Source organism: Colossoma macropomum, unplaced genomic scaffold (genome assembly GCF_904425465.1).
Source record: "Colossoma macropomum unplaced genomic scaffold, Colossoma_macropomum, whole genome shotgun sequence".
NCBI lineage: Eukaryota > Metazoa > Chordata > Actinopteri > Characiformes > Serrasalmidae > Colossoma > Colossoma macropomum.
In genome coordinates this window covers 6,968,776-7,093,753 of record NW_023494796.1, presented here as the reverse complement: position 1 = coordinate 7,093,753, position 124,978 = coordinate 6,968,776, and the positions used below count along the sequence as shown (strand labels likewise).

The 124,978-nt window shown below is 39.6% G+C and overlaps 3 protein-coding genes and 1 pseudogene across 10 annotated transcripts; 3 read left to right on the top strand and 1 right to left on the bottom strand.

Moving 5' to 3' along the window:
• Positions 1 to 29,175: 29,175 nt before the first annotated feature.
• LOC118816471 lies at positions 29,176 to 39,900 on the top strand (annotated as a pseudogene).
• Positions 39,901 to 42,022: 2,122 nt separating this feature from the next.
• On the bottom strand, positions 42,023 to 47,878 carry LOC118817049 (zinc finger protein 501-like). Its single transcript, XM_036583714.1, has 2 exons — positions 47,805 to 47,878; positions 42,023 to 44,733 (listed from the first exon to the last, which is right to left on the bottom strand). Exon 2 carries the CDS (start codon positions 44,601 to 44,603, stop codon positions 43,401 to 43,403), a length of 1,203 nt encoding a protein of 400 aa, XP_036439607.1. The 5' UTR covers positions 44,604 to 44,733; positions 47,805 to 47,878; the 3' UTR covers positions 42,023 to 43,400.
• Positions 47,879 to 49,771: 1,893 nt separating this feature from the next.
• On the top strand, positions 49,772 to 107,381 carry LOC118817048 (zinc finger protein 501-like). Of its 3 annotated transcripts, none has more exons than XM_036583710.1 (2): positions 49,772 to 50,694; positions 105,556 to 107,381. In XM_036583710.1, exons 1-2 carry the CDS (start codon positions 50,042 to 50,044, stop codon positions 106,205 to 106,207), a joined length of 1,305 nt encoding a protein of 434 aa, XP_036439603.1. In that variant the 5' UTR covers positions 49,772 to 50,041; the 3' UTR covers positions 106,208 to 107,381. The 3 variants fall into 3 exon arrangements, with proteins under 3 accessions (XP_036439603.1, XP_036439604.1, XP_036439605.1); XM_036583711.1 differs by lacking the exon at positions 49,772 to 50,694 and adding an exon at positions 104,635 to 104,736 and having other exon boundaries at positions 105,292 to 107,381; XM_036583712.1 differs by lacking the exon at positions 49,772 to 50,694 and adding an exon at positions 104,647 to 104,736 and having other exon boundaries at positions 105,341 to 107,381.
• Positions 64,324 to 90,352, top strand: LOC118817045 (NACHT, LRR and PYD domains-containing protein 12-like). 6 transcript variants are annotated; one of them, XR_005007934.1, is made up of 13 exons: positions 64,328 to 64,511; positions 64,637 to 64,865; positions 69,343 to 69,459; positions 70,641 to 70,757; positions 71,977 to 73,923; positions 78,819 to 78,992; positions 79,313 to 79,486; positions 79,807 to 79,980; positions 80,939 to 81,112; positions 87,065 to 87,111; positions 87,273 to 89,183; positions 89,336 to 89,396; positions 89,606 to 90,352. XR_005007934.1 is itself a non-coding variant. In XM_036583704.1 (11 exons), exons 2-11 carry the CDS (start codon positions 64,663 to 64,665, stop codon positions 87,812 to 87,814), a joined length of 3,669 nt encoding a protein of 1,222 aa, XP_036439597.1. In that variant the 5' UTR covers positions 64,328 to 64,511; positions 64,637 to 64,662; the 3' UTR covers positions 87,815 to 89,249. The 6 variants fall into 6 exon arrangements, 4 of the variants coding, with proteins under 4 accessions (XP_036439600.1, XP_036439597.1, XP_036439598.1 ...); XR_005007933.1 differs by having other exon boundaries at positions 89,336 to 90,352; XM_036583704.1 differs by lacking the exons at positions 89,336 to 89,396; positions 89,606 to 90,352 and having other exon boundaries at positions 87,273 to 89,249.
• Positions 107,382 to 124,978: the final 17,597 nt, after the last annotated feature.

The following is a 124,978-nucleotide window of genomic DNA, read 5'->3' as shown; positions in this document are numbered from 1 at the left end:
CTGACCTGAGGTCAGTCCTGCACTTTGTCTTAAAATGGTTAACTGTGGGGCGACTTGTGTAGGGAACATGTTGCAGTAACTTATGGGCGATCCACCATTTTGGCAGGGTTAGTAAGTCTAAGCTGGCTCTGAATATTTTGTCAATCTTCTTTTCTTATCAGTTTTCTCTGGCTACGTTCACTCAGCAGGTAAAAGTGGCCCAAATCTGATTTTCTCACCAAATCAGACTTTTTTGTTTGGCTGTTCACATTGTCTTTTAAATGTGATCTGTATGAGACATCAGTCTGAACAGATCAGCTCCTAAACTGAGCCGCATGTGTAAAAAGAACAGAGCTTCACGGTTCATCCAGAGGTAAACAATCACGGCCGCCAGCGAACGCCAGTCGCTCCCGGAGGATCAGCTTCATCTTTACCAGCATTACAGGAGCCATCATGAAGCTTCACTGACTGACAGCTGGGCTCATCACCCAGAATGTGTTCAAACCATAAAAAGGGCGCGGTCAGTTCTTTGGTTCGCGTCCTCGGATTCTTTAAACTTTGCTTTCAGGCTTTTAACTGTTCTTTGACGCTGCAGCCTCGTACTCCTACGGCTGCGTTCGGACATTTCTTTCGCAATTTCTTGGAACACGAAGCGGTTTGGAACAGCAGCCTCACTCCACTCCTTGGAGTTTTGGAGTTTGTATGTATTCATTCCGTAAGTAGACATTCATACTGGTGAATCAACTATGTGACAGTTAAAGATTGACCTACTTCAAATTTACTTTTGTCAGATTAAATTAACACCCATAGAAACTCATTTACATATTGGGCTCATCAGTTTTGCAAAGACCAATATCACAAGAACGATTAACAAACAATATGTTAAAGTGATTCAATAAGTGTTCGGATGAGACTTAAATGCTAAATGACAAACCCAAAGAAAAAGACGGGAAAAATGATTCCAGATCAGCACCCTAACACATAAATGTGAAGGACATTCAATAGCTGAAAATAAAAATCAAATCAGTCTCCAATAATAAGTTCCAGTCGGACCTGTGCTGGTGTCTACGGCAGCTTTCTGCATACTGGGCCTTCCTGGTCCTCCCTGTGTACCCATTATGTCCTTCTCTTCAGGCTCTTCCTGATACAGAGAGAGTAGAAGAGGGATTTAAAGTCAACCTGAATTTAAAATGGACCTTTTTTACCTTGTTGCTTCAAAATAGCACAATTCATGACATCATTTGAAAGACAGAACTATTAGTTTTCTGGAAACCTACATCCAAATGTAATGACTGTTACCCGCCTTGAAAACTTGGTTGGTGGAGTTGCGCTTTTCCAAGGAGGCAGGGCTATCAAAGGGGAACTCCTCCGATTTTTCTAAATTTGTGTATAATTTTGTGGTTGAGACGTAAACAGACTCTTTCAGAGTGATTTGGTGTGAAATCCTCTGTTCTAGAGAAACTTACCGAGTCAGAATTGTTCACAGTGGTGATGATAGGAACCAGATGTCCACCTCTAAAAGCTCCCTCCCAGAAAGGAATTACATGAAATGGTTATGAATTCACTGCCTGACGCTGACGGAAGTTTTGTGATAGTTTTGTGGCCTAAAACAAATTTTAATCAATTTATTTCAATCTACTTATGGGAGAGGGATACATGAAGGGTGTTCTAAGGCAAAACAGTCCCCATAGAAAACTTTTTCAGATTCACAACCATTTTACTGACTTTGTTTCCACCTGTTTGACGAGTTGAGAGATTTCAGCAGGATGGATGGTCTTGGGCAGATACCTTTACTGCGCGAGCTGAAGCTTGGAGGTATGAAATCTTCTCCTTGCTCCATTTGAAAAGGCTCGGCCCTGCGGCCTTCACTCCTCCGATGAAGTGACAGCTGCAGATTCTTGAGTTCTCGTTGGAACAGTCCGGGGGTCGTCTGGACCATGAAAGCAATGGAAACCGAGACAGATGTTAACAGCATGATACCCGTCATATACATGGTTCTTCATAATGTCCAGTCCAAGTGCTGAACAGTGAGATTTATCCACCTGTGAAGCTAAACGTTAGCTGAGTATTGATCCTGATTCTACTAAATTACAGACTGTCTCACTGTATGAAGAACAACACAGACCTGGTTTATAACTGACTGACCGACTCACTCACTCACTCACATTTGGCAGGTTCCACAAGCAGCATTTTGAAGTTAGTAGGTTTTGTTGCCTTATAAGAGAGTTCACCACCACTGTGAACAGCTCTGAAAGATGGTTCCTCTGGGGTTCTTTCATAAAAAAAAGTTCTATAAAGAACCATGAACACCCAAATAACCCTTTGCATGATTAAAAGGTTTTTTTCCATGATGAAAGGGTTCTTCAGAATGTGTTGTAGATGGTTCCATATAGAACCTTTTTTGAAAAGGGTTCTTCTACTGTTAATATGTCAAGCTTGTAACAACAGCAGAACCCTTTTGGGTGCTGTATAGAGCCCTTTTCAAAAGGTTTCTACATTACAGAGCCCCACTGGTGACATCCTGTATAAATAAAAATAATGCCACGACTTAGTAAGGCATGGCAACAAGATAATTAAGTTGTAGCCACAACTCAGTAAGGCGTGGGAACGAGATCCTAATGTGTGGCCACGATTTAGTAAGGCATGATCCCGTTCCCATGCCTTATTAAGTCATGGCCATGACTTAATTATCTTGTTCCCACACCTTACTAAGTCGTGGCCACACATAGGAATCTTGTTCCCACGCCTTATTATGGCCCCGACTTAATTATCTTGTTCCCATGCCTTATTAAGTCATGGCCACAACTTAGTTATCTCATTCCCACACCTTACTAAGTCGTGGCCATGCATTAGGATCTCGTTCCCATGCGTTAATAAGTTGTGGCCATGCATTATTTTTATTTTTATTTTATGGCATGTCACCAGCAGGGCTCCGTACTACATAAAACCGTATACGGCACATTCTCCATCAATCTGAAGAACCATTTCACCAGGCAGAGAACCATTTAGCCATGCAAAAGGTTCTTTAGGTGTTTATGTTTCTTTGCAGAACCTTTTTCTTTACTAAAGAACCCTTGAAGAACCATGTTTTTAAGAGTGTAGAATGGAGCACTTCACTCCAAACCACTCTGAGTGGCTTTGTTTACATCTCAACCACAGAACTATGCAGAAATTTTGAAAAGCTGGTGGAGTTCCCCTTCAAGTCTGTTATAGAGTAGTTCCAGTATCAACACATACCTCGTGTTTAGCTTGACGGGGCGATAAATCTCTTACAGTTCAGCCTCTAAAGTGAATATTCCCAGTAAATGTGGTCAGTAGAGTAAACTTAATGCGCCACTCAGTCTATGAAAACATGCAAGCCTGTTCAAATCACGACGCTCGAGTCAGCTTCTCAGTCGAACTGTCCGCTCCACCTTAAATGGAGCAGTTACTATTATAACGCCTCAGGCGCCAGAATGTAACTGACGCGCCGTTTACCCCATTTAAGGTGGAGCGGACAGATCCGAACAAGAAGCTGTGGAAAAGGAAGGATCCCCTCTAAATGAAACGGACCCGGATAGTTTCTCCCACTGTCTCCGGGCCTGGACGTCGCTGGGCAGCCGGAAGAAGCTGCACTGGTTTTTACTGTAACTGTGGTCGCACTCGGCGACGAAGCACTGGACCATCTTCACGAACTACACCATAACGGAGCCGCGGTACCGGGGTGGACACCCGCCTCCATCGGGCTCGCCTTTCGGCTGACGGGGACGCCGTAAACAAATACATGATGCAGTGCTGCCATCTAGCGCCTGGGAGCGCACACTGGCAGTGTTTACGTGCAAAGACTTTTGCCAATCCGATTGAACACATTCCGATTACAGATTCAGACTGAGGTGTTTATTCTCACTCTACTCAACAATCTGATGGAAAATCTCTGCTTACATGCTCACTACAAGTAATCCGAGCCAAAATATCGCGCATGCGTGGAGTAGCGCTTAGAGTAACCGTTACCATGACAGCGAACATCACTGAGTCCAGTCAGAGTGAGATGAGCAGCAGTGAGCAGCGCTTGTGTTTTTAACTGCTTTAAAATGATGTCAGACTCAGGAAAACGTCCTTCACATGTCCTTATTAAAGAAGGCCGAGAGGAAGACGTCGTGTTCTGAGACACATAAGCTGGACGTCCGTCCCACCGCCGTCTTTTAAAGATCAGAGCATAAACTTCGTCTCCTCTGCAGACCAGTTTCTGCTCCGCCATGTTGAACGGTATAAACCAGACGTCACTAATAGGCGGACCGCAGTCCGAGTCCGGACCCAGACGCTGTCCTATGCGGACCTGAATCTATAACCAATAAACTATGGAGAATTATTTAATTTCGACGGGGTGGTCCTTTTTTAATCGACGTAACTTGTCTAGCCTTTATGGTGCGGCTTTAGCTGCCCGGGAAACTCACAGACCAATCGCATGTGTTGTAAATATCACACGTGACGCTACTCAGCCAATCAGATCTGTGCATTACGATGCGCACTGTGAGTGATGCCCACACAGGGAAGGGATGAGGAGAGAAACAGCAGTCGGAGAAGAAAGTGAGTCAGAGGGAAGTTATTTCACATGTCGTGCTCTAAAAAGAGAAAACTGACAATTAATATTGTTGAAATATGACTGAATTATACTTTATTTGAGTTGATATTCAGTTGTTGACTGTATAAGATGTTGATATACCTACTAGGCTACTTCAGTAAACAGTATATGGCACTGAATCATAATGCAAGTTAGACATTATGATGTTCCGGACCTTTACTTGAGGATATTTTCTCTAACTGGACCTTATTTAATTTTAATTAAAGACCCCTGGTATAAGCTTTTGCCAGAGCCGGTTTATGAGTTCTGTGCCTTTGCTATGACGCGACGCACATGCGCAAAGTGTACTTACACGTTCCGATAGGGAATGTAATCAGATACAGGGGTTTACATGGCTATTATTCTTCTATTTAACAGATTATTTACAGGATTACCCACCTCGATCAATCGGATAGAAACTGTATTCCGAATGGCCTCAATCGGACTAGACTATTCCCGATTGAAGTGTTTACATGGACGTATTCTATTCTGATTGAGCTATTAGTCGGATTATTAATGGATTATTAGGCTGCATGTAAACGTGGCTACTGTTACCCAGTCTTCTCCACAGGTTCTTTAATAAAGAGAATGTTTCTGTTTAGAACCATGAGTTCTACACACTTTAAAAGATTATTTTTAAAGCGTTCTTTAATAAAGAGAACGGGTCTGTTTAGAGTCATGAGTTCTACACATGGTTCTTCAAGGGTTCTTCAGTAATAAGCAATGGTTCTGTTCAGAGCCATGAGTTGTACAGACTTACAGATGGTTCTCCAAGGGTTCTTTAGTAAAGGAAATGGTTCTGTTTAGAGTCACGAGTTCTGCACACCTAAGGATAGTTCTTCACGGATTCTTTAGGAAAGGGGATGTTTCTATTTAGAACTATGAGTTCTACACATTTAAAAGATGGTTTTTCATGGGTTCTTTACCAAAGACAATCGTTCTATTTAGAACCATTGTTCTAAATAAAACCATTTCATGCTTGAAACAGTTCTTTAGATTGATGGAGAATGTGCTGCATATGCTTCTATATAGCACCAAAAAGGGTTTTGCTGCTGTTATGATGTCATGCTTGTAACATTAACACAACCCTATGTTGTGCTGTATAGAACCATTTGAAAAATGTTCTGTATAGAACCATAATCAGCACATTCTCCATCAATCTGAATAACCATTTCACTTTGCAAAGAACCGAATGAATTTTTAACCAGTGTCGGTTCTCGTCAGTTTTGTGGTTTATCATGTTATTCTCACAGGAAATGTCACATTTTGATCACTTGAAATCAATTTATTTAATCTATGATCGTGTTCTGTGTTCCAGTTTATGGGTTCTGCAGACCGCAGTTCGAGTCCGGACCCAGACGCTGTCCTATGCGGACCTGAATCTATAACCAATAAACTATGGAGAATTATTTAATTTCGACGGGGTGGTCCTTTTTTAATCGACGTAACTTGTCTAGCCTTTATGGTACGGCTTTAGCTGTACGGCTGAAACTCACAGACCAATCGCATGTGTTGTAAATATCAGGGAAATATGAGGGAACTAAATTAGGGATAATAAAATGACTAGACTGAGGGAACTAAATTAAGGATAATAAAATGGGGGTACTAGACTGAGGGAACTAAATTAAGGACAATACAATGGGGTACTAGACTGAGGGAACTAAATTAAGGACAATACAATGGGGTACTAGACTGAGGGAACTAAATTACGGATAATAAAATGGGGTACTAGACTGAGTGGACTAAATTAAGGATAATAAAATGGGGTACTAGACTGAGGGAAGTAAATTAAGGATAATAAAATGGAAGGTACTAGACTGAGTGGACTAAATTAAGGATAATAAAATGGGGGTACTAGATTGAGGGAACAAAATTAAGGATAATAAAATGGGGGTACTAGACTGAGGGAACTAAATTAAGGATAATAAAATGGGGTACTAGACTGAGGGAACAAAATTAAGGATAATAAAATGGGGTACTAGACTGAGTGAACTGAATTAAGGATAATAAAATGGGGTACTAGACTGAGGGAACTGAATTAAGGATAATAAAATGGAGGGTACTAGACTGAGTGGACTAAATTAAGGATAATAAAATGGGGTACTAGACTGAGTGGACTAAATTAAGGATAATACAATGGGGTACTAGACTGAGGGAACTAAATTAAGGATAATAAAATGGGGTACTAGACTGAGTGAACTAAATTAAGGATAATAAAATGGAGGGTACTAGACTGAGTGGACTAAATTAAGGATAATAAAATGGAGGGTACTAGACTGAGGGAACTAAATTAAGGATAATAAAATGGGGTACTAGACTGAGTGGACTAAATTAAGGATAATAAAATGGGGTACTAGACTGAGTGGACAAAATTAAGGATAATAAAATGGAGGGTACTAGACTGAGGGAACTAAATTAAGGATAATAAAATGGAGGGTACTAGACTGAGGGAACTAAATTAAGGATAATAAAATTGGGGTACTAGACTGAGGGAACTAAATTAAGGATAATAAAATGGGGGTACTAGACTGAGGGAACTAAATTAAGGATAATAAAATGGGGTACTAGACTGAGGGAACAAAATTAAGGATAATAAAATGGGGGTACTAGATTGAGGGAACTAAATTAAGGATAATAAAATGGGATACTAGATTGAGGGAACTAAATTAAGGATAATAAAATGGGGGGTACTACACTGAGGGAACTAAATTAAGGAAAATAAAATGGGGTACTAGACTGAGGGAACTAAATTAAGGATAATAAAATGGGGTACTAGACTGAGGGAACTAAATTAAGGATAATAAAATGGAGGGTACTAGACTGAGGGAACTAAATTAAGGATAATAAAATGGAGGGTACTAGACTGAGGGAACTAAATTAATATTGAAGTGGAAAAGTGTTCTGTGGTCCGACAAAGTTTTGAAAAAAACATTTGAAATTCTTTTTGAACATCATGGACGCTGTGTCCATGTGAGTGTTGTTAAAAGAGGAGGTGATGAAACACAGTGGTAAACAGGCCCCCGTCCCAACCTTTTTAGAACGTGTTTTTGGCATCGGATTCAAAACGGGCATATCATTTTCAAAAAACAATAAAATTTCTCAGTTTTGATATGAGAGAGAATGGATTTTCCAAATATGTACATCCTATAACTCGAGTTCAAAAGCTCTTAGAAATACAACAGCTGTGTTTATGCTGTTCTGTGTTCAGTTTATGAAAGTGTTATTTTATATTAAAAATGTTTCAGCATTTATAAACTATGATGGCCACCCACAGCTCTGTGGTGTTTGTAGGTGCAGGATCTCCGGTGCGAATCGACCTCTCCACCACATCCCATAAATGCTTAATTAAATGCTCTTTGCACCAATTCTGGACAACTTGGACCTGATGGCATGGTACATTATCTGGCTGGAATATCCCGTCTTTCTGAGGGTACATGAAGTCCATCAAGGGCTGCAAATAGTCACCAAGCAGAGAAACCATCAATGACTTGTTCAGGGGGACCAGTGGACCTGACCCATGCCAGGAGAACACACCCCACACCAGTGTGGAGCCACCAGCAGCCTGCACAGTGCCTTGTTGACAACTGGAGTCCATGGCTTCATAGTGTCAGGCCACACACTAACCCTACCAAAAACCCAAAACAGTTGATACCTTGACTCCTCGTGTCACGCATCCCTCCAGCCCTGACACCTCCATGGACTCCACCATCCTCTGGGAGATCAGGTGATTCCTGACCTTCCACCCCGCTGCAATCACCATTCAGCTTCTCTTGAATACTAATCTGTTTCACCTGTACCTGTCTTTGTTTGCCTAGTTAGAGTAGTATAAAGCCTGGGCTTTTAGTTTAGTTTGTTGCGAGAGCTACTGAGCGCTCACTTTGGTTATTGTTATTTCTGGATTCTGACTACTTTTCTGTGTTTTGGACTTTGCCCCTTTTGCCTTTGCCCTTTGGACTTTGTTTGCCTGGTTATGTTTGTTTGTTTGTACTTTCTGTCTTTTTTTTGGATTTGACGTATACTTGTTCCTTGACTACGATTTTGGATCACGATTCTACAAGTAAAGCCTTTTTTCTCTTTTTTCATCGAGCGAACGTCTGAATCATTCTGGCACGTTACACCTCGGACCATGGCACATGTTGCCAGTCCTCTAGGGTCCAGTTAGCAACCTCACAAGCCCATATGAGGCACTGAGTCCGGTGTCATGGTGTTAACAGAGGCACTCTGGTGGGTCTTCTGCTCCCATGGAAGCTAAAGAACACTGCACTTACCTGTGGAATATGTGTGTGGGGCCTCCTGCATTGAATGTGCATGTGATTTCGGCCAGAGTTGCTCGTCTGTTTGCATACACAATTCTAGCCAGACGCTGCCGGTCCCGATCATTGAGCACCTAATTTTGGAGACCTTTCTGGTGGAAATGTGTAACTGCATCCAATGTGTGAAAGAACATTTTGTAACATTTGTTGTGCTGACAAAAACCTGACCATGCTACTGAATAAAGGACAAACAATAATATTTCATTTTCAGTTAAACGTGTTGATGGTACATCATACAGTAAGGCATGTGTAACTGATTAGTATTGGATCTACTTTTAAGCTGGTGATTAGTGCCCTCTTGAGGTTCACTGTGATGTGACTCTCAAATTTAGCCTGTTTAAAAAGCTGACTGAAAATGCTTTAGGAGACTAGAAAACCAAACTACTGATAATACTGGTCCATATTGTTATTGTTCACTGACTGATACATTAGAACTGTACAAACTGGATCTGATAGTCAGAAACAACAGAAGCAGTGCAGTAATAATACCTGAATGAAATAAAAACATACATTTTAGAGGACCTTAATGTGGGTACATTTATTAAAGCTAGCAAAGAATCTGCAGCTTTTAGGCACTGTGTACATAACTCAAAGATTGGATTAATATTTCCTTAAAAATAATACAAATATCTTAGGTAGATTGCAGGTGTTTTAGTGTATTTCTGATGATGTATATATATATGTATATATACACACACACATTTATATATGATTACAGGAGAAGGAAAAAAACTACTTTACTTTTAATGTAAGTCAATGGAACCAGACTTTTTTCCAAGTAAATTTAGGTAATTTCTTTTAGTAGATAGATAGAACTTTACTGATCCTGCAGGGAAATTGCAGAATAGGAATTGAACCTAGAATCTCCAGATCCGTAGTCAGACTCACTATCCATTGCGCCACTGACCCGGTATTTAGTCCATTCATCATGAAATTTATGTGCAATGTAAAGGGTAACAGGTATTTTCAAATTTTGTCAAAAACTGAAAAACGTCAAAAAATGTAGATACAAGGTTTTCTTCCGACAGCAGTGGTATCTCTCATAGATAGTTTATGTGAGGTTTTATTCATCTGAATGATGGTGATGATTGCAAAACTGATCCACCCCAATATAAAGTATCAATCATTTTTTAAAAAATATAAACAAATATTGCCACCAACTCATTCTTGATTTATTGCTATTACTATTATATAATCTATTTACTCTATTAAATGTATTAGACAATTAAAATTAAAACAGCTACATGTTTAACATTGCAAATTACATTTATGCAATTAAGTAAATATGATTAAAAAGTTAAAAAAGTTTAATGTACAAAAAAAAACCTGATTCATGAGACAAATCAACAATCAAAAGACAATCATCTCCCTGCTTCATTCAGTCTTCATTCAGGCAATCAAACTTTCTGATCACACGTTTGATGTCTGATTACATGTCTGGCTACAAACAGTCGGAAAACATACATGTAACAGAAAATGACACAGAAACATCAACAACTACATTTGATATAATAATACAAATATAAAAATGATAATTTTTAGTATTTATTGTGTCCACATTTAGCCTTTTTTTTTACAGCTTCCATTTTTTCCAGGAAACTTGCTTTGAACTTTTCTAAAATAAAACTTGGTTGAACTCTCTGCTTCTCACAATCAAAGTACTCCCAAACACAGTCAGTGATGTTGAAGTCTTTAGACCTCTGGATTCAAAATGAACGCTAACTTTTTGTAATCCATCTTTAGCACCAAATAAAATGACTTTTGTCTTTTCTTCTTTATCTGAGGGAACTTTAGACACATTCATCCATTTATTTGCTCTAAGCACTGATACAACGTATTGGACTACAGTCTTTTGGTGAGAGTGTAAATCTGGGTATCATCAGTGTAACTGTGACATTGGATCTGTCTCTCTCTTACTGACAGGCACCATTACACAGTTCTGTGCTGTCTGTGTCAGTGAATACATTTTAAAAGGTACACTGTACATTTCTAAGGACATATTCAGTCCATCATCATGCCCTCCCAAGATACCTGCACCCAAAACCCAAAATATGTTGGTTTTGGTGGTCTGCCCTGAATTTTGTAGGGGGAACATTCCTTCATTTAGTTTCAGTGTGGCTCTGCTCTAAAACCCTGGAAGAAATGAACTGTTAATATTTAAACTAACACAATTATACAGTTTTTAATCCTCTATTGGATGATATTGCCTCAGGGCAACAAACTCATTTTCCTCACTTCACAATAACATTATGCAAATTTAATGACAGTGTAAACAATAAAGGGAAGAGTTTGAGTAAGTCAATAAAAAGCACATACTCGGTCATACTATCTCTTAGTGGGCACTTTTAAACCTCTTTTTTAACATTCAGTATCAATTTTTTTGTTATGAAAATTTGCAGAAGTATGTTTGTTGCCTAGAAGCAACATTTCTGTGTTCTCATCACTTAAGCACTTCATCACTATTCATCAGTGTCAAGTTTACATTTTGTTATACTGTACAGCAACATGCAATATTTTTCGATACAATGTGCAATATTTTAGATATTATTGTTCCCTGTATGTACATTTTATGTCTGTCTATGTTGTATTTGCACATCGGAGCTGGAGTTCACTTTGACTTGGACTTTGAACATTGTGTGACAGTGGAATGGGTTTGGCCACTCACAAGCCAGGTCTCACCACTTCAGGTAACACAGCTTTGTATCATTTCTTCCTATTCTCGCACAATGTTGCCTCAAGACAACATACCCTAAAAGAACTCCTGCACACATTATTAAAAAATATATATCTTGAATTTAATAATCAGGTGCATTTTATGCAAAAAAGTGAATCTAAAATGTTTTTTAATTGCTCTCATAATGCTCAAATAATGGAAGACCATTCAGCTACAGATTCCCTTACAGATCCAAACAAACTGCTGACATTTATTGTAACACACTCTCAGTTACAAACACTTTTCTCACAAATCCCAACAAACCAGTGATCACAGGGATAGTCGGCCCAGTTCTTTGCAGTTACAACACAGTCCTCATCTCCTGCATTACTGTTGGGTTCCCCACTTGCCCAGAACCTGAAAGAAAGGATCAGAGAATCCACTCTGTTTATCAAAGCAGTGAGGAGTAAGAGTGATTCACCGCACCATGACTAGACTTCAGTTCAGTGATCTCTTACCCAGCAGTCAGTGCTGAGCCGTCCACCCATTTCCAGACCCCTTCTGTCTCGTTGTCAGTCATACCAATCCAAGCCGTCTGGCCTTGTCTCAGTGTTTCAATAAAATCCTGTTAACAACCAGATGAACATTCTCAGTAACTGAGAGGAAAAGTAACCAACAGCTCACATATCTGTGCTTGTGTGGTCCAGTATGAATTACCATCTCTCTCTCTCTCTCTCTCTCTCTCTCTCTCTCACCTGTTCCTCTCTGCTGTTGATGATCACCAGGTCTGCTCCTCTCTCTCTGCAGGTCTGTCTGCTCTCACTCCAGCTCTTCTTCGCAGTAGAGATGTTGTAAATACTGTACTCGAAAAACGTCCAACCCTGCTGCGCTACCTTCTCTACGAATTGAACACAAACATGCAAACACAGAGATTCATCACATACTTTAATATCACAATTACTTTCTTCTTGCAAATGTGAGTCAGTTTAATTGGATACTTGGCAATTATTACTCATAATAAAAAAAGGATTACTGTACTTTTTTTTTTAATTGAGAGATGATGACTTTCCGATAAGTTTAATGTACATGTGCTGATGTTGATAGGGGTACCAATACATTAACATTTATAAAATGCAGAAAGTGGGACTAAGTCTACCTGCATTAGCAATATAATGTTGATTTGGATAAATAGAACATTTATGATTTTATTTTAAGCAAATATCTGCCAATACTGATATGATTTCAATACCATTGCTCTTCCCTAATTGCATCAATACATTCTCTTGTTGTGCAGTTAAGAACTACTTGGAGTGTAATATGATGGTCTTTACCCACTATGGAAATTTGGTTGTTTCTCCTTAATGTTTTCAGAGTATGTCGAAACAATTCCTGAGATTCACATGTTTAGCACTTCAGAATGTCTGAAATATTATGTGCTAATCAAATAATTAAATCGAGCTGAAGACACTTTATGAATATATGTTACAATCACAGTTAAACTCATTATGTAATTATCAAACTTTTACAAAGCTGAATCACATAGGCTGAACTAAGGCAGCCAGTTGTACAGTGCTATAACCCTTCATTACTGGGAATGAAGAATGTAACTCAATGAAGTTTCCATGTAAAGTACTAGTGAAAGTCAAAGACCATCCTTTCATGTTATGTCCAGTAAAGTACACTGGCATGATATAAGCAACAGAATTAAAACTAATAAAAGTGCGGTCATTAATTAGTAGTATTGGCAATGCTGAGGCGGTGGGAGGCCCCAAATCTAATTCTGCTCAGGGCCCCATAAAGGTTTGGGCCGGCTCTGAGGCATAACTACCCATTTCTTCAAGTTCTGTCATTTAAATTTTGCAGAGATTGAATGGAATGGCACTAGTCCACATCTAACATCACAGCGAAATAGATTGCCAGCATCTGAACATATTTCCTGCAACTGATGTAGTGGGCATAGTCCACACAGTTTTACTGAAGATTTACAATTTACTGAATTTGTAACATAGCAATAGCTGTAATTTTCAAAAATGCCATTCAAGCTTCTAGTAGGCAAAGCCATTGGTGAACCCTCAGGGCCTTCGAGGCCTAATTATTTCAGCAAAAAAAGAAATAACTATAGTTTTTAGTTAATTTTTATTGGTACTGAAGTTGATACGGCCAACGAAGCGCTGCCAATTGTTAGGACAGGGGCTGAACTGAAGGTCTAACCTAAAATTAACCATCGACCTTCTAAACGGTATATCCCCCTGGGTTGTGGTCATCAGGCAAAAGACAGGTAACACCCTGGACAGGTCAGGGCAGACATAAACATGTACACACACACACCTAGTGTCTCCTGACTGCATCTCTTTGGTGACACCCAGCCAGGGTATCATACCCGAAATCAGAAAGCCGAGGGAAAATAATGAATGAATCTGATACAATCCTGTAACAAACCTATCATAAAATAGCACACACTAATGCATCCATGAATCTATCATACATAATGCTTTACACTAGAACTGCATGCATTATCCCCAAAAATGCACTCGTCTAGAGCACGCAATTTGAGACAATGTTGGAATCTCTACTAAGAAAAAAGATTGACTTTTTATTTTAGCAGTTAATGCTGAACACCAGATCACACACTCTCTCTCAGACACACACACACACACACACACACACACACACACAAACAATTAAATTAAAGATTAAAATCAGACAATTGAGACTTAAACAAAGTTAAGCCTACAAAGTTAAAGATGTACAAACTTAAAACCTGAGAGTTATTGAAGCCAAAAACACAGGTTACTGTCACAGCAGGTAGGCCCAAATGAAGATATGATAAGTTAAAACAAACAGCTGATGTGCGAAGATGAGGAAAAGCAACACAGCCACCTTAAAAAACCTAAACCTGATCATGCTAGGCTAAAACATACTGCCACAGCAGGCAGGAAACATGTTTATTGTCTGTTTTTGTCTTACCTGTAATGACTTAATGCACTGAAGTAAGGTCTGTAGGGGCTGTATCACTGAAATGGGGGGTCACTGGTTTAACCCATAAATTACTGCAGATATACACCTGGATGTACCATTTACAGTTTGAGCGTTTTAGTCCTGCTTCCACCAGATTTCAACCCACTTCCCCAGAAAACCTGCATGGTTTGTCCAACTCCCGACCCGCCCGTAGTGGGCTGGTAAACCGCCTGCTCCTGCGCATGACACTGAAAACTAACCCCACACTGCAGAATATCAGTATCATGCCATTTCTAGATTCATCAATCCTTTCCTATTTATTACTGCTTATTCTTATTCATTTTACATACCAGACTAAGATGTTAAAAACATTTGTGCCTCCAACCCCTTAACTGAGGCTTATTTTCTTGTATTATATCGCTGTTGTCATAAACAAAACCTCGTATCTCCAAAAATGCAACTTTTCAGGACAAAGAAGAACATTTTAAAATTTTGGTGGAACTAAACGTAGACATATTTTGTTCAGAGTCATTTTGGACTATTTCTGTTGGTCTGTTCATCATGATATTTTGACACATTATAAAGAACAACTGCCTTTTTCAAATTAAGTCAAAAAATGAAAAATGACAAAAATGGAGATACGAATGAGGTTTTGTCCCGACAATGATATACTTATTTAACTTTGTTTATAATATCAGATGTAAATGCGTCTGCTTACTTAAAATCTGCTGATCCCCATCCCTCGCTACAGTCAGCCTTTTGTATCTTGTCTCTAAGTGGTCTCTCTCAATAGTCAGGTTGGTGTAACTGGCCTGTAAGTTCTCTCGCTCTGTAGCCAGCTTGTTCAACTTGACCCACAGCGCAGTGGTGGCAGCCAGCAAGAGAACACATATTAGCCCCAGACACACTGCAGCCCAACGGCAGCTTCCGCTCCCAGTTGTTTTACATCCTGTAACAAGACAACATCACAATCTGTAGATGAGCTTTCATGCATGAAACCTTTAGAGAATTTCTACATTTGCAGGAGAGAGAAGTTTAAAGAGAGATGGTGGGGGGTGGGGGGGGTTGCACCTGAGCTCTGAGATTCTTGCCTGTGTCTTGTTCTTGTTCTTCGGGTCCAGGTACGCACTCCTCTCACAGGGATGTTTACATAGACGCTCTCGCCATCATCTGACATTCTAACTGCAGGGTTTCCTGAATTTTCATACATAACCTCCCTCATCCCCTTTCTGCCCTCTGCAGTGGTCCAGGTCAGATTCCTGTGTGAGTAAAACTCTGTATATATGGTGTTTTTTACATTAACTGTGGACAGGAAGTTGAGGAGGAAACCACACAGGCGTGCGTACTGTGGAGCTTCTGCAAGGAAAATGCTGACAATTTTCATACCCACTGACTCATCTCATGGTTATAATGTCATTTCTTTTTTTTCCTCGAGTCAAAAGTCTTAATATAGGGCCAACTTTCTTGTCCACCCACCCAGGCTTCTTCCTCTCATGAAAAGCCTACTTCCACTTTTTTATTAGAGAAAAGAACTAAAGTAAAGAAGTACAGAAGGGATAAGAATAGATAAGAATAGAGAAAATAATGATAAAAAAAAACAAAAGAATAAAAATAAAAAAAAAAATGACAAAAACCCCAAGAAAAATTACAAAAAAATCAACATTTACTACAATGGTCAGCATTTATCAAGAATGCTTGGACTGACCTTTTCTTCTCAAAAAAATGGTTCTGCCTATTGGAAATCAATTCCTGATTGGTTGATAGCTTTGTCACTTCATAATCATGCATATATAGACCACATTACTTTTACCAGCACCAGCCAGCGCAACCACAGCCTGTTTATGGGGAGCATGCCACTTCCGGTTTCTCCCATTATATCAAAAACTTCACTGCAAAATGACAGAGGGCACTCACGACCAGATGCTCAATGAACGGTGGTGAATGGAGCTAAACAGCTTAAAACTGAAAATGAAACCTGTTTTCAGGCATTTGTGCAGAATGCATTATATGAAAAAGTCACAAAAAACTTACCTGCAAATTTTCTTTTTTCTGCAGCAAGAAGATTTCGGTCAGTAGGACGCTAGCATGACTGCTAGTGCTGATCGGCTTATAGTTGAGAAAAATGGTTCATGCCCAATGATGTCATGAATGTACCTAAGAGAATGTTAGAAAGTATAACTGGAGTTCAAACACGCTCAAAAATGTGACAGTAGTGTTGAAATGGGTTTGCTTTCTGGGTGAAAGTAGCCACCATTATGCATCGCTTCGAAGCACTGTTGTTTTCAATGATAACCGTTCTGTGGGAGTGGAAAAGCATGACCTGGAACAGAGCCATGTTAAAGACGTGGCTGCTAGACCCTGAGAACATGGGGCTCTGGTAACACAAGACCCTGAGAACATAGGGCTCTGGTAACACAGGACCTTGGAATATAGGACCCTGGGAACACAGGACCCTGAGAACATAGGGCTCTGGTAACATAGCACCCTGGGAATATAGGACCCTGGGAACATAGGACCCCAAACTGAAATTGAGCAAACAAACATTCAGCATAGGCTGAATTAACAAGATTTCTTGTCATAAAATTACCAACATAATATTGGTGACTGTTGATAACACGTAACATTTTGCTCCACTACTCAGTTAAAGTGCCACAAGAGACTCTGGAGCAACACAGTTCTTTTTGACTGTGTGACACTGTGAATCAGTTTAACTCCAGTAAACCATTTTTTCAAATGAATTTTTTGTCTTCTATCATGAACCTCGACTCCAACAGTTCAGTTGTGAAAATCAGAACACTAAGACTGAGTAATAGTATAAGATGTTTGGAATATTTTAGGATAAACACCACCGTGCTCCTTGTTATCAAGGACAGACCATTTAAGGTCAGTTTTTCAACAGTAAATTACACAATACTGAATAGATTTTTACTCAGTCTGCATCACAAATCACAGAGTCCTCAAAAAACAATAAATCACAGCAAAAACTAACAACAACTGCAGAAAATAAAACAAGTGAAAACAAAACAAGAGAACATGTTCCATTCACTCTGCAGGCTGTTATACAGATCCTGCTGTGATGATGTGGAACATAGACTGGAAAAGACTGGAATACTGGAAGGGAATGGAAGGGACTGGTAGGAGCTGAAACACGGCCTGGACTTCATGAATACTACAACGTGTGCAGTTCTTTGCTGGAATTTGTTCTTCTTAGAACCAGTTTAACTAGTTTGTGGGTGAAAGGTCATTGTAACTGAAATAAAAACAGAAGTCAGAACTTTATATAAAGTGTGGACCCCTCACTACCCCCTCCAAAAAAACTTAATTGAATATTCAGAGCATTGCTAGTCACGGACAAACAGTGAAAGATCTGCAGCACAGTGTAGTTTCCCTCAGATCCACTGGTGGCGTAATGAGACTGAAATCAGCTCTAACCAGTTTTATAAAGAAAGCAAAGTTCAGCCGTACTGTGGTTCAGCCTGGACTGAGACAGAGTGAGCTCAGCTCTGTAATGTTCTAAAATGCTCCAGTGGGAGAAGATACTCTACGGAAATGGAGATGAAGCGATGATTTCTCCTGAAGATCTGCTGTAAATTAACACAGATGAAGATGGACTTGGACTCTGTTACTGAAGACGTCTAGACAAACCTCAGAAAAGGTAACAGTGCTTTGAGTTTCTCACAGATATTACTGAGGAGTCCTCTGCTCTGCATTAATAACCATCTTTATTTTTATAACACCTTTCAACTTAGCAGCTCACAGAGAAAATTATACACTAGAATATTCATAAAGCAGTAAGAGTACTCTGAAATGAAAATCTAGAGTAAATAATTATGATTTTAATAAGTGTTAATTTAAATGTAAAGTAAATAAATAAGGTTCTAATAAAACATTTCATTTAAATTGAGAGTAAATAAAAAAGATTTTTTTACTTGTTAAATGTGAGTGTGGGGCAGGGGGTGAACTTTATGAGGAAGTGAAATCCAGATGCTCGCTGTGTAGAAACTAAAGCATGTGGGAATGCTGGGGTGTAGAAATTACAGGACTGCACTATTTCGCATGTAGTGTGACGGTGTAGAGACTGGGTTCCCCTCGAAAAGATCAGGCTGAGCTCCAAAGTTCGACATGCATACGTGATATTTTATTTGCACACAAACGCGCTAAAAGTGAAAGAAAAAACTGAAAAAACATAAAATAAGCGGGTTGCAGTGCAACTAAAATGACAGGGACAAATTAATTACTTCCAAGCATCTATGCAGTCCCCTGTGGATGTTTCTGGCTAAACGTCAGCCAGCTTGTGCCAGAGGCCGCAAGGCTACATAGACACATCCTACATTCTCCCTTTCTGAATGAATTCCCCCTTTTAACACCCCAGCCCCGCCCCATCTGGTTAACCCAAACCATTCCCCAGGGCTAGTGAGGGGTTACACAAAACAAACAATAACAAAACAACTTCAGGACAATAAACACAATACAAATAATACACATAACAAGAAATCTTAGTAAATCCAGTGGAATATGTAATCAGCTGCACTTCCAACGACTCCACCCATTTTCTGCGTGATCTCACGATGTTTTGCGTGATCCTTCTATAAATGTGTATGCACAAGAAAGAGAAGCCCATAAACACGCCCTTGAAAATAGATTAAAAGCTCAGTACATTGGTTCCTGAGTGATTCCATCAACTACTCTTTTATGAAAATCATGAAGAAGGAATAGTCCTGTATAAACTAAAGATAACCCAACTGTAGCCTAATGGAGAGATCTGAGCCTGTATTGGCTCTGAGTAGAGTGGTCATCTGTACACGGCTGAATTACAGCAGCTCAGAGTGATGGACCGGCCACCTGAGAATGACACCACAGTTCTGGAACAATATTACACAAAGACATTTTTATTATTATGGTGCCCACTATGTCATCGTTTATTCAAAACCATCATCCTGTACGCCGGCAGACTCAGCAGGGGTGCAAGGGGGCCAACTGCACACCTCCCCAGTGCCCCATGGTTGAAAAGGTGTTGTTGAAGTGCCCTCTAGAGTGGCGAAAATGAGAGGAAGTGCCCTGTTGGCTGCTCTTCACATGGGAAACAAATATTATTAAGTGCCGCTTCATGCAATAAAATATGATGTGCCCTCTAGCGCAAGAAAATTCGATAACATGTCTTAATGAGTGCTCTTCTAGTGGAGCAGTGGTGCAGTGCCCTGTAAGCTGCCTTTACAGTGGTCTAAACCCCCAGATGTTCTCTGTGGGTGCCCTTCCGATGGAAAAAGGTTGTCCTTGCATAAAACCAAAAGGAGCTCCTCCAGTGGATAAAATGTGATATGGTGCTGTCTAGGGGTGCTGCCAAATATTTTGATAAGATTTTAAATTTCTCTCTCAAACACTGCTTACATTCAAAAGACGTTCAAACATTGTATGGCTGCTAGAACATCTTTTCTGCGTTTTTTTGCAGGGGGCAGAGAATTTAGACTAGTATTTAGCTAGCATTCTGATGTAATCTCATCTGCACTGTCCCTGTTTTTATTTGTCAATTTATGTTAGGTTAGATTGTTAACTTTACTGAATTTGATACTAAAATACAAAGCACATTGTTGTCAACCATGACATAATAAAAATTAAAATACTCATTGTTAAAGACTTGCATATATTCCAAACATTAAAGTTTTCAGATTTAGCCATACCCCTCCAGAATGGTCAGATGCCAGAGGGGGTTTAATACAGTCTGAGCTTTAACCCTGACTACTATAGTGTGTGAAGAGGCAATACAGCAGGTTTTCTTTGAAGTTGAAAAGACTGAGTTTACCAGTGATGCATTAATGAATACTAATGTATGTAGACTGAAAGTGCTTTTACAGGTAGCTGTGTCACACTCTTTAGCCTAGATGCCTAGCTAAAGCGCAACCTCGCTAAACAAGTACCTTGCTTAGGTGATTCTAGGCTAACCTATGGACTCGGTTTGGAAACAGAGCAGAGCATATTTTAGGGTAATTTGACAAAATGCCCACAGAACTTTAAAGTTTGGTGTGAATTGCTTTTTCAGTTAACATAAGCGTCTGACTACTAAGCTCCCAAATCATAGCTTTCTCACTGACATTATCATATCTGTGTGTGTGTGTGTGTGTGTGTGTGTGCGCGTGTGTGAAACAAATATTAGTAATTCCCCCTGTGTCAAACATTTTAAAGGTTTATAGTTCCCTTTGTAATCTGGATTGCCTAATAACATAATGTTAATCAAGGATGAAGACTAGTTTATCATACGTGATGCATCATAGCTTTTTGCATGCTGATGGAGCCCTATGTCATGCAGTAGTTGCCTTTTTATTTTTTCACCCCTGCTCTTCAAACAGCCTTCATCTGTATTAACAGACTTTGTCCACCTCAGTTAAATGTAAAATCATTTTCTAACAGGTTTTTATTTGGCTTTTCTATTGAAGTTTTCTAATGTCCAGTCACAGAATTCATGTACCAAGTGACAGAAAACTCTAGTGTGCACTGTGTATAACTACAATCACAATCAAGTCTTATCTATCTATCTGTCTATCTATCTAAGATGTGATGGTGTCAGTAGATTGCTATGTCTGCTTCAACCACCTCTTTAGCAGTATTGGATTATTTTTAGTAATTATTTTTAATAAAAACATCCATTGTCCAAATCAATTTGTTATCTAGTAGACTCATAACATTGTAGTTTCATATGCTGTAGTTATATGTAAAAGTGTGGGCAGCAGCAGATGAGAGAGAGAGAGACAGATTCCTGTGTCTGCTTCAACATCGTCTCCAGTACTAGACTGTATCGGATTGTTTAAATTAAAAACTGATCTTAACAAACTCATTACTTTACAAAGATTTCTCTCTGCATCTTATGCACATTTGTATTGTCAAACTCTTCAGAGAGAGAAACATCTCCAGTGTCCAGCTATGTGTTTGAAGAGTAAAACCTCAGTGATGGACCTTCATCACTCCAGCAGTGGAGGAAGAACCTCTGATTCAAAGTGAGTAACTTTATATCAGCTCTTAATCTGATTAAAAAGAAAGAGAAAATCGTGACTTGTGATCAGACTAAATGAGTCTTAGTAAAGAACATAATTATTCAGCACTTAAATCTCATTGTGTATGAACCTCCCTCAGAGTGAAGCGTGCAGGATCTCCAGAGCCAAGCTGTGTGTCTATGAAGAGTGACCAGTCCATAAGAGACTTTCCTAATTTCAGCAGAGAAGCAGGAGAACCCAACTATGTGTCTATCAAGAGTGACCAGTCCATAAGAGACTTTCCTAATTTCAGCCGAGGAGAAGGAGAACCCAGCTGTGTGTCTATGAAGAGTGACCGGTCCATAAGAGACTTTCCTAATTTCAGCAGAGGAGAAGGAGAAGAACCCAGCTGTGTGTCTATGAAGTGTGACCGGTCCATAAGAGACTTTCCTAATTTCAGCAGAGGAGAAGGAGAAGAACCCAGCTGTGTGTCTATGAAGAGTGACCAGTCCATAAGAGACTTTCCTAATTTCAGCAGAAGAGAAGGAGAGCCCAGCTGTGTGCCTATGAAGAGTGACCGTTCCATAAGAGACTTTCCTAATTTCAGCAGAGAAGGAGAAGAACCCAGCTGTGTGTCTATGAAGAGTCACCGGTCCATAAGAGACTTTCCTAATTTCAGCAGAGGAGAAGGAGAACCCAGCTGTGTGTCTATGAAGAGTGACCAGTCCATAAGAGACTTTCCTAATTTCAGCAGAGAAGCAGGAGAACCCAACTATGTGTCTATCAAGAGTGACCGGTTCATAAGAGACTTTCCTAATTTCAGCCGAGGAGAAGGAGAACCCAGCTGTGTGTCTATGAAGAGTGACCGGTCCATAAGAGACTTTCCTAATTTCAGCAGAGGAGAAGGAGAAGAACCCAGCTGTGTGTCTATGAAGTGTGACCGGTCCATAAGAGACTTTCCTAATTTCAGCAGAGGAGAAGGAGAAGAACCCAGCTGTGTGTCTATGAAGAGTGACCAGTCCATAAGAGACTTTCCTAATTTCAGCAGAAGAGAAGGAGAACCCAGCTGTGTGCCTATGAAGAGTGACCGTTCCATAAGAGACTTTCCTAATTTCAGCAGAGAAGGAGAAGAACCCAGCTGTGTGTCTATGAAGAGTCACCGGTCCATAAGAGACTTTCCTAATTTCAGCAGAGGAGAAGGAGAACCCAGCTGTGTGCCTATGAAGAGTGACCAGTCCATGTTTGAGCCAGTACAGTCCAGTGGAGGGAGAGGAACCTCTGACTCATGGTAAATAACTGCTACCAGTAAACTACAGTTCTGATAATGAAGCTTTGTAAACATGTTTCTGAGTTGTGGGCGACATGTTGCAGATCAGTTTGTAAAGGCTGGAGTTTCTCAGATATTTAATATAAGCAGGACTAAAACCCAAAAAGCAGTTTCTCCAGTATCCAGATCTTTGTGTAAGAAGAGTGATGGTCCATGCCTGAACATTCCGTCCTGTGATCCACAAAGAGTAAACATTAAGGACTCTTATTTACCCTCTGAATTTATATACCCAGGGGTGCTGTAAGCAAGAGACTTTTAGGATCACTGAAAGATTCCTTATTGACACACTTGATATAATTGTTGTTCAATATTGATAAACCACGTTACATCCTCTGTCTTTATTTCTTTTCCCCCTTTTCTTATTTGGTTTCAGTTCATGACCTAAACTCACTGTCAGTGGCTTTGCTGGGAGAAAGGGGTGGGACCTGTGAGGGGTTGGGGGGGTATGCGAGCAAGAAGGTTCCACATTGATTCTGTTGCAAATGGAACAACCACTAGCCTGAGCTAGCAGCTTTGTAGTAGCTAACTTCGCCAAACACTGGAACTACATAAATTTCAACAAAGGTTGCACGGCTGCATGTGTTCACAAACAGTGCATAAAGTATTAATCAGTATGATTGTTTATTCAAATTAAACATAATACATATCACTGAATTTTGGAATCTGAATTATGCTGTGTTTATCTTGGCATCATGTGACATGCAAAATAAATAAATAAAATAGCATGATTGCTTTCTGATTAAGAATGACTCGATACATAATATTCATTGCCTTATTAGCTAACACAAACATATTACTACAGGATTTGTTGTTAATGTACCATAGACTGAAGAATGGTATATATAATTATCCAGATGTGGAGACAAATACAGCTAAAAGAAACTCCATAATGGACAACATATGTGAATGAAATATATAGTCACATTAATGTATGATACACTAATTAACTCAGAACTAAGCATATCAGTTAAATTATGGGCAACATTTACAGGCAGGTAAAAAGCCTATATACACATGTACATATATACATATATACATATACCTTTTTTTGAACCTTTTCGCTTTCCGTAGTTCCAGTTTTGCTTTGCAATGTTTTCTGTCAGTAAAAGTGTGTGCCCGAGGACCTGATTTGTCAAAGGGAATGTGAATTTAAGGGGGAACTGAATTGGATATAACACCCAAATTTCCACTGGCACCATGGGAGTCTGCACCATTAGCCAACGGTTAACCTGGCCGTGGAACAATGGACCAGCTTTTCACCCTCTCATGGATTGCTGAGGGGGCATGGGAGTTTGCCAAGCCAGTCTACATGTGTTTTGTGTACTTGGAGAAGGCTTACGACCATGTTCCCTGAGATATCTTGTGGGAGGTCCTCCGGGAGTATGGGGTGCCGGGGCTACTACTCCGGGCCATTCAATCTCTGTACTCCTGGAGTGAGAGCTGTGTTCGTATACTCGGCATTAAGTCAAGCTCTTTCAGTGTTAATGTTGGACTTCGCCAAGGTTGTGCCTTGTCTCCACTCCTGTTTGTGATATTCATGGACAGGGTGTCAAGGGGTAGCCAAGATCAGGAGGACATTATGTGTGGAGGCCGGAGGGTGGCGTCTCTGCTGTTTGCAGATGATGTTGTTCTTTTGGCTGGATCGCATGGATGCCTCCTGCGCTCACTGGAGGGGGTTGCAGGTGAATTTGAAGTGGTTGGATGAATGAGTGGTTCTGCCTGGGTTCTTACAGAAGATCAGGGTATCACAGGCAGGAGCAGAGGAGGCTGTGGTGGATCACATGATCTGACCCTGGCTTTCCTTTTTTCCTCACTCATAAACACACTGGTCTTGAAGATCATCTCAGTCACATAGGGCTGGGAGTTCCTCACAGCTTGATTCTGATTGGTCCTGATCAGGACTTTCTCATCTGGCAGCAGAGGGGAAACGCAGGACATCAAATCTTACAGGAGCTCAGTGTTCTTCATAGATATTTTATTCAGGCCAGGTGGTAGATCCTTCAGAGCCACCAGTGGTGTTGTGTGTATGTTGTGGTCATCAAACATATGCAGGACCAGAGTAGAAAAATCACCCAGAATTTTTGAAAAATATGGGAATACATCATACATGTCAATACACTAAGTTTAACATTAAGCTTAATTTTCAAAAGATGCATTTGTTCATTTACGATCAGTTTACTTATATCAGAAGAGTTTGCGTGTAAATTAATGGTAAAACATTTTACTAGACCAAAAATTGAATCACATATACTTTTGCAGAGATACAAGAGAACAGTGTTTGAAGTTCCTTTAGCCAACAGTACATACTGTTTATAGATCTGCTTTTATTAGGACCTAAATAGCTTGACAAAAAGTTTATTTTATCTGGAAATATCCAGAAGGGGGAGCTCTCACTGGTTTAGTCATAAAGAGATGAAACACCATGCTTGACTTTTCGCCAGACTCCTTTTTTGTTTTCTGGGGTGTAGAACCAGCACAAAGTATAAAAACATCTTTATTTATATGTCACTTTTCATTCCAGTGGCAGTTTAAAGTGTTTTGCAGACAGGTGATAAAGCTTAAGAGTAATAGAAGAAACTGTGAGTACTCATTTAAATTTATACAAGACAATGACACAGATCATAATAATCCAGAGACAGAGAATTTTAATGCTAAATTAGACAGAGAAGTAAATGCTAAATTAAAGTGATTTTTTAAAAATGTTTCTTAAAAGTGTATACTGAGCTTGCCTGTCTACTAAAAGGTGAAATTAGTTACACAGTATAGAATAACTGAATGAGTCTCTATGTTTTCTGTATTTTATGGAAAGTGTAAAATGGGCTGGTGGCTAAAACGGCTCTTGGTTACCATGGCATGGTTGGATGGACAGAATTGTTGAAAATGTTTGGAAAATTTGCTGTCATCCTCTCCTGTCAGAGCCTCCACTGAATCCAGAGTCAGTCCTGTGACAGTGCTGACTTTCCAGGTCAGTTTATTGAGGTTCTTGTTGTCTCCACAGTGGCAGTGCTTCCCCTGCAGACCACTGCAGAGAAAACATAACATAAAGGCTGCTACTATGCACAGACTTAATCAACATACTTTCACTTTGTGATAAACATCTAAGCTGGGAATGTCTTAACAAGAATAACTCAGTAACATGCATTTGCATTGATTACTTGTGTACTTCCACAACAGTGACTAGCCAGTAAAGCAGCATTACACAGCCTAGTTCACCGCACAGCTTGTGAAAAGACACAGTTACATGCGTAATAACCATCAAACACACATAATATTTAGTTCCCAAATCCCTTAACTGAAATCTCAATGGATTAACTTCCTTTTCACTTAACAGTAAAATATAAAACATGAACTTACGTTGTTTCTGACTGCTATACAGGCTACCACAGAAATGCAAAGGCTGCACTGAAATGTGAAGGCTGCCACTGCATCATGTATGATATACGCCAGAATAAAAGTCCCCCTTTCTGGTCAATATGTGCGACTCGCCTTATCAGCATAGGCATGTAGGTGTAAATAATGCCCATAAATAATACTAAGAATTTAAACATAGTCTGAAATATGAAGAATTCACAACAGCCGCCCCCACATTTAAGAAGCAAATGTATAACCGGAAGAATTCTTGAAGTGCTGTGAAGGTCATCCATGAGGGCAGGAAGTTGGATTAGCAGTGCAAGAGGTCTTGTATGGCCTTTATCCTTCACACAGGCTTCTGCTGTTCTGACACACCTGTCTTGGCTGGCCACAGTATTAGTAACTCTGCCCACAGGCCACTGAGCTCTGGGAAGTCGTGGATCAATGATCAGACCCACGGTGTCCACAGAATTAAATTTGAAGAGGATCTGGTAACTCTCCAACTGGGTTCTCATTTTGTGGCTCCAATGCTGAAAAGGCCTCATGCAGCTCCCGTTTTACACCATGGAAGTTGGTTCCACAGTCTGACAGAATTTCTCTTGGTCGGCCTCTCCTGGCGATGAAGAGGCGTAGGGCCAGTAGGAATGCGTCCACATCCGAGTTGAGGAGTTCAGTATGAACTGCATGCGCCATGAGGCCCCAGCATTTCTCAGTCTTTCTTCCAATTTGGACTGAATATGGCCTGAAGCAATCAACTCCAGCTGAGAAAAAGGGTGGGCAGAGAAGTCGCAGGTGCTCTGTTGCAGATCTGACATCTGTGAAACTTTTGGCTGAGGTCTCTCTATCGCTGACAAGCAGGTTAGTTGAGCTGATGTTCGATAACCTGGTGTCACCGCAAAATCCAGTACTGCCTTCAAATCTCAGCATACACCCGTCCTGTTCCAGGATGTAACAGATGCTCATGAAACTCTTTTATGAGGAGCTTTGTCGTTGGATGTCACGGGTCTAGGACTACAGGATGGACTTCCTCCCCATCAGAAATGTGTAGTCTCCGCAGTTTTCACCCGACACGGATACATCAGTCATGGGATCCAACTCTGGAGCGAGACTGGCCAGCCGGCTTTGGTAAGACACAGATTTGTGGCGGCTACTTCATTGGGAAAACTCTGAGCTCGACACTCCCTCAGCAAGAGGACCTCAGTGTCTCGATAGCTAATGGATTGATCAGTGGCCACTGGGAACTCTTTGACCTCCCCATGACATGCTCTATGGGTTGCTTCTACTAGCTCCTTCCATGTGCCAAATTCAGCAGGATTTGGCAAAGTGCAGCTTCTCTCCGATACTCCGAAAACAGAGGACGATATCTTTCACTTCCAAGGTTCCACCCAAAGTCACAAGTTTGGGCTTCTTTGGCCAGTGTTGAGTGCCTTGTCCGAGGAAATGAGGCCCCTGACTCCACCGACTAGGCTCTGCAAGTACTTGGAGTGGCTACTTCCTTGTTATTTCATTAGCTGGATTGTTGTGGGTATCCACAAAACGGCAAGCTTTCGGGTCCATGAGTCTGACTGGAGCCACTCCAACACTGTTGTGGAGTCTGTCCAGAGGGTTGCCAGGCAGATGGTGAGTGTCATTTCAGTCTCTACCAGCTTGGCTAAGTGATCTCCTGCTAATGAGGCGCAAAGTTCCAGATGTGGCATGGACTGTTGTCTCTTGGGGGCAACCCTTGACCTAGCCATTACATAGGAAACGTTCCCACAAATGGCATTCCCACTGTGCACTGCTAAATAGGCCACTGCCCCATATGCCTTTTCAGAGGTGTCATAGAACACGTAGAGGTCATACTTCAAGTCTACATCCTCTGCAGAATCAACAGAGCAGCAGTGAGGGATGGATACTGCACTAATTTGCTGTAACTCACTCACCTAGCCAAGTTGCCACCTGTCGATAAAGGAGATCATCAGAGTTAACTGTAGAGAGCAAAAGACATTGGTGCACTAATGTCTGGTCTTGGATGCCTACTTCAGACCCTTGGAGAGCCCATCCAAGAGAAGTGTGGATAGCTATAGGACCACCTTTGATTCCTCTGCGCACTGGCTCCAATGAGGTTAGTAACATTAGACCACACAGTGCGGTGGGCTAGTGTCTTACTCTCACCTTCCAGCTGTAGCTGTTGGACAGCAGCTGGCAGGATCATAGTCCACTGTGTTCCATCGTCCAAGACTGCAAAAGGTTCTATTGTCTTGGATTTACTACAAAGCTGGACAGGTACCACTTTTAAAAGTATCCTGACTGATGCAACAGATTTGACTTTCTGAGGTGTCTGGTCTATGGTTCATCAAGAATCCTTGGGACAGGCCATGAAGAACCTGGAGGTGAATGCTGCCACAAAGAGTCAGCTCTCCTACAGACAGCTCAGAAGTGTCTTCTGTTGGTACTGTTGTATTAGTCATCTTGAAAGACACTGTTTTTGTGCCTTGACTTGTAGCCATGCAGCAAAGTCCTGTAGATTGTAGGGGTTGAGGCTTGGGCAGTTGAGTTTCCCTTGAAGTTGAAGGAACTTAATAAACCCATCTCACACTTGAGAAGTTTGCTAAGGAGGTGATCTACGTTTGAGCAACAGTTGAGCTCCATACCATGGGGGTCTTGTAGGGAAATCAGCATGCTAACTAAAACACGTACATGCAATGTGAAGCTCTGGAAACTGCATGCATCATTAGGTTTTACAGGTGTGGTAAGGATTGCTGCTATTTTTCTTTGAGCTAGCTGATGTGTCTGTCCATACTGCAGCTGAAGTGCTTGCATAGCTGCTGAGTATGGGTATGGGTGGTGACAGCAGGACTGACCAATCATCTGAGCCTCATGTAGCTTACGATGTTCTAGTAGTACATGATATATATGTACCTCTCTGATAGCTCTGAGTGAGGTTCAAGCAAGTTGTTTAAAACCAGTTTCAAGCAAATTCTGTTTCTCTATCAGTGGAGAAATCAGAGATTTTAGGTTTCAGCACACTGCATAGTGGATGTTTAGTCATGCCCAAATCTGTTGGTGCCGTTGTGAGAGTGGAGGTGCTGGATCTGGGCCTCTTCCCCCTGTTCCAGAGAACAGGTTTTGAGGTGGCGCCATCCACTGACCAGGGTAAGCATAATGTGGCGGAGCATGGCTGGGAGAAAATTCTGCTGAGGCTGGCAGTGGCAAAGTATGTGGCACTAAAGTATAGGTGCTAGGCATAACAGAGTGCAGAGATCTGTCTAGTCCAGTTTGATGTTCAGATAGTCCCCAGGTACATGTAGCATTGAACCCTCTGCACATCTTCTCCTGTAGATTATAACTGAGTTCACTGTGCCACATGCCAGAAATCCATGACCACTTCCTTTGTCTTGCTGATATTAAGCTCCAGGTGGTTTCCCGGATCACAAGACAAAGCCTCCACCAGCCTCCTGTCCTCTGACTCATCTCCATTTTTAATGATGAAGGAGTCATCAGAGAACTCCTGCAGATGGCTGGGGTTGTACTGAAAATCTGATGAGTACTGGGTGAAGAGGAGAGGAGACTAGACTAGACAGTTTCCTGGGGTGCTCCAGTGCTGCTCACCAGCAAACTGTAGCCTGTTGTTCAAATAGTCCATGATGATGCCCTTTAGCACTGGAGTTTTACAAGAAATGGAGTAAATTTTTTACACCATGTTTGTGGTAGTTGTATTATCCATACAGAAATGTATGTACTCTTTAGTACAGTGTTCAAACAGTGTTCATCCTGGTTTCTCAGAGCCCTGGCAGTAACATGCAGCCAGAGAAGTACAGGTTATCACTTATTACTTGTAATCACATCACATTCATATAATATCACAGGAGTACTTGGGGTATCCTATGAAAAAACATGTGCTTACATGCCACGTATTGCTCAAATGACATCACATGCTCAAACAAAAAAATGTGAAATGTACGTGTATTTTTTTTTAGGTGTAAAGAAAAGTGCTTTTTTCTAACTTTAACCATGAATGCCCACATGTACAATATTTAAATCAAAATTTTAACTCTTAATGGTATATTGCAGTTGTCTAGAAATATTTATTACTATTCTTTATTGACAGGAGAAATCAAAAGTGCAACACATGCAACATTAAGTTTGTCTTGGAAGAAATTATGAATGTATGAAATTAAACAGCTTAAATATAATGCAATAAATGATCAGAAGATTATTATTGTTATTTGTGTTATTGATGTTTGTTGTTGTGTTTTACCCCTATTAGCCAGCACTCCACAGTGGATGAAGTCTTAGAGAGACACAAAAGCAGCATGAAGAACAAGTACGAGAGCTTATTTGAAGGAATCAAAACAGAAGAGAATAAAACTCTCCTGAACAGGATTTACACAGAGCTCTACATCATAGAGGGAGAGAGTGAAGGAGTGAATGAAGAACATGAGGTTTTACAGATGGAGAAAACACCCAGGAGACACTTACAAGATTTTCCAATTAACTGCTTAGATATCTTTAAATCTCTACAAGGTCCTGAAGGAGAAACACAAGAAGAGAACATTAGAGCTGAGATGAGTAAAGCTCACAAAGAGAAAGAAGGAAAAGAAGATAACAAACCAGAAGTGCCAGAGCTCAGAAGTGTACTGACTAAAGGCATTGCTGGAATTGGAAAAACTGTCTCTGTGCAGAAGTTCATTCTGGACTGGGCTGAAGGAAAAGCCAATCAGGATGTTAAGTTAATGTTTGTGCTTCCGTTCCGAGAGCTGAACTTGATTAAAGATGATCAATACAGTCTTCATGGACTTATGTGTGACTTCCATCCTGAGCTCAAAGATCTGGACCCAAAGATTTATGATCAGATCAAAACTGTATTTATATTTGATGGTCTGGATGAAAGCAGAATTCCACTGAACTTTGAACAACGTGAGAAAGTATCTGACATCACCATGACAACATCAGTGGGTGTGTTGATGACAAACCTCATTAAAGGAGAGCTGCTTCCCTCTGCTCTAATCTGGATAACCTCTCGACCAGCAGCAGCCAATCAGATCCCGTCTAAATACATCAACCATGTGACAGAAATTCAGGGATTCAGTGACCCACAGAAGGAAGAGTACTTCAGGAAGAGAGTCAGTGATGAAGACCAAGCCGAGAGAATCATCTCCCACATTAAGACAGTGAGGACCCTCCACATCATGTGTCACATTCCAGTCTTCTGCTGGATCTCAGCCACTGTTCTTCAGCAAATCATGAAACAGCATAATACAGAAATCCCTAAAACTCTGACTGAAATGTACTCACACTTCCTGATCACTCAGACAAACGTGAAGAATGAGAAGTATGAGGAGGAAGGTCAGAGAGACCCAAAGAACCTGATGGAATCCAGCAGAGCCATTCTTCTGAAACTGGCTGAACTGGCTTTCAAACAACTGATGAAAGGCAATGTGATGTTCTATGAAGAGGAACTGAGAGATAGCAGCATTGATGTCACTGAGGCCTCAGTGTATTCAGGGATTTTCACTGAGATCTTTAGGGAGGAATGTGTGCTTTACCAGAGGAAGGTCTACTGCTTTGTTCATCTGAGCTTTCAGGAGTTCCTGGCTGCATTTTATGTGTTTCACTGCTATGAGAGCAATGACATGAAGGAACTGGAGATATTTATCTGACGGTATAGTGAGAGGTGTGAGGATGATTCACTGGGGTTTTCTCACCCATGGTACAGTGAAGAGCAGTCGAAGATTTTTCTTCTGGATGAGGTTCTAAAAGGAGCAGTGAATAAAGCCATAGAGAGTCAGAATGGACACCTGGATCTTTTCCTCCGTTTCCTGCTGGGCATCTCACTGAAGTCCAATCAGAGACTCTTACAGGGTCTACTGACACACACACAGAGCAGCTCAGAGAGAACCAGAGAGCACATAAAAATATGTATCAAAGGACGTGATAAAGATGATTTTTTTATAGAATGGATATGGATGTTCAACATCCCATCTCCACTGAGTGATCCATCAATTTGTTCCTCTGTCTGAAAAGAATGACCAGTCTCTCTACAGAGAGATTCAGGAGTATCTAAACTCAGAGGTGAAGCTCTCTCCTAGACAGTGTTCAGCACTAGCCTGCATGCTTCTGACCTCAGAGGAGGTTCTGGATGAGCTGGACAAAATACAACACATCAGAGGAGGGTTATAGGAGACTGATCCCAGCTCTGGCTGTCTGTAGAAAGGTTCAGTGAGTGTTATATCTATATTAATACAACAGATTAATATTTGATTATTTATGATTGATTAGGGTTGACCACATTAGATTTTCAGTAGATCTTCAGTTAGACAATTAAAAATAGGTTTTATTTATTATAGTTTTAGTTATTATGAAGTGCTACAGGTTCACTGCTTGGCCACTTTATTAGAAACCCCTAATTTAGGAGATGGGACTGAATGATATACTGTCTATATTAGTATACTATCATATTGACATATTATGATATTGGCATTGTGATATAGCTCTTCAGTTTTAAGAACAATATGCATGGGTTTATAGAATTTATTTATAATAACTTATTAACTGTACATTGCAAACATTTAAACATTTTCAGAAAAGTACATGAAGTAACTGAATAAAAGTTCAATAATCCATGTTAAATAATAGCATATTTTGTTGTAAAAATACTGTAATACTTTAGCAGTAGTGAGTAGTATCTAGTTACATTTCCTCAGTTACATGTACTTTTATAAAAATTTTCAAATGACAATAAAACTCCTTTGTTTACTTGTTCCCATGCTGAACAGAAGGAGTAAAAGATCATGATGAACACTGGTGCAGTTTCCCATGGAAGGATTTATATAGAATCAAAATTTATATACAATATGAAACAAGACTCATACATGTTTTTTAATTAAGTACAGTAAGCTATTTCTATTACAGTTCCCCTGATTACACCATGTACTATATTTATTCTGACTTCTGCAGGCTAGCTCAGTGTAGTCTCACCACAAATTCCTGTGAGAATCTATCATCAGCTCTACAAACTGCAAACTTATCTCTGACAGAGCTAGACCTGAGTAGCAATGATCTTCAGGATTCAGGAGTGGAGCTGCTCTCTGCTGGACTGAAGAACTCACACTGTAAACTACAGATACTCAGGTGGACTTCCTGTGAAATAATTCTTGAAGGGAAATAAGCTGATATGGCACTATAAATTATAAACATAAATTATAAATTATAAACATATTTAGGATTTAAAATTCTATTGTTTCGCTCACTCTAACTGAAACTGTAATATAACAGTACAGAGATATTTATAGTATCTAAACAATAGTTTATAGTTTATAATAATATAGTTTTCTAAACAATGTGATACTTATTTTTTAGCTTATTCATAAATCCTTCTTTGAATACATTGTAATGCCTGTTTGCAGACTACACACCTATAGTCTTGGTGCAAGAGCTTGTGAAAATCTGGGATCAGCTCTACAATCACCAAACTCCTCCCTGCAAGAGCTGGACCTCAGCAACAATGACTTGCAGGATTTAGGAGTGAAGCTGCTGTCTACTGAACTGAAGAGCTCATTTTGTAAACTGGAGACACTCAGGTGAGCTGTCTGTGAATTCAATCCTGAATGAAAAAAGTTACAGAATCAATAAACTGGCAAATGAAACTGGCAGGAAACTAGACTAACCATTAGCAAAATTAACACAGTTTTCAGATTTATTTTTTTCCAGTTTTCTTATTTCTGCTATTAAGCTAATTGTAATTACAAACAAAAACATTAATGTAATGGTTAGTATTTAGCATATGCTGTGATAGGCCAAATAATGATCACAGACAACATGAAACAACTCTAAATTTAGTTGTATAGTGAAATGTAATTGTGCTGAAAATTATTTAAACCTACATCAGTTTAAAAGTGGAGCAGGAATATCTCCATGGTTTGTTAACAATGTCAGTCATGAAATTAGAAGAAAAAGATTTGAAGACATAATTAATAGCTTTTAAAACATTAAATGAAATACATTTTCTAAAGAAATGATTAATATACTATTTAAACAACCATTTACAATATTTAATTTAATTATAATTTATTTAATATTTCATTTGTTATTTTTTTCAACGTAATAGATTTTCCTCAGATGTCACTTGGGGGGAATGTCCTAGAATATTTTCACTAGGTTTTGAAATATTTGAAGTGGGAACTTTACCTCCCACATGAAGTGGGAGATAAAAATATTTTATATTGAGACGGAGTTTTGTATACTACAATTTAAAAGTTCTGCACAATTTAAAAAAAATAAATAAATATGGCCACTGTGCTGCTATTTCAGTGTAGTGGTGAGCCTAGCAACCTTAGCATATAGTGTTAGAAAGTCCCCTTGCATCTTCCTCTAGCTCATTCTAGGGGACCCCAAACCACTCCCAGGCCAACTTGGAGATATAATCCCTCCAGCGGGTCCTAGGAACACCCCGAGTTTTCATCCCAGTAGGCCATGCCTGGTAAACCCCCACCGGGAGGCATCCGGGGGCATCCTGATCAGATGCCCAAACGACCTCAACTGGCTCCTCTCAATGCAGAGGAGTAGCAGCTCTACTCAGAGCTCCTCCCGGATGACTGAGCTCCTCACCCTATCAAGTAGAGTGTAGCCTGCCACTCTGCGAAGAAAGCTCATTTCTGTATTGTATTCGCAATCTCATTCTTTTGGTCATTACCCACAGCTCATGACCGACTGGTAAACAGAGAGTTTTGTCTTATGGCTCAGCTTCTTCACAACTCTTCACCACTACAGTCCGCCTGTCCCAGACTACAATCGATCTCATGGTCCCTCTTCCCATCACTCGTGAACAAGACCCCGAGATATTTAAACTTCTCCAACTGGGCCAGGTCCTTTCCCCTTACCTAGGACCATGGACTTGGAGGTGCTGATCTGCATACCAACCGCTTCATGCTCAGCTGCAAACCATGCCACTGAGCGCTGGAGGCATCCATGCGATTCAGCCAAAATCGTTTGCAAATAGCAGAGACGCCACCCTCCAGCCTCCACACATAACACCCTCCTGACCTCGGCTATGCCTTGACACCCTGTCCATGAATATCATGAACAGGAGTGGAGACAAGGCACAACCTTGGCGGAGTCCAACACTAACACTAAATGAGCTTGACTTAATGCTGACATTACAAACACAACTCTCACTCTGGGAGTAGAGAGATTAAATGGCTCGGAGTAGTAGCCCTGGCACCCCATACTCCGGGATGACAAGATATCTTCGGGGGAAATGGTCATAAGCCTTCTCCAAGTCCACGAAACACATGTAGACTGGCTTGGCAAACTCCCATATCCCCTCAATAGTCTGCGAGCCGGTTAAAATCTGGTCCATTGTTCCATGGCTGGGATGGAATCCGCACTGTTCCTCCTTAATCTGAGGTGCGACTATCGTTCGGAGTCTCCTTTCCAGCACCTTGCCATAAACTTTCCCAGGGAGGCTGAGCAGTGTGGTACCCTGGTAGTTGGCACACACCCTCGGGTCCTCTTTCTTAAAAATAAGGACCACCACCCCAGTCTGCCAGTCCAAGGGTACTGTTAACAAGGTCCATGGGATATTGCAGAGTCAGCCATGACAGCCCCACAACATCCAGAGCCTTAAGCATTTTACAAGCGAATCTCATCGACCTCTGGTGCCTTGCCACTGAGGAGCTTGCCAACTACCTCAGTGACCTGCACCAGGGAAATGAACCTGACATACCAAAAGCCTCTGCCCCTGATTCCTGTGAGGGAGGCATGTCTCTTGGATTAAGGAGTTCTTCAAAGTGCCCCTCCACCGACCGACAATATGCTCATGATATGAACCCGACCAAACTCTTTTTCCATGGCCTTGCCAAACTCTTTCCACTCCCTGGATTTTGCTTCCGCCACCATTGATGCTGCCGCTTTTTTGCCTGTTGGTACTTATCTGCTGAGTCAATTTGATGGTCTCCCTCACGTTGCCTTTTCGGGCTGAGCATGGCTGGGTTACGTGGGCTCCTTGGCCACCAGGCGCTCACTGATGAACACTGCCCTCCATCCTGGCTCCAGGGCCTGGCTCCAGGGGTAGGTTCCGGTAACCATCTCCCGGGCAGGGTACAAGATTTTCCAGTGTTCCTTAATCACTAATTGCATATATGTAATATAAAATACGAATAGGTCTCAGCTTTAAACTTTGGATAAAATTTAAGGTATAAAATGTAATGTAAGGTAAGGTATAGGGTGTGGCATGTATATATATATATATACATTTTATATATATATATATATATATATATATATATATATATATATATATATATATTGAGCCCTTTTAACTGAATGTGACTGGATCACCTGTTCTTACAGTTTTTACTGAGCTGAGAAAATCTGCAGAAAACTCTTGCTCGCTGGTGTCTTGTAGATGCTTATCTTGCATTTAACTTACATTAAACTAAATCTCTTAAATTCACCTTAATCTTCTGCAAAACTAACCCTGACCCTAACCCTAATCTTAATATCATCTGAAAGTCTAAAACTAACCCTCACTGTAGTGATGCACTTAACCCTGGTACTAATCCTCACCCAAATCCTAATACTGTTAAGAATCAATGAAGGTGCTGAAGGTCTGTGAAAGTTTCAGTGATGTGTTCTCCATGCCAATGGCCTACTTTTTATTGTAAAGAATTATTGTTCTGCATTTATTTTCTGCTTTATAATAGTTGCACACAACAGACGTTTAAAATGCTCTTCTGAAAATGTTTCACAGCTTCACAATGTGAAATGTCTGTATACAGCATCTCAACAGCAGTGTAAATGGAGCACAATTATGTAAAGCATCTTTAATAAGATCAGATACTGAACACATTTAATCTAAAAATGAAATATTGATGGATTAGCTCTGTTCCAAATAAAGAAAATGGCCTCATTCATGAAGCCTTTTATAAATACACAAGCAAACCACAAGTAAATTATGAATCTGAAAATGTGTTTATGTTAATAAAACTAGGTTTGCAATTTGGGTGTGTGTGCATGGCTCTTTCAGTAAGCATGCCATTAAAATAACCTACACCCATTTACAAATTACAAATGATCACCCTATAAGAAATCAATTAGACTTTCTGACAAAGCTATGTAGTAAATCTTTAACATGTTTGTGCAAAATAAGTTTAAAAAAAGGAAATTTTTAGAAACATCTTGGGTGATATGCTCCCCAGTTCACTGTAAAATGATTTGTTTTGACTCACATTAGAAAGGGTGCCCTAAAACTGAGATTTTATTCAATTTCTATTAAAAAGCTAACAGGATCTAAAATATAAATAATTGATCTGTTAACTAGCAATTTGAGCACACTCAGAAAGGCAGACAGACTACTTTTAACATTCTGGGAAAAGCCATTTTACTGTATAAAACTGGACACAACTCTAAAGTGCATTCATTCATTTTGCTATATTTCACTACTTTTTTGCACCTAAGCTCTGCTTAAGCATTTAATTTAATATGTATTGACTATCAATATAATATAAACACAAAACTTTTACATATGTGCAGCGCTGTGGAAAAGTATTTTCTGATTTCCTTAATTCTGCATATTTGTCAAACTAAATGGTTTTAGTTAATCATACAAAAAGTAACAAAACATGCAGAACATGATTAAACATAAATCTGAACTAATGGATCCTTTAATGAATATGTACACCCATGCAATAAAGGAACAACAGTTACCAGATTCATTTAACCAGGCATTAATAACTCATTTACCTAAACCTGGGAACGATCTTAGTTTGTGTGACTCCTATAGATCTATTTCATTGCTGACCGCAGACTATAAGATCTTTGCAAAAATTATAGCCTTAAGGCTTTTGTTGTATGTAAACACCATCTGTCCCTCTTTTCCCTCCTTTCTACAGATTGTCTGGTTGTATGGTTACAGATGAAGGCTGTTCTTCTCTGGCTTCAGCACTGAAATCAAACCCCTCTCACCTGAGAGAACTGGATCTGACCTATAATCATCCAGAAGAGTCTGGAGTGAAGCTGCTGTCTGATTTACTGGAGGATCCACAATGTGCACTGGATAAACTACCGTGAGTTACTGAGTTATACACATTTCTGACAATGTTTTACTGTAGATGTGTGTGATTTAACTTCTTAGAAAATGATTAAAAGCATCTTACACACTGAGTTTAGCTTCTTACAGACTAAACAAATCTTACACATTGGTTTTAATTTCCTAAGAAATGAATGAACACATCTTACACTCAGAGTTTAACTTCGTATGGAACAAATGAACACATCTCACACTCTTTAGAGTTTAGTGTAGCAGTGTGATTTAGAGCTGATGGTTTTAGCAGTTTGATGTTGTGCTAACTAACCTAGCAGTGTGATTTATAGCTGACTAGCCTAGTAGTTTTATGTAATGATAACTAACCTAGCAGTTTGATGTAACGCTAACTAGCTTTGCAGTGTGATTTTGAGCTAAACAACCCAGCAGTTTGATTAAAACCTAACTGGTCTAGCAGTGTTATTTAGAGTTAACTAGCCTGGCAGTGTGATATAGTACTAGCCTAGCAATTTGATTTAGAGCTCACTCGTATAGCAGTGTGATTTATAGCTGATCAGTCTAGTAGTGTGATGTAGTGGTAACTTGCCTAGCAGTCTGATTTAGAGCTAAGTAGCCTAGCAATATGTGAGGCTAACCAGTTTAGTTTTATCCGGACTGTAGGGTCTAAAGGGTGTTTCATACCGTAACCATTTGTTTTATTCTTTATTTTAGTTTAGTTTTATCTTAATCACAAGATCTGAAGGGTGTTTTGTACCATAATGATCTGTTTTATTCTTTATTTTCAGTTTTATCTGGACCGAAGTTCAGATCAGGTGTTTTATACTGTAACCATCTGTTTTATTGTTTATTTTATTTTAGCTTTGACTTGATATGAAGTTTAATGAATGTATAAATGTGTGTGTTTGTTCTTCAGTGTGGATCATGGAGGGAAGATCAGAATGAAACCAGGACTGAAGAAATGTAACACACACACACACACACTCACACACAGATACACACACATCTTATACAAGGCACACAAATACAAACACATTCTCACACTTTTTCATACACACTCTCTCACACACAGACACTATATACACACGCATTAAACAAATGTCATACAAACACATTACATCCACAAACAGCACCCACACATTAAAATTCTCTCTGTTTTTGTCTCCTGTATGTATTTGTGTGTGTGCATGTGTTTGTACAGATGCTGTTCATCTCACTCTGGATGCCAAACACAGGGAACAGTCGTCTCTCTCTGTCTGAGAGGAACAGAAAGGTGGAGAATGTGGAAGATCAGCATTATCCAGATCATTCAGACAGATTTGATCACTGTTATCAGGTTCTGAGTGTGGAGACTCTGACTGGACACTGTTACTGGGAGGTTCAGTTGAGCAGAATAGCTGAAATATCAGTATCATACAGAGGAATCATGAGGAGAGGACACCGTGAGGACTGTGGAAACGATAATCAGTCATGGAGTCTGTACTGCTATGATTACAAGTAAATTGTCAGACACAATAATCAGGACACTGTCCTACCTGCCCCCCACTCCCCCTCTAACAGAGTAGCAGTGTATCTAGACTGGGAGTCTGGCACTCTATCCTTCTACACCATCTCCCCTGAGACACACACACTGACCCACCTACACACATTCACCACCACATTTGCTGAGCCGCTCTGTGCTGGATTCATAATTTATGAACACTGCTTAGTGAGACTGTGTGAGATAGTATAACCTCTACACAGACAGAGAGAGAGAGAGAGAGAGAGAGAGAGAGAGAGAGAGAGAGAGAGAGAGGTCAGGTTGGTGAAAAATTAGGCTGTTTATAAGTTTGATCTTAGACTGTATGAGAGAAATCAAACCTTTCTGTGCATAAATTATTCTAAACAGAAGGGGATGCCAAAGCCCACGGACATGTGTTTATACATGAGATAGATTTGAGATTTACTGATAAAGAAACACACATTTACCACACACACACACACACACACACACTATACAAACACACACTCTATACACACACTGACACACACACACACATACACACACACGTATGTAAACCTTGTTACTTTTTACAGTATTCGTGTTCATTTTCATTTATTCTAATTGTGTGTAGGTGTGAAATAACACTCACTGCTGAGATAAATGGTTTTAAACACTTTTTCACAGTACTGTATATACCTTGAATATATTTCTGTAAACTTCCAAATGCATTAAAATGAATAAAATTCAGGTATTTTAGTGTAGTAGCTCTGCATCAGTGTTGGGGTCGTTACTCTTAAACAGTGACTGACAGTGATTGACACATTACTCATTAATGTTAAAGTGCTTCGATACTGTACTTATTTACTTTTTTATTCCCCGTGGGCAGTAATTTCCTTACTCTACTCGGTACGTTAGTTATGCGTTACTGAGATACGTTGTTGCGTAATTGCCAGTTCAACCTGACATATGCCCACCTGTCAGCACAGACCCCCATCCTAATCAGGAGGACGAGCACAAGTTCTTTCCTTTTCACTCCTTAATAAAGCACCACAAAGCCGACAGCAGAGCTGGAGAAAACCAGCCCAAAGAGCTGAGATCAAAAAGCATCAATGAGCCCAAAATCCATGATGAATGCACTTCCAAGATTGTTGAGCATGCTAATGCCCTCTATGACAATGCCAGTGTCTCCTGGCTCAGCATCATCCTCATTACTATCTTTTCTAATTGTGTAAATACCCATGATTGTGCACTCACATGTCTTTCTCCACATCACCAATGACAGACCTGAACATAAATACAAACACAATCACTGGCTGTAGCTCAGCTCTTCATCAACATTAGCTCAAATTCAATCAGACTGAGATGTTCACTGCTGTTAATGTTGTGTCAGTAATATTAGGAATATTAAAGTGCTTATTTACTGACGTAATTGTCATAATTACCTGTCTTTGATCTACGACTTGGTTAGATTCTGAATCAGCTGCAGGTAGAATTAATACTGCTGATGTTGAAGTAGCGTCTCAAATTTCAGTGGGACCCTGAAAAGGTGAACATGCAGCCACTCCATCAAACAATCATTTATAAAGCACAATTTCATCAAGTCCTGGCATGTTAACCTTGTCAGAGTCCCTCTGAAAACCTATAGAGCTTCATAAAGCTACGCATTTATGGCTCTAGACATCAGTTTTCTACCAAGGATGAACTTTGAGATGCTGTTTCAACATCAGCAATAAGTTTTCTACCTGCAGAGATCAGAATCTAACCAAATCAATAAATCCAAGACTCATCTTGGTTATATCTAATCATGGCAGTTATATCTGTTAATAAGTGCTTATTCATTACAGGAATCATATCAGCATGTTTGTACAGCATCACCTTCATGAAACTATTGCTTTCACTGATATTGCACAGAAAATCCATCTCGGGGCAAAGCCCGCTCCTGACCCCTCGTGGCGCTGGGTGTGTATCTGAAAGATGAAACCGATAGAGAGGGACCGCCAGTCAGACACACCTGCAAATTTAGCTACTCCCTTCACACTGTGGCCTTTGGCACACCCAAATGCAATCACTCCATTTTGCCAATCACTGACATCTGCTTTGCGACCCATTTTCCACACATTGAACGAGACATTCCCTGCTCTGTACCACCTCTTCTCAATCTATGAATCCTGTCGCACATCCCACAGGTATTTATAGCCTGATAATCCTTGTGCAACAGCATCTGCAGGAGCCTGAAGTTACTACCTCCTTAAACACGTAAAGTGACTTTTGTCCAGGGAGCTTAGTAAATTAAATTAAATTACATTTGAGAAAAAATATTTGTTTCCTGATAAGATCTTCAGGCTTTTTATTATGGTACTTCAAATAAATGTTACATTTGGTTAATATTTTGAATATCAAAAGGATAAACAATAAAGAATGTTACTGATACAGACAATTAAGCAATAAAGAAACAATAAAGAATGGAGCATTAGTTTGGAGTAGCCATAATACAGGCACCAATGACAGTTCTGATAACTCACATTCAGGGGAGCAGTATAATACATGGAAAGTCAATTCCAGGCAAACTTGCATTCATATTACTACAATCTGCATCCTTTCTTATGCAAATACATTCTACTTACACTAAAGAATATACCTTTCAAAAAAGAAGAAACAAAGAAAAACATTTTGATTACACAATGCATAACAGGCTATTATCCTCCTCCTGACCAATATAAGAAAACAGTTTTTGTGGACAACAAAGAAAAATAAAGAAAACATGCAATTCAGCGTTATATGAGACTAACTAGCTCTTAGTTAGGTTTATGACAGTTTCAAATTGGAAGCAACGTAATCATGACAACTGACATAGAAAATCTTTTCAATAATTTAAATTTAACCAAAATATGACTACTCTGCAAGTCTGAGATTTTTGTTCCCACTTCAGCCACTGGATGGCACTGTGGACACATGACAGGTCGTCATGAAGAGTTCTTGTTTTTAGGGTTAGTTTTAAGTTTATATTAATTTGAAAAGGTAGCAATTTTATGATAGAGGTTTCAACCATATAATGGCTTGATTCAAACAAGAAGGAACAGCTGTAGATTCCTTGGGGGGCTTCACAACTCTCTGGAATGTTTATGGTATTAAGGTGGTGGGGGGAGTTGGAAAAGTTGATGTTTTTAATCTTCTGATGGCCTGGTAGGCAGACTTGTTGGCTGCCTCCGTAGAGGGTGGTAGTTTAAAAACAACTGTAAGCTTGGCATGTGACAGCAAAATGGGCCAGTTCTTTAGTAAACAGTGAATTTCAAAAGAAGAATAAAAAAGAATATTTAAAACAATAATAATAATAAAAAAAAAAACGGAGAAAAAACGTCTCAACAGGTTAACACGTTCACAAAACCTGCATTACCAAACATGCAAAGGCTTAACTAAACCAAAAAAAGTGTTTGTCAAAACCATCCAGCATTGCATCAGAAACACTACACTAGCTTAGATCTGCTAAATTAAAAAGAGCCCCTAAATACTGAATGTGGAGCCTCTTGTTTTCCACATATAATAGAAATGAAACTCATTTTGGGGTGAATACGCAGTACCACACCTTCTCATCAGGTGTATAAGCTTTAGGCTTGACTTTGTGTTCAGCACAGGAAATTACACTGAATTTTATTTAGGCTGTAAAAACTACAAAAAAACGAGGTGAAATTTGGCTGGAATCACCGTTTCCTGTTGACTTTTACTCTCAGGCCGTGTTAAGGTTCCACTCATTACTGCTGATTTCCAACACTGTCCTTAGTACACTTGTGTGTTTTTACAGTCTTTGAAAGCCTGAAATTCTTCCCACACTCTGAGCAGTGATCCGGTTTCTCTCCTGTGTGAATGCGCTGGTGTGTTGTAAGATTACCCTGTTGTCTAAAATTCTGTCCACACTCTGAGCAGTGATACGGCATCTCCCCTGTGTGAATGCGCTGGTGTGTTTTGAGATGACTCTGTCGATTAAAACTCTTCCCACACTCTGAGCAGTAATACGGCCTCTCTCCTGTGTGAATGCGCTGGTGTTCTTGTAGATGACCCTGTCGATTAAAACTCTTCCCACAGTCTGAGCAGTGATACGGTTTCTCTCCTGTGTGAATGCGCTGATGTGTTTTGAGATTACTCTTGTCAGTAAAACTCTTTCCACACTCTGAGCACTGATACGGTTTCTCTCCTGTATGAATGCGCTGGTGTGTTTTGAGATTACTCTGGTCAGTAAAACTCTTTCCACACTCTGGGCAGGGATAGGGTTTTATTCCTGTATGAATGTACTGGTGCTTTTGGAGAGCACCCTGGTGAGTAAAACTCTGTCCACACTCTGAGCAGTGACAGAGTTTCTCTCCTGTATGAACACGCTGATGTACTTTGAATTGACCCAGTACAGTGAAATTCTTTCCACACTCTGAGCAGTGATAGGGTTTCTCACCTGTGTGAATGCGCCGATGTATTCTGAGATTACTCTTTTGACTAAAACTCTTTCCACACTCTGAGCAGTGATACGGTTTTATTCCTGTATGAATGTACTGGTGCTTTTGGAGAGCTTTCTTTTGAGTAAAACTCCGTCCACACTCTGAGCAGTGATACGGCTTCTCTCCTGTATGAACACGCTGATGTACTTTGAATTGACCCAGTACAGTGAAATTCTTTCCACACTCTGAGCAGTGATAGGGTTTCTCACCTGTGTGAATGCGCTGATGTATTCTGAGAGTAATCTTTTGCCTAAAACTCTTTCCACACAATGAGCAGTGATACGGTTTCTCTCCTGTGTGAATGCGCTGGTGTCTTCGGAGATTACCCAGTCCATTAAACCTCTTTCCACATTCCAAGCAGTAGTGATTTCTCTCCTTGCTGCGTTTCTGTGTTTCTTTGTGAGATGTGTTCACGTGGAGGGTACCAGATGGCGTTTCCTGAGTACAGGAATGTCTTCTGGATGCCATATTTATTTTTCTCACCTGTTTCAGCAGGTTAACTTTCCTCTTGGTGGAATGTTCTGACGTGTTTACGGAAGCACATTTAAGCTTGGTAGGAAAGTGCAGGAGAAGACTTGAAACAGGACGTCAGTCATTTCTAGAAGAAAAAGAAAAGAGAAAATAAACTCAACTTGCAATGCAACAAAATTAGTCTAATCAAGAATGCTGCACTTGCATCAGCTGGCAGAAAGTGTAAAGAAAGAATAAACTTAAAAAACCCAATAACCTCATAATGTATAGTCCTTATACACACACAAATAGACCACTGATATTGGAAACCACAGGGTTAAACTGGATATGCTCTTGGCTAAAATGATAGACAGATCACTTTATTAATCCCAGAGGGAAAGTTTTCTATTACAGCAGCACAAAGTACAGCAGCAAAACAAGAACAAAACATTTGATATTTACAGATGCATAGAAGAAATATACTAAACTAATGCTGAAAATATAATGTAAAGTACAAAAATAAGTAGTAAAATCGCATAAATACTAGGCCGTTGACAACGCATTTGTGCATGTCCCCTCCAGTGAATGAACCAAGTCATTATGCTCTGTAAAATGTAATAAATGTTAACAGTTGTGCAATATGAACTATAACCCCATTTCCAAAAAAGTTGGGACACTGTGCAAAATGTCAATAAAAACAAAATGCAATGATGTGCAAATCATTTACATGTATTACATTTATATTTAATTGAAAAAAGTACAAAGCCAACATACAAAACGTTGAAACTGAGATATTGTAGTGTTGTTTGAAAAATATATGCCCATTTTGAATGTAATGCCAACAACACATTTTAAAAAAGTTGGGACGGGTGCAACAAAAGACTGGTTGTGTAATGCTAAAACAAAAAAAAAATACCTGGTGGTTAATTGGCAACAGGTCAGTGACATGATTTGGTATAAAAAGAGCATCCCAGAGAGGCTGAGTCTTTCAGAAATAAAGATGGGGAGGGACTCACCACTCTGTGAAAGACTGCATGGGCAAATGTTTGTGAATGTAAAATACCAAAGAATTTTGCTTTCCGTCATCTATAGTGCATAATATCATTAAAAGATTCAGAGAACCAAGAGAAATCTTTGTATGTAAGGGACAAGGCTGAAAACCAATATTGGCTGGCCGTGATCTCCGAGCCCTTACGCAGCACTGCATTAAAAACAGACATGATGCTGCAGTGGAAATCACTGTGTGGGCTCAGGAACACTTCTGAAAACAACTGTGTGTCAACACTGTTTTTTGCTGTATCCACAAAAGCAAGTTAAGACTGTCCTATGCAAAGAAGAAACCATACATGAATAGGATCCAGAAACTGCCAACTCTGGGCCCAAGCTCACTTAAGATGGACTGAAGTGAAGTTGAAAAGTGTCCTGTGGTCCAATGAATCAAAATCTGCATCCTCCAGGTTAAAGACGACCCAGCTTGTAATTAGCACACAGTTCAAAAGCCAGCATCCATGATGAAATGGGGGAGCATTAGTACACATGGCATGAGTGTCTTGCACATCTGTGAAGGCACCATTAATGCTGAACAAAATATACAAGTTTTAGCAACATATGCTGCCATCTAGACAGCGTCTTTCAGGGAAGGCCTTGCTTGTTTCAGCAAGACAGTGCCAAACTACATTCTGCAGGTATTACAACTAGGGCTGCAACAAATGACTAATTTGATAGTCGAATAATCTATCGATTACTGAAACGAATAATCGATTATTTGGATTATGAATTACTACATTTCCAAATAACTCTTATGTACCTATCAGCTTTCAAATTTAGCTTGAAGTTGTTTTATGCATTTGCTAACCAACAATAAAGACGAATAACATTAAAAAGTTCCATTTTAATGAAGCTTCCTGCTAATACAAAAAATAAATAAAACTCCAACACAGTTTTCCTGTCAGGAATTAAACGGGAAAGTGGCGAACGTCGGTGGCAAACTTCTCTATGAACAGTTAAATGAATGATTTTGTATAAACATTTAATTTCAGTGGTAACTCTTTGTCCAGCTGCCCTGTATGTTCCCGGAGAACTGCCTCCTGAAACTGTTTGAGTGCTCACAAACGTTCGTGGAGAACAGAAAACTGTTTGCAAACACTCTCCTGCGTTCGCCAAATCTGAACGCACCAGTGGCCTCGACGTTAAGTCAATGATGCAGCGTTTGAAAGGTAAACAGGGTCGTTGTGAATAATAGTTACTCGCCTCTCTGTTCCAACCCCATTAACGATTCAAGACAGCATGCGATCAAAATAGAAAATGTTACAGCTCAGCTTATAACATGAAGTAGGATGGCTTTTAAACCACACAATTCTGTACTTCACACACTACAATAATCAGTGCACTTGTAATTGTATACAAGTTATTTTTACACACTATTTAGTGTGCTAGTATGCGGTTTGGGACGGGGCGTATCTTAGCAAGAGGAATCGTCTCCAAGTGTCGTGTTTCCTTCTCAGATGCTCCAGCATGGAGGATGTGACACTCCTACCAGCTACCGACCTCCAACCCCTCAACCAGACATTCACAGCTCTCACGCTACACCCAAACAGACCACCTCAAACACCCACCATATATACTTAAACCAGCTCTTAATCTACCAGCCATTGACCTGCAACCCCTCACCCAGACATAATTCACAATTTACTGAAAGAACATCTGAAAGGCAATATATGCGATTCATGCTATTATAAAACACCACAGATCTGTAATGTAGAGGATCAGGTTCAACCTTAAAAAGACTCACTACAACCAGAACAATTACTAGTTTGGTTGAGTCATTTGCTACAGGATAGACACTAATTTTAAGATTATACTAAGCAGTGACATAATAGTCTTATAAAAACACCTCCATATCATACACAGAAAGGGAAAATCACATCTGCTGCTCCTCAGACATACAGCCCATTTACAAACCACCGCCTGTGCCACCCAAACACAAATAAATTAATATATTTACATTAACTATCTGAATATTTCAGACAGTAGACATTAATAAACAAAGCGTGAAGACACACATACGTTCCCCCAAACCCGATCACAGCAGCTCCTCCTCTAAATCACTGCAGGATGAGCAGCATTTCCATCAATGAGGCTCTAACAGACATTTAAAGACCCTCATCAGTCAGTTACACCGACATATAAGGACTGAAACCAGCTTAAAGCAGCACTTACAGCTCTTTAATCTCAGACTGAGTCTCCGTTTCAGAGTCTCCCCCAAACACAACACGCGGTCCTCATGGGGAAGGTCGCTCTGAACGTGGATTTACAGGCTGCTCAGCTTGCCAGGCTGCGTCCCGCCTCCTCAGCCAATCAAATAACAGCATCGTCAGTTCCGCCAAGTCCAACCAATGAGGTCGCGGAATCACGGAGCCGCGCAGGGATTCAAAATCTCAGCGGCTCGGTCTCGGACGGACAGACAGACGGACAGACAGACAGACAGACAGACAGACAGACGGACGGACGGACAGACAGACAGACAGACAGACAGACACTCACTCACTCACTCAGACACTGCAGCTTCTGCTTATTCGGTAAGTAATAATCATAAAAAATAAAGAAACACATTGTTTGTAAAGTGAGATCAGTTATAAATACGACTGCATTGTTCCATAAATCAGTAAAAACTACTGAAAACTGGTCATTACTGCGTTTGCAGAGCTGAACGGAGCAGCAGCTCTGAATGTTTTTAGCATGTTGGCTAGCTGCTAGAATGCTAAGGAGCCAGTAAACAGAGCAGCATTACAGAGTCAGCATTGAAGGTATGGAAAATAGGGCTATCTTTCATATAAGTTAGTCTTTTTGGACACTGCTTACAATTTTAAATCTTTACAGCAATTTCATGTTTTATCAAACTTACGTAATATGTGGAGTTCTTGGCTCCAAGTCAGACACTGGAAATGCATCTTTTCCAGGCTGATGTATCTGCATTTTCCTCAAAGTCTGACAAAAAATATTTCTCATACAAAATTAGATGCAATGATATTTTCATATTGAAGCTGCTCTGGCTTTTTTTGGTGGTCTTAGGATGATAGTAAAGATTAACACCACCCAAACTGATTAGAAGGCCAGTGAAGGCCTTTTTACCCTATTGCTTGACATCCTAAAGTTTGTGTGTAAGGCAGAGTTACTAAAACCATTTTGCTAAGTTCTCCTTACTTCAATGAATCAATTTTTATTTTTTTACTTTAAGTTTGTTAGAGACTAAAATTATAGATAGATAGATAGATAGATAGATAGATAGATAGATAGATTTATTAATCCCAGAACGAAATTCTTCTATTGCAGCAGTACAAAGCACAGTAAACAGCAAACAAGAGCAAAGTATTACCGTGCACTATTTACAGTTATAAAAAAGAAGGTAGAGATAAATAATAGAATAAAACGTACTAAACAATGAACAGTAAGAATAATGTGTGGATGCACAAAACAAAGTGACAGTGCAGGGTGCAGTTTAAAATGATAGAGTGAGTTTCAGAGACTCCTGTAGTGAATTCTAGCTCACTGTTGCTCTGAGATAAAAGCAAAATCAGATCTGATGGGTTTAAACAGATCAGACTCACATAAGCAGCTTCACTCCAACCAGAGCTGAGTGATGTGAGCTGCTGCGGGACAGAATGTTTGGCTGATAATGTTTTTTCTGGTTAGATTTTTCAAGCACAGTAGTTTGTTTCTGAGTTATTAATGATTTATGTTTACCTAGAAAACCTGTTTTCTGCAACAATAATGCTGTAATATAGTGGATTAAAATGCTGTTTTTTTGCTTTCCAGTCAACTTTTGGAACAAGCTTTTGTGATTCTTGGCTTCTGTTCTTTTGTGAGCTGATGATATCAAGTCAACATTTTAAACAGAGTCCTTTATTTTTTAATTTGAACACAAAGCAGATCTTATCAATCATTTACTTAGGCATTTACATTGCAGGTCATGCTGCAATGACTGTGTGGCTGTAATTAGTGTAGATATAGTGACTGATGTGCTGACGTTATCCAAGATGGGTGTAGCTATTAGTACAAATGTGGTGAGAAATCTACTGTTTGTTCTAGAACAATATGAAGTGCTTCTTGAGAACTGAATGTCTGGGTGGGGGTGCAGGTCAATGGCTGGTAGGTGTATGAGGTCTGTTTAGTAAAGGGAGGTGTAGTGTGAGAGCTGTGAATGTCCACATCAGATGGAAGTTTTTTCTTTCTTTACACCTTCTGCCAGTTGATGTAAGTGGATCATTCATAATTTGGATCAGACTACTTTTGTTGCATTGCACATTGAGTTTAGTTGAAATTTTTCTTTTCTTTTTTTCAGAAATGAATGATGTCTTGTTTCAAGACGTCTCCTGCACTTTCCTACTCAGCCTAAATGTGTCTCCATAAACACATCAGGACAGTCTACCACGAGGAATATTAAGCTGCTGAAACAGATGAAGTATGAGAATATGGCTTCCAGAAGACGTTCAACTTCTCAGCAAACATCATCTGGTACCCTCCACATGAAAACATCTCACAAACAAACACAGAAATGCCGCAAGGAGAGAAATCACTTCTGCTTGGATCCTAGAAAGAGTTATACTGTACAGAGTCATCTCAGAACACACCAGCGCATTTACACAGGAGAAAAGCCGTATCACTGCACAGAGTGTGGGAAGAGTTTTACTGTCCAGAGTAATCTCAAAATACACCAGCGCATTCACACAGGAGAGAGGCCGTATCACTGCTCAGAGTGCGGACAGAGATTTACTGTACAGAGTCACCTCAAAGACCACCAGCGCATTCACACAGAGGAGAAACCGTATCACTGCTCAGAGTGTGGAAAGAGTTTTACTCAACTGAGTCATCTCAAAAGACACCAGCGCATTCACACAGGAGTAAAACCATATCACTGCTCAGAGTGTGGGACAAGTTTTACTCGATGGAGTACTCTCAAAACGCACCAGCGCATTCACACAGGAGAGAAGCCGTATCACTGCTCAGAGTGTGGGAAGAGTTTTAATCAACAGAGTAATCTTAAAACACACCACCGCATTCACACAGGAGAGAAACCACATCACTGCTCAGAGTGTGGGAAGAGTTTCAGGCATTTTAAGACTGGGACAATCCACAAGTGCACTAAGGACAGTGTTGGAAATGTGCAGTAATGATCAATAACCAAAGCATGTAACACCTTAACCATAACACATCTTGAAAGTAAAAGTCTGCAGGAAACAGTGACTTCAGGCTTGATTTCAAGCTGTTTTTTGTTTTACACTGTCATCTTTTTTACATTGATTCTGAAAGATAAGTATAAAAGTGAGTTTCTTTTGTACTGTATTATATATATGGTTCACAAGACAAGAGGCTTTTTATGTTCTAATTTAGAAGATTTAAGATAGCATAGAGTTTCTGATGCAATGATGGATGTTTTGACCAACGTGACAGTGTGCTTGGCTAGTTATTCTTCTCTCTCTCTCTCTCTCTCTCTCTCTCTCCCTCCCTCTCTCTTAGTTGTTGAGATAATTTTTCACCATTTTCTCTATTTTTACTCTTTAAATATTATTTCTTTTATTATGGTCCTGTAAAGCACAAAATAGAGTACATTTCATAATCAGATATTACTAATAGACAATGACATTTAAACATAATTTAGTTCCTTTTTTGTGGGCCCATGCCTCCTCCGGACCTCATGAGCTTCAAAAGGCCAGAAAGCAGGTCTGCAATATTTTAGTAAACTGAATTACAGTATTCCTCTGGTAAATTTTATGTATTTCATTCCTATATGCATATTAGTCAATTACATCCATCAGTTAATGCAGTGTTTACCTTGTAATGCATTATTTGCTAATTAATGAATAAATATGATTATTATTAAAGCTATCCTTTGTGTGGATGATTGTATAGCTGCCTGTTCAGTCCCCTGCCTACATAGGAATTCATGGGCAGATTTGTGACAGAATTAAACGGTCTCTTTTTGGTTTCTGGGTTCTATGAATGGGTGTTTTTATGCATTTCTATTTTTTTTATCTTAGACTGTGGTAAATCACTAACCTTTATCAGACCTGCTTCTTCAGCTTCTTTTTCTCCCTCTTCTCACTTGTGTTTACTATCATGTTATTTTTTTTTTTATTACGCTCAGATTTTACAAGAATTAGAGGATCAATGAGTTATTTTTTGTTTAAACTGGCAAAAATCTTTTGATTGGTCTTCTACAGAGCTGCCAACTCTTAAATAAACAAATACAGTAAAAACAATATATAGCTGTTGGGGAGGGGGCGTGGTCGAGTGTCAAATTCAGGATGGAGAGCCCATCATGTTAAACCACCAGGCTGAATAGCTGGTAGAGTTCACCTCTGTGTTGTTTTTTTGCCAGCCTACTTATAGTTATGTCTTATGTCAGAAGGATGGCAGAGACCAGAGAGAGAAGAACACGAGAAACAAAGAGCAACCTGAGCAGAATTGAGGCTGAAAAGTCATGAGTAAAGCAGTTCTCATTTTGTTGTACAAGCTGAAAATCTTAAGTTCTATGTCATCATATTCTGCTTTCAGTGCCCTTACTCCTCCCAGCAGATCAGCAGACAAATGTTGCAGTGGAAACCTTGCCACTTGGAGAAATTGTCAAAGCCCTCTCTGTCCTGCACCATACCCAACGTCGAGTTCTCACCGATGTGCAAAGAGAATACTAAGCCTGATTTGAGGCCCTGGCCCAAGGCAAAGAGGGAAATCAGAAGCTTATGAGTACTGGGGATGGCCAAAGGACTGGGTGATCCATCTACCTCCCCCACTAATGGAGGAAGCCCAACTTGCTGCCCAACAGCTCCTCACTCAATCACAGCTGGAGTATGACAAGCTGAGAAGGATGCCCTTCAGAGAGTTGATTGGACTCCCAAACAACACAGACAACAATTCTGCTTGCTGATGCTGTGGGAGTTCACCTCACCCTTTGTGTTTACACAGCAGCTCCGTGACTCCTGCAGGAGGTGGCTTCTGTTTGAGAAATGTGACTCATAGGAAGCCCTTGACCTTGTGGTGTTGGAGCAATTCATTGCTCTACTGCTGGAGGAGCCAGCAACCAGAGTCACTGGAGAAGTCACCAAGCTGGCGGAGGCATATGTGGCAGCGTACCTGGGGGCAGGAACAAAGACACAGCAACCTCTCTTCTCTCTTCCCACTCCTGCACTAAGGAGAAAAGAAGCTTTGGCCTCTAAACCTCTTCCTTATACTCGAGTCCCCCGTAACCCCTGTTTCTCCCCACGTCTCTCTCTCAAATCCCTTCCACCTCTTCTTTACATCTCCCTTCTCTCTCTACACAGGTGGCATCAGCTGAGCCCATGAGAGCTGGGGTGAAGCCTGGGCAGGTGTGTTGACACTAAGGGGAGCCCAGGCACTTCCAGGACCAATATCACTGCATGGCGGTTGGCGTTCCTGCATCACCACACCTCTCCCCCGATTGAGCAGGAATGTATCATATTTCAATGAGTATACAAGGGGGTACTTCAGTCCTTGGTTGATTCTGGCTGTGATCAAACCACAATCTATCAATACTTAATTCAAGACATGGCATTAGAGAAGGCTTATCTGGTAAATATGCAGTTTGGAACATGCACAGGGACAGTCATGATTATCTGCTTGTGCCATTCACTATTGATTTTATGGGTGAAAAGCGTAGCGTTAAGGTGGCAAGTAGTGCTCACCTTTTCTATTCTCTGATCTTGGGGACTCTGCCCTCGTGACTCCCCTTGGGGATTTCCCTCTGGAGCAGTCACATGACAAGACCCCAAAAGCACCATTGTGCCAACTTCCAGAGGGCACCTTTGAAAGAATTGGTGTGGCCCTCGTTGGACTATTAGATAAGAGCCCACAAGGATATTGCTTTGTATTCATTTTAGTGGATTATGCAGCATGATACCCAGAGGTGTTGTGGAGGCACTCTTCTGAGTGATCTTCCGTGTTGGAATCTCAAAAAAAGATCCTGATTGATCAGGGCACTACTTTCATGTCACGCACATTATGGGACCTATATGAATGTTTAGGACTTCATTTTACACCAGTGTTTACCACCCCCAAACAGATGAAAACGTCCAGCAGTTTAATCAGGCTCTCAAAAATATGATCATCAGAGAGTAATGGGCGAGGGGACCTTTGAAGAGCAAAAACTAAATTTAGTATGTTCTTGACCTGTGAGCAAAATTCCATGCACTAGGGCACTTAACTCAGGAGACTTTGTTCAAGGCTCAAGATCATCAGAGTCGCACCCACAACAGATGCATTCAGCTGGCAAGAACCCTTTAAGGTCACAAAGCAAGCAGGAGAAGTCTTCTATGAGGTTAGATGGTCAGACAGAGGCAAATTGTCTCACTTCCATTCGGGTTGTTTGCAGCCCTGGCTACGTTTCAGTGGCTTATGGACAGAATTCTCAGACCTCACTGTGCATATGCTGCTGTCTGCTTGGATGACAATAGTCCATAGTAATGATTGGCAGCAGCACATGCCATCCTAAGGTTGCTGAGATGGGCTGGACTCACAGCCAACCCAAAGAAGTGTGCGTTTGGTCGGGTGGAGGTACGATATCTGGGCTTAAACTCGGGTCATGGACAGGTGTGTCCCCAAATTGATGAGACAGCAGAAATTACAGCCTGACCAAGATCAAAAAAGGAAGGTGAGACAGTTCCTGGGGCTGGCTGGCTGTCGTAGGTTTGTACCTAATTGTTCAAGCATCACCACCCTGCTGACTGATCTCACTAAAAAGGGAGCACCAGAACTGGTCCAGTGGATGAAACAGTGCCAACATGGTTTTAACCGGGTTAAAGCAGTTCTCTGAGGGTGGCCACTGCTGCATTCTCCTGACTTTTTTCTTCCTTTTGCTTTGTAGACTTATGCATCAGACAGAGGGCTAGGGGCTGTTTTGTCCCAGGTGGTGGAGGGAGAAGATTGTCCAGTGCTGTACATAAGTTGAAAGCTGTCCATACAGGAGATTTAAGTTCAGCAATATACAAAAAAATGTCTGACCATCAAGTGGACAATCCTCACTCTCCATTACTACCTGCTGGCATGTCCTTTCACCCTCTCTTTAGACCATGCCCCCTTCCAATCATACCACTGCATGAAGGGTGCCATCACAAGGTTCACCTGCTGGTATTTAGCCCTGCAATCCTTTATGTTTTAGGATGTCCACAGGGCAGGGGTTCAAATGGTGATGGCTGACTTCCTCTTTTGCCAACTGCCCTGCCTGAATCGGGTAGTGGAGGAGTGGGCATGGTCGAGTATCACATGCAGGACAGAGAGCCAGTCATGTTAAACCAGCAGGCTGAGTAGCTGATGATGTTCACCAATTTATAGTCATGTCTTTTCTCAGTAGGCTGAGATCAGCAGAGAGACAGAGTGAACTGAACAGATTCAAGACCCAAAAAAAGTCATGAGTGAAGCAGTTCTTATTTAGTTGTACAAGCTGAAAAGTTGAAGTGTTTGTGTTGTGGAATAAAAAGAAAGCTCTGCATCTCTATACCCTGCTCCCAGTGTCCTCACTTCTCCCAGCAGATCAAAGAGTTATCACAATAGGTAATACTGGAGTGACTGTTTTAAAGTGAAATGTGAAAACAAATAATCTGTGAAGGTTCTTTAATAAATTTTTAAAAATGCTTGACTCTTTAGCTAGCTAATATTTGTGCTTTATGGCCTTTCCCCTTTTCTTTACCTCACCTGAACTTAGTTAACTAGCAGCTAAAAATTGATAGCCAGCTATGATGACCACAATTTGCAGAAATCTGTGTTTTAGGTAGATATCTTCATTCTGTAACTACACACTGATTCAGATTGTATATGATATTGTAGCATGTTCAATAAATGTTTGAATTTGAAGAAGAAATGTTAGTATAGGTTATTGATCTTCAGCATCTGTTCACAAGGTTGTTGTAATAAGGATTTTTATTTTGAAGGGGGGGCTAGTTTTTCTTCAGGGAGATATATGATAGAGCAGGAAGAACTGCAGCATACAGTAAAACAAGGTGTATGAGGGTGTGTGTGTGTGCGCGTGTATGCGTGTGTGATAAATGTGTGTGTTTCTGTAACAGTAAATCTGAAATGTATCTCATATGTTAACACATGGCCGTGTGTCTCTGTTCTGTTTAGTGAATCTTTTTCTGGACTCACATTTTAGAGAAAACAGAGAAAACAGTTTATTTTTTATTATTATTCTCTTTTTATTTATTTTGAACAATTTAACCACAGAAAGGTTGGATTTCTCTCATATTTACAGTCTGAGATCAAAATGACAAACAACACATTTTTCACCAACCTGACCTCTTTCTCTCCCTCTCTCACTCTGTCCATCTCTTTCTCTCACTCTCTGTCTATCTCACTGTCTCTCTCTCTTTGTCTCTCTCTCTCTTTCTGTATAGAGATTATTATTATTTATGAATCTCAGCCAAGTGGTGACATTCAGGACATGTCTGCTGCTGACCGGCACCCTCAACAGTGTCAGCAAAGGCTGAGCCTGGGGGACATCAGATATCCCCCGCAGGCCGGGGGTCTCAAGGAAGAGGTAATTGGGCTCCTAGCCATTTCAAAGACTTTGTCTGGTGGGACTGGTTAGCAGCAGGGTCACTGCTCTGGGACAGAAGTGGGAGTAATGTGGCACCAGTGCATGCCTGTGTAAGTTTGCTTTATGCCGTGCAAAATGTAAATAAAAACAAAATGCAATGATGTTCAAATCATTTAAACCCTATATTTGATTGAAAATACTACAGAGACAACATATCAAAAGTTGAAACTGAGAAATTTTATTGTTTTTGAAAAATATACGCCCATTTTGAATTTGATGCCAACAACATGTTTCAGAAAAGTTGGGACGGGGGCAACAAAAGGCTGGTAAAGTTGTGTAATCCTACAAAAAACACCTGGTGGTTAATTAGCAACAGGTCAGTAATATGATTGGGTATAAAAGAGCATCTCAGAGAGGCTGAGTCTCTCAGAAGTAAAGATGAAGAGGGGTTCACCACTCTGAAAGAAGGGCAAATAGTGCAACAATTCAAGAATAACATTTCTCAACGTAAAATAGCAAAGAACTTGGGGATTTTAACATCTACAATACATAATATTATAAAAAAAATTCGGAGAATCTGGAGAAATCTCTGTATTCATGGGACAAGGCCAAAAACCAGTATTTGCTGGCCATGATCTTTGTGTCTTCAGACAGCGCTGCATTAAAAACACACGATTCTGTAGAGAAGATCACTGCATGGACTCAGTAACACTTCTGAAAACCACTGTGAAAACAGTTCGTCACTGCATCAACAAATTCAAGTTAAAACTCTAAAAGGCAAAGAAGAAACTGTATATAAACAGGATCCAGAAATGCTGCCACTTTTCCTGGGCCTGAGCTCATTTAAAATGGACTGAGGTGAACTGGAAAAGTGTCCTGTGGTCCGACGAATCAACATTTGAAATTCTTTTTGAAAATCATGGACACTGTGTCCTCCGGGCAGCTGAAATCCTATATCAGACAAGAACAGGTAACCGCTGAACTTCCAAAACTACAGCAATTGGTCTTCTCAGTTCCCAAATGCTTACAGAGTGTTGTTAAAAGAAGAGGTGGTGAAACACCGTGGTAAACATGCCACCGTCCCAACTTTTTTGGAACATGTTGCTGGCATCAAATTCAAAATGGGCATATCTTTTTCAAAAACCAATAAAATGTCTAAGTTTCAACATTTGATATGTTGTCTTTCTACTGTTTTAGTCAAATATAGAGTTTAAATGATTTGCCCATCATTGCATTTTGTTTTTATTTACATTCTGCACAGCATTCCAACTTTTTGGAAAATGGGGTTGTAATAGGCTAAATGAATAAAAAGTTTGAATAATATAACAGTCTAATTTGTTAGGATCAGGTCTGTTTTGGGTTGTTGTAAGGGGAAAATGGATGTGAATATACAATACATTTGCCAGATTAAAATGATTAAGATCTGCATACAGAAAGCCACTATTTTAGAATAGCTCTGTCCATAATGGTATTTTCATATACTGGTGAAATCCTGATACGAACTCTTTAAGAAGTGCCTCCACAGAATTGAAAAACCTCACCCCTGCCCCCTTTCTAAAGTTTGTGCACCTCACTATCTGGACTGTCTGTTATGTCGCTGGCACGTATTGCTCATCCTTTTGTTATAATTTTGCTAACAACCTCCCTACTTTGTCAACAAAGTCTCTACAGGTCACAGGTTAGAGGGCTGATGGAGAGAAAGTAGTCTAGAAACATAAAGAAAAGATTCTACTGTACACACACCGAGAGTTATTATAAAAATTACTTTACTGGAAGTGTGGCTTTATTTTTGGTCTCCATCTTGTGGAAAGAAAACAGTACTGCAATAGACTGGATAAATCTCCAGACAGGGTGCACAGCTCTGGCCCTGGAGGAACGGTGTCTAGCACAGTCTGGCAGTTCCTCTACTCACACACATTCTAAAGCTGGCAGTAAACAACATGTGACGTGTGTTTGACAAGGGAAAACACCAAGCTGTGCTGGACACTGGCCTTCCAGCACTACACTTCCCCTGATGATGTGTACCTTTCTGTTTCTGTGCATGCTGGAACATCTTTTGGGGTACAGGTCTGAAATTTGGCTCTTCTGCATCACATGTGATATAAGGAAACAAATTGTCACCAACTAGAGGGTGTTTCACACACATTATGTTTGTGAGGACTATTTTTTTATTTTCTATAGTTGCATTTAAGCCTTTGAACTTGGAGAAGATGTTTACATGTTTACAAGCTGTTCAGTAGCGAATGGAGGTCATGCTTTTTAATTTTTATTTAAAGTCTTGCCAGCCAGTTAATACGCTGACTCAAAGTGTGGTGTTTATTTGAATATTAGATTTTATCTTGTGGTTAATGATCATGCAAAAATGAAAAATGAGGTTTTCAAAGGTGCATTATATTTTGGAAAAAAATTATTCATCTGTTCAACCTAAAAATACTTCATGCTGATCTTATGCATAAGAAATGTAGTTAACCAATCAATATTTATCATTGACCTATTTATACATTACATTTACTAAATGATAATGTGAGATTTGGTTTATCATTTACATAACCATCATTTGCATAATGTTCATCTATTTATTTACTTTTTCATAGCTGTTTTATCATAAAGCATGAAGATTACACCTCAAAGCCACCATGATTTATCATTCTGTGGGCTAGCAAGAGATCTTTCCCATCTTCACAAAGATGTCAGACCATTCTGCAGAGACAGCCATGACATATTTGTGACACATATGGTTTCTCACGATCCTTCACAGCCTGAGTATAATTAGTATGTTAATTTGTTTTGAGTGTATGGTTTTTGTTAGTACAAACCCAGACATCATTTTGAAAAATTCTCAAATTTTATCCTTACAGTAGAAGAACAAGAGGGGGAAGCCACTCATGGTGAACTGGTTGTCATCTCTCTCATTACTGCTCTTTGAAATGTCAAAATACTTACTTCTACTTTATATTATTCTCTATTAAAAGCAAGAGAGATTTAGCAATCAGCCTCATCTACTCAAGAACCAGGAAGGCAAGAACATGTAGACGTGGACATTAGAAGGAGTAAGTTTATTTAAAAAGCTCTTTAAAAAGTTGTTTACAGCAGATCACGAGGATTGTTTGTTGTCAGTTGGGAATTTGCACATAAACAACCAGCTGTAGCAGTGACGACAATCAAGGAGACCATTGCAGCCAGGAAATGAGACCGAGCCCATTGGGTGTGTATTTAAACCACGGCTCCAGTAGTTTTGCTCATGTAAACAGTAAAGGAGGAACACTTCTTCTAGCTTTCACTAAACTGCATCAGTGCTGCACAATTCACAAGTCAACTACATTTGACATTCCCCTTAAACAGATGTTACAATTCATATGTTATATGCATAGGCCTGGTTAATCTGCTCTTACTGTGTGCTGTGTGTCTCTCTCTCTCTCTCTCTCTGTAGATGTTATTCTATCTCACAGAGACTCACTGAAGGGTCAGAATAAATATAGAATCCAGCGTAGAGCGGCTCAGTGAATGTGGTGGTGAATGCCAAATCCCTAGTCCAGATACACTCCTAATCTGTTAGAGAGGGAGGGGGGATTTGTTGTGCCAGACAGAGTATCTGTTATTAGAGCACTCAAGACTCTAGGACTGATTATTGTATCCAAACACACAGTCAGTACTGCGTACTTTCCTCCTGATTCCTCTGTATGATACTGATATAACAGCTTGTCTGATCCACTGAACCTCCCAGTAACAGCATCCAGTGTGTGTACTGTATGTATGTATGATGTATATGTGTGTGTGTATAATTTAAATGTTGTGCTATATTGTGTGTGTGTGTATGTGCATGTTGTGTGTGAAAATCACATAAAACAAAGTTAGAAACTAAAAGGCCATCAGCTCTCCCTGCTGGCTTGAACTTGATCATCCAGTGTACGTCATGTACATAAGGCACTAACTGCACAGCCAGCATTAAAAAAGCCATTAAAACATTACATTATTAACCATTTCAAGCGAACAATAATTTGAATGGTACAGGGTAAACTTTTTCAGCATACCAGCTAAAATTACACCAGGGTTCTAAATCTGCGACAGACATTTTTATAGTCAAACTAGCTCATGCCGACTCTCGTTTGAGCAGACACTGTCACTATTAATGCATGTACAGCAGATGGTGGTGTTAACCACAAAGATTAATCCAAATAAAGATTTTTTTTAGATTTTTTAGTTCTGTTTTGTCTTTGGAAGGGGGTAGAGCATCCTTCAGAACATGCTTCAGTCTGTCAGGCTATCTGGTAAAATTATAGCACATCTTATCTCAGTATCTGGAGTTCAACATTCAAAATATGGCATGCCAGCTGACTTGAAGACTTGACTGAGCAAATGGAGGATAAAACCAGTTGCTAAGCAGCAATGGGGGGAGGGGGCAAGAAAATGAGGCGTGGCTTGAGAGTGGTCTGCCAAAGATATGGGTGATTAAACTTGTAGGAATCATTAATGATAATGTATAATTTTACCGCTGTTCATGTATTAACCCTCTGTTGCGTGCATTATGAGAGCAATGTTTAAAAAATGTTTCTTTCACTTTTTTGCATAAAATTGACCTGATTATTAAAATAAAAAAACAAACAAAATAATGTGTCAGTGGATCTTTTGGGTTATGTTGCCATGAAGCAACATTTATGTGACAATGGAAAAAAATGATACAGAGCATCAAGAAATATGATTTTATTTGCCTAAATATTTAGAATGTAAATGAAAATCTATACTTCTTTAAATACGAAAAATGATAAAAATTTCTTTTCAGTTTCCTAAATAAATAAAAACCTCCCAAATTATTCTACATAAAACATAATTCTAAATGGAAAAAATATATATAATGACTGCACTGACTAGCTAATTCCACTCCACAATGTTGCCTTTAGGCAACAAACATATTTCAACATTTTCTACTAATTGTTTATATGGTAGTGAATGTAAGGTAAATTAATTTTACATTCTAATATAATATAGATGTGAACTGTATTTATGAACTGATGAAAAATTCTTTTTCTTCAAGGCAAATTGTCTGGTGCAGTAACGTGTGTTGTCCAAAAGCTGCAACATGTCAAAAAAATAAGTAAAGCTGCAAACATCTCAAAATGTCCAAAAGATTCTAATGTGACCAATTACTGACTTTTTATTGGGTTGTTCAAACTCCTCTCTTAAGTATTAACCCTTTCATGATCAGTAAATATGTGTCATGTCATTGTAAAGTGAGGAAAATGAGTTTGTTCTGAGGCAACATCATGCAATAGAGGGTTAAATTATTAGCCAGCAAGAGGCAGAGGGGCAAGTGCTAAAATCCCACAAGACAGCATAATAATACAGTAATTATCCAGAAGTTGTTAGTGGCGGTGGAGCCCTAGGCAGCTGCTTATGCCGCTTATTAGATTGTGCCAGCACTGCATATATAAATCGTCAGTGTGTCTTTAATAGTGAAACATTTGGTGTCTGTGTGCAGTAAACTTGCAGCATACTAAAATATAGGGAAAACAAAAGAACTGTCAAAGGGTCTTTGAAAAAAAGTATCTCAACACCATAATTAAGGAAAAGGTTATAGAAAAGAAAATGCTCTATTCAAAGTCTGATCAACAAGTGGAAAACTAACACTTCTGTGGATACCAAGCCAAGATCAAGTAGACCAAGAAAGATTTCTGAGACTTCTACCAGGAAGAAATGGTCAAGAGAAACACAAAATCCCTAAAATGAGGCATAGAGGTGGATCTCTGCTGGTTTTGCGGGGTGTGAGCTACTTAGCACCATATCACTATATGATGATTTGAGATTCTGATTCTATGAAATAAAGAAAACATAAGTACAGATGTTTATGTATTTGTTCATTTTTTCATTCATTTCATCCATCCATCATCTAAACCGCTTATCCTTCTGGGTCGCGGTGGGTTGCTGGAGCCTATCCCAGCTGTCATTGGGCGGAAGGCAGGATACACCCTGGACAGGTCGCCAGTCCATCGCAGGGCAGACAGACAGACATACACATTCACACCTAGGGGCAATTTAGCATGTCCAATCAGCCTGACTGCATGTTTTTGGACTGTGGGAGGAAACCGGAGTACCCGGAGGAAACCCACACAGACACGGGGAGAACATGCAAACTCCACACAGAAATGACCCTGGTCACCCAGCCGGGAATCGAACCCAGGCCATTCTTGCTGTGAGGCGACAGCGCTACCCACTGCGCCACCGTGCCGCCCTCATTCATTTCATAATTAATTAAATTCATTCTTTCATTCTCTGTGTATATTTACTCAGTTTCTATGTAAATCTCAATGTGAATATGTCCCTTTCTTTTTACTCCAAAAATCATGTTATGCAGTTCCAAATGCAGCCAGGGCTTAGAGACTCCACTGAGCTGCTGACCTGCTTACTGGAAATCTGGACATGTGACTATCATTTAATTTCAAACGTTCAAACAGACATTCTCCTCAGTTTATTAATGGTCTGGTGAGGAGCAGATCTATCTTTTATCATCCATCATTATTTGTAAATATATAAACTACACAATAGTATCACAATATATTTTAACTTCATTTATTAACCACTTTATGGATTAATATTGTTCTTATTTCTAAATATGTGTTACGCTGAACAAGCACAGAAAGGCGCATGCGGATCTTAAAAACAAAAGTTGGTTTAATGAGAGAACCGAGTCAGGGCGAATCCAAAAACAGTTTCCAAAAAACAGGCAAAAGTCAAAAAACAGAAAATACAAAAACACAGGCAACCAGAGCAAAAAGGGCAAATCCAAAAGAGAAACAATCGAAAAACAGGCAATGGGTTCAGTACACAGGTCATGAAAATAGAAGATAAATGCTCAGCAACCAGTAGTGTGGCAACACCTCACAAAGAGGAGAACAAACCAGGAACCTTTTAAAGTCTAAGGCAAACGGGTACAGGTATGTTGAATTAGTATTCTAACTATGTCCCTCTTATCCCCCCTCCCCCTCTCTTCCCCCTCCCCCCTCTCTTTCCCTGAGCTGAGCGGCTGCCTGTCCTAAGAGGGTCTGACGTGACTGATGCGGCCGGCGCACTGCACAGTGGTGTTAAACTGTATCCACTTATACTGTTTTGTGTCTGTGCTGTTATCCGGTGTCGACCAGAGGAGGATGGGTTCCCCTATTTGAGTCTGGTTCCTCTCAAGGTTTCTTCCTCCTGTTGAGGGAGTTTTTCCTTGCCACTGTCGCCAAGGCTTGCTCACTGGGGGCGTGGACCCGGATTCTCTGTAAAGCTGCTTTGTAACAACATCTGTTGTAAAAGGCGCTATATAAATAAATTTGACTTGACTTGACTATTCAGGTGACTGAGAACGAGGCAGAGGTCTGTGATTGGTGGAAGGAATGACGTCATGAGGATTGGGATTCTGGGAAATGGAGTCCTGGAGCGTGTTAGGCAAGGGAGGAGGACCCAAAAGCGTGACAATATGTTTTTGTAACATAATTTTTAGCTTATATTTCCATAGTCAGAAATAGTTTCCCAGTCATTTAGTGTAATTTGTGCTCGTTTTAAATTTTACTAAAACTTGTTATGGTTGCGTTTATGTATTTGTAGTGTGAATAATAAATCTGTAGTGTAACTTTAACTTAGACATATTAGAGTAACAGTAAATTTAGACTCTAAGTAAGTCTATAATATTCATATATAGTCTGAAAATTAATGTTCACTGTTATTGTAGTAATTATTAAGGTTCTCATAACTTATGTTACTCATGAGTAGCCTATCATAATATGAATAATATGTGCAGTACTTTACAATTAGCCCTGCGAAAAGATCTGCTTCCTTGAATTCAGGAGTCTAGAACCCAGCATGCTCCAGCAGTAGTGTTCTAGTTGGAGGAATCCCATAGGTACCATAAAGATCTAGAACAGTGGACCAGTGTGTCCGTCTTCTCTCCTGCTCTCCTAACATACACTGACTCCAGATTTATATCACACTTCATGCACACAGTGCTGCAAGACAACAAACGGCAGGATAATCTGTGAATGTAACAAATATACTGTACAGTGTTTTAACTGAGTCATCATGAACTCTGATACAGTTCATTCTGAGATAGTGTGGAGTGGAAACATGTTCAATGTGGAAACAGTGGATAAAACCGAAGGCTCTTATTTTTGGGGACAAAATCTCCCACTTACATAAACTGTGTTTCCTGTTTTCACTGAGAACAGACTGCTGGACTTTGATACAGGAAGACAGTCCCACCCTGTAAATTCCCTTTAACTTCCAGCATTTCCTGCTGTGGTGGGGAACTAAGCCAGTCCAAATGGAACAGAGTGGTAGGAAGATCTTCAGCAGCATCTGTTCTGTGAAGAGAACATCATAAACAGCATTTGGAGAGAAAGTGAAAAAAGGTAATTACTGAAGATTATCATACATATTTTACTTTCAGACTGTAGTATATTTCATATGCTTTATATTTCAGCTTTTAGATGAAGTTAACATGTTGACTTCACTAATTCTACGTCTGTGTTACCAGATAAGGTATAATCTGAAGAAGGAACCATGACCTCCACAATGAGTTGCTCTGAGGAACAATACTCCCAGAAAACTAGGAGATGGGAGAATCGTGTGATTTGGTCTAAAGTCAGATTGGTTCAGGGTCAGAGCTCTGACTCACCTAAACACAGCTGTGTGTTAATGAAGAATGACCACTCAACGGACAGAGTAATACACTTCAGAGAGGATAGCAGTGCTGCTGAGCTCAGGTAACGATGATGTGACACTGAAGAGTGAGATGTTTTTTCCCAGAACTCCAGTGTTCTTGAAGAGTAAACATATCATGGAGCTTGAAGTTTCTGAGAGATGACAGAATAAACAAGGAAAGCACAGAAGACTGTTTTACTGCATGCAGTTCTGCTTTCTGTGTAATTTAACTCTGCATGTAGAATAAGAGTATGAATATATTATATCAGTGGTTCCCAAACTATGGTACAATCCTTATGTTTGACATTTACACTCACCAATTCCTGATCAAGAGATCCTCACTGAGACTAATACCAGCCAATCTAAGTTTAATCTAAAGCCAAAGCACTTAGCTGTTAGCATTTTGATTATATATTCGTAGCTCTGCTTTGTGTTGTAGCTTTTTCAAAACTAAAAAGATGATGTTACAGTGCTGTGAGTGAACTGTGGCTGTGTGTTTATAAACATGTTATTCACTGTTTCATTTTTCAGTTGACGACTTTCACATGTGGGTGTGTCCTCATTTTGACCACTGCTTGTGCAGATATTTTTATAATGTAGTTATGTTATAACTGGGGGAGGAGCATGGCTGAAACCCCTTCTTCTTCCAATTTAACACCCTATTAATTCACATCCCCATTTTCCGTTTCCGTGATGAAGTTGTGTGATGCTAGTGCAGCTACGAGCCACTCTGCTACAGACCTCGGTTCTCTCTACTGAATTCCTTCTAGGCCATCTGCCTACTCTTTCTGCAGATATAGTCCAGTCCACATCCCTGTGAAATCCGTTTTCATTGCTTCTGCTGTTCTGGCTAGCAAAAATCCTTAATAGGATCTAGGATCTTGATTTCTCCAGCCACGTGCAGTCTCCCTGCCCAGTTCCAGCACTTGAAGCCTTGACGGCTCGCATTCCTCTGCTCCGGCCCTCGCCCTCTGTAAGCTTTGTCCAAACTGCATCCTTGTCTGGACCGCGACTATTCACCAGTGTGCCCTAATGGACAAATCACGTCTCCCATGCTGACGTATTCCACTCTTGTCTGAGCTCCGGGCGGAAGTAAACAAACCTACTCTATGCCGCCATCGTTTGACCCTCAGCTCATATGGCTAAGCAAACGACATTGCCACACTCGCCCTATGCGATGTCATCATGATGCCGACCCATATTCTCCATGACGTTGTCACCCCTTCACGCCATTCCAACCTGATCCACAAGCCACCATTTCTCCTGTCTCTTGCCCTTGTCTCTTTTCACCTCCCTTGTATTCCCCCATTTTTCTCTCTACCATGGGGCCAAACTTCCTGTCCCTTACCTACAATGTCTTGCATCTACTCAGCTGAATGCAATGCCTTACCTTTTTCGCTGTTTGTATGTCAGTTTTTCCTGCTTTCCTGCTTTATCTCAGACCAGTTCCTATCAGTTCTGCAAATCCTTTTTAATTCAGCTTGGCTTCACATCAGATCAGTTCCATTTTGGATATGCTCCATCTTGGTTCGGATGCAACACAGTCAGCACCGCAACTCATCGCTCTCTTAACTCAGACCAGCTCCACCTTGGATGAGCTTTGTCTCGACTCAGTTTCATTTCTTCATTTTTCCCTCTGGCTGGACTGCTATTGGTTTATTTGTGAAAATGCTGCTGGTAACCTGCTGCTCTCCTATTCACTTTGGTCGTTCTTCGGCCACCACTGATTTGACTTTCCTTGTGCTCTTGCCTTCACTCTCTTATCCCATTCAGCTCTGTCCCAGGAGCCAGGTCCTTTCGCCATCGCCATTCTTTTGTGGGGAGGAGATTAACTGAAGTTCATGGGGAGGAGCATGGCAGAAACCCCTCCTTCTTCTAATCTAACACCCTATAAATTCACATCCTCACTTTCCATTCCCGTGATGAAGTGTTCACAATTCCCACCACCATCCCCATCTCCTTCCTGTTCCTCAGTCCTACATCAGTCCTGCTACAGCTATGAGGGGGTCTGGTCTTCTAGCTACAGGCAGAAGCTGCCCAGAACTCTCAGTTCTCAGAGTTCTCCCTCTCCCTCAATCAATCTTCCCTTACACTACCACTACATGTTGAAGGCATGGTCTGAACTCACAAATTACAGATGAAGAAATTGTACTCCTTTTCCTCATCTGTCCTCTCCAGAGCGAACCACGTCTGTAACACAGGCCTAATGTTATTTACTCAGTTTCAGTACGCTGAAGGATTTCAGCTGCTCAGCAGTTCAGGGGATCATTTGTTGTATTTTTTTTATTTAATAATGCGCCAAATGTTTTCAGTGGTTGACAGGTCTAGACTGTTTAGCACTCGGACTCTTTTAATACAGATCAATGCTGCTGTAATTCATGCAGAATGTGGTTTGACATTGTCTTGCTGAAATAAGCAATGCCTTCCCTGAAAAAGACGTTGTCTGGATGGCAGCATATATTGCCATAACACGTATATTTCATTCAGCATTAATGGTGCCTTCACAGATGTGCAAGTCACCCATGCCATGTGCAATAATGCACCCCTATACCCGCATGAACACTGGCTTTTGAACTGTGCACTGATAACAGATCAGTGGACTCGGACCAGAGGACGCAGTGTCCATGATTTCCTAAAAGAATTTCAAATGTTAATTTGTCAGACCACAGGACACTTTTCTACTTCTCCTCTGTCCATTTTAAATTATGTCGGGCCCAGAGAAGGTGGCAGCATTTCTGGATCCTGTTTATATATGGTTTCTTCTTTGTGTTTTAGCGTGCTAATTTGCAGTTTTCATAAGTGTTTCTGAGCCCATGCAGTGATTTTCACTAGAGAATCATGTCTGTTTTTAAATCAGTGTTGCCCGAGGGCCTGAAGATCATACTGGTTTCTGGCCTTGTCTCTTGCATACAGAATTCTCCAGATTCTCTGAATCTTTTAATGATATTATGTACTATAGATGACGAAAAGCAAAAGTTCTTTGCTGTTTTATGTTGAGAAACGTTATTCTTGAACTGTTGCACTGTTTAGCCATGCAGTCTTTCAGAGAGTAGTGAACCCTTCCCGACCTTTACCTCTGAGAGACCCAGCCTGTCTGAGATGCTCTTTTTATACCCAATCATGTTACTGACCTGTTGCCAATCAACCACCAGTGTTTTTTTTAGCTCTAACTTTTTTGGAACATGTGGTTTGCATCAAATTCAAAATGAAAAGCAATTCGTCAGTGGACCATCCATTAAACTTCAGAGAGAAGGAAAGTTCTACTGAGCAGAGGTAAAGAGACAGTGTTAAGTCAGAAAGGTGTAGGGCTCTTGTTTCTACAGAGGGGTACTCTTACCCTCAGGGACACATCTGGTGAGATTTACACTTCACTTAATTTGTTTATTTTTATTTTTATTTATTTTATAGCATTACTGAGAATGAACAGAACCCCTGGCATTCCATATTCATGACATTGTGTGTTCTAGCACTTCCTACATTTCAGTCCTTCAAGATTATTCTGTAGTAGATTGTATTTTTCACTTGATGACTGTTTAAAAGAGAGGTTTAGTATCAGTTGAACGGTTCACGTTCTCATGATAGAGTTTAACTTCACTGTGCTCTAATGTATTTTGCTGCGCTTATATGGTGGCAAAATGGAAACGGATCAGCTACAAGCTTCTTTTAATTTATTATGACATCGAAGTGTTGTTTTGGAAGCGGATATTCCTAACTCTATACCAAAAAAAAATCAAACATGATGTTATCTAGCCAAGCTAGTCATATATGTCTGTAGGGGACTGTGGCAGATTACTACATTACTCCAAGGTGCCTGTAATTGGATGCAACATGAGACAAAAATGAGAACTGGAGAAAGTGAGAGCATAACGTTATTTCTGTGTGAGTGGTTAAAGGGATTATGTATGTGTGTATGTCTGTGTGTGTGTGTGTATATGTATATGTATATGAATATATATGTGATATATATGTGTATATATATATATATATGTGTGTGTATATGTATCTATCTATCTATCTATATATATACATATACATACACACACACACATATATATATATTTATATATACATACATGTGTATATATATATATATATATACACATGTATGTATATATATATATATATATATATATATATGATTTTATTTTAACCAATACTGTTCTTTTTTGCAATGTTTTTATATATTATATTTATATAATATATTTTATATTTGATTTGTTGTCTTTGTACTATTTTCAATGAAGTATAGGGCTTAAACGGTTTGCACATCTTTGCATTTTGGTTTTGTTTACATTTGCACAGCATCACAGCATTTTTGGCATAATTTAAAATAATCAGCTGCTCTTTCTATTATGTCAGAATTTCAATTTCAGAAGGAGCGAAAGGGGGTACGCAGCAGAAGGTTTAACTTCTGAGGGGTTACATAATGGAGAATTTTTATTAACGTTTACCTACTAAAGAGTCTAATTTTAATATTCCACACTCTGTTTTCTACGTGTATGACTGTAACATGATTTTCCCTTGATTGGTGTGTTTTAGAATGAGAAAGAGAAAGAGATCAGATTCACCTCCACCCACCTGTGTGTCCATGAAGAGCAACTGGTCAATGGACCATCCATTTAACTTCAGAGAGAAGGAAAGTTCTACTGAGCAGAGGTAAAGAGACAGTGTTAAGTCAGAATAGTGTAGGGCTCTTGTTTCTACAGAGGGGTACTCTTACCCTCAGGGGCACGTCCAGTGAGATTTACACTTCACTTAATTTCAGTTTATTTCATTAGCTGGCCACACAATTATACAGGAACTTCCTCAAACAGCCCTGCACTCTGATCACCAACTGCTGAGCAGGAGAGCCTCACTGCAGGTTCTCTGAGTGGGTCTTTCAAGACTTTAATAAAAATGCATTGCCAGATTTATGGGTAGTGATGTGTGCAGAGTATGAAGAGTGAGTTCTCATCACTCATTAGAGCGAACACTACATACAGGCACGGACAGTGAGTGGAAAACGATTACAGAGTAAAACTCTCTCCTATGGAACCCACCACTATGGACTAACAACTCCATTGTTTTATGTTACAATATTATGAGGGATTGATTTTACATTATATGCATTGTGGCAGAGGAGCTGAAACAATTTGGTTATATTATATGTGATTTTATTTTAATCAATACTGTTCTTTTTTGCAATGTTTTTATATATTATTTTTCTATAATATATTTTATATTTGATAAGTCATCTTTGAACTATTTTCAATGAAATATAGGGTTTAAATGATTTGCGCATAAATACATTTTGTTTTCATTTACGTTTTGCACAGTGTCCCAACTTTTTTGGAAATGGGGCTGTACATTCGTGTATGTGTAAGGAGTGAGGGGGGTTCACAGCAGAAGGTTTAATGTTTGAGGGGATACAGGACTGTTGAAGTTTTGGGATCCACTGTAGTAGACTAAACTTTATAAGTAAAAATAATTAAAGGAGGATTTTTATTACCGTATACATACTAAAGAATCTCTAGAGTGAACTGCGCATGTAATACAGGCCTAAAACTTCATTCAGTCTCAGTATATCACTGCTGTTGGGACAAAACCTCATTTCCCCATTTTTGTCTTGTTTGGTTGACATAATTTAAAATAATCAGCTGCTCTTTGTATTATGTCAGAATTTCAATTTCAGAAGGAGCGAAAGGGGGTACGCAGCAGGAGGTTTAACTTCTGAGGGGTTACATAATGGAGAATTTTTATTAACGTTTACCTACTAAAGAGTCTAATTTTAATATTCCACGCTCTGTTTTCTACGTGTATGATTGTAACATGATTTTCCCTTGATTGGTGTGTTTTAGAATGAGAAAGAGAAAGAGATCAGATTCACCTCCACCCACCTGTGTGTCCATGAAGAGCAACTGGTCAATGGACCATCCATTTAACTTCAGAGAGAAGGAAAGTTCTACAGAGCAGAGGTAAAGAGACAGTGTTAAGTCAGAAAGGTGTAGGGCTCTTGTTTCTACAGAGGGGTACTCTTACCCTCAGGGGCACATCCGGTGAGATTTACACTTCACTTAATTTCAGTTTATTTCATTAGCTGGCCACACAATTATACAGGAACTTCCTCAAACAGCCCTTGGGTCATTAGCAGCAATGTAGCTTTTCTTTTTTACTGCTTTAATCTCTTTCTCCAGCCTGTATTTGGCATCTTTATAAAGAATTCTGTCCCCACTCCTGAATGCTGCCTCTTTTTCTCTCCGAAGCTGTCTGAGTTCAGCTGAAAACCATGCTTTATAATTGCTGTATTTCACCCATGCTGTAATTGAAAAGCAGCTGTCCTTGTAGAAACTGAAACTGAGACCATTTCAGAGAAGCTCCTCATTCACTTCTATTAATTTCTGTGACTATGGTGAACATATGTTAACCAATAATTCATCACAATGTTAATCAATTTTTTTTTTATTTGTTTATTGCAACAAAAACAGTTCACCAGTAGAGACAGGAAATCACAGTACATAATTTCAAGTGATGAAAGACATTTATAAACTTTGTATTTACATACTTTTATATATTTTTAATTTTTATAAATTGAATTATTCATTAATGCATGACCTTAAGTAGATTTATGCTTTGTTTTGATTGTATTGTTAAAAATAAATACTACTATTACTACTACTACTATTAATAATAATAATAATAATTAAGACTATCACTTTCAATGTGCTCACAAACATTTTGCTAAGAAGCTTCTATAAACAGGTCAGTTATTTTCATAGCATGCTGAGACCTATGTCAATACGATGTCTACGTCTCATTAGCTAACTTAATGTCAGCTCAGCTAGCAGGCTAGAGACCCAAACAGTGCCACATGCCACAGTACAGATTCTGACTAACTGCTGCTCTGCTCACAATGTGTGTTAGTGAACCTTTAACCACTAATAACCAATTATATAATATTTAAAACCAAGTTCAACCTCATTGTTACATACATCATATTATTACATTGTTGCCCGAATATTTATAATTGTTAGTTTTGGAGAAATCAAAAGCACAACACATAATGTTAAGTTGTCTTGGATATCTGAGGTATCTATTGTAACTCAATAGCTCAAATCTAATGAAATATATGGTTAGAAGTTTATTATGGGTATTTGTATTAATGATGTTTGTGTTACTGTGTTTTGCCCCGATTAGGCAGCACACCACACCGACAGCACTGAAGATTAACATTTTGACAGATATTTACCAACCGGTGGATAGTGTCTTTCACAGAGTCTTAGAAAGACACAAAACCAACATGAAGAACAAGTATGAGAGCTTATTTGAGGGAATCAAAACAGAGGAGAATGAAACCCTCCTGAACAGGATTTACACAGAGCTCTACATCATAGAGGGAGAGAGTGAAGGAGTGAATGAAGAACATGAGGTTTTACAGATAGAGAAAACATCCAGGAGACACTTACAAGACTCTCCAATTAACTGCTTAGATATATTTAAACCTCTACAAGGTCCTGAAGGAGAAACACAAGAAGAGAACTTTAGAGATGTGATGGCTAACAGTCTCAGACTCAAAGAAAGAAAAGAAGATAACAGACCAGAAGAGCCAGAGCTCAGAGCTGTTCTGACTAAAGGCATTGCTGGAATTGGAAAAACTGTCTCTGTGCAGAAGTTCATCCTGGACTGGGCTGAAGGAAAAGCCAATCAGGATGTAGAGTTAATGTTTTTGCTTCCATTACGGGAGCTGAACTTAATTAAAGATGATCAGTACAGTCTTCATGGACTTCTGTGTGACTTTCATCCTGAGCTAAATGATCTGGACCCAAACATTTATGGTCAGCTAAGAACTGTGTTTATATTTGATGGTCTGGATGAAAGCAGAATTCCACTGAACTTTGAGCAGTGTGAGAAAATATCTGACATCACCATGACATCATCAGTGGGTGTGTTGATGACAAACCTCATCAAAGGAGAGCTGCTTCCCTCTGCTCTGATCTGGATAACCTCCCGACCAGCAGCAGCCAATCAGATCCCTCCTAAATACATCAACCGTGTCACAGAAATTCAGGGATTCAGTGACCCACAGAAGGAAGAGTACTTCAGGAAGAGGATCAGTGATGAAGACCAAGCCAAGAGAATCATCTCACACATTAAGACAGTGAGGAGCCTCCACATCATGTGCCACATTCCAGTTTTCTGCTGGATCTCAGCCACTGTTCTTCAGCAAATAATGAAACAGCATAATACAGAAATCCCTACAACTCTGACTGGAATGTACTCACACTTCCTGATCACTCAGACCAACATGAAGAACGAGAAGTATGAGGAGAAAGATGAGGGAGACCCAAAGAACCTGCTGGAATCCAGCAGAACCATTCTTCTGAAATTGGCTGAACTGGCTTTCAAACAGCTGATGAAGGGCAATATGATGTTCTATGAAGAGGACCTGAGAGAGAGCAGCATTGATGTCACTGAGGCCTCAGTGTTTTCTGGGATTTTCACTGAGATCTTTAGGGAGGAATTTGTGCTTTACCAGAGAAAGGTCTACTGCTTTGTTCATCTGAGCTTTCAGGAGTTCCTGGCTGCTGTTTTTGTGTTTCACTGCTATGAGAGCAGAAACATGGAGGAACTGCAGATATTTAAACCACTAAACAGCGAGTGGTGTGAGGATGTTCCTCTAGATGAGGTGCTGAATGGAGCAGTAAATACAGCTGTTAAAAGTCAGAATGGACACCTGGATCTTTTCCTCCGTTTCCTGCTGGGCATCTCAGTGAAGTCCAATCAGACACTACAGGGTCTACTGACGCACACACAGTGCAGCTCAGAGAAAACTAGAGAGCACATCAAGAGTTTAATCAAAGATGATGAATATAAACAATATCACATCTCCACTGAGAGATCCATCAATCTGTTCCTCTGTCTGTCTGAAATGAATGACCAGTCTCTCTACAGAGAGATTCAGAAGTATCTAAAATCAAAGAAACACTCAGAGGTGAGACTCTCTCCTGGACAGTGTTCAGCACTAACATATATGATTCTGAACTCAGAGGAGGTTCTGGATGAGCTGGACCTGAAAAAATACAACACATCAAAGAAGGGTTATAAGAGACTGATCTCAGCTCTGACTGTCTGCAGAATAGCTCGGTGAGTGTAATAACATTAATACAACAGATTAATATTTGATTACTGATGATTAGGGCAGACCGCATCAGGTCTTCGGTTAGAGAATTAAAAATAAGTTTTCTTTATTATAATTTTTGTTATTTTGAAGTGCTGCAGGTACAATGTTTGGCCATTTTATTAGAAACTCCTAATTTGGGAGTTAGGACTGAACAATACACAGGGATGGGGGAGTAGCTAAGTAGTGCAATACTTTTTGTAGCTAACTACATTTTTGTGTAGCTATAGCAATAATTTTCGCTACAATTTCACTACAGGCTTCAGGCAACCTGTGCAAAATGTGAGCCACAGAAAGCGTCATTAACTGGGCTGGTGGCAATTGTGCAATCCTGACTGAGCCGCGGACAGTTCGAGCAAACGGTCACGTGCTGATCACCCCTTACTAGTAGGCTTAGCTCAGAGGTCGCCAACCGAAATGTTAGGAAGAGCCATTTTGTCCTTTCAACAAAAACGAAACCACCTTGGGAGTAACTACCATGTTATATCCGTTTTACCATCTTAGCTGTAAATATGTCTCCGTGCTGATGTACTAGTGTAGGCTAAAAATATAATGTAAACAAAAACGCAGACTTACTTTGCTCTGCTTTTACCTTTAGGTCAGTTATAGCCACTTTTCTCACCCCTCAGTCAGGAGTTTTTACGAGGCTGAAGTCGCTTCTCATTCGCCAGCTTCTCATTTGAATCTTCCCGTTCCACCTTAAATGGTGCCTGAGATGCCAGAATATACTGCTGTGCCATTTAAGGTGGAACAGGAAAATTCGAAAGAGAGGCTGGCAAAAGAGAAACTGACAGCTTTTTGACTTTTTAGTGTTTGACAGTTTCTCATTGCAGATTAAATGAATCAAAAAACCAGCTGAATTCTTATAAATGCAAATAAGTTTGTTTGTGTCCAAATTATTGATGTTTACCTTAAATGTTTCTCTTTGCCGTTTCTTTAGCTATACTCGCTAGGCGAGACTGTTATTATCTGCATTGCCATTTGACCAGCAGTCTGCACGTCAATCTTCAGGGTTAAAGGGTGAATTAGCAGTTATACATTAACTCCAGCATTTAAGACCATTTATTGTGAAAACCGTGTTAGAGCTGTATGTTAGAACGATCAGTAGAGTTTTATTTTACATAAAAATCTAACTTAGTTCTGCTGTTGAGCCAGGTGTTGCCGACCCCTGGCTTAGCTAAAGCGGAAAAAAACATAATAGACTAATAATAATAAACTATATTACTAACAGTACTGCGCAGAGCCAGGGTCACTGATGAGAATTTTGAGGCTAAAGTGTTGCTGAAGTTTAAAGGACTCTGAATGTCTGTATATCTTGCTGAAATGTTTAAATTGAAGCAGTTTTATTTCAACAGTTAACAATGCCTTGCACAAAATTGTTTGGTTTGTATTCGGTTATTTTTGTTGATTTTTGTTAGGAAAAACCTGGAATGATTGACTTTACCTTTACTTAGTCTCATTTTTTGTTGGATTTCACGCCTTTGGTTGTCGGTTACATTTAAACTTACATTTCAGTGATCTTTTTGTATATTTGCAGCATTTCAATTGTATGTTTCTTTCTGGCGATGATTAAATGCAGTGTCTTGTTCACACTATCAGTTGGGTTTGTTTGGTGTGTCAGGTGGAGATTCCCAAACATTCTGACAATTGCGCTTTGAAAGTAGTTAAAAAGTAGTGCACTACTTTTCAAAAGTAGCCACTACTTTTTTTCTGGAAAAGTAGCGAAATTGTAGCTAGCTACGCATTTTGGGAAAGTAGCTACAAAGTAGCTAACTAATAATTTTTCAGTAGCTACCTCAACCCTGACAATACACTGTCTGTACTTGCACAGTGTTTCCTCCAGAATTTTTTTCAGCATGGGTGGCAGGCCAGACCCCCCTCCAGCCCTATTTGTATAGGAAGCTGACTTCAGATTCATGTTTGCCAGCATATAACTGCTGCAAAATTTAAGGTGGAATGAGAAATTTCGAATAGGAAGTTGAGGTCACCTATAGGTTATTTCACATAAACATTAGTATTCTTAAATGGAAACTAACAATCTCAATTATACACAGGCCCAAACCACTCACGGCGGACTTACAAGCCATTACAGTAAATGAACTATAATAATGCAAACATCTTTTAACAGTGCTTATTTTGGATATAAGTTGTTTGGCTAACTGAGAAATTCCGCTTTATGAAATACTGCCTCATCAGATGTTTGACATTGAGCAGAAACAGAAGCAACAAGTAGAATCAGTTGTGGAGTAGGTGTTTCTAACAAAGTGGACAGTGCGCATCAGTAACTCCCCCTTCTGAAATAAAACTGGGGGAGCAGGTGCTCCAGTTGATCCATTGCTCAGGTGCATATGTGTAACCCAGACTCCCTCACAGTTCCACTCTGCTCTGTGTTGAATAAGACAGAACTACAAACATAATCTGCAGTGGTTTATTCTGTACAACAGTTTCCACAGAGAAATGGACAGATAGCACTAGACCATCATGCATCAGTGTGAAAAAAAAAGGATTGACTGATGCTGCATTGCTATTTTAGCCTCCATATGCCCAGTGTACACAACTACTCCTTTAGATCTTATGTTCCTTGTAGCTCATTGATAAAGTGGTACAGTAAGTACAGCAAAGACTACATATTTATAAACATGTATTATGTGGTATTAATTTATATGCATATTAGTAAAAATCTAAAAACATTCAAGTCCGTGTTACTCCTGCTACCTATGATCCTGTTGGGCAAACTACTATTTCTGATGCTCATTAGTGTCCACTCTTATCCATTGAGGGACTGTGTGGCTGCAGGTTTTCATTTCCACCAAGCAGGTGCACAACTGATTTTACTTCTTGCTTCTGCTTTGTTCTATGTGTTTTAGTCTTCAAAAATCTGATCAAGTGGTGTTTCACAAAGCAGTATTTTTCAGCTAGCCAACTTAAATTCAGAGTAACCACTGTCCAATCAAAGGAGAGATAAGGGACGTTCCTATTGGACAGTTCTGACATTGGGCTTGAGTTAAAGAGTGCTGCTGCTTACTTGGGTTGAAAACCTACAGCTACACTGGCCCTTTGTAGATAAGACTTCACAACCTTACTGTAAGTCTAAGCTAACCTGAACTTTAAACCGGTCACTTAAAGCCTTGAAGTCTATGGGCAAGCTTAGACTTACAGTAAGGTTGTGAAGTCTTATCTACAACCTTACTGTAAGTCTAAGCTAACCTGAACTTTAAACCGGTCCCTTAAAGCCTTGAAGTCTATGGGCAAGCTTAGACTTACAGTAAGGTTGTGAAGTCTTATCCACAACCTTACTGTAAGTCTAAGCTAACCTGAACTTTAAACCGGTCACTTAAAGCCTTGAAGTCTATGTGCAAGCTTTTATTAGCTATCATTCAAAATATATAAATTTGTGTGAACAGTCTTTGGGTCTCACTCACCAATAGCTTCCCAAGTTTTTTCTTAAATTTGTCCCTGAGAAAGGTCTTAGGAAAAAGCACAACCCCTCTACAGGTGCTTGTATGAGGGCCCTATCATATCACAAAGACACTGCTACCACTTAACACTGAACTGTACTTTTTGCTATTTTTGTTTTTTCTTTTGTTTATGGACATTCAATTTGTTTTTGGCTAGTACACCATTTCTGCTGTAAGCTCTCTTTCAGATTTCCAACCCCTTTTTGGCTGTAAATATATTGGTTGAGTTACTCTTTCATCAGGTTTCTGGCTGCCATTTGTTGGTTGGTATGACTGGTCTCCTATCTTGCATTGCTTCCCTACTGCTCTGCTCACTCTGTTGGTGTCTAGTTAAGCAGGTTGGCAAATGTAGGATGGTGTTTGGCACTTCCCTTTGTGGCACTATTGGTTCTTTTGATGCTTTTGCTTACACTTTACCTCTGTTACTAGATCTGCAGTTGAAGTCTCTGATCAGTCCTATGCCTTGCTCAAAGTCTTCTATTTCATTTTGCAACAACATTTTGTTCTTAAAAAAAACCTGGTCTTGAATCAACTGTTTTAGACCACTACTGACCTATCCCATTTGTAACTAAAATATTGGAAAAAGTGGAAGCCTCTCACCTCACAGCTGCAACTGTATCGTTCCTATAACCTTTTTGAAATTTTCCAATGTGAGATATTTCAAACTGTTACATGTCTTCAATTATCTTACAGCTATACTCTATACTCCTGCTCATACTCTGAGGTCCTCTGATGGAGGCCTCTAGGTGGTTCCTGACTTTAAATGTTCCACTTTTAAGGGCTGATCTTTTAGTTTATGGCCCCTGAACTGTGGAACTCTGTGGAGCTATATCTCTTCAACTGCTCCACACTGTCCTCCTTCAAAGTCTGCCTCAAAACTTTCCTGTTTTCTCAATATTTTCATTCTTCTTTTTTGCCTACTGTGATTATGTGAAGTTCCTATTGTAAAGTAGCCTTGGGTATGAGACAGACCCTATAGAAATTATTATTATTATTATTATTATTATTATTATTATTATTATTATTAATTCTGTAACTTTAAATTACAGTGGATCTGAAGCTAAAGATAACTGATGCTTACAAAGCAAGAGAAGCCCAAAAAGATATGTAAATCATGTTTGTAATTTTCACTGCAATACAACCATTACATAAACAGAAGCATTTTGGAATCAAGTACTGTGGTCTGATGAGATAAAAACTGAACTCACTACAATCACTAAAAGTATGTTTTTAGTAGTAAAGAAGTAAAATTTCAATAAAAAAAAAACTTTTTAGCATGGGGTGGATCTTTCTATGCTTTGGGGTGGTATGGCAGCCAGTGACAGGGCTGCAGACCTGAACTAGTATGTTCTGATTCATGATCAATCTCTTTCTGCTGCTGGGCTGTTTATCATTTTTTGCAGACTAAATGGCTGCTATATCACCAAGGACTGCTGTGACACTCTCTGTGCAACTCTACAATCTGTGAACTCCCCTATAAAAGAGCTGGACCTCAGTAACAATGATTTGCAAGATTCAGGAGTCGAGCTGCTCTCTGCTGGACTGAAGAGTTTACATTGTAAACTGGAGATACTCAGGTGAACTTGCAACGTATAATGTGCTGTCAAAACAAGAGGATATTGTTTTTCTCTTAGTTTATACAGAAATGCTTCTTTTGGTAAATGTGTGTGGTCAGTTCTAATAAATATGCTATGCTACTAAACAGGAAGCTTCTACTTAGAGAGAAAAGACAATGGTCTGCTGTTTTAAACAGAATCACATGGATGAATTATGAGGCTATGAACATCTAGTGTACTTGTTTCTGCATGTAAAGACAAAGGAGAACATGGAGAGAAAATTAATTTTATTGCAGTTCCCCTGATTACACCATGTATGTCATTTACTCTGACTTTTACAGACTAACCAGCTGTAGTCTCAACAAAAACTCCTGTGAAAATCTGTCATCAATTCTACAATCAGAAAACTCTTCTCTGAAAGAGCTAGACCTTGGTAACAATGACCTGCAGGATTCAGGAGTGGAGCTGCTCTCTGCTGGACTGAAGAACTCACACTGTAAACTGAAGGCACTCAGGTGAATTTCCTAAGAATTAATTCCGGAATTGAAATAAATTAAGATTATAAGGCAAAATAAACTGTGAGCATAAATTTAAAGAATTATTAGAGTTTCCTATGATTTTATTTGTTTTATTTATTTTATTTATTTATTTATTTATTTTATTTAGGATTTCCTGTGATTTCAGAATTATATTGTTTTACGCACTCTAACCATACCAGTAACATAAACAAATTAGTAGTGTGTAATCTAAATAAGATACTAAACTAACATGCTAAACTTTTCTGTTAGTCTATTCACAAATTCTTCTTTAAGTACATTGTGATGCCTGTCTGCAGACTATACATCTGTGGTCTTGGTGAAAAAGCTTGTGAGAATCTGGGATCAGTTATACAGTCAGCAAACTCCTCCCTGAAAGAGCTGGACCTCAGCAACAATGAACTCCAGGATTTAGGAGTGGAGCTGCTCTCTGCTGGACTGAAGAATTCATACTGTAAACTGGAGACACTCAGGTGATCTTTCTGTGAATTCATTCCTGAATTGAAAATGTTAAAGAAAGAATAAATAAAGTGTCAAATCAATAAATGAACATCATTTTTGTTACTGCTATCTTTAAATCCTCTGCAAGAAACTAGACTAAAAACCAGTAAAAATGAACACTGATGTGTTGAGTTTTTGTCAGTTTTCCTGCTTACACTTCTAAGCTCATTGAAACCACATACAAAAACATTATTGTAATGGCTAGTATTCAGTATATGCTAACTAAGTGATGACCGCAGACCATATGAAACAAATATTCATTTAGTGAAATGTTTTGATAATACTATGGATTGATAATAATAAACATGAGTCCTGCAGAACAACTTGCTGTTAAAACAATCAAAGAAGTAGCTTTTCCAAGGAAGTGACTCACACACAATTTAAACCCATGCTGTAATTCATTTTATTTTTTTCATTTATTTTTTACAAAGTAAACATTTTCTTGAAAAGGAGGTCATAATATTTTATTGTTGTTATTTTTGCCATTTGTCATGTTTATAGCCAAAATACATGATGAACTTGATGAGATGATTCAATATGAAGATTCAATATTAGATCACACAATAAATCAAAAAATATCTTAATAGCATGGTCAGTGTGCTGCTACTGCAGTGTTGTGGTGAGCCTAGCAGCCCTAGCGCATAGTGTTAAAAATTTGGCAGGAAGAGTCCGGACACTTCATCTTCACATTTTGCGTTTTATGCTATTATATCTTCTGGAGCTCTGAACCAGAATAAAATCTTTATCATGTTATAATTTGTAGTGTGAAGATGTTGAGTCTGTTTATTGTGTTTGTTGTGTCTTGCTTGATATCATGGTGTTAAGTATGTATTTCACAGAATTAGGTGCTTGCTGTGTTTGTTCTATTCTGCATCTGGTTTTTGTTTTGTGTAAATGTCATCTGTCTCTCTTTTTCCTTCCTTTCTGCAGATTGTCTGGGTGTATGGTTTCAAATGAAGGATGTTCATCTCTGGCTTCAGCTCTGAAATCAAATCCCTCCCACCTGAGAGAACTGGATCTGACCTATAATCACCCAGGAGAGTCTGGAGTGAAGCTGCTGGCTGATCTATTGGAGGATCCACTCTGCGCACTGGAGAAACTACAGTGAGTTACTGTCTTACTGTCTCTATACACAGACTGCCTGTAATTATACATATTATACACATTACTGACTGTAATGCTTTACTATAGATGTGTTTGTCTTCGAATTGCTGTTCTTCTGAACATGACACTGAGGTCCAGAGCTTGGTAGTTTTCAAAGGGTTTTATGAGATTCAGTGTAAGAACAGTGATGAGACTACCCAGTCTGCAGTGACTTGTTCTCAGCTGGCCACACATACTTACAGGAATAGTTTGGCCTAAAATGTAATTAACATAATTGCTCCACCCCTTTTTTGACCAAGATGGCGGCACGTGTACATCGCAAGGCTCAGCGTCTCACCAGTTTTAGTGATATGTTTGTTCATAGTTTTATTTAACAATCTCCTGCGATTTCTCTCATCTCACTCATGCAAACTTTACATACGACAGAGATACACTGCTTGATATTAATCATCGCTGCACAAACATCATTTTGGACCTTCCATTCAACTTCAAACAGCTTCCCATGGAGCTGACCAGGGCACCAAGACCAAACAAGCCATTAATACTGACCAGAAGAACCTGGTGCCAGCGTGGAGACTGTAAACAAAGCTGGGGTAACTGCAGAGGTCTGCGTGCTAAGCTAAGGTTAATCCCACACCGGCCAGCGCTACCTAGCATCTTCCTTGCCAACGTGCCGTCTCTGGTGAACAAGCTTGAATTAAAGATCTGGACCCTTACACAGGAAAGATTTATGGACTACAGTTTCAGGTTTTTTTCGGAAACGAGGCTAAGCAGCAATATTTTTAACAGCGTGGTGGAACTTGAGGGGTGGCACTATTCATATTTGCACCGACAATTACTGTTCAGGTTTTTCTCTGTATACTTATCTTTACATATGCTGCTCTCACAGTACATGCTACCTACATTTGTACACTCCCCACTCATTCTGTATATATGTGTATATATTTATATTTGCATATCTATAATTTTTTATAACTCTACTGCCCTTCCGCACTTTATAAGTAAATAATACTGTATTTTGCACTTCTGGTTAAATGCTAACTGCATTAATTGGCTCTGTGCCTGTACTCTGCACAATGACAATAAAGTTGAATCTAATCTAATCTTACGCAAGATACCGTTGATCATCCAAGACATGTTTTTTATCAATTTTTTTTTGTTTACAATGGGAGTTAAGCTAATATTGCTAATAGACAATAGACTGGCTGTCAGCAAACTCATCATCATAAATACACGCCCAAAAACGTATGTCTCAAAGGACATCCAGATCGCATTTGTTTTGCACATTATGACTTACTGTAGTTTATAAAAATAATAAACTTTTCTGTAAAAATGATTGGTGGGCAGGCCCTGTGGGTAACTTTAAACAGTTTTAAATCAGCACAATATGAGTTATCATTCCAAGCAAGATGACCAAAGGCGAGGCTAGGTAAATTTTGATGACCACATTTTCAGCTGTGTGTGTTTGAACCTAAGTTCATGAAGAAATGCGTCAACTGGATGCTGGACTACCAGTGACTTGCCAAAGGTACCTCCACGTACAACAGAAAATGGATTTACTTGTCTCAAGTGCTAGGTGACACCAACCAAGGTGGAGTGTCTCTGCCGTGGGGAGAGGGGGTTGGTGATGTCAGCGCTTCAACAAATCAGCATTGAAGACGGTAGCTGTATATGGCATGACAGTACTTTAGCAAACAGAAAATGGACAGCAAAGACAGAGAAAAAAATAAACAAATTTCACCTCAAATTAATTTCTCATGTGTAGAAATTTACTTGGAAAAGCTGTGGATTTTAAAGTATCCTATTTGACATTCTTTGTAATTGTCAGGTGGAAAATGATCACTGCACACATGAAGATTTTGCACAGTGCTTTTACTAAAAAGCACTCTTGCTAGTTTGTGGTTCATTGACAAAAAGCCACAGTTAGCATTTCACTGCATCATTAGGGAACTGGTGATAATATATATACTGGACTATGCCTACATTTCTATGTTCTGTTTACTGTTTACACGAACTTAAACATAACCCTTCATTTTCATAGTTTTATTTTGTTTATTTTGTTGTTTTCCCAGATGCAACTTCCACCTAACTCTCTTACAGTTATGAAGCCTTAACTATGCTAACAAATACACAAATTTAAAGTGGAAGAATACTACAAAGTGGGATGTTATGCAGATAATGTATTTCCAGTTTTAGCTTAAATATTTAAATAAAATCTATCAATGCTGTTTTATTTCTTTACTGCTAGCCTAGAATGGCTAAAGCTAACATGGCTAAAGAACCACACATCAAATATCAAATATGTTTTGGCCTACTCACTGCATCTGGTGTAAGTGACACATAATTTTAATTAGATTTTTCACCAATTTATTACTTTCACTGCCTGCTATGTTTGACTCTGTACAAGATGCTAATGATACCCAGAGTGAGAATGCCGCACACATACTTTAGGCTAACATACAACATCACTATGATAAAAATATGAGCTTATGAGGATAATTAACAGATTATTCTTGTAAAGTTCACACCTCATCACTTATTTTTTTATTTGGATCACTTGTAACATTGTTAGCTAAATCAGAGTGCTTTGGCCTAGCAGCAGTAGCTAGCTATATTAGTTATATTAGCTATCATATTAATATTAACGTAACACTACAAAAAGCACGAGAAAGTTTACTGTTAATTGGCATATTGCTGGCAAAATATCTCATCAATTACAATGTAGAAATCAGCAGGTATATTAAACTGTATTATGTTTGATTAACTTTATGAGCAGCTGGTTTTCCCGTTAACTGGGGTTGGAGTAAAGACAGACTTTTATAATGTATTTTAAATGTATGCTTTTCAGTAATCGGGGAGGATGGAGGAGCAAGAGAAACAATGGAACAAGCAGAGAGAGATAGAAAGAAAGAGAGAGAGAGGGAGAGAATGTATGTAGGATTCAACATGTTTTTCAGATGAAAAAAAAGGGGTAACATTTTATAAAATGTTTTTCTTTAATAAATCATTAACTGACTATTAATATGAATAAATCACTGAAAATGGACAAATATATATGAACGACAGTTCATGTAGTTGTTGATGTGTGTATTCATATTTATATATGATGTACTTTAATAATAAACATTTTCACTTATAAATAATGATATGTATACAAATCATCATAGTAAATTACTGAGATGTGTAACTAAGTTAAAAAAAAAATTAGATGACTGTGAACCGGTAATTACTGAAATTACTGAAATATCTGTTGGTAGGTCACTGCATTATCATGAAGACAGCGATTTGGAACATTCTGTAAACTGGTAATGGAATGAAAGTGCTTAAATATCTAATGTTAGTTCTCTTTATTAATGTGAAGACAGTGATTTAGAGCAGCAGCATTCTGTAAACTGGTAATGGGTCTAGAATCTTCAATAATAATAATAATATTGACTACAACATTTAGTACAGACACTCCACATTACCAGTTCTCCAATTATAATGATATTAATAATAATAACAACACAATACAACAATGAGTACAGTCTGCATTGCAAGTGCTATAATAATAATCATCATCATCATCATCATCATAGGTCTAATGATAAACAGTGATTTTAGTTTTAACCGGACTGTAAGTCCTGAAGGGTGTTTTATACCATAATGATCTGTTTTATTCTTTATTTTAGTTTAGTTTTATCTGGACCGTAAGGTCTGAAGGTTGCTTTGTACCATAATCATCTGTTTTATTCTTTATTTTAGTTTAATCTGGACCGTAAGGTCTGAAGGGTGTTTTATATTGTAATTATGTATTTTATTCTTTATTTTATTTAGTTTTATCTTGACTGTAAGGTCTGAAGGGTGTTTTATATTGTAATTATGTATTTTATTCTTTATTTTATTTAGTTTTATTTTGACTGTAAGATCTAAAGAGTGTTTTATATCACAATGATCTGTTTTATTCTTTATTTTATTTAGTTTTATCTGGACCGTAAGGTCTGAACGGTGTTTTATACCGTAATGATGTTTTATTCTTTATTTAAGTTTAGTTTTATATAGACCATCAGAAGGGTGTTTTATAACATAATGATTTGTTTAATTCTTTATTTTATTTTAGTTTTATCTGGAATGTAAGTTCTGAAGGGTGTTTTACATGGTAATTATATATAACCCCATTTCCAAAAATTTGAGACACTGTGCAAAATGTAAATAACAACAAAATACAATGATGTGCAAATCATTTAAACCGTATATTTAATTGGAAATAGTACAAAGATAACATATCAAATGTTGAAACTGAGAAATTTTATTTTTTATTGAAAAATATTCGCCCATTTTAAATTTGATGCCAACAACTGTGCGGGCAAGTAGTGCAACAGTTCAAGAATGTTACTTCACATAAAACAGCAAAGAACATTTGCTTTTCATCATCTATGGTACATAATATCATTAAAAGATTCAGAGAATCTGGAGAAATCTCTGTATGCAAGGGACAAGGCCAAAAACCAATATCAGCTGTCCATGATCTTTGGGCCCTCAGGCAGCACTGCATTAAAAACAGACATGATTCTGCAGTGGAAATCACTGCATGGGCTCAGGAACATTCCTGAAAACCACTGTCTGTGAAAACAGTTTGTTGCTGCATCAACAAATGCAAGTTAGAACTCTAAAATGCAAAGAAAAAAATCATATATAAAGAGGGGAAGTGGAAAAGTGTTCTGTGGTCCGATTAATCAACATTTTAAACTGTAGTCTAACTTCTTCAAAAAGAATTAAAGGAATAAAAGAATATCAACAAAAAGTAGAAAAGGATAAAAAGGAACAAAAAGGAATGAAAAAGACTTCAGCCACTGAGTTCTTGTGGAAGGAAGGAAAAGGCCTTCTCTTTATTGAGCTTTAAGTGGCAAGACTGTTCCCAGACAACCACAATGCAAACATCATCTCAAGGCATCCCTTTTCATTGCCCATTGGGGTGATGAAGTAATCACCCCACCCCTTACCCCTTTACCTCAGCTATAGTTTATACTGTCATCCAACAATTCCGCTCCTTTTAACCATAACTTGTAGATACAGTTTGTCCAGTTCCTTTTTTTGTCAGTTCAAGAGTTCATTGAGTTCTTCCCTTTTGGAGGTGATATCCCAAATGCATGCAGTCTATAGCCTGCTTCCAAATGTTGCCTTTTGTATGAGATCTCCAAATACTCAAGTTAGCTAATATTTTAGTTTATTGATTATTAATCAGCAATGTATCATTAAATTTCTCTGTCAATACGCTGTCATCCAGATGACGTCTTTTTCAGGGAAGGCCTAGATTATTTCAGCAAAACAATGTCATACCACATTCTGCATGTATTACAACAGCATTGCTCCATATTAAAAGAATCTGGGCGCTAAACCGGCCTGTCTGCGGTCCAGAACAGTCACCCACTGAAAATATTTGGCATATTATGAACTGAAAAATACGACAAAGGAGACCCTGAACTGTTGAGCAGCTGAAATCCTATTTTAAGCATTAATGGGAAAACACATCACTTTCAAAACTACAGTAATTGGTCTCCTCAGTTCCCAAATGCTTACAGACTGTTGTTAAAAGAAACACAGTGGTAAACAGGCCCCCGTCCCAACTTTTTTGGAACATATTGTTGTCATCAAATTCAAAACGGGCATATATTTTTAAAGAAAGAATCAGATTTCTCAGTTTCAACATTTAATATGCTTCTTTATACTATTTTCATTTAAAAATATGGTTTACAAGATTTGCACATCATTCTGGTTTTATTTATATTCTGCACACCGTCCCAACTTTTTTTTGGAAATGGGGTTGTATTTTATCCTTTATTTTATTTAGTTTTGTCTGGATTGTAAGTAAGGTCTAAAGGGCGTTTTATGCCATAATGATCTTTATTTTATTTTAGTTTTGATTTGATATGTAGGTTAATGAATGTGTAAATGTGTGTGTTTGTTCTTCAGGGTGGATCATGGAGGGAAGATCAGGATTAAACCAGGACTGAAGAAATGTAATACACACATACACCCACCCACCCACCCACACACACACACACACACACACACACACACACTATACATCCAGATTAAAATTCTCTGTTTGTGTCTCCCCTAATCTCTATGTGTGTTTGTTTGTGTGTGTGTGTGTGTGTGTGTGTGTGTGTGTGTACAGATGCTGTTGATCTCACTCTGGATCCAAACACAATGAACAGATTTGTCTCACTGTCTGAGAGGAACAGAAAGGTGGATGGTATGAGAGAAGATCAGCATTATCCAGATCATCCAGACAGATTTGATATCTGGTCTCAGGTTCTGAGTGTGGAGACTCTGACTGGGCGCTGTTATTGGGAGGTTCAGTGGAGTGGGGTTGCAGCTGATATATCAGTATCATACAGAGGAATCAGAAGGAAAGGAGACAGTGATGACTGTGAGTTTGGAAATAATAGACTCTCCTGGAGTCTGGAGTGCTTTAGTAACAGTCACTCTGTCGGTCACAATAATCAGAAAACTGCTCTACCTGCGCCCCCCTCCCCCTCTAACAGAGTAGGGGTGTATCTGGACTGGGAGTCTGGCACAGTGTCCTTCTACACCATCTCACCTTACACACACACACTAACCCACCTACACACATTCACCACCACATTCACTGAACCGCTCTACGCTGGGATTAGAGTTTATTATAACTCCTCAGTGAGTCTGTGTGAAATAGAATAACCTTTACAGAGAGAGAGGGACAGAAACAAAGAGCATTTTAGTGTAAAATATGCTTGTTGTTTAGCATTTGATCTCAGACTGTGAATATGAGTCTGAGATCCGAATACAACTCAAATCAGTTGGTTCACAGGTGTGGTATTTTGAAAGGCAGTGCCTTGAAATGACAAAAAAGTGACATCATGTTAGATTTCTGTGTCTAAAAAAGAGAAGTGTGTTTAGTGTTTGTGTAGTGTTTAGCTACAAGCCTCAGAATGTGCTCATAATTGTGCAGATGGGGTTAAAGATTTGCTTCTGAGGTGTTATTTCTAAATTTAGCATGTAAGCAATCATAAAAACTGTAATAGATATAACTTTAGTAAAAAAAAAAAATTAAATGATAATTGATTTGCTCTTCCTTGTTTGTGAGTTAGTGCAGCAAATCTGTGCATCTTTTTTCTGCATGAGGCTTAATAAAATGTTCCAGAGATACATGTTTGAAAAAGTCTTGCAAGGGCGTCACATACCAAAATAAATTTCCATAACCACTGGACTACAGTAACAGTAATACTCACCTCCTCAGTCATCCCCAGTCCTCACCTCCTCCGTCATACAGTCATCCCCACCAGGCTGGTCACCAGGCTCAGTGATCTGGGAATCAGCACCCCACTGTGTAATTAGATCTTGGACTTCCTGACAAACAGACCCCAGTCTGTGAGATTGGGCAGCCACCCTCACCCTGAACACCGGTGTTCCACAAGGCTGTGTGCTGAGTCCTCTGCTCTTCTCTCTGTTTACCCATGACTGCGTTCCTCTGCACACATCAAACATTATTAAATTTGCAGATATTGCCACAGTGGTTGGCCACGTCAGCAACAATGATGAAACGGCCTACAGGGAGGAGATCCAGCACCTGGCTGCCTGATGTACCGCCAACAACCTCTCCCTCAACATGGACAAAACCAAGGAGCTCATTGTGGACTACCAGAAAAACAAAAGCTGCACACACTGTCCCCGAATCAACGGTTCTGAGGTAGAGCATGTCTCCAGCTTCAAGTTCCTGGAAGTACACAACTCCAACTGTGTGACAGTGTGGTACAGCAGCTCCACTGAGGTCTACATGAAGGCCCTCCAAAAAAGTTGTGAGGACCGCTGAGTGCATCACTGACACACGGCTCTCTGCCATCAGAGACATTCACCACCAGCACTGTGTATGCAGAGCGTGCAGCATCATTAAGGACTCCTCCCACCCCAGCCACACACTGTTTAACCTCCTCCCATCCAGGAGGAGATACAGAAGCATTCGGACCAGAACCAGTCATCTCAGGTCCAGCTTCTTTCCCTCCACCATCACCCTGCTGAACTCCACACCACTCCACTGATAATCATACTTGTATGTTGCACACAATATTTATTTATTATTTATTATCTCTTGCATGTGTAACGATGTACAATAGTTATATTACATATTACATATAACATATTACATATAACAATATTAATGTTGTTATGAAATTCCTGCTAAATGGGTTTGGCGTATTACAGCTCCTGTATATATTGGTGATTCAGTGCAGCCTTGGCAGTAGAGCATTTGCACGCTGCCGTGGTGAGTACAGCTCGTATGTTCAGCTCAGCAAAACTGCAGATAACTATGTAAAGTGTTGTAATATTTGACTTTTGTCCCTACTGTCTTGAAATACATGTAATAGAGACCAGTACACCCAGTTGGGCTTTTCCAAAATGCTTTATTTAAAGAGTTATAAATTCGAAGCTAAACCTGAACTGAACTGTGCTAACGTTAGCCTGTTTCTTTAGTTGTATGCTGGCCGAAGCACAAACAGAGACTTAAACTGTGGTTGCCATACTCATTACAGGTATGTTATATTCATGTTTTAAGGTGTTTTAGAACAGTATCAATGAGCACAGCAATGCTAGCTGTTTTAACTAGCTTATTCTTGCACCATGTGGTCTGGATGCCATATTTTGTGTTCGCCACCAGATGGCATTATTTCATATTTTACCTTTTTGTTGATGTTTCACTAATTAAGAAAAGGATGATGTAGCTATAAAATATAATTCATATTGACACTGATGGAAATGTAAAATGTAGATCGAATCTAAAAACTGAGCGTAATATGGAAACACAAGCACTTTTACCACTATACGATCATAGTAATTTGTAAAGGTAATTATATTATTTTCATGAATGTATATTTCTCGTCATTGGTTCATTTTGGAAATATATTTAGACCAATGTATTCTTTGAGCAGTAGAGTGTTTGCACGCTGCCGTGTTGTATGCTGGCCGAAGCACGAACAGAGACTTAAACTGTGGTTGCCATACTCATTACAGGCAAATAAAACTGCATCATTCGAACTCGGTGTCCATCATGGGACCAGGGTGGACGAACACCCGATAAGAAGGGTCACACATGTCCATACAACAGTGTGTTCACTGTATATAGAATACAACAAATAACTGCTTACTCTAACAGTATGTAACATACCGCATATATATTGTATTTATAGTACTATGCATATCCAACCCCAATTCCAAAAAAGTTGGGACGCTGTGTAAAATGTAAATAAATGTAAATAAAAACAGAATGTGATGATTTACAAATCTCATAGACCCATATTTGATTCACAATAGAACATAGAACACATATCAGATGTTGAAAGTGAGACATTTTACCATTTCAAGAAAAATATTAACTCATTTAGAACTTGGTAGCAACACATCTCAAAAAAGTTGGAACAGGGCCATGTCTACCATTGTGTAGCAACCCCTCTTCTTTTAACAACAGCCTGTAAACATCTGGGAAGTGAGGAGACCAATTGCTGGAGTTTTGGGAGAGGAATGTTGTCCCATTCTTGTCTGATGTAGGATTCTAGCTGCTCAACAGTCCTGGGTGCACTTTGCTGGATTTTTTGTTTCATGATGCGCCAAATGTTTCCTATTGGTGAAAGGTCAGGACACTTCACCTCAGTCCATCTAAAATGAGCTTGGGCCCAGAGAAGTTGGCAGCGTCTCTGAATACTGTTTATATATGATTTCTTCTTTGCATGATATAATTTTAACTTGCATTTGTGTATTGCATGGTGAACTGTGTTTATAGACAATGATTTCTGGAAGTGTTCCTGAGCCCAAGCAGTGATTTCCAATACAGAATCATGCCTGTTTGAATGCAGTGCCACCTGAGGGCATTGCATTCAAACACGCATCCAATATTGACCATCGGCCTTGTCCCTTGTGCACAGGGATTTCTCCAGATTCTCTGAATCTTTTGATGATATTATGTGGTATATCCAAAGTCTTTGCAATTTTACATTGAGGAACATTTTTTTAAAATTGTTTCATAACTTTTAGATGCAGCTTTTCACAGGTTGGTGAACCACTGCCCATCTTTGCTTCTGAGAGACTCTGCCTCTCTAAAATGCTCTTTTTATACTCAGTCATGTGAGTAAGTTGCAAATTACTCCTTCAGCTGTTATTTTATTTGTACCACTTACTTTTCCAGGCTTTTGTTGCCCCTGTCCAACTTTTTAGAGATGCGTTGTTGCCATCGAGTTCTAAATGAGTTAATATTTTTCATGAAATGGTAAAATGTCTCACTTTCAACATCTGATGTGTGTTTTATGTTCTACTTTGAATAAAATATGGGTCCATGAGATTTGCAAGTTATTGCATTGTTTTTATTTACATTTATTTACATTTTACACAGTGTCCCAACTTTTTTGGAATTGGGGTTGTATATACATACATACATACATATATATATATATATATATATATATAAACTATATCTATAATTGTGTATATATTGTTAATATAGTTATATATTTCACTGATATATTTATGCCTGTTATATCACATTTGCACTGTCCATTTTGCACTATTGCTACTATTTGCACTTCTGGTAGATGCTAACAGTATTTCGTTACTTCCTTGTACTTCTGTTGAGCAATGACAATGAAGTCTGTCTATTTATCTATCTATCTATTTATCTATCTATCTATCTATATTTCAGCCAAATTAGTGTTTGGGTTTTTCAGTGTACAGGCTTTTTCAGTTCCAATTCGACCTGTTTGGCTAACATAAGCTAGCAGCTAACTACGTCTAAAAATGACCCACTTGCCAAAAACATCCGTGATGACGGTGAAGAACTTCCAACCGAGGATCTGCTAGCTGTTTTTTGTCCATTTAGACATAGCTACACTTCAAAATGCTATAAATGAACACGCTCCAGGACTCCATCTCCCAGAATTTCTATCATCATGACATCACCCTTTCCGCCAATCACAGGCTTCTGCCCCATTCACAGTCACCCAATTACTAATACAACACACCTGTGTTAGTTTGCTTTAGACTTTAAAAGGATCCTGGCTTGTTCTCCTCATTGCGAGGTATTGCCACTCTACTGGTTTACTGAACGTTTCTCTTCTGATTTCATGACTAGTGTTCTGAACCCATAGCCTGTTTTTCAACTATCACTCTTTTGGATTTGCACATTTGCTCTGGCTGCTTGTGTTTTTGTATTTTCTGTTTTTTTTACTTTTTGCCTGTCTTTGGATTCTGTTTTTGGATTTGCCCTGACTCTGTTCTTTTCTCGCAAGTGTTCTCTCATTAAACCAACTTTTGTTTTTAAGATCCGCTAGTGTCTTTCCGTGCCTGTTCAACGTTACATGTCTTCTTCAGTGGCAACTTCCTGTAGTCTATAAATGTTAGAACCTTCTGGGTGCGACTTATCTTCTAATCTCTTGCTGTCAATCATGTATGCCTTCTTTAACCTCACATGTATAAAAAGGCTATTCTGACCCACATTAAACAAGGTGTGTCTCTGAACATTGGTGCCTGTGTGTCATTTGTTCTGATGTACTCCCCCGAAGCTTCAAGGGAGAAAAAACAGGTTCAGTGAGGTGAAGGTGTGATCAGAAAGGTACAAGAAGGAAAAACTCCTAACAATTTTGGTGTCAGGATTGGAGTTGAGTACTGATATTTTACTCCTCCTCGTTGATGATGATGCTGCAGTACTGCCAAACAACTGTATCATTCCTCTGCTTCATTTTGTCAGAAGAAGGAAGTCAGAAACTCTCACAAGACTGAATACAGATTGTCAAGCCTTTCAAACCCCTGTCCACAAAAAAAGGCATAATATCTTTTTGGAACCAGTGAATTACTGCTGTTCATGGATTGCTGACTGCTCCAATTATGACAAGATCCTGAGACAGTGTTGCAAGTCTGACCCGTCAGTGTTGAGTGGACCACCGAAATGGCAGATGCCTTCTCAGCACTAAAGTGGTCACTGTGTTCTGCTCCAGCCTTGGGCTTGCCAGACTACAGACAGTCTTTTCATCTGTACACACATGAACATTATGGGGTTGCCACAGGTGTCCTGGGGACAGGTCTCAGGTGGCCCCTGAGCTCAGCAGCACAGGGTCCACCTGAGACTTGTTACCTATTTGTCCAAAACATTAAATTAGTTGTAACTTAAAGGCTGCCTGGATGTCTATGTACAGTAGCAACTGCAGCCCTTTTGGTCTTGGATGCAGAAAAGAAAAACTTTGACACAACCAATGATATTGTACATCTCTCACCAAGCGCTCACTATTCTCAATACAATGTCTACTCAACACATGATGGCACAGAGGCTCAGCAGTTATAAGAACATTTTGACATGCACTAGTAATGTCTCCATTAAAACATCCTTGCCACAATCTCCAAACAGTCTGTTTGCATCAAATGTGTTCTCTCCCTGATTCTGACATCCTCACTGACATTCATGACTGTTGTGCTGATACTGTAGAGGAGTCTGCCTGTCGTGCTGATTTGTTACACACACATGCCAGCACAAGGACAATTGAAGTATTTGTTGGTCATAACTTGCCAATACCTTGCATTGAATGGAATTTTCATATTCCATACATTCTAGATCATCAGAATACACAAACAGAACTATTAAAGATAGGCTCACAAAACTGGGAATAGGAAATGGATTAAAGCTGTTCTTTGTGAAATGTGCATGACACTGAGTTCAACCACAAAACTGTCTCCTTTTGAAGTATTGATGGGATGACGATTCTCAACACCGTGGGCACAAGGTAAACCTGGTCCAGTGATCAGTGGTGACATGGACACTTGGCCACACTGATCTACAAGTTAACCAGTGTAATGTTGGTGATTCCAGAGTGCTTGCATTGACTCAATGGCTTCCCTTTCTGCCTGTGTCTTTTATTGTTCCTGTATACACACATACACAATCTGTTTTCAGATTGTTTTCTGCAATTGCACATAAGCTCTCCAACAAAGTACAAAGCGCAAACAAGTGCAAATTGGTACATTTGTTAATGATACACAATAAGTGACATTCCTCACAGTAAACATACATGATTTTTATATATTCTTTTATTTGTTTTTATACCAAGACTAAATGAAGTGAAGTAAAAACAATATACAGCTTAGCAAGCACATTCTGACACATTCTCTGAACAGCTACAACAACTTCTTGGCGCCCAAATGTCCTCTCAGCTTAACACCAGGGCCATGGCAGAACTTGCGATCAAGTATGGACAATATTGATGGATTTCCTTATTTTTGTGTGACAGTATATTTTGATTTTCTAAGACCAGACCAAGTATTATGTAAGATTTCACATCGTGGCCTCTGCTTCAGCTCAGCTGGGCTCAGGCTGAGTCTCTGTGGCCTTGCCCGGGCAGTTCAACTCATCTATGCCATAAAAAACAAACACCCGTCTTCTGAAGGAGACTACATCTTGAACAAACACCAGGGATAATAAAGATATTTACATTCATTTGCACTTTATATTTATTATTAAACTGCACCTTCTTTTACAGCATCTGTAAATAGAAATACTACCTTTCACTTATGTGCAATACCCTTATGTGCAATACCATAGCTGCTACATTCTTTTATATCCACCCTTTTATTTAAATTTTTAGTCATTTTATTTTCAATTATTTTATAGTATAATGTTCTATTTATACTTTTTAAAATTATTTTAAATCATATAGTCTTTCTTTTAATATATTCCATTTAATATTTTACATATTTTTTTGCTTTAGTCCTAGTTTAATCTTATTTTTTGTTTATGCACCTTTAGGATTGCTACCCAATTTCATTGTAACCTATGCAATGACAATAAAGAATCCTAAATCTTAAATCTTAAAGCGAAGATTTACAGCCTAAAGGGGTTTTATGAGTCGTGAAACAATGTGGCTGTTTGGAGAGTGCTCACGCAGTAAGACTTTGTCTTTAATCAACGGGGGGACTTGCTCAGGGTAACTTTTTTCACTGGATTCACGAGGGGGAAACAGCTTTGTGAAAGTGTTTCAACACCATGCCCTGCTCCACCAGCGCGTTCACTTTCTCTACCTGTTTGAAAAACAGTAGGGCTGTTAATTCAGGATGCAGACTTGATGTCGTTATAACCCACCACTGCTTGTACCGCTAAACTACACTCCTCCGCTGAGTACTCTACACTGACCAGCACCTTAACACCATGCCAATGTGTGAGCTGCTCAAGCCCCCTTACCCCCACACCCCTCACCTAACCAAAATTCCCCCTACAAACCCTGCCCTGTGAGCCCTGAGCCAAATTCAATGAAAAATAGAGAAAACAACAAAAAAATAATTTAAGGGAAAGAAAAAAGCCAGAAAGAAAACCAACCACTCTCACACACGCACTGCACTTGCATCTCAGAGGCCCACACATGCGCAAAAGAGAGAGAGAGAAAAAGAGAGAGAGACAGAGAAAGAATGAGAGAGAGAGACAGAGAGGTCAGGTTGGTAAACAGTGTTGTTTATCAGTTTGATCTCAGACTATAAATATGAGAGAAATCAAATCTTTCTGTGGTTAAATTATTCAAAATAAATAAAAAGAGATTAAAAATAAACTGTTTTCTCTGTTTTCTCTGAAATGTACAAAGTACAGAGAAAGATTCACTAAAAAGAACAGAAACACAACTATGTGTTTATATATGAGATACACTTCTGATTTACTGTTACAGAAACAAACATTTATCATACACACACGGGCACACACACATTCACAAACACACACACACACGTATCTTGTCTTACTGTACTGACATTTATTTTCATTTATTCTAATGGTATGTAAATGTAAAATCACCCTGAATATGTTTCTATAGAGTTTGAAATGCAGAAAAATGAATACAATTCAGGGATTTTAGTGTAGTAGCCCTGCATCATTGTTGGGGTTGTTACTCTTAAACAGTGCTGATTGACACATTACTCATTAATGTTAAAGTACTGCATTACGGTACTTATTTACTCCCCGTGGATATAATTCCTTACTCTACTCGGTCCGTTAGTTCTGTGTTACTGAGATGCATTGTTGTGTAATTGCCAGTCAAACAGATAAAAACTTTTTTACAGATTTTTCTTAAATTATTGTGATCAAACACCTTCAATAGTATCTGCACAAAAAGTCCTGCAGAGAATTATACAGATAAAAACTGTTACTTTACAGATTTTTGGCTGTGTTTCTCTTTTTCAGAAGACTCTGACTGGTCAGAGACAGAATATTTACATTTCATGTCTTTCAAATTCCTTTTTCATTTATAGACACAGATGAGAAAATCTGCCCCACAAAATGAATTTACATAATTGGTTCAAATCATCAGGATCATTTTGTAATTACTGTTTATTATTCAACTGACTCCAAATTTACAATACACTGTGATAGCAGGTAGTCACTTGGGGGATGCATTGCTGCTGTTCTTATCCATCACTGCCTCTGTGGCGCTACCAGAGATTTTCTAACACCACAACTAGAGACTCTAATCCTTTGCCGTTCAGCCTTGGGGAAAAGTGTAAAGATGGCTCAGCCAATCATATCAGACCTTGCAAGGGTTAAGCAAGTGTCAGCAATCACTAAAGTTGTGAAAGGATTTTATTTACAAGCACACTAAAATAAAGATTAGCACTTATTCAAACTATATTGTAGTGTTCACCGCTTTTCAGAGAAGCAGTTTTTGCACAAGTCATAGTGCTTTACTAACAAGCTGTTCTTGGCCACAGCTACACTGTACATATGCGGAAGCCTAAACTATGCCTTATTCTCTCAGCAATTAGCTCGTTGCTGTCTCTCAAGACTGTTCCACAGCCTAGGCTGCAGTTGAGGTAGTGCAGGTCTTCAGTAGCACAGAGTCTATGAAGACTCCTCCTTAGCAGTCTATTGGTCACACAAATGGAACAGTCTTAACAAGGCTGCATGGTGACATCATCAGAAAGGTCGCGCCTCCTGCAATTGCAGCATGAAACCTGTGAGCGAGCTGGTGAGAGAAAATAGAGGCCACTTTATGAGGTCATGAAGACGAATTGAAGGACATGAACAATTTACATTTTAAAATAAGCTCTGCTCCAATGGCTTCATTTTCTGCCATTTTCGTGATGCTGTTTTTTTTTCCTTTGCATCGTTTGTGTACAGAACCATGGGTAACCAAAGGTAACCAATCAGTTGCATCCTTGAAATGACTCCAAACATAGGCATGCATTTCTAGACTGTATAAGAAGGGTGCTACACTTTGGAACAGCCTTCTATGATGTAGCAACTGAGAAATGCAGCCTACCTCAGCTGCAGCCTAGACTTTGGAATGCAGATGCAGTTCTTCTTGCTCTACCACATACCTTCATGAAGAAAAACTAGCCCCACCTTCAAAATAAGAATGCTTATTAGAACAACCTTGTGAACAGATGCTGAAGATCAATAACCTATTCTAACATTCCTTCTTCTAATTCAAACATTTATTGAAGTGCTACAATATTATATACAGTCTGCATCAGTGTGTAGTTACAGAATGGAGATATCTACCTACAATATGGAGTTCTGCAAATTGTAGTCAACATAGTAGGCTATCAGTTTTTAGCATATCAGTTAGTTAACTAAGTTCACATTAGGTAAAGAAAATGTTTTCATATTTCACTTTAAAACAGTCACTCCAGTATTACCTATTGTGATAACTCTTTGATCCGCTGGGAGAAGTGAGGACGCTGGGAGAAGTGAGGACACTGGGAGCAGGGTATTGAGATGCAGAGTTTTCTTTTTATTTCACAACACAAACACTTCAACTTTTCAGCTTGCACAACTAAATAAGAACTGCTTTACTCATGACTTTTCAGTCTTGAATCTGCTCAGTTCACTCTGTCTCTCTCCTGGTCTCTTTTATTCTCTGTTCTCAGTGCAGAGAAAATACATGACTATAAATTGGTGAACATCATCAGCTACTCAGCCTGCTGGTTCAACGTGACTGGCTCTCTGTCCTGCATGTGACACTCCTCCACATACCCACTGGACTAGTTCTGGTGCTCTCTTTTTAGTGAGATCAGTCAGGTGATGCTTGAACAATTAGGTACACACTTACAATAACAGCCAGCCAGCTCCAGGAACTGTGGGGACAAACTTGTCCATGACCCAAGTGTATGCCCAGATACCGTACCTCCATCCAACCAATCACACACTTTTTGGGTTGGCTGTGAGTCCTGCCCAACTCAGCAACTTTAGGATGGGCCTCAAATATTGCATATGCTGCTGCCAATCATTACAATGGACGATTGTCTTCCAAGCAGGCAGCAGCATGTGCACAGTGGGTCCATAAGCCGCTGAGACGTAGCCAGGGCTGCAAACAACCAGAACCAGCCACACATCCCAGACCTTTTCTTATTACAGGATCCATCTGCTAACAATTCTCTAACCAACCCTTTAAACTGAGGACAATTAGTCTCCAAGATCAGAGAATAGGAGGGTAATTGCCACCTTAATGCCACACTTTTCAATCCTAAAATCAACTGAGAATGGCACCAGGAGATAATCATGAATGTCCGTGTGCATGTCCCACACTGCATATTCACCAGATAAGCCTTCTCTAATGCCATGTCTTGAATTAAGTATTGGTAGATTGTGGTTTGATCACAGCTGGAATCAACCAAGGATTGATGTACATCCTTGAGTACTCATTGGTATATATATATTACATTCTTATTCAATCAGGGGAGAGGTGCGGCGATGCAGGACCCCCAGCCTCCATGCGGTGATATGGGTCCTGGAAGTGCCTGAGTTCTTGTAAATCTGAGTTTAATAAAAAAAAAAACACAAGTAAGCACATGTGAGAAGAGGGAGGAAAAAGAAGCTAAAGAAGCGGGTCTGAGAAATCAGCTTGAAGTGAAAGGAAGGTGTAAATGTAGATGTAGATGTAGATGTGGACTGTGACTTCAAGCTGCAGTTCATTACAATTTCACTGAAAATGTGTCTTTTCCGCAAGAGTCACTGTTGGGATTCTCTTTAGCTTTCAGGGTTTTAGCGCTTCATTTGAAATAAACCTCACTCCACTCACGCTTTTAGATCAGCGTCGCAACAATCAACAATAATAATAAACCTTACTTAATATCTGCATCTTTGTCATTAGTTTATCAAGTTGAGTTTAACTACTCACTGATTATTCACTCACTGGTCGCTGATGCTCTGCCAGAAATCAAACACAGATCTTTGCTGTTATTTTATGGTTTGTCTGTCATTTTTATCAGCTGGAGCTCAAGCTGCAGGAAGAAGTCAGACGTTAAAACAGGCAGATTATACTGACGGTACAGCGCTGATATGCTGCTAGTAGAAGAGGAAAGCTGGCTCTACTGATGAATTCCACCAGCAGTGAACTGAAAAGGGTTTGGTTGGAAGCAGACCCACAGGTTTCAGCAGTTTGTTTCAGACCCGAATATGGGTGGAGTGTTCGCACACATCAAAACAGACCAAAGTAAAAAGCTTTGATAGGTCTGCAATGAACAATGGGCTTATTTATTCAATATGAACAAATTTTTAATGTGATGCCTGCAACACAGTCAAAAAGTGGGGCAGAGGCACAATAAGAGTGAAAGGATTACAGAATATTCAAGTTACAGCTTTTTAAAGCATTTCAAAAAAGGTGAACTGGTAAATGGTGAGGGTATCATGGTTGGATATAAAAGGTCCACCAATAGCTCAGTCTTTGCAAACAAAGATGGGTCATGGCTCACAACTTTGTGCCAATCTTCATGAGAGAATTATCAAACAGTTAAAAAAACATGTCTCAATGCAACATTGCAAAGAATTTAGGTGTTTCACCATCCAACCATGCATAAATATTTTGAAAAGATTCAGAGAATCCAGAGAAATCTCAGTCAGTGTAGGACAAGGCTGGAAACCACTGTTGAATGTGTGTGACCTTCGAACCCTCAGATGGAACTGCATGAGAAACTGTCAGGATGCTTTGTTAAATATAGCAAAATGGGCTCAGGAATACTTCAGAAATTCATTGCCACTTAACACAGTCCACCACTGCATCAAGACATGCAACACTATTGAGCAAGGAGAAAGCCAAACATCAACTCTATCCAGAAACACTGCCGAGTTCCTTGGGCCCAAGCTCATCTCAGATGGTCTGAAAGACAGTGGAAATGTGGGCTGTGAGTCCACATTACATCTTAGTTTTGGGAAAAACAGACCCTGAAAATCTGCCCACAGTGTGGTGACTTGCGAATGTGTGAAGGTATCACTGTTGCAGGGTATTTTGGGATTTTAGAAAAACACATGCTGCCGTGAAGATGACGTCCATTCCTGGAAAGTAAACATACTTCTGTCCCAACATTTTTGAGTGTGTTGCAAGAATCAAATTCTAAATTAATTTATATCTACAAATTGCAATAAGGTCGTCAGTGAAAACACTGGACATCTTTTCTTTGTACCTTTATAAAAGTTTAAGAGAATTTTAAAAAAGAGGCTATGAGGCCATATTAGATGAGCAGTCAGAGCTTTTGTATAATTTAATATTATTACCGACTGACCAGCTCATTTTCACCCAACAAGCAATTATTTAGCAGTGATTGTAAATGTTAGCTAAATTGGGTCAGTTGGTTTACAAAACATAAGTATCTAACTAAAAGCTGAATTTGAGGAATGTAGTGCCTTGATCAGCCAGTATGGTCATCTTTGGATATTAGTAGTTACTAAGAAATTAAATTTGCAAGTTAGCTAACTTGCTTATCTAGCAGATATTAGTTAGTCAGCTGGCTAAATAACATTCATTTCGTTCCATACCAATAAAAAATAAGTGGTGAAGAAAAGAGGAAAAAAGGAAGAAAAATGTAAAGAGAAAAACAACAGACAGAGAACAGACCTATCCAGAGCTATCAGGCAACATTTGCAGATATAACAAACATAGAAGTAAGAACATATAACAGATCAACTAGAGGGAAAAAGTTTGATATATTTGGGAGAAAGTTTTCCCACACCCTTTTGCAAGTTATTTACTATGACATGAGTAAATATAAAAAAAAAATATATATATAACCTCATATCCAAAAAGGATGGTATGAGGTGTAAAATGAATGAAAAAGAATTAAATGATGTACAAATCATTTAAACTGTATGTTTAATAGAAAATACTGCAAAGATAACATATCAATGATCGAAACTGATAATTTAATTGTTTTTAAAAGATATATTCCCATGTTGAATTTGATGCCAGCAACATGTTACAAAAAAATTGAGACTGGGATAAAAAAAGACTTTGAGTAATGCGAATTGGCAACAGGTCAGTAACAAGACCGTCCCAGAGAGACTGAAACTTTCAGAAGATGGACAGGAGTTCAACCACTCTAAAAGATTGCATGGGCAAATAGTGCAACAATTCACAATAATGTTTCTAAATGTAAAATAACTTTGGGATTTAATTGTCAACAGTACATATCGTTAAAAGATTCAGAGAACCCAGAGAAATCCAGAGAAAACTCTACCATGAAAAGGAGAAGGAACCATTTATATATATGACCCAAAAAAGCTGCAGCCTTTTCTGGGCCCGAGATCATTGTGATTGAATAATTACTGTAGTGATTAATATGTTTCAGATGGCTGCCATTCCTTTAACCCTAAATGATGAACTGAATAGCTTCTAATTTCTTAAACAACTATGGAGGACAATGTCCTTGGTGGCCATGGAAAGGATGTTAGTGTGTTTCAAAAGGGTCAAAATTGGGTTAAGAATGGCATTATTAAAACCTGGAAGGATAGCAGTGAACTGTTAACTTCATAAAAGAAATGTGGTAGGAAAAAAGTTCTGAATGACTGATCAAAGATTACTTAAATGCTTAGTGAGATCAAATTGTAAAAAATGGAAAGCAGAACTCACGGCTGTGTTTAATATTAAAAAGAAGAGCACTTACACATGCTCAATGCGACAAGAACTCACAGGCTTAGGACTTACCAGCTGTGTGGCCATAAGAAAACAACTTGTTAGTAAAGATAATCAGGAAAAAAAGGCTTAGTTTGCTAGCGGGCATAAAAATTGGGCTCTGGAGCCATGGGAAAAGGTCATGTGATGCATGATGAGTCCAGAAGCAATGCACTCATCATGCATAGTGCCCATTGAATGAGTGTCTGGAGGCAGCGTTATCTGGGTTGTTTCAAGTGGTCAGGTCTGGGCTCAGCAACATTATGTGGCTATAAAATTAAGTCAGCTGAGCACCTGAATGTACTGAAGGACCTGGTTATCCCATCAATAGATTTGTTCTTCTCTGATGGTATGGGCACATTCCAGAATGACAGTCAAGATTCATCAGGCTCAAACTGTGAAAGAGCGGTTTAAGGAGAAATTGGCCATCACAGAATCCTGACATTAAACCCCCTGGATGTCTTCTTGGTGTGCTGGAGAAGACTTTAAAATGTTAATGCAGCTCTACTTGGAAATAAATGTTGTGATGTTGCATGAGTTTGTTGAAACAATGTGATGCCGAATGCACATCATAATCAAGCTAAAAGTTGTCAAACAAAATATTAGAGTGTGCAACTTTTTTTGGCCAGGCAGTATATTGTATGTCTACTGAGACCTCATGTCTACACACATCTCTTTAGCTCATTTAGCTCACAGGAAAAGGAAGAAGATCTGTGGAAGAAGGGCTTTTACAGGGAAGAAAAATACAGGCAGAATGGCTGGAGGCAGCTCAGTTTTCCAGCATGTGTGGGGAAAAACACAGTGGTAGTTAAGGCTACAGAGTGATGTTGTCCTGGAACAATGAAAGCAGTGTAGTTTACAAGACTATGTAAAAGTTGAAATAAATTATTTTTCTATATAAACACAACATAAACTTATTAGTGCCTGCTTTTGTCTTTTATTGCTACAATCTGTGTATGTTAATGTTGACAGCTAAATGTTACACCAGGTGCACAAAAATCTAGCAAAAATACATAAAACAGCTTATGAAATGCTGACTGTGCAGAGCATTTTTTCTGGGTTCTTTTTGATATACAATAAAAAACCTGGTTCCTTAAGGTGGACAAGGACAGTAAGTGAACTGAAAAGATTCAAAAACGTATATATACTTATGTTTATGTGTAATACTGGTGCAAGTTGAACATAAACCACAGATATGACTCATAACAGCAGCCTGTTCCTCAGCCTGTGGTTAAATTGCCCCCAGACAACGAGACAAGTGCCTGTGAAGACAGTGAGTAGTTGGCCAGCTGCCTCCAGATTAGAATACACGTCTTATTGTTGTTGTATGGAAAAATTTGTCAATACACCAACTTATCATACTAAATCAAATTTTACATTTTGTGTAGATGAATTAGAAAAACACGCAAATCTGATTAAATGCTGAATGGTGAGTGTCAGAGTAGAGAAAGCACAAAAATATGCAGTGTGTGTGATCTCAATGATTGGGATTGGGAACATCTGAACTAGATCATCAACCTCCTGAATGGCCCTCACACTACACCCCCTCTAAACAGACCACCTAAAACAACCACCATAGACACTCTTACCAGCTCTTAAATCTACCAGCCATTGACTTGCACCTCCCGGCCAGACCTTCACAGCTCTCACACTACACCCCCCCTCTCTAAACAGACCTCAAACACCCACCATAGACATTCCTATCATCTCTTAATCCGCCAGTCATGCACCTACAACCCCCACCTAGACATTCACAGCTCTCATACTACACCACACTCTAAACAGCTCTCCAACACCCATTATAGACACTCCTACCAGCTCTTAATCTACACCCCCCCCCCGCCAAGATGTTCACAGCTCTCAGGAAGTACTTCATATTGTTCTAAAACAAACTAAAACAGCTACACGGTCAGTATGACATGACCTCTTTTACACATTTGTTTTCCTAAGTAGATGATTGTGGAACAGATAGTCACTCACATAAAGGACTCATGAGATAAGCCAAGAATCACAAAAGTTTGTTCCAAAAGTTGGCTGGAACATTTTAATCCACTATATTACAGCATTATTACCACAATAAATTGACTGACAAGTTTTCTAGGTAAACGTGACAGTATAAATCATGAATAATTCATAAACAAATTGCTTGGTGTTCGAAAAATCTGACTACAAAAACATTATTACTGGTTTGAGTGAAGCTGCCTCTGTGAGTCTGATCTTTTTAAACCCATCAGATCTGATTTTGCTTTTCTCTCAGAGCAACAGTGAGCTGGAATTCACTACAGGAGTCTCTAAAACTCACTCTATCATTTTAAACTACACATTGGACTTTGTCACTTTGTTTTGTGCATCGACACATTATTCTTACTGTTTAGTATATTTTGTTCTATTATTTATCTCTACTTTCTTCTGTAAATCTGTAAATAGTGTACGGTAATACTTTGCTCCTGTCATTTTGCTGTTGTTTGCTCTTTACTGTGCTTGGATTTTGAATCCCAGCGCAGCTCCGTGATTCCGCGACCTCATTGGTTGGGCTTGAAGGCGTAGCTGACGATGCTGTTATTGGCTGTGATCGGGGAGGCGGGACGCAGCCTGGCAAGCTGAGCAGCCTGAAAGTCCACGTTCAGAGCGAATTTCTCCGTGAGGACCGCGTGTTGTGTTTGGGGGAGACTCTGAAACGGAGACTCAGTCTGAGATTAAAGAGCTGTAAGTGCTGCTTTAAGCTGGTTTCAGTCCTTATATGTCGGTGTAACTGACTGATGAGGGTCTTTAAATGTCTGTTAGAGCCTCATTGATGGAAATGCTGCTCATCCTGCAGTGATTTAGAGGAGGAGCTGCTGTGATCGGGTTTTGGGGAACTTATGTGTGTCTTCACGCTGTGTTTATTAATGTCTACCGTCTGAAATATTCAGATAGTTAATGTAAACATCTTAATTTATGTGTGTTTGGGTGTCACAGATGGTGGATTGTAAATGAAGTGATTATTCTTTTTGTATTTATTTGTAGGATATGGATCAATCAATATTTTGCTCCTGTTTAGCTCTTGTTTTGCTGCTGTACTAGCCCTGCAGTTTTCCAACATCAGTGGTCTATTTGGTATTTAAGGAATATAAATCATAAGGTTATTGAGTTTTTCCACATGACATTGAAGTTGATTCATTCTTTACACCTTTTGCCAGTTGGTGTAGGTGAAGCATTTGCATTAGACTTGTTTTGTTGAATTGCAAATTTAGTTTATATTTTCTTTTCACTTTCTTCTAGAAATGACTGACGTCCTGTTTCAAATCTTCTCTTGCACTTTCCTACCCAGCTTATATGTGATTCCGTAAACACGTCAGGACATTCCACCAAGAGGAAAATTAAGCTGCTGAAACAGTTGAGATAAAAGAATATGGCGTCCAGACAACATTCCCGTACTCAGGAAACGTCATCTGGTACCCTCCACATGAACACATCTTGCAGACAAACACAGAAACGCAGCAAGGAGAGAAATCACTACTGCTTGGAGTGTGGAAAGAGTTTTAGGGTACGGAGTGCTCTCGAAATACACCAGCGCATCCACACAGGAGAGAAAACATATCACTGCTCAGAGTGTGGGAAGAGTTTTACTGAACAGAGTATTCTCAAAACACATCAGCGCATTCACACAGGAGAGAAGCCATTTCACTGCTCAGAGTGTGGGATGAGTTTTACTGACCGGAGTAATCTCCAAAAACACCAGCGTATTCACACAGGAGTAAAATCATATCACTGCTCAGAATGTGGGAAGAGTTTTAATCGACAGAGTCATCTCAAAAGACACCAGCGCATTCACACAGGAGAGAAACCGTATCACTGCTCAGAGTGTGGGAAGAGTTTTAATCGACAGGGGACTCTCCGAGATCACCAGCGCATTCACACAGGAGTAAAACTGTATTACTGCTCAGAGTGTGGAAAGAGTTTTAATCGACAGAGGACTCTCCAAGATCACCAGCGTGTTCACACAGGAGTAAAACCTTATTATTGTGCAGAGTGTGGGATGAATTTTACTCGACAGAGGGCTCTTCAACAGCACCAGCGCATTCACACTGGAGAGAAACCGTATCACTGCTCAGAGTGTGGGAAGAATTTCAGGCTTTCAAAGACTGTAAAAACACATAAGTGCACTAAGGACAGTGTTGGAAATCAGCAGAAATGAGTGGAACCTTAACACGGCCTGAGAGTAAAAGTCAACAGGAAACGGTGATTCTAGGCCAAATTTCAGTCTGTTTTTTGGTGACAACCACCTCTTGTTTTTTTGCAGTTTTTAAAACCTAAGCATAAAATTAAGTGTAATTTCCTGTGCTGAACACAAATTCAAGCCTAAAGCTCATCCACCCAATGAGAAGGTGTGGTACTGCATATTCTCCCCAAAATGAGTTTTATTTCTATTATATGTGTAAAACAATCAAGAGGCTCCACATTCAGTATTTTTAATTTAATTTAGTAAATCTAAGCTAGTGTAATGTTTCTGATGCAATGCTGGATGTTTTGACAAACACTTTGTTTTGGTTTAGAGGCAAAGCGTGTTTTTGTAACCATGTTAACTTGTTGAGATGATTTTTCTCCATTTTCTTTATTATTATTGTTTTAAATAATATATTTTTTAATTCTCCTTTTGAAATTCACTGTTTACTAAAGAACTGGCTCATTTTGCTGTCACATGCCAAGCTTACACTTGTTTTTAAACCACCACCCTCTACGGAGCCAGCCAACAAGTCTACCTAGGCATCGACTTTTCCGACTGTTTATGGGAAGTCATTTTTTTTAACCCCCCCCTCCCCACCTTCACACCATAAACACTCCAGAGAGTTGTGAAGCCCCCCAGAGAATCTACAATTCTTCCTTCTTGTTTGAATCAAGCCATGATATGGTTGAAACCTTTATCATGAAACTGCTACCGTCTCAAATTAATATAAACTTAAAACTAACCTTAAAGACAAAAACTCTTTATGACGACCCAGAGAGCTCAAGAAGCATGCCCAAGCATGCTGCTCCCAAGCAGAGAAGTGAATTTTCATAAAAGACTCTGCTTCTGTCATGTGTCCACAGTGCCATCCAGTGGCTGAAGTCAGACATGTCATATGATAAAAATCTTGCACTTTCAGACGAGTCATAATTCATATTTTTTAGTTAAATTTTAATTACTGAAAAGGTATTCTGTGTAGGTTGTCATGATAATGTTGCTTCCAATTAGAAACTGTCATAAACTTAACTAAGAGCTAGTTAGTCTCATATAACGCTGAATTGCATGTTTTCATTACCTTTTTCTTTATTTTTCTTTGTTGTCCACAAAAAAATGTTTTCTGATAGTGATGAGGAGGAGGATGTAATTCTGGCATTAATAGTGAATTCATAATAGCCTGTTATGCATTGTGTAATCAAAATGTTTTTCTTTGTTTCTTCTTTTTGAAAGGTATATTCTTTAGTATAAGTAGAATGTATTTACATAAGAAAGGATGCAGATCATAGTAGTATGAATGTCAGTTCACCAAATTGACTTTACATGTATTATACTGCTTGCCTGAATGTGAGTTATCAGAACTGTCATTGGTGACTGTATTATGGCTTCTTCCAAACTAATGCTCTGTTCTTTGTTGTTTCTTTATTGCTTAATTGTCTGTATCGATAACATTCTTTGTTTATCCTTTCTATCTTTCTTTCAAAACAATTTGAGTTACAATAATAAAAAAACCCAGAAAATCATATCAGAAAACAAATATTTTTCTGAAATGTAATTTAATTTAATTTAATAAGCTCCCTGGACAAAACATCAGTCACTTTTTGTGTTTAAGGTGGTAGTAACTTCAGGCTCCTGCAGATGTTGTTGCACGAGGATGGTCGGGCTATAAATACCTGTGGGGTGTGCGATGGGATTCATAGATTGAGGAGAGGTGGTACAGAGCAGTGAATGTCTTATTCGATGTGTGGAAAATGGGTCGCAAAGCAGATGTTAGTGATTAGCTAAAAGGAGTTATTGAATTTGGGCCAAAGGCCACAGTGTGAAGGAAACAGCTGAATTTGTAGGTGTATTGAAGCATACGGTCATACGGGTCTACCAGTAGTGGCAAAAATCCCAGTGTACAGGATATTCTCGTCAGAATTGTCTGCGAAAGACAAAACTGATGGACAGGGAGTGCTGGTTTGTTTCACGGCTCGTAAATAAAAATCGCTTCCCAGCGGCGAGTTCTTTCAGAAATTGGTTGCCTGAAAGTGAAGCAATTTTTATTCACAAGCTGGGTCCCTCTCTCACACACCCAGCGCCACGAGGAGGCAAGAGCGGGCTTTGCCCCCTGAGATGGATTTTCTACCCCCAGTTTAAGTTTAAGGGGCAACATTAATGAAACATCTCCTTTTTCTATCAAGTATTTGAGCTGGTTATCTGATCCAGTTTCTTCTCCCTTCTCCCTTTGTGTCGTACAAACACTCAGACATGGTTCTGATCGGGGCAGATCCGAGGGGGGCCAGTGCCACCCTTGAGTGAAGCTTGGCCATCCCAGTTAAACAAAGTGCAAATCAGCTGCCCCTTTTTCTCTCAGAATGAATAGTGCCCTTTGGACAAGTTCTAATGTTTAATATGCCGCTTTACAAAACTTAAAATTGTCCCTGGAGAGTTTTCAGAGCTTTGTTTGGTTACATACATAAAATGGCTGGAAATAGCAGCCTGATTTGAACTTTTTTTGCTTGCCACTTTCAGTTGACATCACATGTCAGCGCCAAGTTGAGAATACTCAGGCGTTGTGCCAAACCACGAACAACAGCACTAAATAGCATCCCTTCTCTGCCTTGGTGTTTATCTTTAACTGTGAGAGGCTGTTTACTTGTTTAGCTTAGCTAGCTGATCCGAGCTAAACAGGTACTGTGTTTACGGTTTTTTTCTTTCTTTTATAATGCTTTTATTTATTAAACTTGAAATCTGCTGCATATATTATGAGTGTCTGTCAGGTATTTAGGTAACAGGTGTCGCTCACAGCCTACAGTTTACCCATTTACAGCCTAGTTTAGCTGCTGTTTTGGAGATAAATGGTTGTGAACAGCTAAAAGAAATCTAATCTAATACAGGTTCTTCATGAGTCATTGTTTAAGCCTGATCTGATCCCTTCTCACCTTCTCTCTGTCTCTGTCTCTCTCTCTCTCTCTCTCTCTCTCCCGCTCCCGTCCTCTCTCTGTCTCTCTTCCCCCCTCCCTCTCTGCCTTGGTGTTTGTCTTTAACTGTGAGAGGCTGTTTAACTGTAAAATGAAGTAATAATGTCTGATTCTGTATGAAGTGATCAGCAAGCTGGGTAAGTTGCTGATGTTCCTGCTGATTTTAATGGTAGAAAAAAATCAGTGAAAATGGGCAGCAGGACTCTCACTAAAATTACATTACTAAGCAATCTACTCATAATTTTGACTCAGTTTTTTCTCTTAAATGAACTTCATTAAACAGTAATATTCTCTGCACAGTCTTTCAGGGATTCTAAAATGCTTTACTGAAGACAGATAAACTAGGAAGTCTATTATCTAACCATGAAATGCATGCAGTTTAATGTAAACCTTGTTCCTTACACAGTTCACAGAAAGGTGTGTAAATGTGCACTAGCAGAGCGGACTGTGATCAGTCTCAGCTCTGAGAACTTTTTTCCCCACATAATATCATGTTTTGCTTTAGTGTTTTTCTGTACAGATTATTTCCAGTGATGTAGCCAAGTCAACTCAGAAATATTTTCAGGTTGTGACAGCAGAAGTACGAAAACTTAGTAACTCGAGTACTTTTTCAATAAACTACTTATTTACTTTTACTTGAGTAATTTTGCTTACTAATACTTGCACATGAGTAAATGATCACTGAAGTAACAGTACTTACAGTAGACAACAGTGAACGGTAGGTATTCAGTACTGTTTACACCCCTGATTGCTGTAGTATCCAAAGTGAGTGCTAGGGTGTTGTTAGGAGGTTACTTTGGTGTCCAGGGTCACTGCTATGGTGTTACAAGGTGTTTGGTATGGTATCCATGTGCATGGCTGTAGACTTCTGGTTGCTGCAGTGTTGCTATAAGGTTGCTATAGTATAACAGAGAGTTGTTAGGGTGTTGCTAAAAGGTTTCTATGGTATCCAAGGTGGTTGCTAATGTGTTGCTAGGTGGTTGCTAATGGTAACACGGGAAGTTGCTAAGGTGTAGCTATGAGGTTGCTATGGTGTCCAAGATGGTTGCTAAGGTGTTGCAAGGTGGTTGCTATTATGTTGCAAGGCATTTGGTATGATCTCCCAGGTGGTTGCTAGGTGGTTGCTATTGTATCCCAGGTAGTTACTAGGGAGTTGCTAGGCGGTTTCTGTGGTATACCAGGTGGTTGCTACGGGGCTGCTAGACAGTTGCTATGGTATCCTATGCAGTTGCTAAATTGTTACTAAGAGTTGCCATGGTGTATGAGGTGTTTATTAAGTCATTTGTAGGGAGTTGTCAGGTGGTAGCTATGTGTTGTTGAAAATGAATGAAAAAGAAAAGACAAACAGGTGAGTCAGAATGCGGGTCAGAATAACACTGAATTCATGCTCGGGGGCCTGCCCTGAGACAGTATATGCAAAACGGAGTATTTCAGTTGAGCAGAAGTACAGTAGATGGACATACAACTTTTTACTCCATTCTTCCTTCTAAAGAAGATTGTAGGAAAATCATACATCAGATTAAAAAGCTGTATACAAGAACACCATTCCCAATCAGACTGAACTGTTGGAACGGTGTTGATACAAGAAAACTGTGGGATTAATTAGCGGGAAAAAATCCAGCAGAAAAATAAGGAAAAAAGATAAAGAAGAATATAAACTGGATAGCAATAGCATTGCACATTATTTTGAGATATGCAATCACTAATTACACCACCTTTTATTTACACATAAGTAGTCAAAACTGTTGTGTGTTATGTAATTGCAAAGATTACTCATTTAACAAAATATGCACTTTCACTAAATCTGTGCAATAACAGTGAAAGCAGTAGTTTCATGAGGGTGGTGCTGTACAAACTTTAGAACTGACAGAATACTGATATGATTCCTGCAAACAGTAAGTGCTTATATAATTGATATAACTGGTTAGAATGATTAGATATAACCAAGATGAGTCTTTGATTTATTGATTTGGTTAGATTCTGATCTCTGTAGGCAGAAAACATATTGCTGATGTCGAAATAGCATCTCAAGTTCATCGTTTCAGAGGGACTCGGACAAGGTTAACATGCCAGGACTTGATGAAAATGTGCTTCAAGAATGACCGTTTGATGGAGTGGTTATTATTATTAGTATCTTATTAGTGTACCTTATTAGAGTCCCACTGAAATTTGAGATGCTACTTCAACATCAGCAGTATGAATTGCTGAGGGTAAACATACAGCTGATTCAGAATCGAACCAAGTCATAAATCAAAGACAGGTAAATCTAGTTATGGGAATTAAGTCAGTAAATAAGTGCTTTAATATTTCTAATATTACTGACACAACATTAACAGCAGCGAACATCTGAGTCTGATTGAATTTGAGCTAATGTTGGTGAAGAGCTGAGCTACAGTTGTGTTCTTCACAAGCCTTGGAAAGACAGACTTCTGCTTGTCTACTTCTCTAACCGGTCAGTGATTATGTGTTTGTATATATGTTCAGGTCTGTCATTGGTGATGTGGAGAAGGGCATGTGAGTGCACTCACGGGAGTCAGGACCAGAGGCTTCTGGTGTGTCAAGCTCCATTTCCCTGGTGGAGGTCACTGAAGTAGTTGGCAAGCTCTTTGGTGGCAAGGCGCCGGGGGTGGATGAGATTCGTCTGGAGATGCTTAAGGCTCTGGATATTGTGGGGCTGTCGTGGCTGACATGCCTCTGCAACATTGCATGGACCTCGGGAACAGTACCCTTGGACTGGCAGACCGGGGTGATGGTCCCTATTTTTAAGAAAGGGGACTGGAAGGTGTGTACCAACTACCGAGGTATCACACTGATCAGCCTCCCTGGGAAAGTCTATGCCAAGGTGCTGGAAAGGAATCTTCGACTGATAGTTGAACCTCAGATTGAGGAGGAACAATGTGGATTCCGCCCCGGCCATGGAACAATGGACCAGCTTTTCACCCTCTCACAGATTGTTGAGGGGGCATGGGAGTTTGCCAACCTAGTCTACATGTGTTTTGTGGATTTGAAGAAGGCTTACGACCAAGTCCCCCGAGATGTCTTGTGGGAAGTCCTCTGGGAGTATGGGGTGCCAGAGCTACTACTCCGGGCCATTCAACCTCTGTACTCCCGGAGTGAGAGCTGTGTTCATATACTTGGCATTAAGTCAGGCTCTTTCAGTGTTAGCGTTGGACTCCGCCAGGGTTGTGCCTTGTCTCCACTCCTGTTTGTGATATTCATGGACAGGGTGTCAAGGCGTAGCCGAGGTGAGGAGGGCATTATGTGTGGAGACCAGAGCTATTTGCAGACGATGTTGTTCTTTTGCTGGATCGCATGGATGCCTCCAGCGCTTCCTGGAGCGGTTTGCAGCTGAGTGTGAAGCGGTTGGTATGCGGATCAGCACCCCCAAGTCTGAGTCCATGGTCCTAGCCCGGAAAAGGATGACATGCTCACTGGCATGGAGTTTAAGTATCTTGGGGTCTTGTTCATGAGTGATGGGAAGAGGGATCGTGAGATTGAGATTACATAATATATGACTGATTTTCAGGAATAAACACTCATACATTGAAAGTTGTTTTTTGTAACTTTGCCATTTTGAATGATACATATACTAAGTGAATTACTGTCAATTTGGGGATGTTGGGGAGTCCTGCTCCCAGCAAAGAGAATTCCTAGAGTTGCTATACCATGTTAGGTCATCTGAAATGTGGACACCCAAGAAGGTTTCCACTGATGTGGACAAATGCATATTTAAAAATAGAGCTGTTAGTTGATAAATAACATCTTTACAAACCTACCCTGTTTTTCCAAGATGAGTCAGGACAGTGTCAGGTGCAATGGATATGCAGCATTGTGATGTAACAGAATACAAATATTGGGAATACATATGGAGATTACAGAAATTCTCTCTGAATTACAGAAATAATCATCTGAAGTTCAATTTTGTAAATGCAGTTTTTTAGAAAACAATTACCTTTAACATTTTTGGGTGAATACTTTTAAAATACTCACTAAATCTATATAAATACTAAATTTAAAAAATGTACATGTGGGCGCAAGCAGCAGCGCTAGTCCCCTTATAAGGGACAGATATCCGACTACGCCACTCTCAGTTATAGGATGAGGGCAACCTGAGTTAAAATATATACAAAAAGGACTATTAAACACTAACACCATTTATTCTTTCTCCCACAAGATCTGTTCAAATAAATGAATGTCAGATAGCAGATGTACAACAGGATAACACAAACAATTTTATAAAAAGACTAAACAAATCAAAGCTTATTTGTAATCAAGTTCCACCACTGAAGTCTCAAACATACTTATATGGCTTGTACAATCTTCAGTGATTCCCAAGCATTAAAGAACACCCACTGAATTTAATGCAAAGCATTCCACCTCAAGTGACACCTCAAAAACAGGCAACCAGCAAATTCCAGGACCATAAATTAAAGCATAAATAAAGAAAACAGTCATGAAGATTTAAACTCTGGTTAGAGTCATTTGACAACAGTAAGAAGGTTTCAAGTGAGCACCACTCAGGTTAAAGTTGGGAACAACACTGGTCATCCAAGGCCTTTCCTGGCCTTCCACTAGCTCTCAGGCTTCAAACGGCAGAGATAATGGTCAGGGCAACTGCAACCTTTCTGAGATGGAATTTATTTCCACTTCCAAGCAGGCACACCAGTGTCATACAACAGAGGACATGTTTTCCCCATGTATGCACACATGAGTTACAAACTCAAGTGAGCCACAGGTGAGCTTAATAAAGAAGCAGTGAAACAACGTTAGTTCGTAAGAGCTGCCATGCCGTTGCAAAGAGTAGAATTACCACTCTGCAATGTCTTCCGGGTTTCTCAAACACTAGAGGCCGCTTCCAAGTGAGTCCAAAATGAATGTTAAATTATTAAACAAAATTATTGTTTATAAATGCTTAAACATTTTTAATGTAAAAGAATGCATCCATTTCCTGAAAACAGAACAGCTTTTAAACTTGAGCTATAGGAGTTTAAAATTGCACCCCATGTATGTCCATCAGTGAGCACGAACAGCCAATGAGCTGCGCCGCTTACCAAGCAATCAGCACTCACTAGCAGTAATGCGTTTGCGGTAGAAAAAAAGAAATATATAGGTATGATTTCTTGTTTTTTTAGTGAATTACTTCTACTTTATAAAATTAAAGAAATGTTCTGGGCAAGTGATTAGAAACTATTTTTTTTAGCCGTTGAGCACTGTTTATTCCCATTCATTGAGGACTCCCTTGCGGATGCCCTCTGCTTTTTAGCAGTCCTGTTTTTGATATAACGGGGAATAGGAAGTGGCCAGGCTCCTCATAAACTGGCTCTGCCTTTGGGTCCTACTGTCCCTCAGTTAGTTGTAGTTCTGCCGGATCTTACTGCCGTTCTATTAGCCACAGCTGCTGGGTTCTAGTGCCCTATAGTTCATCTACCGCTCCCCAATCCTCTTAGCTCCTACCTGTTACATACATAACACTATATATATTTAGGAACTTAGAGAAACACCATCAATGTGCATTTATTAACAATTTTAAAATCAGCATATTATGTAAAGACAAACTTGAACAATTTAAAAACGGCTTCTTTACAAATACTGTTTTCACTTTTATACTTTTTAGATTTTGTTACTGTGATATGGTGAATTGTTTGTTTAGTTCATCAGATGGCAGTGGGACTATGGGAGCAGCAGTGAGCTGAAGCAGGCTGAGTGAGCCAAAATAATGTTCATGTTTTGTCCTTATTTAACTGAAGAAAATGATGTGCCCCATACTTTCACACAGAGAGTCTGTTAGACTGTAATCATCTGGTGAGAGAGTCAGGTATAGCTGTGTATCATCTACATAACTATGACAATCATTGTTGTCATTCTGTTGGAGTGATGGGGTAAAAAGCAAAAAGAAGGCTGTTCTTTAATTTTTTCATTCCAGTCCAGCTTAGGTGAGCACCATCCAGCCTAAAAAATAAAATGTTGGAAAGCTCTTCATTATTTGAAAGACAGCCATTTTAGCACTGATTTGCTCTCTATGTTATTGATAATGGAATCACCCACGATCAGTGTTCGATGCAGTGTTAGTGTCAGCTAAGAACAGTGGTGGACAGTAACGAAGTAAATGTAATTTGTTACTGTACTGTTGTTTTTTCATGTATCTGTACTTTACTGAAGTATTTCCTTTTTTGGTGACTTTTTACTTTCACTCCACTACAGTTCAATGTCAAATATCTTACTTTTTACTCCACTACATTATGCAAAATCATTATGCGAAGTCGTTCCTTTTGGCTTATGTGTGCATAAAAAAATGTAACATGTCAAAACGAAAGAAGCATGAAGAATGTACAAACCGGATTCCAAAAAAGTTGGGACACTAAACAAATTGTGAATAAAAACTGAATGCAATGATGTGGAGGTGCCAACATCTAATATTTTATTCAGAATAGAACACAAATCACAGATCAAAAGTTTAAACTGAGAGAATGTATCATTTTAAGGGAAAAATATGTTGTTTCAAAATTTCAGATCAAAAGTTTAAACTGAGAGAATGTATCATTTTAAGGGAAAAATATGTTGTTTCAAAATTTCATGGCGTCAACAAATCCCAAAAAAATTGGGACAAGTAGCAATAAGTGGCTGGAAAAAGGAAATTGAGCATATAACGAACAGCTGGAACACCAATTAACACTAATTAGGTCAATTGACAACATGATTGGGTATAAAAAGAGCTTCTCAGAGTGTCAGTGTCTCTCTGAAGCCAAGATGGTAAGAGGATCACCAATTCCACCATTGTTGCGCAGAAAGATAGTGCAGCAATACCAGAATGGTGTTACCCGGCGTAAAATAGCAAAGACTTTTAAGTTATCATCATCAACCGTGCATAACATCATCAAAAGATTCAAAGAATCTGGAACAATCGCTGTGCGTAAGGGTCAAGGCCGTAAAACTCTACTGGATGCTCGTGATCTCCGGGCCCTTAAACGTCACTGCACCTTAAACAGGAATGCCACTGTCAAGGAAATAACAGAATGGGCTCAGGAATACTTCCAGAAAGCATTGTCAGTGAACACAATCCACCGTGCCATCCGCCGTTGCCAGCTGAAACTCTACAGTGCAAAGAGGAAGCCATTTCTAAGCAAGCTCCACAAGCTCAGACGTTTGCACTGGGCCAGGGGTCTTTTAAAATGGAGTGTGGCAAAATGGAAGACTGTTCTGTGGTCAGATGAGTCACAATTTGAAGTTCTTTATGGAACACTGGGACGCCATGTCATCCGGACCAGAGAGGACAAAGATAACCCAAGTTGTTATCAACGCTCCGTTCAGAAGCCTGCATCACTGATGGTATGGGGTTGCATGAGTGCTTGTGGCATGGGCAGCTTGCATGTCTGGAAAGGCACCATTAATGCAGAGAACTATGTTCAGGTTCTAGAACAACATATGCTCCCATCTAGACGTCATCTCTTTCAGGGAAGACCCTGCATTTTTCAACAAGATAATGCCAGACCACATTCTGCAGCAATCACAACATCATGGCTACGTAGGAGAAGGATCCGGGTACTGAAATGGCCAGCCTGCAGTCCAGATCTTTCACCTATAGAGAACATTTGGCGCATCATAAAGAGGAAGGTGCGACAAAGAAGGCCCAAGACGATTGAACAGTTAGAGGCCTGTATTAGACATGAATGGGAGAGCATTCCTATTTCTAAACTTGAGAAACTGGTCTCCTCTGTCCCCAGACGTCTGTTGAGTGTTGTAAGAAGAAGGGGGGATGCCACACAGTGGTAAAAATGGCCTTGTCCCAACTTTTTTGGGATTTGTTGACGCCATGAAATTTTGAAACAACATATTTTTCCCTTAAAATGATACATTCTCTCAGTTTAAACTTTTGATCTGTGATTTGTGTTCTATTCTGAATAAAATATTAGATGTTGGCACCTCCACATCATTGCATTCAGTTTTTATTCACAATTTGTTTAGTGTCCCAACTTTTTTGGAATCCGGTTTGTACGCCAATCAGGGTACAGCGCACACTTTTGTTTGAGCTTGCATACGGTTCAACGTCAGTGCAGCAGTGAAAAGTTTTGGGAGTGCTTATGCCAACATAAATGATGGTAGAAACTCCTGACTCTAACCTAACTTTGTGTAACTAGACCACAATATAGAAATATGTACACATATGCAGTTGTGACTGGCATGTTTCTTTTTTCTGAATTTATACAAACACTGTTTCATTTTATAGTAAATTCGTTTTGGCTAGTTTATGTTTATGAAGATGAGACCTATAGATGCAATATAATAAAGGGAAACTCATTTGGGAACCTGTGTTAGCTTGCTTGTAAAGCAATATTTCATAACATTTAAACTTGTTTAAATTTAAACTAATTTTTATTTAAACTAAGATGCAAATAAATCTTAAACCGACACTTTACTTGTTCGCATAGGTTATTTTAGAGCCACTTGTTTCTACCTAATGGAAATTGTTTGCCTTCAGTGTTTTGTGCTTTTGATAATTTTAATAGACATCAGCATCAGACTAATTAATGACATTCTATTAAAATATTGGTGTTACAAGAATGACTTTTTCACCTAAAATAAATTTATAAAGAGTTCTAAAAATGATAATAGAACATTAGAGCCGTAATTAATCTTTTAGTACTTTCACTTTTGATACTTAAGTACATTTGAAGGCAAATACCTTTGTACTTTTACTCAAGTGGAGGTCTAGGGAGGACTTCTACGTTTAGTGGAGTAATTTTGTATCCTTTTTTTTTTTACAGAGCTGGCAGGGGACCACAGATGAATGCATCAATTTTAAATTTGCTGATGTCCATAAGTTCACAGAAATCCCTTTTCAGAATTTCAGTGGTTTCTTGAATATCATATCCGCTAAAACTTTGGGGAGTTTGTCTTTGATGTCTGCAACCATAGCACCTGGGAGGCAGCGGGTAGTGAAGTTCTGGTTGGCTACATGTCTGACTATCGAATCCCCCACTATCAGTGTGCTCGGTGCAGCTTCATATTCAAGTATATTCAAGTCTATGCTGGTCAGAAAACAATGAAAAAAAATCGGCCACATAATGCTCTTGACCTTTCTGTATATAACAAGCTCAAACCGTGTAGCTTGAAAAAAGAACATAAACTTCTGAAAATAAAAAGCCAAATGAAAGATAGCATAGCTAAACAAAGAAGCATCTGAATAGCACAGTGCAGTCTTAATACATATTAAAAAGATTTTTTGTTCTTTATTGATAAAGATTGAGGTGTGTTTATTCTTTGTTAATACAGATTGACAAGATATGCTTATTCTTTATTGATAAAAATTGAGTGTTTTTTATTAATACAGATTAAAATGTGTTCATTCTTTATTAATATAGATTGAGATGTATTTTTTCTTTATTAATACAGATTGAGAAGAGTTTATTCTTTATTAACAAAGATTGACAAGATGAGTTCATTCTTTATTAACACAAATTGACAAGATGTTTATTCTTTACAGTGGTGGGGATAGAAACAAGGGGTCACCATGACTACAACACAAATATAGACACTTTATTTACATCCAAAACCACCAGTGAACCTACACGTCTCTTCTGAGTTTTATATGGAATGTTGATGATGAGCAAGTAGTGGAATATCTGAAATAATAAGTTTTCTTTGTGGACTATTTTGCCTCATGACACCCTAAATGTATCCCTCCACCCTTAATGAATTTTAAAAACATATTTTAGGCCCAAACCTCACATCAGAACTTTCATAAAACAATGTTGTAGATATCAGGCAGTGTATTTATATTTTTTTGTATTATTTCATAACTTTCTGTGAGGTTATCATGTTGGAGCTTAAATAACTTTATATATAAGGTATAGTTCCTTTCTAATGGTCAGTGATCCACACTTCTGCAGTGAGTATGGTCAAACAGCCCAGACAGTAAATGAAGTCCACTGAGCTGCTGTCTCTACTCTTACACTCTGATTAATCTTTAATTAGTCAGATTAACTTTAATCAAACACTCTTCACTGTGTGAGGTATCAGCATCAATTAAACACATCCATTATATTAAATGGTCTGTTTTGTACAGTAGTGAATAAAAGTCTTAGATCAGTAGAGAATCAGCCATTTCTGAGACTCTAATAGTTTAATGCATGTTTGTCAGCGTTCATGGCTCCAAACTGAACTAATAAAAACCTAAACCTGATAAACCTAAATGTTCAACTCCGTCATGGAGAGAACAACAACAGATCTGATCCAGATTAACTGATCTGAACTAGATTAACTCAGTATTTCAGGATTAGATACACAGTGTGGTACTAGATTTGAATCAGTAATTTCAACAGATTAGTAAACCCAAAAAAGGACAGTTATGATGTTTTGCAGGGATCCTCGGCAGGGGTCTCTACAATGTGTAGTTTTTTCTTACAATGCCCTGTTCTGATATCCATCCTTATTCCTGAACTGCTTGCTGGATGAACAAACAAGCTTTGTAACATGATGGCTCACTATTTGGCAGGCACACTAGCTTGAGTGTTCACTGTTTAACTGTTTAATCTCAGCACATGCAGTGAGCTGTGAGGGTCAGATCTAATAAGTGAATCTCTGGACAGCCACAGCAGACCATGGTTCTGAAAGAACATTGCTGTGTCAGAACTGTGTCAGAGTGTGTTTGCAGAGGGAGAAGAGACCAGATCAGATAACCAGCTCAAATATTTGATGGGAAAAGAATATGCTTCATTACTTTCGCCCCTAAAACAAAGCTTTCTCCTGCCCCCTTGTGACACCGGGTGTGTGTTTTTCTGAGCTGCTACTCCGTGCAGTTGGAGCCTCAGCAGTGTTGGGGGTCCATAACAGCGCTGCTGAAGGGTCTTCAGTAATGCAGGCAGGGCTCTTGACTCCTCTGTGGGCTTAGTGTGCTCCCCCCACAGGTAATATCATAATAATTTCAGGTGTTCCAGGAGAGATTCCTGTTGCTGCGATATCAGCTGTGGATGGAATCACTGTCTAGTATAAGGAAGAAGATTCAGAAGAGAAAGAGAGAGAGAGAGAGACATGAAAGAGTGCCAACTGATGCCAAGGTAGATGGTATAAAACCATACCATCCAAACACCAATGTCAGAATGAGATAGAAGATCTATCAGCCGCTGATAGATTATTTACTAATGAATAAAAACATGGGATTATGGGGCTGATATTGATCTCACTAACTGATCCATCTGTACAGACTGATGTTCATGGCTCTTCACATGAGGATCAGTTAATGTTTATCAGCCATAATTAACTGCTATCAGTCAAAGCAAATTTGTATTCTATAATTAAGCATGTAAAAAGTAGTCTTCTTATATAATAGGGGATTGCAGGATCCAAGCTGGGATACACTAAAATCTACCTGCTGGGGGGACTGCAGGAGCAAAGCTGGGAGAAACGAAAACATACCTGCCAGGGGGACTGCAGAATCCAAGCTGGGAGACGCTAACATACACCTGCCATGGGGGTCTGCAGGATCCAAGCTGGGAGATACTAAAATATACCTGCCGGAGGACTGCAGGATCAAAGCTTGGAAGGTCTAAAAACATACCTGCCAGGGGGACTGCAGAATCCAAGCTGGGAGACACTAAAATACACCTGCCATGGGAGACTGCATGATCCAAGCTGGAAAACACTAAAATAGACTTTTCGGGGGGACTGCAGGATCAAAGCCGGGAGATGCTAAAATATACCTGCCGGGAGGACTGCAGGATCAAAGCTTGGAAGGTCTAAAAACATACCTGCCAGGGGGACTGCAAGAGCCAAGCTGGGAGACACTAAAATCTACCTGCTGGGGGACTGCAGGATCCAAGCTGGGAGACACTAAAATATACCTGCCAGGGAGACTGCAGGATCAAAGCTGGGATACACTAAAATATACATGCTAGGGGGGACTGCAGAATCCAAGCTGGGAGACACTAAAATCTACCTGCTGGGGGACTGCGGATCCCAGCTGGGAGACACTAAAATCTACCTGCTGGGGAGCCTGCAGGATCAAAGCTGAGAGAAACTAAAACATACATGCTGGGGGGGACTGCAGAATCCAAGCTGGGATACACTAAAATCTACCTGCCGAGAGGAGTGTAGGATCCAGGCTGGGAGGCGCTAAAATACACCTGCCATGGAAGCACTGCAAGATCCAAGCTGAGGGACACTAAAATCTACCTGCTGGGGAGACTGCAGGATCAAAGCTGAGAGAAACTAAAACATACCTGCCATGGGGGACTGCAGAATCCAAGCTCAGAAGTGCTAAAACATACCTGCCAGGGGGACTGCAGGATCCAAGCTGAGAGATACTAAAGTCTACCTGCTAGGGGGACTGCAGGATCAAAGCTTGGAAGGTCTAAAAACATACCTGCCAGGGGGACTGCAGAATCCAAGCTGGGATACACTAAAATCTACCTGCTGGGGGACTGCAGGATCCAAGCTGGGAGACACTAAAATATACTTGCCGGGAGGACTGCAGGATCAATGCCGGGAGATGCTAAAATATACCTGCCGGGAGGACTGCAGGATCAAAGCAGGGAAACGTGAAAAACATACCTAGTAGGGGGATTGCAGGATCCAAGCTGGCAGACACTAAAAGATACCTGCCAGGGAGCCTGCAGGATCAAAGCATGGAGACACTAAAATATACTTGCCGAGGGGACTGCAGGATCAAAGCTGGGAGATGCTAAAATATACCTGCTGGGAGGACTTCAGGATCAAAGCTTGGAAGCGCTAAAAACATACCTGCCAGGGGGACTGCAGGATCCAAGCTGAGAGACACTAAAAGATACCTGCCAGGGGGACTGAAGGATCAAAGCAGGCAAACGCCAAAAACATACCTGCCAGGGGGACTGCAGGATCCCAGCTGGGAGACACTAAAAGATACCTGCTGGGGGGACTGCAGGATCCCAGATGGGAGACGCCAAAATACACCTGCCATGGGGGACTGCAGGATCCAAGCTGGGAGACACGAAAATCTACTTGCCGGGAGCACTGCAAGATCAAAGCCGGGAGATGCTAAAATATACCTGCCATGGGGGACTGCAGGATCAAAGCTCAGAAGTGCTAAAACATACCTGCCAGGGGGACTGCAGGATCCCAGCTGGGATACACTAAAATCTACCTGCTGGGGGACTGCAGGATCCAAGCTGGGAGACACTAAAATCTACCTGCTGGGGAGACTGCAGGATCAAACCTGGGAGAAACTAAAATATACCTGCCAGGGGGGACTGCAGGATCCAAGCTGGGATACACTAAAATCTACCTGCTGGGGGACTGCAGGATCCAAGCTGGGAGACACTAAAATATACTTGCCGGGAGGACTGCAGGATCAATGCCGGGAGATGCTAAAATATACCTGCTGGGAGGACTGCAGGATCAAAGCAGGGAAATGTGAAGAACATACCTGCCAGGGGGACTGCAGGATCCAAGCTGGGAGACACTAAAAGATACCTGCCAGGGGGACTGCAGGATCAAAGCAGGGAGATGCTAAAATATACCTGCTGGGAGGACTGCAGGATCAAAGCTTGGAAGCGCTAAAAACATACCTGCCAGGGGGACTGCAGGATCCGAGCTGAGAGACACTAAAAGATACCTGCCAGGGGGACTGCAGGATCAAAGCAGGGAAACGCCAAAAACAAATCTGCTGGGGGGGACCGCAGGATCCTAGCTGGGAGACACTAAAATCTACCTGCTGGAGGGACTGCAGGATCCAAGCTGGGAGACACTAAAATCTACCTACCAAGGAGACTGCAGGATCCAAGCTGGGATACACTAAAATATACCTGCCAGGGAGACTGCAGGATCAAAGCTGGGAGACGCTAAAATACACCTGCCATGAGCGTCTGCAAGATCCAAGCTGGGAGACACTAAAATCTACTTGCCAGAAGCACTGCAGGATCAAATCTCGGAAGCGCTAAAAACATATCTGCAAGGGGGACTGCATGATCCCAGCTGGGAGACACTAAAATACACCTGCCAGGGGAACTGCAGGATCAAAGCAGGGAAACGCCAAAAGTACACCTGCTAGGGGGACTGCAGGATCAAAGCAGGGAAATGCCAAAAACATACCTGCCAGGGGGACTGCAGGATCCCAGCTGGGAGACACTAAAATCTACCTGCTGGGGGACTGCAGGATCAAAGCTGGGAGAAACTAAAACATATCTGCCGGGGGGGACTGCAGGATCCCAGATGGGAGACACTAAAATCTACCTGCTGGGGGACTGCAGGATCAAAGCTGGGAGAAACTAAAACATATCTGCCGGGGGGGACTGCAGGATCCCAGATGGGATACACTAAAATCTACCTGCTGGGGGACTGCAGGATCAAAGCTGGGAGAAACTAAAACATATCTGCCGGGGGGGACTGCAGGATCCCAGATGGGAGACACTAAAATCTACCTGCTGGGGGACTGCGGGTCCAAGCTGGGAGACGCTAAAATACACCTGCCAGGGGGACTGCAGGATCAAAGCAGGGAAATGCCAAAAACATACCTGCCAGGGGGACTGCAGGATCCCAGCTGGGAGACACTAAAATCTACCTGCTGAGGGACTGCAGGATCAAAGCTGGGAGAAACTAAAACATATCTGCTGGGGGGGACTGCAGGATCCCAGATGGGAGACACTAAAATCTACCTGCTGGGGGACTGCGGGTCCAAGCTGGGAGACGCTAAAAAACACCTGCCATGGGGGTCTGCAAGACCCAAGCTGGGAGACACTAAAATATACTTGCCAGGAGGACTGCAGGATCCCAGCTGGGAGACATTACAATCTACCTGCCAGGGGGACTGCAGGATCAAATCAGGCAAACGCCAAAAACATACTTGCCAGGGGGACTGCAGGATCCAAGCTGGGAGACACTAAAAGATACCTGCCAGGGGCACTGCAGAATAAAAGCAGGGAAACGCCAAAAACATACCTGCCAGGGGGACTGCAGGATCCAAGCTGAGATAATCTAAAATCTACCTGCCAGGGAGACTGCAGGATCAAAGCTTGGAAACGCTAAAATATAGATGCATTAAATATTGGTGGACAGTTATTCTTCCAAAGGCCCTGGATAATTTTTTCAGATACAAAGTATCACAGACTCAATCAAGTCTCAGAAGAAAAAAATTCAATTCCTGGCTACCTTAGCCAGGAAGTTTAACATTGGCCATAGTTTGGTAAGCACTTAACCTGTATAGCAGCAGGGAAAGGAGCATTAGTCTGGAACTAGCCATAATACACACACCAATGACAGTTCTAATAACTTATATTAAGGTGAGCAGTATAATATGTGGAAATTAAACTTAGCACACTGACAATCACATTACTACAGTCTGCATCATTTTATATGCAAGTACATTCTACTCATGCTAAAGAAAAAACATTGATTACACAATTCATAACAGACTATTAAGAACAAACTATTAATGCTGGAATTACATCCTCTTCCTGACCACTAAAGGAAGACGTTTTTGTGTACTTAAGTCTTTCCAAAACACAAATATGCAATTCAGAGTTATATAAGAACTAACTACATCTTAGTGAAGCTTAAGACAATTTCAGTGACAATTGGGAGCAACAAATTCATGACTACAGACCCAGAAAACCCTTTCAATATTTGATATTTAACCAAAATATGAGTCCTCTGAAAGCCTTAAATTTTAAACATATGACAGTTCCCACTTCAGCCACAGGATGGCACTGTGGACATGTGACAGAAGCAGAGTCTTTCATAAAAATAAATTTTATGGATTATTTATTTATTTCTCCATCTTTGGAGTGCAGCATAGGCATGATTCCTGAACTCTCTG

Coding starts and splice junctions, on each gene's coding strand:
- LOC118817049 (XM_036583714.1), bottom strand. CDS start 44,603: ATGGCATCCAGAAGACATTCCTGTACTCAGGAAACGCCATCTGGTACC.
- LOC118817048 (XM_036583710.1), top strand. CDS start 50,042: ATGAAGTATGAGAATATGGCTTCCAGAAGACGTTCAACTTCTCAGCAA. Junction 50,695..105,555: donor GAGTGTGGGAAGAGTTTCAG/GCATTTTAAGAC, acceptor AAAGAGTTTTAG/GGTACGGAGTGCTCTCGAAA.
- LOC118817045 (XM_036583704.1), top strand. CDS start 64,663: ATGACCTCCACAATGAGTTGCTCTGAGGAACAATACTCCCAGAAAACT. Junction 64,866..69,342: donor AGCAGTGCTGCTGAGCTCAG/GTAACGATGATG, acceptor GGTGTGTTTTAG/AATGAGAAAGAGAAAGAGAT. Junction 79,487..79,806: donor TGTAAACTGAAGGCACTCAG/GTGAATTTCCTA, acceptor GCCTGTCTGCAG/ACTATACATCTGTGGTCTTG.